The sequence below is a fragment of the Maylandia zebra genome, linkage group LG20, assembly GCF_041146795.1.
Source record: "Maylandia zebra isolate NMK-2024a linkage group LG20, Mzebra_GT3a, whole genome shotgun sequence".
NCBI lineage: Eukaryota > Metazoa > Chordata > Actinopteri > Cichliformes > Cichlidae > Maylandia > Maylandia zebra.
Window position 1 is genome coordinate 20566837 of NC_135186.1, and position 144179 is coordinate 20711015.

The window sequence follows — 144179 nt, forward strand, 5'->3', positions numbered from 1 at the left end:
CAAACAGTTCTTTCTGTGCTTTTCAGTGCTTCCTAGCCAACATCCACATTCTGATGGATCCACGGAGAGCAACATGGGGTTAGTATCTTGCCAAACGATATTTGTCATTCAGACTGGGGAAACCAGGGATCGAACCACTAACCTTCCGATTAGTAGATGAGCTGCATTTGAACTAACATAGTTATCCTGCTGTAACTAGCTTTCTGTAAGGCAGAATAAATCAATATGTTGATCAATTATTACTTGCTATACTAATAATTATTAAGTGCTAACAGGCAATTATAAGAGAGAGGAATGTTAGCCACTTCATCCAAAGTGAGATGGATGCCACATCTTCTAACAAGTCCAGGTTTTCCTCATTTTGACAAAGCCACACACCGAATCAACATTACACAACGTCACATTTCTCCAAACAGAATCACCAACAGCCAGAGTAGGGAAAAGCTATTTGAAACATGAATCATGGGCTTCTGTTTAGGATTATGCCTTCTCCTCACCATTACTAAGCTAGCCTGTTTTCCTGGCTGCTTGGGAAAATCTGCTAACGTAAAGGTAACAGTGCCTTACAGGTCAACTAGGCTGCAGACAGCAATAAAGGATGTCTATTCATTGCTTATAATTACTTTGTCACCTAAGAGTCACTGCATGAGGATTTTCACTGTTAAAAGTACATCCCAAATAGATGAGCTCATGAGCTCTTTATGCTTCTTGTTTCTTATATTACAGAATATAATCTGAAATGGGACACAAACAATGTTACTGTCACGGTCGGACGGTCCTCCCCGGGCAACCTGGGTTTTGTTATTTTGGTTTTCTCCTGTTTCTCCTCTCTCCCAACCGTGGCGTTTGTTTACGGAAGCTCGCGCTTCCGGGGAGGGTGTGGCCCGGACAGAGGCTCCTCCGCGCGGCTGTGGACTCACCTGCACTTGATCGCCCTGCCCGCTGCTTCTAATCAGCCTCCCTCTTAGACCTGTGGCATTTAAGGAAGATGTGTGGCGACAGTTGACATCGGATTATTACTCCAAGCCGGAAATTGGCAAGGAGAAGAGAATCCGGGGTACTCTTTCTCCTGCATCTGTGACAGTTTGTGTGAGTGTGTGCATGTTTGCATAAATGTTGCACAGACTATGGCAAAGAAAAGCAAGAAAATTTAGTGATGAAGTGATGAAGCTGGCTTATATCAGCAATATATTATAAAGTGAAATTAAATCTTCAGCCTTGAAGCAGAGAAAACCTCTTGGCAGACAAAATCTGTGCATTCACTCAGCAGAAAACTTGATGAAGGAAATGTAATTTCCTGTCAGTCATGTCATCTGGGTAAATTTGCTGAAACCAAGGAGTTGGGAGGTGGCACATGTCTTAAGGGACACATCTCTTCTCCAAAGAGCATTTTTCCAGAAATGCTCTTGGTGAAACAACGGTGCTCAGTATGACTAAATGACAGATCTGTCGTGGTCTGGGTGGTTTTCCACAGCATCAGCTCCTCCCCACTGGGTGGAGTCTTTGTTGTTCCTCACCTGATGGCAATCGGACCAGCAGTATTTATGACCGGCGCACTCAACTGGTCTTCGCCAGATTATCTGCCAACTTTAGTCAGTTCTCGGCCTCACGTCCATTCCTTGGTGACTCATCAGATGTATTAACCGTATCTCTGTTTTTCTCGTCAGCCTCGAAAACCCACCTACCAGGCTCTCCTGGATACCAGTTTGCTGCCGCCGGTAATCCCTCTCCGTGTCGGAGCTGCCATTCTTTCCTGCCTGCCTCCCTGCATTGCATGCAGTACCCACCTGGACCTCTCCTGCCTCCCCCCTCCACGCAACCCTCACCTGCAAGTTTGTAAGACAGCTCAGTGTACTATCCTTAGATTCACTCGCAGCTCTCTGTGGGATTCCCCTGACTGCTCTCTCCTCTGTTTCAGTGCCCTGGCCCGCCACAGTTTCCCCTGCCCAGTACCTGCACTCAGTTATCCCTGCCGTCTAGTTATCATCACAGTATCTTCTCTCGCCTCAGACATCTAGTTTATGTTCATTGATTCTAGTCTGCACTTTCTGTTAGCCTTTGAGCATTGTAAAATAAATATCTCTTTTCGTTACACCTCACCCCTGGCCTCCGGTTTTGAATCTGCACTTGAGTCCCTTCCATTTCCACGGGCCACTGCGCCTGACAAGATCCATTTAATGCAGCTGCACCTGCTGATTTTACTTCTCCTGAAAAACACCAGTTCATCGATATGACATCTGATTCCATCCTGCGGCTGAGGTTTGCAGCACAAACACTGAGTAAATTCTGGCTTGGTGTAATTAGGAGAGGATGGACAGCTGTTGGCATTCGACTTCCCTTTGCCACATCTTTCATCTGTTTTCTGCTGTTGCCTCAGTGAAAACAAAGTGCAGATTTTGAATAAATGATTTTGGTTAGGATTAGGCCTTCAACACCTCGAGAAGGTGTGCAGTGAAAAACAGGCTCAGTGCAGCTACCAATGGTGATGTGGACGGCGAATCAGCTTCGGATGTGGAGAGTACTACGGCGTATCAGATGCTGCTGTGCACATTGGCATATTTCCCTGTTGCTTGTCTTGTGTTTCATGGTGTTACAATGTGAAGATACATGTGCTTTTTTGTGCTGAGGAGTTTTTGTTTTCTGTTCTCATACTGATTCCCTATTGGGGACCAGTATGAGCAGAGTTTCTTTTTTTCTCCTCGACTGCCCTTTTGTGTTATACATTTCATTGTTTCTTTAAAATGCCACCTTGTCTGACCTGTCTCCCCAATATGATGTTTGTGTATTTTATGTACAGTCAGAAAGGCTGAAATTTTGATGCAGGCAAATGCAAGTGACAAAAAAAGGCATTCATTCATTCAAGTATCGAACTGTCCCTTGTCAATGACATGTTTTGTCATGGTCCTGGGTCATTTTGACCCAGTGTTCTTAGTTTTCCTGTGGTTTTGTATTTTGTTCCTTATGTTCATTGGATTGTTTGGTTTGGTATTTGGATTCCCCCTGTGTTCATGCTTTTATTGTGGTGTTTGTTCTGGTACCGTGTTCCCGTCCTTTGGGTTCTGTGTTCTCCTCATCCCCTCGTGTATTCATCCTTGTTCTCTGCCTCTCTCTCTGTGCTCTTCTCTGTGTACTGTGTTGTGTTTAAGGTCCACATCTTGGTGTCATTATTTTCAGTTTCGTGTCCTCCCCGCTCGGTCATGAGTAATTGTCCTCAGCTGTGTTCCCCGTGTGTTCCCACTTCCCTCATTTCCTTCTGTGTATTTATGTCAGAGTATCCCTTTGTTCCGTGTTGCGTCGTCCCTCTAGGTTGTGTGCGTTCCCCCGTGTCTTCCCAGCGCCTCAGCTTTATTTTCTCCCAGTATAGTTTTAACCGAACATTACCTGGTTTATAGAGACAGGGGTTGTGGACCTAAGGTATGAGGGTTTTTTAAGTACTTTATACTCTTGCTTATTATTAGGTTTTATGATTGGTTTTAATTCTTCATTCATTGATAATAGACAGAGGGTTTATTTCTGTTCAGATTTCATTCTTTACTTTTTATTTTACCTTGATTTCTTACAGATGTCCTGGTCGGGAGTTTAACCCACAACTCCTGTTATAAAATGGCATGTAGTCTTACCACTACACTATCCAGCTGCTAAATGAAGCCATACTGGCTTGACGTCGCATGGATTAACAAAGCCTGCGCCAGGTGTTGAGTAACCAGGATCCATGATGAGAACTGGGCTACATGAATAGGATGAAGAACCTAAGGAATCTTTGATGCCCAGCAACCAGATTGACAGCAACACAACTAGTAGCTCAGTGTTCCAACTTTTAGAAGAAAGAACTGCTCTCATAGCTAGAGATTGATGAGGTACAACACAAATGCTATGGCAAGGGGGAGCCAGGATGACAGGTCAGGGGGGAGATATCATCACATTGGATACTAAACAGCAGGTGCAATAGAATAAGGATAGTTGAGTGCGAGAGGAGCTGGCCTAAAAGATAGAATCATGGCGAAGCTTCAAACCCGGATCCTCCATAGCCAGTTACCAAGACTACGTGAAATACCCTCAGAAGATCTACTAGATGATGTGAATGCAGCACTATGGACGATACCTACCACCACTATTAAAGAGACTAACCAGCTGATCTACACCATGGCAGCAGTGATCAGTGAAATGCTTAGCTACAAGTTGAACAGCCACAAATGGTAAATGGTAAATGGCCTGTATTTATATAGCGCTTTACTAGTCCCTAAGGACCCCAAAGCGCTTTACATATCCAGTCATCCACCCATTCACACACACATTCACACAAGAAGCAGTACCCTCCATGGAGAAGGAGACTAGAGGCCAAGATCAAGGTAGCACGGAGGAAAGTGAGCCAACTATTGGAGCTGCAGAAAGGTGGAATGAAGAGGATGCCTAAGAAGTACAGCAAGCTGTCCATACCTGAGGCCTTGGAAACTGCCAAGCAAAGACTCACAGCCTTGGCCAGCCGCTTCAAGAGATACACCAGAGAGATAGAAGGCAGGACAATAAACCAGCTATTTCCACAGAACCAGCCAAGATGTACTCTCAGTGGCAGGAGAACAACATGAGAACACCCACCAACAAGGCTGAAGACCAAGCAATACTGAAAGAGCAACACATAACAGCAACACATAACAGCAATGCTCAGTGGCTAGTGGATCTAAGAGCAGACCACAGCAACCTCCTTGAACAGGGTCCAGTAACCATCACAGTGGCAGACCTACAAGAAAGGGTCTCCGGTATGAAGAATTGGACAGCAACAGACTCTAGCAGTCAGCCGAGACTACAAGACCAGACTGACCAACCTGTGCACTGCCTGGATTGAATACAAGAAGGCCTATGACTCAATGCCCCACACCTGGAACCTAGAATGCCTATAACTATACAGGATCAACAGGACACTAAGAGCCTTCATCAGGAACTCAATTGGATTGTGGTGGACAACAACGTAGGTCAACTTCAAGCCCATAAATGGTAAATGATAAATGGACTGTATTTGTATAGTGCTTTACTTAGTCCCTAATGCCCCCAGAGCGCTTTACACTACATTCAGTCATTCACCCGTTCACACACACACACAGCTACAGCTGCCCTGGGGCGCACTGACAGAGGCGAGGCTGCCGGACACTGGCGCCAACGAGCCCTCTGACCACCACCAGTAGGCAATGGGTAAAGTGTCTTGCCCAAGGACACAACGACTGAGACTGTCCGAACCGGGGCTCAAACCTTGCTGTTCTGTACAGGCCTGAACCCCCTCAGTCAGATCATTGACAAGACTGGCTACAGATACCGACTACAGAATGGAGCAGTTGTCAGCCACCTCCTGTACCAAGAGTGAACGAGGCATCGATTCACTGATTCACACCACCAGGGTCTAAAGTAATGATATCGGAATGATGTTCGGTCTGGAGAAGTGTAATTGGATGATAACAAAGAGAGGTAAGGTAGTCAGAATTTAGGGGATTGAACTACCAGAAGGTAACATTGCAGACATAGAGGACAGCTACAAGTACCTGGGAATCCCACAGGCAAATGGAAACCACGAAGAGGCCGCTAGAAAACCTGCAACCACCAAGTACCTGCAGAGGGTCAGGCAAGTCCTGAGGAGTCAGCTAAATGGTAAGGACAAGATCTGGGCTATCAACACGTACGCCCTGTCCGTGATCAGGTACCCTGCTGGGATAATAAGCGGGCCAAAGGAGGAGATAGAAGCCACTGACACCAAGACAAGGAAGCTCCTGACCATGCATGGAGGGTTTCACCCCAAGTCCAGTATCCTGAGTGTCATGATCCTGGGTCTGTTGACCCAGCATTTTGTGTTTAGTTTATGTAGCCTTCAGGTTTCCTAAGTTCATCGTTTTCATGCCTAGGTGTTTCTAGTTATTTTCCCCTCGTGTTTCCACCATGTTTAGTCTCCCCTGCTTTTCATGTATTTTATGTCTGTGGCTTATGTTGTCAAGTTCAGGTTGTCATGTCTATATCTCACTGTTTCCTGTTTTATTGTGAAGAGGTCTGGCGTTTCTGTGTTCATCGTGTTCAGTTTTACTCTCCCACTGTGACGTCATTATGTTCATGTGTGCCAGCTGTTTCCCCAGGTGTTGCCACTTCCCTCATTATCCTCCTGTGTCCATTTAGTCTGTGTGTTCTCATTCATTCTTTGTCAGGTCGTCCGTTGTACTGGTCCGTTGTATTCGTCTGTTGTACTGCTCATCCATGTCTCGGCTCCAGGTATCCCTGTCAGTTCGTTATGTTTAGAGTTTTGTATGTTTCGTTTTAGTTCACCCAGTTTAGGTCATTGTTTAGTTTTCATCGATTCCCTATTATTTTGTACCCTCGTTTCTTGCCTTAATAAACGGCTTGTTTTGTTATTCATACCTCATTTCGGTCTGCGCTTGAGTCCTTCCCTGCAACATACGGTCTGCTCTAGCCAGACCGTGACAGTACGACCTGACCACTATGGACTCAGCAGACCGCGAGCTTTACGAGCGTCGGGAGGCAGCCTTCGCCCAGCTGGAGGAGGAGCTCCGCTGGAAGCCGTGGCGCGCCCCCGACTATGAGCGGATTTTCCACGGGACTCGGCTGGCTCTCGGAGGTCCCAAGAGCTGCCGTAAGTCCCCGCCTGTTTCCAAGCCTCGTCCGCTTCAAGTGGGAGTTTTTCGCGTGGCTACAGGCGCTCGCGCTCCAGCCTCGTTGTCGCCGTGTTGTGCACCGGGGGCTCAGTCGCTTGCTCCACCGGCTTCCTCCGCTCGAAGGAAGCGGCGCGCCCGTCGCCATAAACTGGACAATGCCGAGCTCACGGTGGTGAGTAACGATGACTATTACCCTCACGTCCCGTCTGATGCTAACAACAATCGGCTCACTTCCGATCCATGGGGTATTTCCCTTATGGATGACGATGTGGACTGGGAGGATCCATTTTGTTTTACTCCCTCTACACAGGGAGGGATGAAGGACAATTCCCGCTCGCCTAAGCCTGCACATACGGTTAAGGGAAAGACTGTTAATCACGCTACCAGGACAAACACACTCGGTTCCGCTTCCGTCTGTTCAGGTTCTGTCAGGTCCATTTCAGTTATCCCCGAGTCAACCCGCTTTGCCACCACTAACCCACGGATTTCGAAAGCTGTTAAACCTAGGACTGCAAACGCTAAGACTGCTAAGCATGAAGTGGACGGCGGGTTCATTTTTGATAGATCCGTTTTTGTCGACCCCGTATATATTGACCCTGAGCCTGCCGTTTCTGCGACTGTTTTTTCTGAGCCTACTCCCGTTCCTGCTCGTGTTTCTCCTTCCGGGGCAACTCGGGCCCAGCGTACCTCTGCACCCGTGTCTGTTCCTCGGGTGGGGGAGACTGAGGCCCGGTTGGCTCCCGCTCTGGTTTCCAGGCCGGCTGAGGCTCTGACCCTTTCTGCACCTGTACCTGCTCCTCGGGTGGGAAGGGCAGTTGCCCAGCCGTTGCCGGTACCTGTTCCGGTCCCCAGGGTGAGGGCAGCCAGGATACAGCCCGTCTCCGCACCCGTACCTACTCCTCGGGTGGGAGTGGCTAGTGTCCGGCATGCTCCTGCACCCGTTCCTGTCTCTACTGAGGGCTCAGGAGAATTCGGTCTGCAATCCACACCGCCATCGCTACTGCATGCCTTTCAGTCATTAGCTCAGTCGTTAGCTCTGTTAGCAGCCCGGTCCATAGCTTACATTCCTGTGCTTCCGTTAGCCCAGCCCTTAACCCACTGTGCAGCTCAGTCATTTGCTCCATCACCTGCTCAGCCTTCTGTCCAGCCGGTGGTCTCTACACCTGCTGGTCATGCCTCGACAGCTGGAGGGCCCGAGGAGCCCGTCCAGCCTCATGCCACGTCAGCTGGAGGGCCCGAGGAGCCCGTCCAGCCTCATGTCTCGTCAGCTGGAGGGCCCGAGGAGCCCGTCCAGCCTCATGCCACGTCAGCTGGAGGGCCCGAGGAGCCCGTCCAGCCTCATGCCACGTCAGCTGGAGGGCCCGAGGAGCCCGTCCAGCCTCATGCCACGTCAGCTGGGGGTTCAGGAGAACCACACCAGCCTCCTGTCTCCGCTGGAGGGTCCGAGGGGCCCGTTCAGCCGCCTGTCTCCGCTGGAGGGTCCGAGGGGCCCGTTCAGCCTCCCGTCTCCGCTGGAGGGTCCGAGGGGCCCGTTCAGCCTCCCGTCTCCGCTGGAGGGTCCGAGGGGTCCGTTCAGCCTCCCGTCTCCGCTGGAGGGTCCGAGGGGTCCGTTCAGCCTCCCGCCGCGTCAGCTGGAGGGCCCGAGGAGCCTGTCCAGCCGCCACCTGCGGCCGCCTCGTCCTCGCCTGGTCCAGCTTCAGCCTGTGCTTCGCCTGGTCCGGCTTCATCAGAGTCGTCATCCTCGTCTGGTCCGGCTTCATCAGAGTCTTCATCCTCGTCTGGTCCAGCTTCATCAGAGTCTTCTTTCTCGCCTGGTCCAGCTTCATCAGAGTCTTCGTCCTCGCCTGGTCCAGCTTCAGCCTGTGCTTCGCCTGGTCAAGCTTCATCAGAGTCTTCTTCCTCGCCTGGTCCAGCTTCATCAGAGTCTTCTTCCTCGCCTGGTCCAGCTTCATCAGAGTCTTCATCCTCGCCTGGTCCAGCTTCAGCCTGTGCTTCGCCTGGTTCAGCTTCAGCCTGTGCTTCGCCTGGTCCGGCTTCATCCGAGTCTTCGTCCTCGCCTGGTCCGGCTTCATCCGAGTCTTCGTCCTCGTCTGGTCCGGCCTCTGCTTCTGCTACGCCTGGTCCGGCCTCTGCTTCTGCTACGCCTGGTCCTGCGGCTGTTGTGCCGCCGCCCAAGCCTCGTTCTGCACCTCGATATTGCCGGCCATTTTCGGGGCCACCAGCTGGACGTCATCGCCGTCGGGGTCGGCCCCCTGAACTGCTCCGTGGTCTCCTTCGTCGCCGCCGCTGCCTTCCGCATGGTCGGCCCCCGGATCGCCGTCGCCTGTGTCGCCGCCGTTGCCGCCGTTGCCGCCCGCACGGCCGGTCCCCGGAACTATTTGACTGTGTTCTCCTGTGCCATCTGCCGCCGGGCCGGCCCCCTGCTCGAGTCAACTATGGACTTCTGGACCGTCACCCTCCGGGTCGGCCCCTGAGGAGTTGCGAACTGTTTCCTGTGCTCTTGTTGGACGTTTTGTTTTGTGGCCTTGTTTCTGGCCCCCCGTCCTGGGCCCCCGCCGCCCGCCCTTGGTGGGTTGCCTTGGTTTTTGGGGTTTTGGGCGTCTGGAATCCGCCCTTGAAGGGGGGGCTCTGTCATGATCCTGGGTCTGCTGACCCAGCGTTTTGTGCTTAGTTTATGTAGCCTTCAGGTTTCCTAAGTTCATTGTTTTCATGCCTAGGTGTTTCTAGTTATTTTCCCCTCGTGTTTCCACCATGTTTAGTCTCCCCTGCTTTTCATGTATTTCATGTCTGTGGCTTATGTTGTCAAGTTCAGGTTGTCATGTCTATATCTCACTGTTTCCTGTTTTATTGTGAAGAGGTCTGGCGTTTCTGTGTTCATCGTGTTCAGTTTTACTCTCCCACTGTGACGTCATTATGTTCATGTGTGCCAGCTGTTTCCCCAGGTGTTGCCACTTCCCTCATTATCCTCCTGTGTCCATTTAGTCTGTGTGTTCTCATTCATTCTTTGTCAGGTCGTCCGTTGTACTGGTCCGTTGTATTCGTCTGTTGTACTGCTCATCCATGTCTCGGCTCCAGGTATCCCTGTCAGTTCGTTATGTTTAGAGTTTTGTATGTTTCGTTTTAGTTCACCCAGTTTAGGTCATTGTTTAGTTTTCATCGATTCCCTATTATTTTGTACCCTCGTTTCTTGCCTTAATAAACGGCTTGTTTTGTTATCCATACCTCATTTCGGTCTGCGCTTGAGTCCTTCCCTGCAACATACGGTCTGCCCTAGCCAGACCGTGACACTGAGGCTGTACGCCAAATAGAAGAACTGGAGAGCGTCAGTACCACAGTCCAGGATGAGGCAGCGAACATCCATGAATACATCAGCAAGATGGCCCCAACCGACCGCGTGCTCAGTGAATACCTCAGGCAGCAGAAACCCAAGAAAGAAAGATGGTATACAGAAACATCTGTGCCGAGTATGTCCTGGAAGTCCCAAGGTCAAAATGGGAGATGCCCCCTAGGGTGGTGGAGAATGACTGAGCTAAGATCCTGTGGGACTTCCAGATACAGACAGACAAAATGTTGGTGACTAACCAACCAGACATAGTGGTGGACAAGCAGAAGAACATGGCTGTAGTGATAGATGTAGCGGTTCCCAATGACAGCAACATCAGGAAGAAAGAACTCAAGAAAGTGGAGAAGTACCGAGGGCTCAGAGAAGAATTGGAGATGATGTGGAAGGTGAAGGTAGCCATGGTCCCAGTGGTAATCAGAGCACTAGGTGCAATGACTCCCAAGTTAGGCGAGTGGCTCCAGCAGATCCCAGGAACAACATCAGAGATCTTGACTGTTCGCATTTTTCTGTTCAGGTGTGGCATCAAAGTCACCCTCTACAATTTAAACAACAGAAAATGGTTATTTCTTGAAATTCTTATTCACTGCTTCCAGGGTTTTAATAGTTTTGCAATTTTCATTAGTTTTTATTTTTATTTAGTTTTGACTTCAGATTTTCAATTTTATATCAGTTTTAATTAGTATTTACCAATTGTTTGCTAGTTTAGTTTTTATTTTTTGAAAATCCTTAGTTTCAGTTTAGTTTTGATTAGTTTCAGTTATAGTTTTAGTTGTGTTTGCAATAATTAAGTCTAACAAAATCCCAGTTTCATCATATCAGTCATTCTCTTCTGCTTATCCTTGGGTATGTTGCTATTCCAGCTACCATACCCTGCACCCTGCACAGGTCGCCTGTCTGTCGCAGGGCTAACACGCAGAGGCAGACAACTCACATTCCCACCTATGGGTTCTTTAAATAAATAAATAAATAAAAACTTTGAAGGCAATTGACTCACACAGTTATGTAGATATCCCCGTCCTGTTGTCTCGGGATGCATCACGCTGCCTTGCCTGAGGTTAGCTTCTGTTTTCTGGGGATGAGGGTTGAGTGTGCTCCCTTACCTTCTCAAGGTAACCTTCTTGTGTGAGCTTTTCAAGTGCACTTTAAGGTTTGTGGGATTTTTTCCCCCTTTAGAAATGTCCCTCATAATTTGTCTCTTTCCACTACAAGACACTTGCTTTATCCAAAACACAGACATATTCAAAGTAATCCCAAATTGGACTTTGGCGCTTTCTCCCGACTTTTCCTGACATGATTCTGCGCGTGGACGGAGCAGCAACATAGACGACTCGACTAAAATATTTGCCACCTGCTGGCATAATTAGACAGCAAGAAAAAAATCTGTAAACTAAACTTCATTTTCACCCTTGACTATTGTATGACACACACAAATCAATGAAAACTAAACACATTTTTGCTATAAATTCAGTTAATTTTAGTTAGTTTTGTGAACACTCATTACAGTTTTAGTTAGTTTTCCTTTTTTTGTTTTTATTTTTATTTCCGTTAACGAAAATATTTTTTCACTTCTAGTTTTTGTTATTTCGTTAGTTTTCGTTAATGATAATAACCTTGACTGCTTGAGTCTTACACAGGACTGGTAATCTGGCATACCGAGTATTTGCCCAGTGGGTCGATGGGCCAATATAATTTTTTTTTGTCAGTATAATTATACAGGCTTATGGACTGGCTTGAAGGGCAGCTGCACACCAGGGCAACAAGCACTGACAACAGCCCATTCTTTAATTTGTATAACTAACACTGGACCGCTTAGTCAAATCTCCTTCCCCAATCTTCCCAATGCACCTTGTAAAACAGAGTTTGGAGTAGAAGTGGTTGATAAAGATGTACCAACAAAATGTTGGAGCTGAAAAGCTAAGACACAAAATGAAAAAGAAACTAGAAATGATATAATGTGATTGATGAAATGGATTCATGAACAGAAACTAATTACATATATCACTTCTAAGTTCCTGTGAAATAAAAATAGATCATTGAGAGAGAGAGGTGATTCATGCAGGAAATAATAGCTGTGATTCATCCATTAACTACTGCTGTCTAAATGTACCTGACAGGCAGCATGGAGAAGACGTCACTGCTGATTATAACAAAAGGACGACCATACTGTTGTGTCCAGTTAGATTATGAAGATCATGGAGATCAATTGGTAATACGCCAGTGAATCATTTCACCTGAACCTGAAAAGAATTATTGTTATGCTCAATAGACACATGGTGTCCTCACGATGTTAACCACCACATAGCCCGTCGTTGTGTCCACTTTTTTCTCTGTGCTGGCTTCAGTGTTGCACACGTGATCAAAAGGGGAAAAGGTCTGTGTGTATGTGTTTGTGTGTGTGTGTGCCAGAATATACAAATATGCAAGATTTCAGTTTGCTGGCTCTTTCACCTAAATTCTAGAACATGCACTTCAACAGCAGCAGCAAGTCTGGCAGCTCTGAGTTTTACTCAAACTTTAGTTTTAGCGATGGATACGTCTCTGTGGAGAAGAGTTTGCTCAAGAGCTCTGGGTACTTTTCTCATTGAAACAGAGCAAATCTGGAAGACACCATCCTACTCCAGCTGAGATAAAGAGGTGTTTTCATGGTGGCTGTGCTGCTGCAATGGTGAGGGCTTGGGAGTGGAAATATAAATCCCTCTATGGCAACAGTCATCATGGAAAATGTCTCCAGCCCAACAAAAGCACTGTTGAAACCACTGTTTAAAGAAAGAGAACAAAACCCAGGAGTTGCCAATAAACTAAAGCACCAGTCAAAAAGCACTAAATCACTAAAACACACCAAAAAAGTTAGTAACAACAGAAACATGGGTGCAGGCAGACTGAAAAACTAGTGAGAAAAGCTGACTCTGGAATTGGAGCCAGACTGGACATACTGGGAGAGAAAAAGGAAAAGGGAAAACAATGCAGGAGTAAGTTTCACTACAAAGCAAACTGCATGAATTAGGCCTGTAAAGTCCAAGGTGACGTTATATCATGGCACAGTGTGGCTGTTTAATATATCCCAAAAATGATTCTTTGTACAACAGCAGCCTTGAAAACACTTTATCACAGAGCGCCCTCCTGTGGAACTTTTTGTGTTTTTGTTTTCATTACAACACTTGACTGTAAAAACTGGAAACTCAGACATATGATTCAATACCTTTATGAATTTTATCAAATTTAAAGTTGTTATTGAGTTTTCATATTTCAGATTTACATGGTTAGACAAGCATCCGGAAACCTGAATTTTCTTGTTTACCTAATTACAAAATTCCTGTGAGGTTCATAAAACTCTAGTTTCACTGGCAGTTACTTGTACCCTATGAGGATGGGTTAGAAACAGGCAGTTTTTGTGCGTTAGGCAATTGCTAAGCAATCTGCCATACACAAAACTCTGCCGTAACAAATCAAGGATATTTGCTATTAAGATTCAATGTGGCATGCACAATTTAAATATTAAAGAGGGAAAAACTGAAGGTTAGCTGAAACATCACAGCCCTTTAACATGACTCAAGTACAATATTTTAAAAAATAAATTTATATATATTTTAAATGAATTATCAACTATATTTCAAAAGGAGAGGTCATTATTGAGCATGAGGAGATGAAAAGAATAGACTGGCTGCCAAACACCAGTGTCATAGACAGGTGTCTGATTGCACATCCTCCTTTTTGAACTTACACATAAGCTCCATTTAGACTGAGCTTCAACAGCTTCAGATAAAATAAATTGAATATTTTCATTTTTAGCAATAATTAACCTTGAAGTAAGGATTCAGAACATTTTTGAAGTAACAGTTGCCAGTGTTGGAGCATATCAAGTGGTTCAGCAAAATTCTGAAAGTGAAATATCCTCAGTGCATCACAGTTGGGCAATAATAGCAGGAAGTTTGTTGGACAGACAGGCCTTTATTTGTTCACACTGACAAATCTTAATTATTACTCTGATAATTTTGACATTTTACAGAGATGAACAATTGATCTCCACAAAGCCGTCATTTTTTTATCTGACAGGAGGGCTGACAGGAATACTCCCAATATATGAACATGTGACTTTATCACACACACACACACACACACACACACACACACACACACACACACACACACACACACACACACACACACACACACACACACACACACACACAGAAGCTCAATGTTATCAAGCTGGAATTTGTCTGGATTTAAGAGAAGATGAATAAAAGTGAGGAGTATTTACTACATGCTTTGGGTGACTAAATGGAGGATGGATAGGTGACGTGAAAACACTACTGACCCTTTATACTGAGCCAATAGCTCACACACTTCTATTAAATCTGTTTATAGAGCCAGTAATCACAGAGGATAGATACTGGAAGCAAACTGAAATGTTAGGAGGAACTAAATCACAGATTACAACACCAGTGGCAGCACCCTGCTGTCTCACACATCGGGATCACGGTCCTGTTGAAACGGGCTAATTGCTAAAGCTCACAGTTGCATTCGTCTATACTCAATATGATCGAAAGGAATGTTATTACACTTGAAAACTGCTCTATTCACGTCTTCTTTTGGTGTGAATGATATGTCAGCAAGGTGCAGCACTCATAACCACAGCAGAGCTTTGTTGTACTACGGCCTGCAGCCACAGAGCACTATAAGAGCACAGCACGACTCTAATCACTACAGCACCAGCATCAAATGTCTGGCTCATTAGCTACAACAGAGTCCACTGTACCAACCATGATGCTTGGAGACAGTTAGCACAGGGTCACTGGCCACTGGGAGGAAGGGGAAGTGAGAGAGCTGGTCAGCCTCGTCCTCCAGACTGGCCACAGCAGAGGACGCCATGGAGTTGGCGTGCTCTGCTGTGGCCAGCACTTTGCCGTTCACATAGCCGCTCACAAGGTAGCGGATCAACTCTATCTTACGGGTATAGTCTGGATGTGCGATATTGATGAACGATGAGAGAGATTGAAGGGGAAAAGAAGAGGAAGGAGGACAGAGTTGGGTAAGAGGATTATATAAATTGTGAGGGAATGACTGAATAAGAGACAACAAAAAACAATCCAAAGGAGGCGAGAAATGACAATGGAAAAAAAGTGGAAGGACACATGAGACATGCTTATGTAACAAAAAATCAGCATAAAATTATTGATGGCAAAGAACACATTGAAGTGACATGGAAACACTCGCCTGGTTTGGACAGAGGCATGGGAATAGGATAGTACTTCCTGGATGCTGTTGGAGGACTGTTGACATAATAAAAATACCTTTTATTTATATATGCATATAAAATTAGCCAATGTGATTAGAATACAATTGTTTACACATTTCTAACAAAATCTGCTGCATTAAATATGAATTATCACTGCATGACTGGATCTGCTGTTTCACCCCCACCAACCTGGTCCCGTCCTGATATTCTAACTCTGTAATATGCAACTTCTGTCAGTGTTCTGATACTGGAAACTGAATTTCCTGGAGGAACCACCCGAGGGATTAATAAAGTTCTATCTATGTCTGTGAAGGTTCTCAGTCATCCAGGTCATCGTAGTCAAAGGAGCTTGGAAAGAAAAGCGTCTGGACTTCTTTAAGTTGCTTGAAGACGTTTCACCTCTCATCCGAGAAGCTTCTTCAGTTCTAAGGTCAAATGGTGGAGAGTCCCAGATATAAACCTAGTGGGAGTATCCCCCCAGAGAGGGACAAAAGGACCCCCTGATGATCCTCTAATCGCCTGAGCCAAGGTGTGAAACTGGGTGTGGGTCCCAATCAGCCAGAGTTTCGGGTGTGTTCATTGTGAAACCTGGCCCCACCTTATCATGCGAATTCCTGAGGTCAGATGGCCCAGGATGTGAGTGGGCGTTAAGGCGTCTGGGAAGGGATCTCAAAACTGGATTATAGATGGCAGAGAGTTGGTGTCGTATGTTAGATTTGTATTGTTGATTGTCATTTATGCTTAGAAATATTTACTTATATATGCTTAGAGTTTTGTAATTAGTTGTAGATTGGTAGAGGTTTTGATCCTTGATAGTCTGCAAACTTTGTGTGTATTAGACAGCACTTTGGGAGCATGAGAGGTCATACCGTGTCTTATTATTTTATGGTAGGATTAACGTAGTTGCGTCTGTTCTAGTCTAAGTGCTCTTTGTTTAGATGAACTGCAGGACTTCCTCACCGTGTTATCTAGGATGAACCATCTAGGGTGAGGGGGAGGCTACCCTCTTCCTGACCAAGGATGTTTGACCCTTTGATCAGCAGTCCCCACACACACACACACACACACACACACACACACACACACACACACACACACACACACACACACACACACACACACACACACACAGGCAAGGTACTCTTTGTTTGTATGTAGACGTCGTATGTTAATGAACCTATGCATATTCATGTAACCTCAATAAAAGGACAGTGATACGGGAAAACGGACGAGAGCTACTGGGGTCAAGCGAAGGAACGGCGCTCTGTCTGGTTCTCTCCCGTGCACGAGTACCATGAAGAAGTTTGCCTACTTGTGTCTTGCTTGCAGTGTAATTATATTGTCTTAACGTTCTAGCGGATGGGTTCAAGCTACAAACCTATCATCGTAAACCACCGCCTCTGTTCAAAGATGGTCGCTCACAGTGGACATAAATGGCTTCTTTCACTCCTCTTTCAAACCATCTGTCCTCTCTGTTGAAAATGTGAACACTGGCATCCTCAAAAGAGTGTCCTTTATCCTTAAGATGCAGATGGACTGCTGAGTCTTGTCCTGTGGAGGTGGCTCTTCTGTGTTGTGCCATGCGCTTGTGAAGTAGCTGTTTGGTCTCTCCAATGTAGAGGTCTGCAGCCACTGTTTGTTTGTTTTCTTTTACCTGCCAGCAACAAACAGACCTCCTTGTTGTCATGGCTACCAAGGACCACTCTTCCTGTGCCAACAAGTCATTGCCTGACAAAACATTATTTCCCATGTTTCCCTGTGTTTTTTTTTTAACCTCTTTAGTCTCTAAGTGTGACTGACTTGAAATTGAGATTAAGGACAGTAACCATTTTAGGATCAGTCACTTCTAATGCCTAATCCACCCCAAACAGTAAAAAAAGGGTGGATGTATGTGTTTGTTTGTTGTTTGTTTGTTTTTGCAGTAGCAGGAGGATGACAGAGACCAGAGGAGGGGGAGACTGTAGGTTCACATGAGTGTGTGTGGGCCCTGCAGACTTAACCCTTTAACTGCCACTTTCTGCTGTCTCCTTGTTCAGAGGGCCCATCATTATGCAGAGAAAGGAATCTGTGTCTCTGGACTAAAATGACGGTACGTGTAGTGCTGTAGAAACAATACTGTTTCTATATGTGGAAACCTTCAAGTATGCATATCCTCCTGTAAGGGTAAAGTAATGGGACATTTGCACTTTTTGCATGTAAGCCTGTCGGTCTGAACTGGAAGTTGCACTTGAGCTGTCTTGGCATCTTTCCCTTGTTTGACTCATCAGTTTTGCCCTGAGCTGAACTGCTGCCTCCTTCTCTGTTGTGGTCCTCAGCGGTGGCCAAGATGCTGTAACGTGCATCTGGCTGCAGTGACTCCAGCATCACCTGCTTCTCTCCACCAGGGACCAGCACCTGCAGACAACAAACAACACTATCATCCCAACACAGTCAGAACTCATTTAAAGTTTTGGGACTTATGGAATTTCTGGAATTCTGACACATGACAGCTGGCTGAAGCCCAGAAGAGGTGAAGATGTAATGACTACGACCCACTCACAGTGTGATCCTGGCTATCCGCTCCAGTCAATGCTGTGTAGGACACATGATACTGGGAGACATGGGCATTGGGAGGTACCCAACTGATCACCATGCTGACGGCAGTCTCATCAGAAACCGTGAGGCTGGTCGGGCCTCCACCAGACCCTGCAGCTACCACAGCTAACGACACTTAACCCTCACTTTGTTCCTTTATAGGAGGAAATTATTTTGGCAGCAGAGCAAAGTGTTTTTTTTTAGACAATAAATGTAAAGTATAACAGAGAATTTGATACTTTGATTTGATACTTTAACCTCACTACATTTATTTCATAGCTCAGAGTTCTAGTTATTCAAAGATGAGAATTTAGATGTGAAATTTAACCTTTAAGTGACTAGTACTTTGAGAACTGCCATCAATTACAGAATGAAGTTCATTTACGTACAGGTTATTGTATTAGTAATGCTATATTGTACATAGAGACAAAATATGACATGAAAGGCTGCTGACCACAGAAAAGTAAAAGGTAACTGGGCTTAAAGACTAACGGGAGAGAAACACGCTTTCTGTGATTCTATTTGTGTTTTTGTGGTAATCTTGGATATCTTAGGTTGTCTCATTACTGTCATATATGTCCTATCATTAAAACACTGACTTCTAACAACTAACAGTGTCTCGAAAAAAATTTAATAAATAAACAAATAATATGGATGCATGACTCAAATGCATGACTTTTAACTTGTGTATTTTTTAGGCTGAACACTAGTGCTAATGTGACTTAGGTAAATGGTTTCAGGCTCTCCCCTCCTGAGTTTGAGAAACGTTCAGGATCAGAAAATGTGTGACTCACAGGTGCTGTAGCGTATGGCCACAGCTTCACTCTGAGCTCCATCTCCATAGAGTGCAGACAGTGATATCTGATGCTCCTTAAGACACAGGACAACAGTTTATTGAGATATTATATTTTTTACTTCATAATATGTACTCCAACAATCCAATAGTTCTTCCCCACCTGTCTCAGGTCGCCTCCACTTAGTGAGGTAAGAAACATCATCATCAGCTGCAGCTTCCCAGCGCACTGTGATGTCACTGTCTGAGAAATGTGTTACCCTAAGGTCAGAAGGAGGAGGCACCTTCAATAGAAGAAAAGAATAATATGTATGGGAATTTTTTAAAAATGAGAAAGCTACATTTTGACATCTTTCATTATTAATAACATTTATAGTACTGTGCAAAAGTCGTGAGCCACACACTGAAGTATTTCTTTGGACATTATCTGGTTTTTCCACTCCTTTTTTAGTCCAGTTCTTGTACCTGACCATTTTCTGAGTAATGTTTTTTGTTTGTTTGTTTGTGTAAACACTTTGGCCATTATTGGAGAATTAAAAAGCACCTAAGTCAAGGAATGTGTGTGCACATAACAGAAAACTTGGGAAAGAACCAATTTTAAATCTTTAAGCACTTTGTTACTAGCAGCCTGTCACAAAAACACATTTTGTATAGTGTTTTTTTTTAATCTTGTGAATAAAATGTATACAAATGTGTGTGATTAATCACAATGTGTTAGTGTGTAATCACCCTGAGACATGCATGCCTGTCTGCTAGTGTCAGATCTAAAGCCATTTCTGATTTGGAGATGCAGGCTGCAGATTCTGTCCAGACTAAACATCCAGTCTTCACTTATCAAATGTGTAAAATTCAAGGCTGATCCTTAAAAGCTCCCAACAACGCAAAAACTGCATAGCCACACAAGTCCCAGCGTTTCCCACAGCAGCAGCAGCAGCTGTGAAAAGAAAGTGGAGAAAGGATGAATGAGTGTGTGCTCTCCGCTCTCCCCCAAGCTGGCGTTGTTCTTGGTAGCCATGACAACGGAGATAGTCCCAGCTTTATAAATAAAGGCCCCAACACCCCAAAACAAACGAAAAAAAAACCATCGGGATTCCCTGCGCAGACCAGGAATCCCCCTAGCAGACCGAAGCTACTGAGATGATTTTGATTGAGTGAGACTCGAACCATCGACTATCTGTGCTTCAACCTGCCAGGGGCCGCCACATTTGCCGCCACCACATTTGCCGCCACCTGCCGGCAAATGTGGTGTATTTGACTTCTCTGAATACAAATGATTTTTGAAAAGGAAAAATAATAATTTTAATGTGAGGCAAAACATGTATGGTGCTCGTTAAAGATGACACGCCAACTCTCTTCTTCTTCTTTTTTTTTTTGTTTGAGAAAGTTTGTTTTCATATTAAACCAGTGTCAGTGACGTCATTCTACACCACTACCACAAGTAAGGAAAAACCTGAATCTGTAGATCTTTTTCTTTTATTTTTGTTGTCTAAAACACAAAAATCCCGAAACAGTCAGCTCACAAAGTTGCAGGTTGGTGGGAATTTGGCAGAAGAGCCAATGACTTAAAGCATTTAGGTGCATATATCTTGCCACAAGACATGTGCGCTAAGCTAGCTAAATTAGTTTCTGTTAGCGAATCAAGTTCAAGCTCCTCACATATCATCATCCAGGGTACAGTCATATGCTCATGAGGAGATCCCATGCAGGCAACATTAAGGCAGTGTAACAAGTTAAATATGCACTAATTTTAAGCTATTTCCTAATATCTAACCATTATGATAAATGTTTGCCTGCAACTGACACAGCCAACACAAATGTCATTGACAAAAACAAAACCCTGTGATAACATGTTTTTGTTTTTCTAGAATAGAAGAACCAGATTTTAAAAAGCCAGTAGGAATAAATCTTTTTTGTTACTGCATGATTAGAATGAAGTAACAACAAGTCTGGCTGGAAGAAGAAGTGGTAATCTGTGTACTGTGCTAGTGATCTGCATAATTCACCTTAGATGGTCATCTGTTTGGATGGCTGAAGTCGGCTAACGACACAGCTAATTTCATCAGGCTGCTAATGAAACATCTAAAATGATAGATGGTTAACTACACAAGGGAAGCAACAGCATTACAATCACTTGATTTAATTAAAAAATTTCCCCCAAACTTTTGATCCAAATTAGCAAAGTACTGCAACCATCTGAACCTTCTAGGTGTTAAATGTTACAGTGTTGCACTCTGGCCAGCTTTAAAAATGGAAAACTCTTTGTGTGGTTTACTCGGTTCTGTAAATGAGGCTCCTTTCATTTGTGAGACTGTTGTTCTTCTCTTCCCTTTTGTCCACCCTTACAAGGTGAAGGTGCTGCCCACCCATGATGCCAGCAAGGTGCGTGCAAGTGGATCCGGCCTTAAAACCACTGGAGTGCCCACCTCTCTGCCAGTGAAGTCACTTGAGCCATGACTTGAGTAAGCACTGTCCTGTTGAGTTTGTGGGCTCAGATGACAGTTATTGTAGAAACGATGTGAAATCATGTTTTAGTTTCTTTGTAAATTATAGTCAAACATACAATGAACTGAGGTATTCTCTTTGGTTAACAGAGCAATACGATAATAAAAGTGGACAAAGCACATCGAGTTGCCACAAATATCTTAGTATATCACACAGTTTACATAGTCGAAAAGGAGTATAAAGAAGTTTACACTCACAAATACTTATTTTCCACCATAATTTGCAAATCAATTCTTTAAAACTCAGACAAGTTAGAGGTAAACCTATCATGAAAATTACAGGCCTCTCTCATCTTTTTAAGTGGGAGAACTTGCACAATTGGTGGCTGACTAAATACTTTTTTGCCCCACTGTATTTGATCCTGTCTCTCTCAATACTATTTAATATCTAAATGCTTGATTCATCATATTATAACAAATGTGCTGTTGTAGCTACTCACAGTGAGTTTGATTCCATTTTTTCCATCTACCAAAGAGAAATAATATCTCTTAGTGGCAGGTGGATCACACACTGATTGTAACACTTTGCATATGAGTGCGTAGGATGAGCATTTTATAACAGCATGTGTTGTTTTTGTTTATGTAAGGAAATACATCAGTTTCCCTTGTATTTTAAATTTGAGTGAAGATCCTAAATTGGCCCCACTCTTGACTTTGAGAAAGGCTGATCTGTGCTGTCCCCACATGAGCACAGTCAGATATAATACAGGCTTTCGGGAGCAGGAAGGCTAAAGGCTGTTTAATGTCTGATGTAACTGTGTCAGACATTTGCGTTCTCACGTGCATGGATAATATCTTGAAAACTTCAGAGCTGCAGTGCATGTGTAAAAGTGGCTAAAAAGCAGTGCATTAACATGTGTTTTGTCTCTTTGCGTAGCTGCTCAGTCCATCCAGACTCCTCTCCATATGCAACAGTGATGCCGGCTCTCTCCAAGTGATTCCTTCATCATCAACATCTGCATCCACGATCCACCAGCTCAACAGCAACATCTGTCAGCTGTGCATCCAACTCGAAGCCTTCGCCTGCTGTGCTCAGGCTCCGGGCCGCGATTTCCGTCCCGTGTTGACGACCTCGCTGTATCCTGTGCTGGAGAAAGCTGGTGAGGAGACGCTGCTGGTTAGCCAGGCGGCGCTGAGCTCCATGTGGGACATCAGTAAGGTCTGTGGATACGCTTCCCTCAAGGAACTGATCAATGAGAACTCTGACTACCTGCTTAATGACATATCACTCAACCTTCAGAGACTCAGCCAGCATCCACAGGTAGTTATGACGTGTTTTTGTTTTTAACCCAAAATGGACACAGAAATAACTGTTGGAGGGTTTACCCGATTTCCTCCTTGATCTGCTTAAGCCTGTGCTGCCCTGAGCTTGTACTGTATTTCATCATAATACTGTCTTGTTGGCCAGGCTCCACCTGTGTTGACAGTTCTGTTGACTCACTCTGACTGCAGCCTGCTGGTCGGGGACATCGTTCAGGATCTGGATGTCAGCTACGAGCACACAGCTGCTCTTTTCTGCACGCGCTCATGAAGGCACTGGGTAAGATTTCAACAGTGATGTCAGCTTGAGTCTCACGTATACTGGGAGTCAAAGAGGACAAGGAAGAAAATGTGACTCATTGCATGCTCTGCCACATTTTTTATGTTGCTTAACTTTGTTTTCTGCAGTGCCTTTCAAAGTTTCTATCAGGGAGTACACTTCAGGATGTATAATTTGCTCATTATGAAATTATCAGTATCTTTGGAAACATTTAATACATCGTGATGGTTTAATTGCTGAGTCGTTTTCTGTTGTAGAATTAATATTCATAATAATATTCATACAGAAGTTTTACAAACCCTCACAGTAAAAATGTATGAATTAAATGTTACTGATGGGCTCTTTTCAAAAACATCAGCGTCTGTGTCACACTGATTTTGATCAACTGACTTATTTTATTGTAACCAAACCTATGCTCATATTGTTGTCTTGTTTTTCCTTTAGTGAGGTGGTTTCCTTCCACTTGTAGCAGGACCAGTACATCTGCCAGCTCCAATCAAAGCTCCAGTGACCAGGAAGACCGCAGCATTCGCCAATTCCTGCTGAATTACCGCAAACAGAAAGAACTGGCAGAGGGCATTGGAATAGAGGATGATGACACTGAAGACCGAGGTAATAGGTCTGTCTAAGGGCCAGTGGAATATAAGCTATAGGTTGTAGTGGTGGTTATATTAGATTCAGAGTGTAGAGGAGATGGATCATTGTAATTAAGAGTCATAGAAATCTGAACCTCACTGCTAAACTGGTGGTCTAACTGTACATGTGCTGCCATTGCAGAAGTCCCTCCCACTGAGTGTGAGGATGTGGAAGATATTGGTAGTCCTGATGTGAAAGCAGAGCTTCCCTCCCACCTCAGCATCACTAAGGATGTTAAGGGGCGCTGCATTCATCTGCTGTCTGATCCCAGCCTCAGGCTCTGACTCAAGGTACTGTATCAGTAGTTTTATGTAGAGTCAAATTGTAGGGATGAGTATTGATAAGATTTTCACGATTCCGATTCCATTTTCGATTCTGTTTAACGATTCGATTCTTTATCGATTCTTTTTAAAAAAGGAGAACACTAAGGTCGAATAGCTTTTTTTATATCTTCTCTTTGAACAAGATAGAAATTTAGGAGTAACATGGCCTTACAAACCCAACAGTGAGATCTTAAGAGATCCAGCCTACGGCTCTTCAATGGGTGTCACAGGGTCCCCAGGAAAAAAAATTGTAAATGTAACATAATAAAATAAATATTCTTCTGTAGCAATAACAAAGTGTAACATAAATTATTCTGTAGCAATTACACAAGAATATCCAGTAATGTCCCTGCCTACAATTAAACACATTCACTTACTGAAAATCGGGGCATCTGCTGTGGCAAATGGGTGCAAGCCTTTTACCACAAACTTGGTCACTGCTCGGGGACATTCGTCTATCCTGGCCTGAAAGGAGACGCTACCGGTAGACTGCAGCGACAACTGCCAGCATCTGAGCCAGCCAGACTCTGTCTGTCTCTCTCATCATGGTCACCTAAATGCACAGTAATGGCAGGTTTTGTAATAAGGCAGATCGCGCTAACATAATATGCGCTGTTAGTTGACCTGCCGCATTAATGGGAGAGGACGTGCAAACGTTACCGCTGCTGCTGGGTTGAGATTCACGAGCCCAGAGCGGAATTAAAAACATGACATTCATTTAAGGTTATCGTGTGTTTTTTGAGCAAATGCTTTTGCATATTCGTAGTGTTTCCTCCCTTAAATTAAATATCTACTTTGCAAGTATGTCCAAAACACTAAATCATTGGTTAATGAGAGATATCACAATTTTTGGATGCAATCTATTATCCAAATCAGAGGGTGTCTCAAAGATGGTTTATCGAGTTTACTCATTATACATTACCCCAAAAAGTCTTAAAAAGATTAACTCCATAATCTATCAATTCATTTGGCGCAATAAAACACATTACATTAAAAAAATCACAACTCGTCAAAGATTACCCCAAAGGTGGTATAAAGACAATTGATTTTCAATCAGTGGTTGGAGTATTTAAAATTAACTGGATAAAAGCCTTCCTCTTGAAACGTCTGTGAAGGTTCTCAGTCATCCAGGTCAAGGTGCTTGCAAAGAAAAGCGTCTGCACAAGTAACTTAAAGAAGTCCAGACGCTTTTCTTTGCAAGCTCCTTTGACTTCCTCTTGAAACCTGACTCCATATGGTTCCATATCCCTAAAAATATTTTCAAAAAGGTGGGATGGTTGGATTTTCTCCTGAAATGTGATTTTGATATATTGAAGTTGCCTGTGAAACTGTCAGAATAATAATAATAATAATGGATTGGATTTATATAGCGCTTTTCAAGGCACCCAAAGCGCTTTACAATGCCACTATTCATTCACTCTCGCATTCACACACTGGTGGAGGCAAGCTACGGTTGTAGCCACAGCTGCCCTGGGGCAGACTGACAGAAGCGAGGCTGCCATATCGCGCAATCGGCCCCTCTGGCCAACACCAGTAGGCGGGAGGGTAAAGTGTCTTGCCCAAGGACACAACGACCAGGACAGAGAGCCCGGGGATCGAACCGGCGACCTATCATAAGCAGGTCTTGTCTTATTGGAAGATGGTTTTTGCCCATAACTTCATGCCACATTGCTCCACCTTGTGGAATAACAGGACCATTACAAGTAATAGGAAGTCATTGTTCATTAAAGAGTGGTATGAAAAAAAAATCATCTTTATAACAGATTTACTTGATGAAAAGGGGCAGTTTCTCCCAGTGGGTGTTTTCAATGCAAAGTTTAACATTCAGTGTTCCCTTAGAGAATATAACAAGGTCTGTAAGGCGATCCCCTTACCTCTGTTAAGTTTGATACAAGGCTATTTATATTACTCTAAGGGACAAATTAGTTTATCTTCTTTACAGGTAAATCAGATTCCTTTAACTAATAAAAAGTGTAATAATAAAATCATAAACAATATATTTAAAAATGAATTATTTCACGATTTTAACAGTAACACAAAATTAAAAGGTAGTAAGGTTAAAATAACGAACAAATATACACACTTTTTAAAATGGCCTATCCCCCCCAAAGTCAAAGAAATGCAATTTAAAATAATTAATGAATATTGTCCAGCAGCTGAAATGCTTAAAAAAGGTTTGGGTTTGAGGTGGAGCCATGTGGATTTTGTTTACAAAATGAAGAAAGTATTGATCATTTGTTTTTTTTCCCCCTGCACAGTAACGACTGACTTCTGGCAGGATTTGGTTGACTGGTTGAGTGTAAGAATAGATGGGATGACCCCACTGACTCTAACACAGGTTTTATACAATAATGGCGATCCGTCTAAGGAACTTGCCATGCTCCACAATATGGTAATAATTATGGGCAAATACCACATTCATAAGTGTAAATGGCAAAACAAAAGACCTTTCCTAAGTGCATTGAAGATTGAATTGAAGTCTTTTTTGTCATCTTTAGAATTACTGAAGGATTCATGTAAAGATGCTGCTTTGATATGTGAAAATGGGACCCAGTTTCTATCCTTTTAATGAATATGTTTCGTTTGGTGTACCAAGTAAGCCGCATGTATGTTAAAGTGTTCACGGAAAGGATATTGTTAAATGTCATAAGAATGGCCTTCACACATATTTATATTGTTTTTTGTTTTTCTGTTAGTCTTCTCCTATCTCTTTTGTTTTCTTACTCAACATTTCAAGATGTTGTTGCACCAATGTTGTCTCCCAATGAGAGATTGTAAATGTGTGCAAAATATAACTAAATTAAACAAAACAAAACAAAACCAAATGACGGCTCACGGCGGGGGGGGGGGGGTGGCAAGATGGCGGAATAAGCGGTTGTACAATCTGCAGGTCTGATTAGGAAACGTGATTTTGATGTCCTCAAAAGTACCGACAAACAGTTACTCCAAAAGGAAGTCGAAGGCAAGCGAACCCCCCCTGGAAGTTACTTTGAGAGACCCTAAAAAAAAAAAAATGACGAGTCAAGTGGCCGCGTGACCCGCTGTCCACTTCCTTATCTGATCATGTGATTAACAGAGCTAGCGAACGGAGCAGCTGGACAGACTATTCTTCACTATTTCAGCTTGAAGGTAATGGCAGCTTTATTAGTCCTTTTCTCAATATGAACGCATTGAGACGGCTACCAAAGGCACCGTTTGTCCTTTTTACATGGCTGACAGCACGGAAATGACTTTCTGTTGTTTTTGCAACACAGGGAAAAAGAAATTAGAAATCCTTGGTGAAATTAGTAGTTTTTAAACCAAACAGTATACCTTGCTAGTATAGTTAATATTGCTTTTTTTTGCATGAGCTAGTTTAAATGTAAGATGACAGTGTTATTGTTGGCTATTGTGGCATAAAGTTATCTCTCTAATAGCCTTTGGTCATCTAATAATAAGTAAGTGGTGTTATTATGGGAAAACTAAAGCCCCTATGGAGAGAGGTTAAATTCAAAAACCTCACAAATGTATGTGGTATGGTAATAAGTTATGATTCACATCAGACAAAGGAATTTTAATTTACACAAAAATATACACCGATTTCAACAAAAAAGTCCCTTTTTACACACAATTTTTAATGTGTAACTTTACAAATGTGATCATTTTTACTTTCAAAAAGCTTCCTCTGAGTGTAAATGTCTACAGATATTTGACATGATGATGTCACATGTGTGAGGTTTCGAGACACTTTTTGCCTGTGGACTATGTTCTCTATGCTTATCTTTAGCTAGCTTAACAAATGTACATCATGGTAAAAAAAATTGTCTTAAAAATATTTTTCAGACTCACCGATTCTTCATGGATTTAATGGACGTTGCATTTATTTTTTCGAACCAAGCTCAATTTTTCCGATGTTTTGCATCCAAATAAACAGATTTGACCAATTAGATCGCTGCCTTTGGCAACAAGCACGCTCATAGCTCAAATCGGGCACCCCCAGCTGCCTCCTCTGGTGACTGGGGCAGATGTTGAGACCTGGCTGTCCTCACCCTGGGCGGCAACCCCCTCCTCTCCTGCTCACCCTGGCCTTACTGATAAAACTGTAGTTAGGAGGGGTCGTCTCGATGAGAACAGCTCCACTGTTACTTTGGTCCAACCAAGTTTCAGTTAAAAACATAAAATCAAGGCTGTGCTCAGTGATTAAATCATTAATTAAAAATGTTTTCCCAGCTAAAGATCTAACGTTTAATAAAGCCAACTTAAGTGTTTTAGAGGTATTATTTGCCCCCCTCGTGTTTGGGAGCAGTCTTTGGCACACAAGGTATGTTTAATATATTTAAAGATCTTTTAGGGTGCAGCTCTCTGTGTTTTGACCAGGCCACATGTCTCCTTCTGTCACCTAAAAGTACAGAAATTTTAAAACCTTCTAGTAAACAGGGTCCCAGCTTCTCCTGGGAAAAGTCACCACTGCCATAATCCTCGCAGCCCGGACCCTCCACACATCACACATCAGACTGCGGAGACAGGGCATGAAGGTGGTAAGGAGGAACTAAGGGGGATGAGGCTGGGCAATGTGACTTCGATTGCTCTGTTGAGGGTGGGGCTCGATGGCGAACCTTTGGCTGCTCTGGTGGGGGGTTTATGGGGGACAAAAAGGGATTGGGACGGGGGTAGATCTGAGCCCAGCATTGACCCGCTCCATCATCTCCTCAGTGAATTTCAGGTGTAGGGAGGGGGAGGAGGGTGATGGCGTGTCAGGGGTTTGGGGGACTGGGGAAGGTCGTGGTCCCTGGTCCTGGTTGTTGGTGTTGTTGAGAGAGTTGGAGGCAAATAGGGACCCCTCTTCTTGCCTCTGATCTCTCTCCTTTCTGAAGCTCTTCGGGGGTGGGGGCAGATGAGGCTCCTGTTCAAGGTTTCTGCTGGGCTTTGTCTGTTCTTGGAGTACTGTTTGTTCCTCTATATGACATGACTCCTCCTATAGGCTAATTGCTATCTGCAACAACAATACGTCGTTCAAGTGGAACAGCGAAGCGCAAGTACGAAAGCTAAGGGGGTTGTCACATGATTCGGAAGGCATTGTGGGCTCAGCCAATCAGAGCCAGCGGATTTCGTTACACGGGCATTTTGCCGTAACACGGGCAAAAATATTGCCGTTCAGTGCCTTCGTAACTTGAATTTTTCGTTAAATGGGGTATTCGTAAGTCGCGGTTCCACTGTAATTTCCCACTGCACATCTGCTGATCTCTCACAGCACACCCAGTGGTTTTCAACATCTGATCTAGACAATACACAATAATCAAGTACACCCAAAGCAACTTTGTGTCAGGGGTGATACGCTCAGTATGGACAGTTGGCATTCCTAATGGAGTGGTTGCAAAAGTAATGCAGTTTCTTGTGATTGAGTCATGCAGTAATGAACCTGTAAGTGTTAGTTCTTTTGTCTGGTTAAGTAGCATGATGGTAAGTGGACTGGTTCTTGTATAGCACTTTTCTACTCTGCACACTCAAAACACTTCACACAACTTGTCTCAGTCACACAAGTTCTTTCTGTGCTTACTATCTACCATCCACACACATTCATACTCCAAGGATATTTGATGTGCAGACTGAAGCAGCCAGGCATTAAATCACCAACCCTCTGATTAGTAGATGAGCTGAACTACATCCACCCGTGATGTTATGCTGGTATATTGGTAAGATTATGTTTGGGCATTAGTTTAATAGCAGCGACCAACCTCCAAACGGTTTTCAGTCAGGTTGGTTCAAGCAAAAAGAATTCCATTTGGAGAACAGAGTTACCTGCCAAAGCATGAATCTGGTGCAGTGGTTGCAAAGCAGACAGTTTCACTTACAAAGGATATAACTTTCTTTACACTTTTTATTTAATTATGTGGAAGCTGCAACAATTTCTTTTCTCTCTGAAAAATCACTGAGCAGCAAACCCCATGAGAGAATCATGTTTGTTTTTTATAGATGAATATTCTGTATTTGTTTCCAGCTTTGTCTCTTACATACAGAGATTTATCTGGACTGTGTGTGTGTGTTTCAAAGACACTGACTTCCTCTAATGTTATTTTCAAAAATGTTATTTCAAGTTTCTTGAACGGTTGGTCCATGCAGTCTTTCACAACAGTCATGAGCCCTTCCCCATTTTTGTCCCAAGTCAGCCTCTCAGTGGTACACTTTTTACACCCAGTCATGTACTAAATAATCAGATTTATTTAGGATTTTCCACCTCTTTGTTTTTAAATTGCACCACTTTTACAAGCTTGTGTTGCCCTTGTTTCACTTTTCTGTTATCCCACCTAAAACCTATTCCAACTTCTAAAAAAATGTCAATTACAGTCATATTATTACAGTCACAATATTTTTGCAGATTTAAATACAGACATATTTGCATAATTCTACAGTTTCAGTACCACCTTTACACTTTAAACATATAACTATAAACCAAGAATCCATAAATTTTTTTCACAAACTAATTTTAATGTTCTTTTTGAACAGGAACAATGTCAGTGGTGACGCTTGAAAAGTGTCGAGAGAACATTCGGAAACAGTTGGACAATGTAGTGGACTTCTGGCTCAAATACTCTCTTGACAGAGTACATGGGTACTGCCTTTACACTGGAATATGTTTGTACTGCTATATTGTCCAAATCCTTGTAATGAGTTCTTTTGCTTTCTATTTTAGAGGCTTCTTCACGTGTATTGGAAAGGATGGGAAGATCTATGATGAGCTGAAATATGTCTGGCTGCAGGGTAGACAGGTGAACCTCGACAGTGATTGTAATAATCTGCTGTTACATTAGGTTGTTCAGTGTGAAGATTTTGCTATATATGTGTCTCACAGGTGTGGATGTATTGTCGCTTGTACCGAACCATGGATCGCTTCCACAAGCCTGAAATCCTTGAAGCAGCAACAGTTGGTGAGTGTGAATGTAATGCTTGACTATACAGCTCTGTATCATGAGCATTGTGTTTTTCTCAGAAATGACAGCGTCCAGTCGCTGTTACCGAGAGCAGCACATAATAAAGGTTTCTTGCATCTTTTTTAATATGCATTTACTGTGTATTTATATCACAAACGATAAATGTTAATCATTGACTTGACTGACTTGAAAGGTCTCATATCTTAGCAATCAATTTATTTCTGCTTTTATGAGTTTGTTTTTTTTAACATTCTAGGCCAGCGGTCCCCAACCTTTTTGGCACCACGGACCGGTTTATGCCTGACAATATTTTCACGGACCGGCCTTTAAGGTGTCGCGGATAGATACAACAGAAAAAAAGATTTATTCATAACACACGTGAAAAGACCCAGGAAAACCGAGTTAACGGTAAAAACGATAACAAAATAACGCTGCAGACCGATAAAAACCCTGAAAACTATACATTTCACACCTGAGCCTCTACTCTCGCGGCCCGGTACCAAACGACTCATGGACCGGTACTGGTCCGAGGCCCGGGGGTTGGGGACCGCTGTTATAGGCAACAAGGTATAAAGTATGACCTGTGATTAGTGGATGTTACTTCTAACACTGAAGCACCAAGGCCTCTGTTGAACAAAGGGGGGCGTGTCCAAACGAAGCCCATGTTGAAGCCCAAAGATAAGCAAGACCTCGTTTCTCTGAAATGATGCGACTGCCCTGTTATGTGATTGGAGCTGTTTTGTGAACTGGATCTGAGGATCATCACAAGCTTGCAGGGAGATTGTAAGCACATTAAAAAGGTGAAAAATATCGGCAGTTAGGGAGCATTCTGACATGATAGCTCCCAATAATAACAAATTATTATCTTCTCAAATCAGTTTAGAGAAGCTATCTATATAAAGGGTAGCACGATGGTGTGATGGTTAGTCCTGGTCCTGAGTTCGACTTCACCACCTTGCTGGGCCCTTTCTGTGCAGAGATTGCACACTGGCCACCCACTCACCAGCTCTGTAACTTTTAAGGGAGATAAACTTGGCTTTTGGAGGCAGAAACTCTTTCCCCAGCCCAAAGACTTTTTCCATCTTGAACAAACTTATTTCCCTTTTGTTGGGCTTACCCCCACCAGAGCTGCTTCCAAGCTCGCACTTCATACTACTCCTCTTTAATCCTTTTGTTGGTGGAGTGGTGGCCTGAGGATCAGGACCCTGTAACTGCTGCACTCCCTATTCCTTCATCCGGGAAGAAGTGGGGCTCCTGTTTCGGGCACTCAGCCTGTACCTGCCGACGTTGACACCAGCCAGAGCCTGCAGCTCCATCCGCTTTCCTTGCTACACACATCCTTTAGGTCACTTGCTGGGCCACCCGGGGAGTTTCATCTCTGTAAAATCTTAGGTTGAGGTGACTGCTGCTGAGCCAGCCAACTCTGAAACTGAGTTTTACATCGCTAAAGGGGTGATCGTGGCTCAAGAGTTGGCAGTTCGTCTTGTAATCCGAAGGTTGCCGGTTCGAGCCCTGGCTCGGACAGTCTCGGTCATTGTGTCCTTGGGCAAGACACTTCACCTACCGCCTACTGGTGATGGCCAGAGGGGCCGATGGCGCGATATGGCTGCCTCGCTTCTGTCAGTCTGCCCCAGGGCAGCTGTGGCTACAACTGTAGCTTGCCTCCACCAGTGTGTGAATGTGAGAGTGAATGAATAGTGGAATTGTAAAGTGCTTTGAGGGTCTCGAATAGCGCTATATAAATGCAATCCATTATTATTATTATTATTATTATTATTATTATTATTATTATTATTATTATTATTAAAGCATCTCAATCAGAAATTGAGTTTTAGAGGCTGTTGCACCACCTAGGACCTCACCAAAGATCGTGTGTCTGATAAGGACTGAGCATCTACTCATGGCTGCTAACATCCTTTGTACTTGGACTGGCCAGCTTCATGCCTGCAGTGTGGTCTGAGCTAGGACCTTCTGGAGTCCCAGTTGCCAGGAGAGACTACACAGCCTGCGGTGCCACAGTCTTCAGCCTCAGTTGAGGGCCTTCCACAGACCCAGCATCCAGTGTTGGCTGAGCATCCTGTGTTGCCCTAGGCTCCAGAGTCAGCTATGGGTCCTGCACAGCCTCACCCAGCCTTCAAAGTACTTTGTGAGCCTTGCACAGCCTAAGCTTTATGATATCCTGCATATCCTGAGAATCCTGAGCTTCCTGCATCTTCTTAGAGTCCTGAGATTTTAGTGAACCCCAAGTCTAGGCATTCTACGATTCAACATTCTACGCTGCCACGGATCCCCAACACTTCAAAGTCTTAAGTGCATGAGGGTCTCAGTCTTCACAGGGGGTCACTTGCTGGGCCTCCTGAGGAGATCCATCTCCTCCATCATCACTAGCCCCCAGACAAATAACTAGCGGTATCCTGTCGCCTACGCCTCCCCCAGCCTTTAGAGAGTTTCCTTCATTACTGGCCTCCAGAGGGTTTCCATGGCCTTTGTCACTGGCCTCCAGCAAAGGCACCAGAGGTACTCTGTACTCTCTGTCGCCAACAGCCTCCAAATGGTTTTCTTCACCTCAGGTGCTGCTGACCTCCAGCCAAACCTCCTGAGGTGCTCCTCCATTGTCACTGGCTGCCTCCTTGGGCACCAGAGTGATTTCATCACTGGTCTCTTGGACATTCAATTCAGTTCAGTTCAATTCAATTTTACTTATATAGCGCAAAATCACCGCAACAACAAGATGTTTAATATTGTAAGGTGAGGACCCTACAATAGTACAGAGAAACCCCTTATGAACAAGCAATTAGGCAGAAGTGTGAAAGAAAAACTCCCTTTTAGGAGCAGAACCGGGCTCAGGAAGGGGCAGTCTTCTGCTGTAACCGGTTGGGGGTGAAGGGAGGAAGACAAGACATAAGACATGCTGTGGAAGAGAGCCAAAGATTAATAATAACTCGTAATTAAATGCAGAGGGGGTGTATAAACAAATGGTGAATAAAAAGGAGTGAGAGAAGGAGAAATGCCCAGTACATCATGAGAAGCCCCCTGCAGCCCAAGTCTATTGCAGAATAAGTAAGGGAGGATTCAGGGTCACCTGATCCAGCCCTAACTATAAGCTTTGTCAAAAAGGAATGCTTTAAGCCTAATCTTAAAAGTAGTGAGGGTATCTGTCTCCCAAATCCAAGCTTGGAGCCTCTTCAACAGATGAGGGGCCTGAAAGCTGAAGGCTCTGCCTCCCATTGTACTTTTTAATATCCTGGGAACCACAAGTAGCCTAGCAGTGTGAGAGCGAAGTGCTCTATTTGGGGTGATATGATGCCATGAGGGTGTAAGTCCGTCTGAGTGATTTCCTTTCTTTTATCTTTTGCTGCTTGTTCTGGGATAAAGCTTTCATTTCTTTATACAAGTTAGTGATGTTGCCACAGTAGAGAATTTCAAAGGAAAAAACTGTCTATCCGGTTGTTCAGTGATGACGCGACGAATCCTACTTCCGGGCCTAAAGTAGTCTGCGTTTAATATGGCTTTTGTGTTGTTAACATGTTTAATGTTTTGTATTTTCTTCTATTTGATCTCAAAAAGCTCCTAAAACACTCAGTGATCACTGTTGACCTTCCTCGGCTTTTATTACCGCTAATCATTTATTTAAGCTCAGTTTTTAAAACCTTAGGATGTAACTACAGCCCAGCCCATGCAGCAGTATATGAAGTTTGGTCCTTTTACAGCATCCTGCCATGCGATTACATTTGTTCCTGACGACCGAGAACACTCACGTTAACTTTTATCGAGTGGGAAAAAAAGTTAGCTTGTTTATATTATGCTAACATAGCTGTGTCGCTAGCGGTCACGTAGCACATCATTATATACCAGCTAGCCCAACTTCAGTAACCCTACAAACGTCACTGCTTTTTAGTTTTCTGTCTTCATTTATGCTGGAAGTGATAACAGAGCTGTACGTTTTAATTTGTTTCCAAAACCCCGCAGTCAGGACATGCTATATTGTATTTAGATAGAAGCTAGCGAACTAACTCCCTGCTAACTTCTAACTCCGTTAAATGTCATAAATTCCGTTTTCATGGATGCCTGGATCTTAAACTCAATTGTTTCACCTGGTAGAGCAGAACGCTGATCATTTTATTAAAGATGAAAGACTTTAGACAGTTTTTCAACTCTCAGTAATGCCATAGTGATCGTTTGATATATGGACCTGCAGCGGAGTTTAGGTCCAGACACGGCTAGTGACGTCAGACTGAACAACCGGATAAATTGTGAAATTAGTCCAGAATAATGTTCCTCAACGTAAAATGGCAAAAATATCTCATCATCTATAGTTCCTTATCAACAAAAGAGTCAGCTAATGTTGAGAAATCTCTGTTCCCGAGTTGAATGTCTGTGATATTTGGACCCTCAGGTGGCACTGCAGTAAAACTAGGCATGATTCTGTCACAGGAATCACTGCATAGGATCGGGAACACTTCCTGATTAAAGTTAAAGATTAAAGTTTAAAGCTCTATAACACAAAGAGGAAGCTACCTTCTTCTCTTGGCCAAAGATTATTTGAAATGGACTGAGGAAAAGTGGAAAACTGTTCATTTCAGATCAGTTGAAATTCTTTTTGGAAAACACATCCTCTGACCTGATGAAGTGAGAGACCATCTGGCTTGTTATTGTCACTATTTGCAGGCTAAGGACTCGAATGCTGACTCAGGAGACAAGCTGTTTAATGAGTTGTAAAAATCCATAAACGTAAATACAAAGTCTAAAGCACAAAGCAACACAAAATACAAAGGGACACAGAGAGAATCACAAAGGGCTAGAAAACTGAGTAAACAGAGCTACAACCCAGATCTAATTCACTAAAATACAGAACCCAAGAAGAGTCAAAATAGAAACTAGAATTAAAGAATATAAAACAAGCTAAACACACTTTATGAAATTCTACAAGAAAATCCACAGATCCCGGGATCATGACAGTGTAGTGTAGCAGATGTATGATGATGCCACTGTTTAGGACTTTGTGAAAGGACAAAATTAAACCGATTCAGCACACTAGCATGAGCATAAATGCACTACAGGTATGTTGGTAAATAAAGGTATGTTGCACATACAGGCAGAAATTTCTCTGTGACTCTACTGATCGTGTGCTTAGAGCTTGTTCCTGTGATGTCATGATTGTCAAACCATTGGTAGTATATTGATATCAGCCAATTCTTCTGCCAGTGGTACATGCCTTACAGGGGCTGTCTTTACATGATGGTTTCTCTTTTTGCTCCTCTTCTTTCTTGGATTTCAGCTGTCTGAGATATTCACTAAGCACATGGTCAGTTGGGGGTCTTTGTGATATACTCTTGGATCTTTGTTGTTACAGTCTGAATAGCAGGCTCAGGGTGCTGGACTTAAAAACCTTCCATGCATGGAAAGGAGTTTTCTTGTCTTGATGTCAGTGTCTTCTGTCTCCTCCGTTGGCCAGCTGATGATCCCAACAGGGTATCTGATGACCGTTACTGCGTAGTTGTTGATAGCCCGGATCTTGTTCTTCCTGTTCAGCTGACTCCTCAGAACACCTTACTCTCTGGATGTATTTGGTGGTTGTGGCTTTCCTAGCGGCTTCTTCATGGGTCCCATTTGCCTGTGGGATTCCAAGGTAGCTATCTTCGATGTCTGCAGTGTTGCCTTCTGGTAGTACAATCCCCCCAGTTCTTTGTTACCATCCAACTACGCATTTCCAATCCTAATAACATTATGATGTCATTGCTGTAGATCACATGTGTCAAAGTCAAGGCCTGCGGGCCACATCCGGCCCAGCGTACATTTATATCCGGCCCGCGAGATAATTTTATATAGATTTATTATTATTGTTATGCATGGCCCGGCGATATGAGGCGCTAATAATATACAAACAACAGATCCCATAATGCAGCGCTGCAGCCTCCTTGCTGAACGCTAGGCTAACTGGGAACATTCCCGCGTCAATCAAGTCAAACTTCTGTTATTGCGCAGCTAGCCGCTCACAATGGTGGAGAGAAAAGTTGATTCTGAAAGCAGAGCCTTTCAGTGCCAGTGGGTGACTGAATATAGGTTAAACAGACATTGCTGGTAAACCCGTGTGTCTTATTAGTGGAGCTAATGTGGCTGTAATTAAGGAATTTAATTTAAGACGGCACTACGAGACAAAACATCAGGATTAGCTGAAAAACCTAAATGCATAAACTACAGAAGGTAGAAGAGCTAAAGAAGAATCTGACATTTCAGCAGACGTTTTTCACCAGAGCAAAATCACAAAGTGAAGCTGTTGTGAAAGCAAGTTTTATTGTAGCAGAGGAGAAAGCCAAATCAGCCCGGTGTCGTGCCAAAGTAGGTATCCCCGACAGAATTTGTTTCCCCTGCGTTGGGAGCAAACGTCGGGCTCTTCAAATCACGAACAAACAGTATCCCACATTCTTGATTTTTAGTTCACAAACACTTCTTGTAATGACTAACTACTCCTGACATTTTGGAGATGTTAGCTCTTTATACAGTAAAGTTACAGTGGGATACAAATAATATCAGGCTAACCCTGCCGTAATTTGTTCCCCCTGTCTATCACGGACAAACGGTATCCAACAGTTGTTTGTTTTTAAACCCATTTTGCACAGAGAGGCATTTTTAAAAAAAAAAAAAGTATTAATAGAAATGTTGAATATTATTACACAGGAAAAAAACAACTACATGTAAAATAGCATCTTTCTTGTAAAACAAAGGGGGGGCCCAGCAAAAAAAGTTTGGGAACCACTGGTCTAACCGATGGTGATTTGCTGCCACCTGCTGCCAGCTTCAGGTGGCACATAGCCCCATTGATGGCTGATCTGGTCCGTGACTCATATCGCTGATTTTCTGCACAATTTCACTCTTGTTGTTTTTGAAGTCTGAGAATAGATGTTCTGAAATCTTAATGAATGATTCTTTTATATTTTCTCTATCAGTGAACAGCTTCCTGTGGGTTCATACCAATGTTCTGTTGTTCTGTCTGAATCATAGGAGGAGCATTCCTGAGAAAGTTTGCTCGTGTGTCCAGTAGCAGCGGTCAGTGGAAATGTGCCTTCTGCCTGACGAGAGATGGTAAAGCGCTCAAAGTTCAGAGAACCATATTCAGTGAGTGTTTCTACATCATGGCTATGGATGAACTGAGCAGGCTAACTGGTGACAAGGATATGCAGGTATATGTAACTGTTAGTGTAATCTTCTTTAGTTATACCATATGTTTGCCACCTCTCTTAGTTGTCTTATCTTAAGCCTATTGACATTTCTGTTCCTAGTTATTATTGATCAGTGCAGTGGAAAGAAGTCTTCCAAAAATTCTATGCGAAAAAAACCCCTTTTATTTAATTACACTAGTATTTGGCATTTTTTTCATGGGTGCCTTTTCTTGTGTTAAAGAAATGCAGTAAAGGATCAAGTAAAAAGTCAAAAAGATCAGGCTCTGAAACATAAAAACCTAAAAAGTAGCTCTTTGAAGGACAATTCTGCTACAAGCTACTATGCAAAGTGAACTCAACCCATGTTGTTGTGATAATAAAACACTATTAGTACATGACAATACAAATGTTATTCAAATCTAAATACAACTTCTAATAAATGTATTTAGTTTTAATCAGTGGAAGAGAATTTTCCAAAACAACTGTTCTGTTGCCTACATTATAGAGGGTGGCATTAACTCCACACACCGATTACCCAAATTTCCTTCTGGGTCAACCTTTGAGATCAATAAAGTTTTATTGAATTGAACTGAATTGAATCTAAACAGGAAAACCAGTGCAGTCAGGGCTTAAAGTGGGATTCAGAGGAATCTCAAAATCAATTGTAGTAGCTCAGTGTAGGAAAAAGAATCACAACTCACCTTGAGGCGACTTATGTTGTGATTTGGCGCTATATAAATAAAATTGAATTGAGTTGAATTTTGTTTTTGAGCTGCAGTAGTTTCTTTGTGTGATCAGCTGACCTGATGCTCTTTGTCAGAATCTTACAGAATTGAATTCAGCAGACTGTAAGCAGACGTTTCACTAGCTATCTTTGATCTTTATACCAGACCATATACAGCTGCTGTAAAGGTGGAATTTATTGAATTAATTAAGGGGAAATAAACAGACTTTCCGGCAGTAGAAGATTTAATGCCAATAAACATTGTTACAACAAAGAAATAATCTGCCAAACACTAATTTTTTTTTGTGATTGTTAAGTTTAGTTTTCTTCTGACATTCATTCTGATCATACAATTGGCATAAAAAACATGCCCACCTCAGAAGCAGAGTGTTTGAGTTTGAGTTATAGCTATGTTACCATTTCTACAACATTATCTCTCACCCCTCTTATGTGTTTCAGCTGGAAGCTGAGCAGATGATGGAACAGCTAATTTACTGGGTTCAGGTAGACCCTTCAGGCCTGGGCCGGCCCCAACTTCCCGGGGAGGTTCCCATCAACAGTTTGTCAGTTCCCATGATGCTCATGTGCCTGGTGCAACAGTTAACCGAAGGCCGTGGACAGGAAGTTGCTCAGAAGTACAAAGAACTGGGAAACTGGTGTGTAGAGCAGATCCTACAGCACATCCAGGTTTGGACACAGACAACACTCTGCTGCTTTTTCTGTCACAGTTGTATATTTTATCAAGTACCTTCTATTCATAAATACAGTTATTTTTCCTTCTCATCTTCTGCATCTTTTAATGCAGAGAGCTGGCACAGCTATCTTAGAGAACGTGTCAGTGGATGGATCTGAACTGCCGGGTTGCCAGGGCCGACTGCAGAATCCAGGTAAATGCTCCACAGCCTGCTGACCCAGATGGCTATGAGCAAAGTCCGTCCCTGTGGAAACAGATATTACACTCTTGTCCTCTCCTTAGTTGCTCACTTCATCATTTTCCATGTTTTTTTGTCCTTCCCACTAATAACTGGTGCTGACTCAGGCCATGCCTTGGAAGCAGGCTGGTTCTTGATGCTGTACGGTGCACAGTCCGGGGACAAGGAAATACACAGAACTGCCATCAGAAACTTTGTGGAGCTCCCTTATCAGTATGGCTGGGACAAAGAACACGGTGGCCTCTTCTACTTCCTGGATGTGGATGGTCACTGCCCCACACAGGTTAACCTGTCATCTCTACACATGATTATGTTTTTATTAGACACAAAATTCTGTTTCAATTTGCATTCAATAGTAGTTTGCATTCATCACTTTATGATCAGCCATGTTGCTTTTGTGTCTGAGCAGCTAGAGTGGAGCATGAAGCTGTGGTGGCCACACTGTGAGGCTCTCATCGCGTTCCTCATGGCCTACAGTCACACCAGGAAGCCTGAGCTGCTGGAGATATTCTCAGAAGTTTACCAGTACACTTTTAGCCATGTGAGTTGATACGGCACTGGCCACACGGCATAGCAAGAGTACTCTGTGCTTTTGTCATTAAATATTTTGAGTATTTAAAATTTTTGAGAAATAAGTAATTTCCTATTGATATGAAATATCAACGACTACCTGATGTTACAGAGATTAGTTTAAAGACTGGAAGCAGGCAGGAAACAGCAACTTCCTCTTTTTACCTTTAAGGCTCTACGATTTTTTTGTTGAGTAAAGTTTTGGAACAAAACCTAAAAACACACAAAAAGCCATATAGTCCAAACGAAACAGTAAACAGTCTGGGTGGTTGGGGCTGACCTAAATGGTGGAGTTGTAGCAGTTCAGGCCATGGAACAAGGCAGTTAAGAGGTTTTTTTTTTCTGGCTCAGGGTGAGCATGAAGAAAATTCTTTTTTACTCACCCTTGAGGTGGTTGCAAAGACCTGGGTTTTGGTTGATCTCAGCAGGGCTGCAGGCTTAGATGAAGATCAGGGTCAGGCGGAGGCCCTACACAGGCTTGAAAGCAGCCTCTGGTAGTAGCGAGGAGTGCCGCCAATTGGAGACCCGCTTCCTTCTCACAAAGGGGCAGAAGTGGTACAAGTGTTGGCAGGCTCCTCTTCTGCTTCAGCTCACAATTCTGACACCATGGAGGTAAGTGAGATGCAGACTGGCTGTGGTGGTAAAGAGGAGATTTGCTGCTGCATTTAAGTAGCAGCTGGGCCGGATAGGAGTAGCTGCAAGAAGTAACAATCGCTGAACCAATGTGAGCAAATAAACCTGAAAGTGAGATTCCTGAGCCGTGTCGGGTCCTTTAGTGTTACAGTCAGCAAATGGATATGTCTTTATAGTCTTTGACAGGAAGAAGTCTTCTGCTTAGATCAAGGCCATATCTCAGAGGAGTCCAGTAAGGTCAAATAGTTTGAAGGATCATCCAAAAAAGAGCGAGGTACGTATGTGAAGACCAGGGAGCACTGGAGCAGAACTCTACAGCACTGACCCAACTCTCCCACGAACAGTTTCAGAGACAGGAGGTGCCATTATGGAACACCACTGTAGTGGAAGTAATGAAATGAATTCAGGGAATAAGCAAAGGATTCTAAATCATTACCAATCGAGGTACTATGACAATCAGCAGTGTTGGGAAGGTTACTTTTAAAATGTATTCCACTACAGATTACAGAATACATGCCCCAAAATGTATTTTGTAATGTATTCCGTTACGTTACTCAATGAGAGTAACGTATTCTGAATACTTTGGATTACTTAATATATTATCAATTTTTTTTACAACTACATGAATGTCCTATTGCTGTGTGATTTATGGTAAATGGCCTGTATTTATATAGCGCTTTACTAGTCCCTAAGGACCCCAAAGCGCTTTACATATCCAGTCATCCACCCATTCACGCACACATTCACACACTGGTGATGGCAGCTACATTGTAGCCACAGCCACCCTGGGGCGCACTGACATTGCTGTGTGATTTATTACTTTTACTGAAGGTTACTCTCCACACCAATACCAACTAGATTTTTAAATCTTAATATAAAATGAGTAACAGTAGGGTGGACATTAGGTAAGGCTGCACTTTTTGCAGCGATCTCGTATAGAAAACTATTCCACATGTATATAAAACAGGTCCGCGGCTCCGAACCGTAAAGGCGTAAAACCATAAAGGGACCTCTGTCTAATACGTTAGGTTCTCTGTCAGGCTCGTAGCCGAAATCTAGCTTTACTTTACTTTGTTGTCTGGGTCAACTTTGCTAGCAAGAGACAGAGGCGTTGAAAGGCTGCTCCAACTGAACTTATTGTTTCGGAGAAAAACACGAACACATTGTACAGTCGAGTCTTAATAGCTTACTTACAACTGGGCTCGTCAGGCACTCTTTTTGACTGAAGTGGTTATTATTATATTTACATGCTTCCATCTCCTGTTTCTGCTCTGTGACAACTCGTACTTTTCCACTCTCTTTTTTTCTCCCTCCCTCGCTCTCAGGAACATAACGGGTATGGCAGTCCATTCTCCCTGCAGCACGGACTACACTGCCCATGAGGCTACGTTCTTTAGGTCTATGTCTGTAACACTCTGCCTATTGCCCTCTTATTAAATAATTTTTGAGAATTTTTTTTCAAAAGTATTTCTTCACGTCATTTTGCGGGCCGCAAGTAGAGGTGTCATGGGCCGCAAGATTGAGACACACGCATTAGAGCCTCTTAATGCGTGTTTTGTTTGGGTTTCCACCGGCATGGAATTACCCCCCAAAAATAGAGAGAGCATAGTCTAATATATGAAACAGAAAAAGAGCCGTGTAATCCATTTATTTCAACAAAGTAACTGTATTCTGAATACCACCCTTATAAACGGTAACTGTAACGGAATACAATTACTCATATTTTGTATTTTAAATACGTAACGGCAGTACATGTATTCCGTTACTCCCCGACACTGACAATCGGGCAGCAGCTGAACGCTGGATTCTGTCCGTAAGTAAGGCAGGTGATGAAATGAGGAAGAGTAGGCATGAAGAATGGAGAAACTGGAGCCCAACCCCCCCAACCACAGCCTAGCTGGGCGGAGCTTAACTTACTTGAAACAGAGAGTGTTAGAAAATGCAGAAAACAAGATTGACTGGCTATGACGAGGTTATGTTGATGTTGTAGATGGAGAGATATGTATAAATACTGCATAAATGAAGATTACGAGTTATATTAAAAAGAATTTACATTTATAATAATTCAGTTTGCATTTTTTTGTTTATTTCTAAATTGCAGGCTTTAGGATTATTGTGTTTTTTCATTTGACTCCAGTTACTGAAATCCTCACAAATGCCAGGAGTTACACAGGGTCAGATTTACCAGCAGGAAAAGAAAATGTGATTGGACATGAGCAGAAACTCGTCTCACTGTGATAACCATTTCATTTTACTTTAAAGGCTATATGTGTACTCCTGTTTATTTAAAATGACTATCCTGTTTTTCACAAAGTATCAAATTAGCTCATCTTTCGACACTAGTTTCACCACAGCAGACACAAGTCACATTATTATGGAGTCTAGTATGAGTTCACACTGAACTTCTCTTTTCCTTTGTCCTTAAAAAACTGTCCCTCACATCTTTCTCTGACTTTGATGGAAAATTTCATGAAGGAAATATGAAGGGGAATTTATAAAGGACAGTCATGTTTGGAGTTTCATTATTAGATTAGACCAGATTACAATTAATAATTGACCTCGGATCGCCTTGTTATGGAAGGTTTATTAGGAAATATTTGTTTGCATTCAGCATATTCTGATCCAACAAATATTATTCCAAAGTTTTATTTTTAAAATCCATTTTAATTTGACTCCAAGATATTGTTTTCCCTGCTTTCAGTCTTTATGCAATACTAAACTAACCATATCCCAGCTTAAATAGTGCTGAACTATGACTTTAAGTGTAAAAGGCTAATTTAAGGCTCTTTGACCGTTGTTGATTATGTCAAAGAGAGAACTTTAAAGAATGTAACGCTGGGTGATCGTGCGTGTTTCTGTTTCCAGTTTCCTGATGCTGAGAATGGTGAGTGGTTTGGCTATTTGACACAAGAAGGGAAAGTAGCACTGGATTTTAAAGGCGGTCCCTTTAAAGGTAAGAGCATAGTTAAGATGTAGCAACAGCAGGAAGTTCTGAAATGAGGGAAATAAATGACAGGAGAATGTAGAGTAACTTGTAAAATGGGCTTTGTATGTTTTAGTTACCTGCACAACACTCCTTGATCTGCACTCAAATTTCAGTGAAGATGTTGAGTGCTGCATATTTTAGGCCCCAGGTTGTAAAAAAAATGAGGGAGAATGTATAAAGTGGAACACATATTTCTGTAATGTTTAATAATTTGACACGGATGTAATGATGGTGCTGGGCATGTCTATTAATTCTGACTGTCTCTGGGTAAGCTGTGAGATAATAACAGTTATGTGATGGAAGCCAAATTAATTTTTATCAGCATCTGCTTGCAGCCATTACCACATGGCATGACAAACACGAGGAAAAAAAACAAACTGAATTTTGTCCCTAGTAGTTATGGGATCCATCGTTTCTGCTGTGAAATGAGTGGCATTTCTACAGGGTGGGCCATTTATATGGATACACCGTAAAAACATGGGAATGGTTGGTGATATTAAAGTCCTGTTTGTGGCACATTAGTATATGTGAGGGAGCAAACTCAAGATGGGTGGTGACCATGGTGGCCATTTAGAAGTCGGCCATCTTGGATACAACCTTTGTTTTTTTCCAATAGGAAGAGGGCCATGTGACACATCAAACTTATTGGTAATGTCACAAGAAAAACAATAGTGTGCTTGGTTTCAATGTAACTTTATTCTTTCATGAGTTATTTACAAGTTTCTGACCACTTATAAAATGTGTTCAATGTGCTGCCCATTGTGTTGGATTGTCAATGCAACCCTCTTCTCCCACTCTTCACACACTGATAGCAACACCGCAGGAGAAATGCCAGCACAGGCATCCAGTATCTGTAGTTTCAGGTGCTGCACATCTCGTATCTTCACACCATAGACAATTGCCTTCAGATGACCCCAAAGATAAAAGTCTAAGGGGGTCAGATCGAGAGACCTTGGGGGCCATTCAACTGGCCCACGACGACCAATCCACTTTCCAGGAAACTGTTTATCTAGGAATGCTCGGACCTGGCACCCATAATGTGGTGGTGCACCATCTTGCTGGAAAAACTCAGGGAACGTGTCAGCTTCAGTGCATAAAGAGGGAAACACATCATCATGTAGCAATTTCAAATATCCAGTGGCCTTGAGGTTTCCATTGATGAAGAATGGACCCACTATTGTTGTACCCCATATACCACACCAAACCATCACTTTTGTTGTTCCAACAGTCTTGGAGGGATCCATCCAATGTGGGTTAGTGTCAGACCAATAGCGTTGGTTTTGTTTGTTAACTTCACCATTCACATAAAAGTTTGCCTCATCACTGAACAAAATCTTCTGCGTGAACTGAGGGTCCTGTTCCAATTTTTGTTTTGCCCATTCTGCAAATTCTGTGCACCGATCTGGGTCATCCTCGTTGAGATGCTGCAGTAGCTGGAGTTTGTAAGGGTGCCATTTGTGAGTAGCTAATATCCGCCGAAGGGATGTTCGACTAATGCCACTCTCCAGTGACATGTGGCGAGTGCTACGCTGTGGGCTCTTGCTGAATGAAGCTAGGACAGCCACTGATGTTTCTTCATTAGTGACAGTTTTCTTACATCTACATTTTGGCAAATCCAACACTGAACCAGTTTCACGAAACTTAGCAAGCAGTTTGCTAACTGTAGCATGGGAGATGGGTGGTCTCGTACGGTGTCTTGCATTGAAATCTGCTGCAATGACCCGGCTACTGCGTTCACCAGATATCAACACAATTTCGAGCCGCTCCTCACGTGTTAACCTCTTCGACATGTCAATGGCTGTGAACAAAGAGAAACTTGTAAATAACTCATGAAAGAATAAAGTTACGTTGAAACCAAGCACACCATTGTTTTGTGTCACATGGCCCTCTTCTTATTGAAAAAACAAAAGTTGTATCCAAGATGGCCGACTTCTAAATGGCCACCATGGTCACCACACATCTTGAGGAGTTTGCCCCCTCATATACTAATGTGCCACAAACAGGACTTCAATATCACCAACCATTCCCATTTTATTACGATGTATCCATATAAATGGCCCACCCTGTACAATGATTTGATTCCAAAGGCAGCACAGTGGAATAGTGGTTCACACTGTGTCCTCACAGCAACAAGGTCCTGAGTTTAATTCCACCATCAGGCCGGGATCTTTCTGTGTGGGCTTTGCATGTTCTCCCCATGTTTGCGTGGGTTCTCTCCAGGTACTCTGACCTCCTCCCACGGTCCAAAAACATGCAGTTAGTGCGACAGACTAGCAACCTGTCCAGGGTGTAACCCGCCTCTCGCACTGCAAACCTGAATTGGATAAGCAGAAGAGAATGGATGGTTTGGTTCCAATGATCTCTTTAGAGGAAAGGATCACTATAAATGAACACAAGGTTGTTCTGAATCATCACCTTGATGCTGCGCTTCTCCATTGCTCCCTGTGAAAGCCATTGCATACAAATTGCATTATTTTCATACTTATCAAACCATTCAGACCTCACCCCAGCTGAATGCTTCGAGAGATACTGGACTAAGATGTTTGGTCTCCACAAATCATCAGATGAAATACCTTGAAAGATTAGTACTAATTCCTCCAACAGAGTTCTAGAAACTTGGAAAATTAATGCCAAGCAGCACTGAAGCTGGCCTAGTAGCACATGGAAACCAAACCAAACAAGTTTTTTTCATTTGTCATCTATCAGCATGAAAGGGTCTTTCTTCTGTGTTTTAGCTGCATCAATTGTTTTAAAATCCCAACAATCATTTTATTGTGAAAAACTTTTCTGTTTTAACATAATGGTAAAGTAGCTGTTTCGTCTGTTCCTCAGGGTTCTTCCACGTGCCTCGTTGCCTGTACATGTGTGAGCGCATTCTGGATGACTTGCTGGAAAACAAGGACTGAAGATTCTGACATGAATGATAAAGGGATTCATGTCAGGGATTGAACTTGTGCATTACTTAGAATCACGAATAATCAAATTATAAAGCAAAATTGTCTGATTCTTTGTGCATTCATCCAGGTTTCAGTTAAAACCTTACCTTTGTAGGGGTTTCTAAAATACCCAATGCTAAGGGTGGGAATAAAAAAAGAACACATTAACCTTGAGATATACATTTCCAATCATTCATTCATTTTTCATTGAAGACCTTCAGCTTTAATTCAATGTTTGAAAGTAAATAAATGGTTCGTTTGACTGAATCTGGGTAGAGTAGTGACCCAGTTCCAATGGCAGCTCGCGCAGGTGATCTGTAATGCTTCAGATCATAAGCGGTTCCTTCCCATCATTCTGGTACAAGTTAATTTTGCTTTCTTCGGTCCAACAATGTTTTTTTCAGTAGCTGTACAGCAGCTATCACCAGTGATGTCACAGTCACAGCAACAATACATCACAGGCTCAAGGGGCGTCAGTAAGTTTGCCCTTATTTGCATCAGGAACATTTCAGCTGAATAATTTTGATGAAGATAATTTTTCACCACAGTTGAAGTTTTGCAAAAATGTGGATGAGATTTGTATTTAACTCCCCTGTGCAAAACCTGTGCTTCACACTTGGTATTTACACCTCATAATTTACTGAATTTCCCACAAAGCACTCCACAGATGTACAACAGCTGGTAGTACATCCATCCATCCAATTTTCTTCCTCTCATCCAATCCCAGCGGTCACAGGAGAGGGAGGGTAAGCCTAGGACAGGTCACTAATCTTTCACAGGGCTAAGACATATAGACATATGTTTTTATGCTCATATTTTTACAGAAAATATGGATTTTTAAACTGGAACCTTCAGGCCTTTTAAAATGTTATTTTACTACTGTTCTATGTGATCTATACACTTCCATGTCAGGAAATAAATTGTATACTAAAATAATAAAGCTGCTGATGCAGATGCTTTCATTCAGCTGAGTTATCATTATTATTACTAGTTGAAATGCAATGGAAACAAATGACAGATGATGAGCCAATGTTCCTAGAAAGCAGATATGTTTCTAATTAACAAATAATTATTAGAATCTAACCTTTGTCTGTCTGTTAGCAGTCTAGCATCCACTGTTCATTTTTCGATTTTGTGTGAAGGTAGATACCAGTAACAGGTGGGGCTGGTTTGACTCAGGTCAAGGTCAAACAAATGTGAAAATCTGTAAAAATGTTCTTCATAATTTTTATGGATTGTTTTCCAACAACAACAATATACTAGGCTTTGGGGCACATGAGTACCTAGGTTGGCATTTGACCTTGATCTTCATCATTAGTTCCCAAGGTCAAAGTTGATCTTAAAAAACAAAATGTAAAGAAACAGGTCAATTAGGATAAGCGTTAGTTTCCATTAGATCATCTCCAAACTTTAAAGCAAAATGTTAGTCACTGGGGGTCACAAGCTTTTTACTTTGAGCTCTTTAGAACAGCATTTTTAAAAATTGTTATATAACTTCACGATGACACAAAAACATGAATATAGTTCACTAGATTTCCATATTAACAATGCTGACTGACATCAGCAAAAACAGCTGAATATTTTACTCATAAAGATCCGACATTGATTTAGGAGTTTCTTTCCTTTTCTTTTTTCTTTTTTTTTTTTTAAGCAGTGAAGTTCAAGCTTGATCTGGTTGTCCTGCATCATAACTTTGATTTTCTACTCTGTTGCTGGAGCACCCTGTGTTCCTCCCTTTTTAGATTTCCTTGTCTATTTTTCCCACTACTTGTGTCAGTGTATTTATAAATTTGTCATGGGGTGATATGGTTTACCAAAATGAACACTGCAATTAACATCAATCCCAAAACCCACTGACAACATTGGGTGTCATGTTTAAAGGAGACAGAGCCCATCTCCACCATGTGTCATGTTCAGAAATGTGCATCTTCATGACAGGTTATCTAAATATCAGACACACTTAATATATAAGAAAATATATAAATAAATATGCGTATCACAAAACGGAACCGGAAGTGGCCAAGCGGAAGTTGGTAAAAAGGGAGAGTTCAAAAGCCACAAAGGCTAACAATATTTAACTCGTCTTGTGTTGCGTGAAAAATAAATAATAGTAAATAATAAGAATAATGAACCCTGCTAAAACACGACAGAACACCACTATATTCAACCTAAAGTCAGAGTCTGCGATTAAAACAAACAAACACAATCAACACAAACTTAAAAATGGCTTGCTACGTTGAACACAACCTCGTAACAAACCGGAAATAATGTGACAGAAGGGCTGAAATGATGGAAACGAGATTCCAACTTATTACATCCATTGATGAAAGGCACCAGGGAGAAAAATGTGCAGTCAAAACATTTTTTAATGGCAATTAAACGAGAGTATTCGGAGGTTAATAGCGGCGATTACACATTTGGACCAAGGCTAGCTTTCAAGCGCTGAGGCTACGATGGTGTTTGGACGTTACCAGTAACTTATAGCTATCGTGTAAACGGAGCTCACACCAATAATTATGTATTTAGTCATTTTTCGTTACGGCAGCTAAAAATTACATTCCAGCGTTCGTCTTTTCACCAGAGGACAGATGGATACGATTTACAGGTACTGCGGTTTGATGGCTCAATGCCTCCCAGTCCCTTATTGATGATTTGTGCTTTTAAACATAACGGGAGTCATGACAACACTAATGATGGGTCCGAATAAGAAATCATAGGCTGGCTCAGTTTGCTGTTATATTTAGTATCTAATCCCATCTATTAATACTAAGTATAAATATTCTAATCATTATTATTAATTGCAATGAGCTAATCTTACAAAATATGAGATCGATCTGTCATTCATATAGTCCCACATTAAAGTTTTAAAGTTCTTATTAACTTGTTTGAAACAGTATTTAAATATTTGTACCTTTGTGTACTGCACACCTTGTCAGTTGTAATGTACCCTTGATGGTAACCGCGAATAAGGCACAAGTACCCTGTACTTACATGCAGTTTCGTGTACCGAGTCAGGTTTTTGCAGGAAACTATAAAATAATTACATTGTTAGACCGCAAGTATCCTGTATTTCCGTGTAACACGTTTTGTACAGGAAACAATAATAAAATGACATACAATAACTTGTTACCTGCAAATGACACCTAAGTACTGGGTACTTGCGCCTTATTCGCGGGTCATGTTATAAAGTGTTACCCCTTGATTATTAAAAGAAATATAATTGATCTCCCATTGCAGTAAAACAGCTCTTCCCAGTTATTAGGAGTAAAGCAAAAATTAAGAATTTTGGGAAAACAGTAAAAATAGTACAATAATGACGTACCTCATTTTATTTTTCCAATAGAAAAAAAAAAAAATACAGCATCAGATACTCCGTTGCCTCTAATTATGCTGGTGGAATAACTTCTTTGTAAAAGAGTGGAGATGAATTTCTTCTTAAATGCATGTGACACCTACGTATGCTCCCGAGTGCCTGCTTAAAGCCTTCCATCCACTCTGAGCAACAAGAGCGAGTAATAAAACTAATATTGGCTTAGAAATGCAGGCAACTATCACAAATTCAACAAAGGAAATCAGATAAGTGGACTCTCTGCCACTCTGGTAAAGGTTTAGATCTGTACTGTTTGGAGGTGTTAGAGTTCAACATAATAAAGTCATAACTGTATAAAATTTATATATTTATATTTGTGTTAATTCCGTTCTTCCTTCTGTTCTCTCAGTGGCCGAGGTGTCTTCTACCAGGCAATGCCTGCAATTGGAGCTGATGGAAAGAACATCATGAAACTGATTCCTGTCCAAATGGTGAACAGACAGTTTTTCCAACCACAGACAAGTAACACTAAAAGGGACCCAATTTCCCAGGAAGCTGTTACCATAAATATCAACTCAGCACCTGTGAACATGGTCACAGATACAGCTTTGAGTTCTTCTGTCTCTCAGCAAATAATCAGGAAGCAGGTTTCAGTTATGAATGTCTTGTCCAACCATGTACATTCAGTCAACAACCAGTCGCTGCAGCAGCAGACTGGTAATTTAATGGCTGAAGTTCCGTCAGTGGCAACTTTTAAAGAAAAATCTGGAATGCCAGTAAAACTTCTTAATCCGCTCCCAGTTACTGTGAAATCTCCTGCACTCCCGAGAGGACAGTATCTTCAGATTCCCCCCAATGCACAAGTCCAGACCGTTCCAGCATGCAGACTCCCTGCAGCTATCCAGAAACAGATTTTTACTTCTTCTGCCAGCTCCTCCTCGGGGTCAGCATTACCCAGTGTAGTGTATGTTACTCCTGTCACCACTATAAATCAAGGCGGGACTCTGCCAACGGACACCGCTCCACACTCAGTCCGAATGTTTTCCAATGCATCAACACTGACTTCTTATGGATTTCACCCAAAGCAAAGAACACAACAGTTAAAACTGATTCCAAAGGTTTCACAAAGGCCCGACAGCCCCACACGCTGGGTGATAGAAGAAGTGGATTGTTCATCAGGTCCAAATATAAAACCTCTTAACTGTCCGTCTGTAACTTCAGAGATTCTTCAAGCAATCGCACAGAGAGAAAATTCTTCCACACAGCTCAGCACCTTCAGAAAAACAGCCTCTCAGCTGAGTCAGGACAATGGTGCACAAGGGCAAGAAAATGCTTTGGTCATGTGCAATGGCAAGGTGTTCTTTGTAGCTAAACGGTGCACCCCGCTATCTAAGACCACAACAACAACTAAAGCGTCTGAACTCAGCAAAAGCATTCTTCCACCATCTTCTTCTTTACAACAGTTTCTTCAGTCAGCTGTAACAAGTCGAGATGTTAGAACGCAAAGGGAGTCAGATGAGGTGATTGATCTATGTGACGATGATGAGTCACCTCAACAAGCAGTTAACGTGCCTGCGGTCTCTCATCTGGATGAAGACAATGTCATATTTGTATCATATAGTCCACCCAAGTCAGAGTCCTGCTCACCACGCTGCACAACTTCAAACATGGCTTTGAGAGGAGCAAAAGCCGGCCAGGACACGTCAGATAGAAATGAAACGTGTGTTTGTGGCTCAGACGTGCTTCACAGCACCTCTGCCCAGCAGTTGCAAGACGTAGAGCTTGATGCAAAAACAGAAAGTCCAACAGAGGCCAGCAGCAGCTGTGAAACAGAGAGCGACAGTCAGATAACTGAGGTAAGGCTAGTTCTGATGCTTCTGGGACTTGTTAGTGTTTTAATAAAAATGCTTTTAAGGTGTGATTGTAGACTAGATAATATAACATTTCACGTAGGTCTGCAGCTAATCATTACAGATCTGTGGTTTGGTCTATGTTTTTTGAAGGATAATTCAAGTTTGTTTGTAATTGTTTTCTGTCTGGTGAGTATTTCTGATCACACCAGTGTTCGTTTGGAAGTTCAACCTCTTAACCTTGTCGGTTTTCTTGTGTGATGTACAAAATGAGTATTTATTTTCTGAAGCGTGGATGATAGAAAAACGTGGATTTATTTTCCTTTTTTTATTTTGTCTCTGTACAGCACCGTAGTCAGTTTTCATTAACATGTGATTAAAGTGCAGACTTTCAGCTTTCAGTATTACATTAACTTGTTTACACTGGAACGTGCTACCTATTAAGCTTCACAGCATTTGGCTGAATCTGAGCAGAGTGTACAGCCCTGTGCAGCTCAGATTCATCCCATTATGTCTCTGAGCAGGCACATGATCAGCAAATACTATGACCTGGTAGCACTGGCAACCATACTTTAGCTTTAGCATTGCCTCCACCATGTTTGACAGGTGGCATCTTCCTAAGCAGGTTCTTTTCAGATGTTTTCTAAATATACTCTGGACTTTCTCTTCTTAAAAGTAACCAGTGGCACCTTGTTGTAAACCCTCTGAAGACCTTGTAGACCTTGACAATGACATCCCAACCTCTTTAAGAGCAATTTTGACTTTAGAGTACAAGCCACATTTTTAACCATGCATTAAATGCATTGCTTTATTTTATTTTATTTTTTTTTACACTCCAAGCACTCTACCTCACATTCATGGGTAGTTTAGAATCAACAACTAAAACGAACAATTAACCTGACATGCATGTCTGTGGATGGTGGGAGGAAGGAACATGCACACAGCACACAAAGGCCGCAGCATAAACCAGGAACCTCAGGTCATCTCTTCCTGTGAGGTGACATTGCTAGCCAACAGTGTTGCATGTTGTGAGTGGGTTTTTTCTCAGTCATGGAAAGAATTTGTTTTAGTTGTCTTTCAGACCTTTGGTGTTGCTAGTACATTGCTTCTTTTAAGAATGTATCAGATTGTTGATTCGACCACTAGAGTTTTAGCCATCTCTTTAATAATGATGGCCTCCTTCACTTGCAGGGACCTCTCTTTGGACCGCTTAGTAAAAGTTCCCATAAACAGCTACTAAATGTACTTGGATCATTTGCTTAATGTGTGATAATGGTATTTTTATTTTACATTTCCCTATTTGCAGGGCTCTACAAATCCTGAGTCAGTGGCACCAAAGCCTCGCAAATTGTCTGACCACCTGCTGAGGCAGATATTCGGGATAACAGCTGAACTTAAACTTTGCCTTCAGAGGGTTGATGAACCATCAGTTGAGTCTGTCCCTGTAAATTCGCTGCACATAGACTCCATTAAGTCAGTGGAGGATAATGAGGAACCAGTGGTAGATGTTTTTCGATATGAAGGTGGCAGTTCACAAGAAACCAATATGAACAGTGGTCATACTGATATCCCGAGAGTAAAAGTACAAACTGGAAAGGAATTACCACAATCACCTGACACAGGTGTTGGAGCTCTCAAATGTTCTCATGTCAAACTGGACCAGAAACCTCCTCCTTTTCCTTGGAAACAGAAGTTCTTTTCAGGTCAAAGTTCACACAACAGGGCATCATGTGACTGTAAAAGTAAGCAAGAGACAGATTGTTTGGAACCAGGTGGTGAGGATGTCCCTACCACAAATGAAGGCAGTATCTCACAATCACAGTATGCAGATGCTCATCTTCAGACTCAGACTTGGTTGGATCTCAGCAGAAACACAAGGAGAATAGGACGGACCAGGAAACGCACTGTGTGTCCATGTTGCATGCCCACTACTCTGGATCCTGCAGTCAAGTCCAGGGCAAGGCTAGAGGAGCTAGACAAGTGGGACTTTACAGCAGAGCAGGTGAGTAAAAAAGGGGGAAGAGCAAAGGTTCCTCGAAAAGATGGAATGATGAGCTGTGGAAAAGTCACAAACAAGCAGAACTATGTCGCCCATGTGGGCTATAGTAACATTTTGTCAACAACGTCCACGGACTGTGATGAACTAAAAAGACAGGAACGGATCAAAAGACTCAAAGATTACCTGACAGAGAAAGAGGCAGCGTTGCAACTAATGAAGAGAAAAGTGAGCTGATTGAAAATGTCCAGTATTTCTAGCACACACGTGTCCTTATAAAGTTCATTGATTAATGGACTCAAAAATGGCACCTCCTCGTGCACATTCACTTTCTGAGACTCAAAGTGAGTTTATGTTCCATGGAGCCCACCACACATATACATCAATGCTGGGTTTTTACTTGTCCAATAGGCTATAATGTGATATCATTACACACAGAGTATTTACAAACATGAAACTTTACCCTTTAAATCCTGAACCATGAAATACCTTCAGGAAAAATATTAATTTGCTTTTAGCAGTTTTCATTTGTATCATATTTGCTACATTTTGCATTTTGTTTGCTTTTTTGAGAGGCAGAGGATCACATTTATGTGGAAATTTCAAAAACTCACAAAAATGTATGTATATCCTCCTGAGAACCAGCCTATTCATTTATGCCCTCATTAATGGACATTTGTTTTTGCTCTATATCTTTTGACTTATTTGGGCTACCATAATAAGTCACACCAACCTTTCCATTGATATCACACCGGTTTGGGTGATACTTTTAGCTCCAGAAATGCAGGACATTACAAAAAAAGATATTTGGTTCCTCGGTTCTCAGGAGGTGTTGCAGGGTTAATGGAATTAAGTCTTAATTGAAAATTGCTTTTTTGTTTGTTTGTTCGCTTTGTTTGTTTTGATTGTCTGTTTTCCAATTTAAAAATGAAAATAAAGCTTATAAATAAAAGAAATTAAAAAAAAAAGAAAGTTGCTTAACTGGCAGGTGCTAGGGCCACTAAGGTGGACGTCTTCCATCTTGGTGGCCTAAGGATCTCCTCTTTGCTTTCTGTTGACTCCATCAGGCAGTTTCTTCCAGCTCCCACTGGAGCGATTCACAGACAAAATTCAAGCCGTATTAAGAAGAACTAGAATTTCCAAATCTGAAGATATGGTGTTCTGCTGGATGAATTGTTACTCTAAGTCACAGGTGTCGAACTCCAGGCCTCAAGGGCCAGCGTCCTGCAGGTTTTAGATGTGTCCTTGATCCAACACAGCTGATTTAAATTGCTTAATGACCTCCTCAACATGTCTTGGAAGTTTTCCAGAAGCCTGGTAATGAACTTATCATTTGATTCAGGTGTGTTGACCCAGGGTGCTATCTAAAACCTGCAGGACACTGGTGCTGGAGGCCTGGAGTTCTACACCCCTGCCCTAAGTGGTATCAAGTATCTCAGGGAAATTTTTCCCTGAGAGAGGGGAGCAGGAGACTGATAGACAAACTAGGACAGGATCTGCAGTGATGTGTACTAGTGATGGGCAGATGAAGCCTCATGAAGCACTGAAGCTTTTCATCCAATTGGTTCACCCCAACGCGAAGCTTCTTGAAGCTTCATTTGCTCTAGCAGGACACCTACTGGACGTAAAAATATTAGTTGGCATGAATTTGAAGAGTGTGGCATTTTGCACACAGCCTGTAAATGTCAACAACAAAAGGAGTGTGTAAAACATGTATATTGTAGTGATGGCAGTATACTGTGTATATTTATGCTGGCAGTATGGAAAATGATTATTTGCGGCAAAGTTCGAACCGCTTCCTGAACCAGTCACGTGGTACAGCCGGGCAGCGAGGCTTCGGACGTCATCATTTTCAGCTCCTCCCATAAATGAAGCAAGCCTCGATACGCGCTTCGCGGAAACGCCCCCTCCATTACTCGACACACGCTTCGAAGCCTCGATACAGAACGTCACATCACTAATGTGTACTAGTTTGTTTATCAGTTGATCCGTGTCTGTACCCTCACCCATGGTCACAAGCTATGGATAGAGAACAAAAGAAACAGACACCAGAATAAGAGAGAGACACCAGATGTCAGAGTCAAAGCCAGCTGCTTCACTCTTGTCATGTGGTCACCTGCACGGTGAATGGTAAATGGACTGGTTCTTATATAGCATACTCAAACAACTTGTCTTTTTCACCCATTCATTCCTCTGCTTACCCACTGAGCTAAAGTGGCACCCAGTTTATGTCTTTTCCAACACACTTACAGCTTACATGTTTCTTACTGGTCAGGTTTCTTGTTTTTTTCTGACAACCATTAAACTGAAAACAAACTCTGTTTCCAAAAACTGTTATGGAAGTTCAAAAACAGGTCATAAACTATAACTTTTTATTGATAAGATTATTTTAAAGTTTACGTCAAATGCTAAAACTGAGAAATTATGTGTTTTTTAAAAAGGTAACCAAAGAGATAACTGATCTAGTTCTTATAATTCTTTTTCTTCTTTGTTTTTAATGGCTGCTCTATTCTTTATTTACAGAGCTCCATGACGATTGTTAGTACGCACAGATAAAAAGCTAGCAACCTATAATGGTGTAGTAATTTACATATCTCATTAATGCATTAATGAGTCTATGTTATTCATTATTGATGAATGATGTGCAGAAAGGTTTCATGTAATGGTTTCCAGACTTATCGCAGATTGAATCAGCAGTTTTACTAAATTCCTGGTTTTTCCATCAGTTCCTGCCAGTAAGTGTCTCTTTACATACAAGGAGATAACTGGACTCTATTAGGTTTGTGAAGATGTTTCACCTCTGAGGCTTCTTCAGGTCATGTGATGGGGGCAGTATTTCCAACCTAAAATGAAGGTGAAATAAAGGGGTTGTTTAAAAAAGTGGTTATGCAACACAATGGGAAACTGTTGCTGTCATTAATTAAACATTTTAAATGAATATTTATTTTCTTACAAAACTGTTTCAATATTTGAATCGTTGTCTTTCTGCTATTTATAGTTACACAAAGGTTTTAATTGAATACTGTATTATTTAATTTACATTTTTAAACTGAATCACAATATTTTTGTAAACAGGGTTATATGTTTTATAGTTAAGTTTGCTATGGTTTACCTTGTGCTGTGTAGAACAATACAATAGCATGTATCTGCTCAGTGATGCACTTTTTCGTTTGTAAACCTTAATTCTTCACTTTTGAATAATAGATTAAATCACTCTGTTCCACTTCAGCTTGTAAGCTGCATCCTAAACATTACTTATAATGTTTTCATTTGTTTTCCAAACACAGCCTAACATGTACTGAATCATGACAGACAGTGTAAGCTTTGTCTTTACAAAGTGGATATTTACAAATGGTATGAAACATAGTTGTTCTGAATTGGACGCAGTGAAGCAGACATCTCTGACTTCTGTTGGAAACATGTGACCATCAGTTTTAGGTTTCTTCATGTTTTTGATTAAAATATGTATTCATGATTTATTTAATTCCATTTCCACTAAATGAACATTTATTTAAAACTTGCCTTCTTGCTGTTTTCTTGTCTGTTATCTGTAACATACATTAATTACAGTTCAATTGTGTGTGGATCACAGTGTGTACAGTGATTTCTTTTTGCAAATGAACACAGTGTCATAATTCATTATCTGCTTTTTATTACCATTAAATGCACTGTAATTGAAGGAAGGATGTACATGCATTTAAACAGAGACAGAAAAACACCTCCCTGCCTTGATAATTAATTCTGATTCTATTTATTATTTAATTTCTGGACATTTTGTTCAGAGTTCCTTGGTCCACAAAATAGCCTGACTTTTATGTGGTGTGATGTGTATACATGCTACAAAAAGACCCTCTGCGCTCTACATCAGTCTCAATATTTCAATTCAGTCATAGCACTGAATGAAGTTTCTGACCTTCAAAAACATGCAGCACCAGCCCATAATGAGCACATGTGATGTGTATGTGAAAATCATAAAAAAAAATCTTCTTTATTTAATCATTTTAATCCTAACAGGTTCAAGGTACAAGGTTCTTTATTTGTCACATGCATAGTTATACAAGTATAACACACGCGAAATGTAGCCTGACACGCTCCTCGACATGTGCAAAAAAATTGGGGGGGCGTGTAGAGGAAGAACATTTTATATATATATATATATATATATATATATATATATATATATATATATATATATATATATATATACACACATTGGGTGAATGTGCAGTAGTAGCAGCAAGCAGGTGAATTATGTACATTAATATGAATAGACATCTGACTATTTTACAGGATAGACAATATAAACATATTTAAAATTAAAGGAATTGAAATGTACATTGTGCCTTGGTTTAGTGTCTGGAAGAGTCCTGACAGGGTCTGCTTTAAAGATGTCCCTTGGTTGATACTTGACCAACTGGGACTCACACTGGAGGACCACTGCACAAGGTAGCTGGTGGGGTCATAGAATCGGCCCTTCACCTACGCAAGGCAGGTGCATGACCCAGCGGCCGAGCAACGCCAGGCACTCACATAAAGGAGAGGTTTGGCTGGTGGACCTAATTGGCCTTGAGCAATTCATGGATGGGCTCCCAGTAGACACAGCAGAGTGGGTCTGCTGCCACCGACCAGCCGATCCGCATGCCGTGGTGAAGCGGTCGGAGAACCACCTGTCAGTGCAGCTAAGAGAATCAATGAGTCGGTCAAAACCAGCAGTGGCAAGTCAGCCAGTCCCAACTCTAGGGAGGCAGCTCTGGGTCTGAGTCATTGCACAGTGGCTATGGACAATGCACTCCACTCACTGCGAGCCACACAAGCATTGGGGCTGGAGTGCTGGAGATGTGAACAACTAGGACACGTCAGTCGAGAGTCCCGTGTATGGAGGCGGGACAGATAATGTGGACTCAGGCTGCACGCTGACTCTGGTCCACCATTCCCTTCGTTCAACCCAGGATATTGTTGGAGGCAGAGTAGGTGACGCTTAGGTGTATGCCCAGGGACATACACAGGCTCTGCCTGCTCCAGTAATTCACTCCATCTGAGATTTCCCACTAGAGCAGTCTTGTGATGACGCTCTACGCGCAGCCTTTGACCGAGGGATGGAAACTGATGATCAAATGGTGTGCTCAGACGTAGCGCTGACCGACCCTCTTTCTGTGATGGTTAGAGACAGATTGTATTGAATGAGTCATGACACACCCAGTTGGTGGTGCCAAAAAGCAGCTGGAAAATAATTTTCCAGGCAGCTCATTGTAACCCTATGGCAGGGCGTATGGGATATACCAAAACTCTGAGAAGAATAATGGTCTGGTTATTGACTGGACATTCAAGGGGATGTATGCCGATGATGTGCATTGTTGGGTCTGTGTTTCCACATGCCCCGCTAGTTTAGAGACTTATTCCTCATGAAGAACAGAAAACAAGACAGAACATCTTCAACCGGTCTTTTCACTCCTTAACGAGGGAAGTTTGGGTCAGAACCAGCTCTTGGAGCTCACGCTCCTCACCTGTCTGTAGCCCAAATCCTTCAAAGAGCAGCTTCCCTCGTCGGCTTTTTATTGACATACTGTTACAATACACATCACAGCAAAAGCACCTCCCTCCGTAAATTGAATTGTACTTGTTATTAATCTCTGTCTCTCTTCCACAGCATGTCTTTATCCTGTTTTCCTTCTCTCACCCCAACCGGTTGCAGCAGATGGCCCCGCCCCTCCCTGAGCCCGGTTCTGCTGGAGGTTTCTTCCTGTTAAAAGGGAGTTTTTCCTTCCCACTGTCACCAAAGTGCTTGCTCATAGGGGGTCATATGATTGTTGGTTTTTTCTCTGTATCTATTATTGTACGATCTACTATACAATATAAAGCGCCTTGAGGCGACTGTAGTTGTGATTTGGCGCTATATAAATAAAATTGAATTGAATTGAATGTGTGAGTGTGAGATCATTTCACATTTGCCATTTCTTTCTTTATTTTTCTTTTCTTTTTATGTGTGTGCAAACATTTCTGGGTTTTTTTATTTCTTGGGATTCGGTATCTTTGGAAGAGTTTATCTCTGTATGTGTGCAAATGTATGTGGATTCATTTAATCCTGCAATCCTGAGATTTAAGGTTGGATCAAGCTCAATGCAGGCACACCGAATGGGCCACGCATGATCAGGAAACATGTGGAAACATTTCCGTGTTTGGATTGCTTGGAATTTTGTTCCGGTGGTTTCTTTAGCCGTTTCTATCTCTGTATGTGTGGAAATCTTTGTGCATTCCCGTGTTCCTGCTTTGAGATCTAAGGTTGGCTGAATTGGTTGCTCTCTGTGGACAATCACATTTGTGCACAAACATTTCTGTGCTTGGATTTTTAGGAATTTTGGATTGGTAATCAGTTTACCAATCCAGATGTGTACAGAAGTATGTGCATTCATGTGTACATGTGTGGAGATCTGAGGCTGGTTTCTAGGGTGGACCTCTGCACATAATCATATGTGTGTGCAAACATTTCTGTGTTTGGATTGATTGAAAATTGGGTCTGTTGGTTTCTTTGTTAGCAGTTATCTCTGGTTGTGTGCAAATGTGTGCATGCGTTATTTCATTATTTAATTAATTAATTAAATTCATTTTGCACTCGTGGCTCTCCTTAGCCTGGTTTCCCCTTTTGGCAATAACCTCTTTGGCTTTGGAGAAAACCCTTTCACGTGGTACTGAAGAGGCAGAAGTGCACAAGTACCCCACAGTAGGCTTATGTTAGGCTAAAATATATGCACCTCCACCCACGGATCCGTTCCACTTTATGTATGTCCAGAAATCACACCAACACTCACTTTCTGAACTAGCGAGGCTTCAGACGTCATCACCGACGTCACTCACCCATAAAGGTGCAAGCAACACACGATTCCTGAAATACTTCCTGGACTTCTCAACACACCCTCCGAAACCTTCCCTTTTTTTCCCAGCACATATCATTTTTATGTCAAGTACGCATTTTTAACGCAGCATTTTTTTTATTATTATTAATATTATTATTATCATTATTGTTTTTTTTTTTTACAGTTTCACTTAAAATCGCTGTTAGGCTAAATGAATGTTTTATTCTGAAATTCGGCCCGGAAGTCCGTTCGCCTGTGGCAAAGTGAAACAAGAGCATATCGGGGTCTTGGGAAAAAGGGCTGCTTTGCTAAGGTATGTGTTACTGCGTTTGACTTGCGTGTTACTAGTATGTTATGTGTGTGTTTAACGTGAACGGCGATCTTCGGCACTGTGAAAATCCGCCTCCGCGTTTTGAGGTTTGAGTTGGTTTCTTGTCCCTCTCGAACGTGAGCTGAGGTACGACACCCAGGTGTTGACGAGCTTTTTGGAAACAAATGTGCTAATTAGCGGTCTAAGACTTGTCCTTGGTTACAAAGCCTTTCTTGCTGTTCTCTAACAAAATGGTGTCTGTGTAACAGGAACACCGGGCTCGGTCTCTTTCACGGGCGAGTTTTATCTCGGTGTGCGTTTCAGCGAACGTCATGTTAGATTTTTCACACCGGGACCTTTTTTTTTTTATAAACATGGCTGTTCAAGTCCTTTGCCAGGAAGTATACATCTGGTATCATCAGCATGGGCCAGAGAGAAACTGTGGGTACGCTGGGAAAGGAAGTCCAATTAACGCTTAGATGTCGGTAAGACGTTGGGCAAGCAACTATTCGCATCATTTATATGTGTAAGCAGTTTCACATAAGTAGTAATGCCAAAGTTTCACTTTTAAGCTTTGAAAGTTCAAAAGTAGTTTTGTAACATTTTAGTTTAAGAAAAAGTGTTAAAGTACTCAATGCAGAAGAATTTCCCATGTTAACGTTACAGTGGGGGAATAATTATTTGCTCTTCTGCTGAATTTGTTTGTTCACTTACCAAAAAAAGAACAGTCTCAAATTTTTATGGTAGTTTCATTGATATTCTCTCTCTCTCTATTAAAATGAAACACACGCACATTACATAAAAGTTGGAATTTATTTGCAGGTCATTAAGTCAGATGAGTATTTGAGCCCCTGTAACAAAGCCAGAATACAACCAAATGAATTAGATCCTTCTGTTCTCAACTTGTTTTGTGCATTAAGCACACATAACAAGATTCCACAGAATCAGTGTCTTTCATTCCTACATCTCCACCACCGTGGGAAACACCAAAGGACCTCGTGGATAAGATTGTAGACTGGTACAAGGCTGGACTGGGCTACGAGACCATGAGCAAGAAGCTTGTCAATCACCTGAAGGAAGCTGGAGCCACAGTTAACAAAAACATACCTGGTAATCCACTATGCAATAACGGATTGAAACACCCACAAGGTCCCCGTAATCAAGAACATGTATAGGCCTGTCTGAACTTTGACAGTGAACATCTTAATGATTCACAGGAGGCCTGAGGAAAACTGCTGAAGTTGCATGAAACCAAAATCAAGCTCTTTGGGGAACACCATCCCCATACTCGAGCACAGAGATGGACACACTGTACTTCTACTGTACTGCACACATTGTGATTGGTACATGGTGAAAATTATATAGGGTAATTTACTGGTTCACTCTGGGCTGTTTTATTGGGACTGACAAAGAGCCACAGATGAGCAGCTGGCATATTCTTATTCTTATTCTTATTCTTTGACCTAAGCATTCGTGTTGCATCTCAATTACATCAAGGGGACGCTGGGACGCGTTGCTATGATAATGACCATCCACATCAGATGGTACTAGATTTTAATGGACAAGCAGTCAATCCAAGTAGGTACTAATGGAAAAGGGCTTTGGTTGAGGTTTGTGCTCTTGGAGTGCTTGTTTATCGCATGTGGTTGCCTAGACACTGTGGATGATTCTTCTGATATGACCCAAAACATGCTGCCAAGGCAACAAAGGAGTGGCTAAAGAAGCATATTAAGGTCCCCGGCTGTCCTACCCAGACTCCAGACCTCAATTCTATAAAAATCTGTGAGACGAGTTGAAGCCTGAGAAAGAAACCTTTAGAGTTTCTATAAAGAAGAGTTGTCCAGAATCCCCCCTGTGATGTGTGCAACCTTGATGGCCAACTATAGGAAACATCTGTCAGCTGTGCTTACAACAAGGGTTTCTCCACCAACAACAAAGTCATGTTTTGTCAATTCCCCGATTGTGTACTGCTGGAAGCTGAGGTGGAGCATTTTCTTCAGTCTGTGACTGTTTTCATCATCTGATTCTTCTATTTTTTTATGTGTCACTTTATTAAACGATTGCTTATTGATTAAATGATTTGTGTACACAGATCATGGATCTCCTCAGCAGTTTGGAAATCTACATCCCTGCGGAGGCTGAGGTGAAAAACATCCCTTTGTTGACCTTGCCAAAGTCTGTACTCAGAAGAATGGGCCTCCCTCTACTGAATGCCTCCAGGAATCTTGCAGACTCTCCAGAAGGCATATGGATTTCTCCAGCAGTTATACGGAAGAAAGGCCAGAGACACACAGGAAGTGCAATAGATAACATGACCTCCGTGCTGGGGAAAGAGTTGCGCGCTTCAAGGGGTCCTTTTCGAATGTCTTTTGTTTCCTCGAACCGTGCAGCTCACGAGGTGCTGAAGGGCACCGTTCCCAAGGCACCTCTATGTCAAACCTCTCAATTCCCTTCGGACTCTGCCCCGCGAACCGGTCGAGATGCTGTCGTCATCTACCGTGGGCAAGTTTACTTGTCCATCAGAATGCCTAGTCGTAGCCATAGTCAGCGTGGGAAACAGATGACTTCTCAGCCTGTCACTCCTTCAACGTCCCACTTGTCTTCAAAGAAAAGGAAAAAGGTAACACAACTTTCTTTCTGCTAAAACGACCAGTTTACAAAAAGTCTAGCAGAGGTCGTATTTACACAGAGCAGTCTGTTGCTGTTCCAGAAGGAAGAATGATTCAATACAACACAGTTATATATCATTGAAAAGAATCATAATGAATATATTTATGTTACTATTAACCTAAAACACACAAATGCTCTCCATTCTTTTCTCTTTTCACATGGTTTAGCCTGATCACTCGGTGTAAACTCTTGATTATTGGTCTCAGCCTTTATCTGAAACCAACCTGACATCAGGTAACAGAAACACCAGTCCAGCGCATGCAGAAATTATATTGCTGCACGCCGCAGGAATATAACAGCAGAGGGACATGATATATTTAAATCCACAAACTCTGTATTAAACAGAAAATGTAAGAAGTAGAAATGATTAAGTTAGCTTTGGAGAGACAAAGTGTGACATGGACACAGTGGACTGGTATCTCTGTTACGTGCCTTGCTGTGATATCGAGTTGCTGAAAGCGGTTGATTTCAGCCAGGAACCGACATCTGGTGAGAATTTTATGTTCAATACACAGAGACAGACAACAGTTCACACCTGTGGGAATTTACATTTAACCTGACCCCACTAACATGTCTTTGGCTGTGGGAGGAAGCCGGGGTACCCGGGGAGAACATGCAAACTCCACACAGGAAAGACCCGGCCAGGGGGTGAAATCCAACTAGGCACCATCTTGCTGTGAGGCAGCAATGCTAATCTTACTTAGCACTTAGTTCCTCCTACACCAAGTGTCACATCGGGCAGCTAATGATCTCTATCGACGTTGGTCTGCAGCAACTGCTACATCTTCGTCTCAGGCGATGTCGACGGTTTTCAGATCATCCATAAACGTTCGACACCATGTGATTAGCACTGCTTTGACAGTGCTAATCACCACCAATAATAATTGTTATTATTATTAATTTACAGAATATAAAGTTCAAGCTTATCTCTAGTATCAAGATGCAAATAAACATGCATGTATTAGGAGGCCCCTACAAATGTAAAGCTACATGCTGCTGCCTGTAATCAACCTATTTGACAAACAATTGAGCCTTAGGGTTCACCAAAAGTATATTTCATAATATGCTTTTGGTGGGTTTTTTGGAATTCATGAGATTCCACAAAAAACTGAACTAAATGACAGAATAGCATCTCCCAGAAGCCTCTGGATTACCGTAAATGTCGGGCTATAAGCCGCTACTTTTTGCACAAGCTTTGAACCCTGCGGCTTTTAGTCAGGTGCGGCTTTTCTATGGATTGTCCGTGATTTTTGTCATATCGTAAGACGATTTGTTTTGTGTGTTCCGCTGTTGTACGGCACTACGTTGCCTGGCGGAAGGATCGGGGTTCAAGAGTGGTATGTTAGTCACATGTCCGTCCGCCAGGCAACGTAGTGCCGTACGAAGTAGCGCGAAAAACAAACTTCAAAGTAGCGCTACGCGTTCAGCGGGAGTCGTGGATGATGAGCGGCGATAAACTTGCAAGTTATGCCCAAAAAGCAAGTTATGCCCAACTCCACCGGTGGATTCTGACAGCGTGGAAAAGTGTGAAAACATCCACGATCACCAACGGATTTTGAAGGGCTGGACTGCTGCATGATGGAGAGGAGGACACCGCCACGGCCCTTCTGAGGGTGTTCGACTCTGACACTGACAATGAGGATTTCTTTGGTTTTGAAAGTGACAACGAAGGAGAGAAGAAGAGTGGATGACGAAGCCATCATGAGCCTGTTTGTATCCGACACTGGAGGAGAGGACTTTGGTGGTTTTAGTGCGTAGGAAGAAGAGAAAGATGGTGGTGAATGACTGACTTTTCTTCTTGTTAAAGCTGTGTCACTGCACCTGAGCCTAAAAGGTAGGCCGAATCTATTGTTCTGGTGTGCTGTAGGTTATTGTTATGTACTACATGTGCAAATATGTACCCATAACTTGTTTTTCAAAATATTAATAAAAGTGATGTCTCCAAACAGCCATCTCTTTCCTGACAATTCCCTTTGTGCATATTCTCTTACATATGATAAGTCAACATTGAAACACCTGCGGCTTTTGGTCAGGTGCGGCTAATGTATGTACAAAACAGGATTTTCCCCTGATTTTAGCTTGTGCGGCTAATATTTAGGTGCGCTTTGTAGTCCGGGAAATACGGTATGTTTATGTTCATTTGTATTTTAGTCCTAGAATGCTACTTTAAACGCTAATTCTGTGACTTTTTTTGTACATCCTTTAGACGATGCCAAGCGACAACAAGCCCAAGAAAAAGCACAACATATGTAAAGTAATGCATACAGAAAACAAGAAGGATGACGCACACAGGACAAGAGATGTTCACTTTCTGCCAAAACCCACTGAGAGTGAGTGTGAAGTGGGCAGCCAGTGTCCTGCAGATTCTAGAGGAGAGCCGCTCTCAGAGGCCCCCCTGAAGGCAGCTTGCTTTCAGCCTCACAGGGAGCCAGAGGAGGATCTGGCTGCCGAGGAAGCAGACGGCCCCGGTGAGAACAATGACAGAGGTGGTAGTCTACAGATGGACATCAGGGAAGTTGACCAAAGTAGCAGGGGCAGGGTGGAGCCCCTGGGTGCAGCTGCCGCCTCCACATCACTGCAGATGGACTGTGACTTTAACGAGTTGGCACAGGAGGAGAAGATCGCTCAAATGAGAGCCAAACTTAGACAGAGCGAAGCTGCTCTAAACCTGCTTTCTTAAAGTGACCTCACATTTGTTAGCCTTTTTGTACTGAATGTTTAGACTTTTATACATTTGTCTTCTGTGAACACATGCACATTAATAAAAGTGGTGTCGATGAGCTTATGTGTTTGGTGATCCTTTTTGTTTTATTTAGGCGTCCAAAAACAGATGTTGTACTAGTGTGGTGTTCTCTTCTCATTAGGTGCAGTTTATAGCAAGGTCTTCAATGTTTGGATGTTTTTGATGTGTTAGTTCATTTCCTTTTGATAAAACCTCAAACCATAGCAGCGTATGGTTTGATTATTTCAAGCTGTAGTTTGGTCCCATTTACAAAGTGAACCAAATAGTTCTTTGTTAAAATACTTCTTTTTTCCAGAATATATAATGTGTTTTTCCTGGTTCAGTAACTAAGACTGTTTTTGTCTTTCTTTCTTATTTTTTTTTTTTTTTTTTTTTTAATCAAGCATACCAAATCACACTTTTGTTTTTGTTTAGTATGATAGTTTCCCTGATCACCTTGAAACACCTCCACAGGTCATGAGTTGGTCTTATGTTTGTTGAAAGTGCTCCAAACCATAAACAATAAATATGACTAATCTTTGTGCATATGTTTCATAATGAGACTTTTAATACTAAGACCTGTAAAAAATCATTATTATTGCTGTTAATATTATTATTATTATTATTGTTGTTATTATTTGGTGACCTAGTGCTGAAATGGTTGTGGTGTGACTGTTGTCCTTTCTACTCTGCTTTCTCACTCCTTAAATTATTTTTCATATGCAGGTCTTACACTCTGAGCCTGACATTTCTTCTGTCAGTGTGGAACAAGAAAGTCAGGACTTTGAATTGTGACATAGTGACTGTGCTCACACTCACCTCTCTGCTTTGGTCCCTGAATGATTCAAAATGTTTAGCATGGACTCATCTAGTGTTTAAGGTTTTCATTTCTGTGTTTGAAATTCATTTCTATAGATGTATATCTGATTGGAAAATATGTTTGCATTAAAAGCATTCTGTATGGGGCTTTGACTTTTTGTTTTAAAGAAGCATCTCACCACACCAAAGGGTCACAGTTTATGCTGTAACCAGGGTTGGAATCATAAGAGTTCAGTATATTGAAACTGAAGGAAAGTTTAAAAAAAAAAAGTGAGGTTTGTTGTATTAGTGTGAGTTATTGGATTATCCCAGAAAGTTGATTCTGTTCATCTGGACGTTCTCATTAGGAGAAATGTTTCCTCATCATCAGCTGACTGCAGGTTTCCAACCATATAAACAGGACATCTGCACACTGACTGAAACTAACAACACTGATTAACAGTGGACTGTGAGGTCAGTTTCATGATCATTAATATGGAAATTGATCAAAGCCAACTGAACAATGTCCATGAGTACCATTCACAGAGAGTTGTGGAATGGCTGCAATCACAGCATTGTAAGATGGTGACAGATGTACCCTTAGACCCCCTCCTCCATTCAGAGATTGTTTTTCCGTTTCGCGCTCAAACCAGCGTTCCTCCCTGTCCAGGATGTGTACATCCTCATTATTGAAAGAGTGTCCACTGGCCTGTAGGTGTAAATAGACTGCAGAGCCCTGGCCTGACGAGGTACAGTCAGGTCCATAAATATTGGGACATCGACACAATTCTAACATTTTTGGCTCTATACACCACCACAATGGATTGCAAATGAAACAAACAAGACGTGCTTTAACTGCAGACTGTCAACTTTTATTTGAGGGTATTTACATCCAAATCAGGTGAACGGTGTAGGAATTACAACAGATTGCAAATGTGCCTCCCACTTTTTAAGTGTATGTAAATACTCTGACTAAAAACTGACGGTTCTATATCACTAATGTCACCAATTTTGCTGGCATGAAGCCAAATGGTTTAATGTTCTTAGTGATGGCTCAGAAATCAACCACAAACAGGGACGCGCGTCGCTATAAGACAAATTATGTGACCCATACAGCTGCCGTGTCATACACACTGACGTGGATGCAGTCGTTGTTTGTACAGCGATCAGGGCTCAAATTGTGTTTGTCGGGAACTCCTTTGCATCGGAGCTGTTTGTGAGGTTATCACCCAGCACACAATGATCTCCACCCTTCACACACACCAGCACTCCCACTGTCACGAGCGCTTATATTTCCCAAACACTTTCACTTTGATTTCACGTGTTTCATTTATACGTCTTTGCAAAACCTATTTTTGAAGTCTGCATTTGACACACTGTATTAATCAGTCATATGAATTTGTTATAATCAAATTAATATACACCTCTCGTTCATTCAGTTAGCACTTATATAAACAGGACCGCTCATCAGTCAGGATAAATGAGCGATGTTCAGGATGCTTGCAATAATTTTACATCCAGCAGATGTCGCTATTAAGCAGCACATCCACACAGTCGACAGAAGGGAAACGTTGGGAAACATCACTATTAGAACCTAAACATTTACTCCTCGCTCCATGATGGGTAATTCATTTTTTTGAAAAAAAATAAAAATCTCCACCACCACGGCTGCGCTATGAATCCTGGGATAGGGTGGACCACGAAGGATTCATCCAACCTGTCCTTCACACCTGGGAAAAGGAGGCCACATTTGGAGGAACCTTCAAACTGGGACAGCCTTCGTTGCCTCGCTGTGATGTAATCGGCCTTCAAGGATGCGGCCCCTGATCTGGGACACTGTATATGCCAAGAACCGGCACTGGTACAGAGGCTAGGGGGCCTAAACGAGAAAACCAACAGGAATAGGTTATATTTTTATTTATAATATAAATGGAATGCAGTATAATATCACTGCCGAATGAATTCTTTGATCTCAATAAGGGGAATCAAACTTAGAAAATACAAAATATGTATGCACATATTTTACTGTACAAAAATGGCATGAACAGAAAGAGAGTTATGTTTACAGCTCAGTTTCCACTCCTTGGTGTGTTGCAGTTGATTTCACCCTGAGCATGTTTCATCATGTTTGTCATTCTAACAGACGTCCTCTCAGGACAACAGAACCAAGTCATCTGCTACATTTTCAAGCAGAAATGGTTCTGTGAGGATAGGAGGGAGGCAACCGCCCTGACGCAGTCCTCCCCTCCTGCTGCCTTTTATAAGACCGCAGGTCTCCCAAAGCCAGTCTACACAGAAAGGATGTGCTCCTTGTGCTGTCTCCGTGCCAGACCACAGACACTCCAGGTAGGGCTTCGCCTCACTTCTTTTAGGTGGGACAGAAAAGAAACATACTGTATGTAGGTGGTGTTTTAAACATTGTTGCTTGTCATTATTTTCTTTTGTTTTTATTTATTTTTTTATTTTTACAAAGAAAAAAAGTTGATCTTTCTAAACTAAATGTTGAAGTCTGCAGAAGCACTACATTCCAGGCATCCGTTATTAGCTAGTTATTAATTTCCTGAGTCTTAGTTAAAAAAAACTGTGTGCATTACATAATTTAAGTAGTAAAATAAGTGAGAAGTAAAAGTAAATGGGGAGCTATCTTTCCAAGGCCACTGGTCATATTTCCTAACGCTCCCTTAACAATAGAGACAATAGTATAACCTGTCATTTAATTCTGCAGTCTACTCTCAACAATATCAGAAGCTATGTGTTGGTTACTGAAGGTTATCTATCTGTACTGTACAGAATGTCTACGCTGACATTGTGATTATATCAGATATCATAGTGTTCCCACTTATTTGTTTTGTTGTCTTTGTTTAGTTAAATTAATCCAGTGGCCAGATTCAAACTGACAGTTTGGGTAGTGTGATTGGAAGGATGTTTGTTGTTTCAGTTCAACTATGGCCTAAAACAGCCCAAATGTTTCACTATTAATAAAATATTTAAGGATATCACTTTATTGTACCACAAAAATACCATTAATACATCATTCTGTTGTAAAAGATCATAAATAAATGTACAGCTGTAAGTATTTGGACAATTGTACATTTTTTGTAGTTTTGCCTGTGTACACTGCCACAGTGGATTTAAAATGAAATAATCAAGATGTGGCTGAAGTACTGCTGCTTTAATTCAACAGGTTTAACCCATTAATGCATTTTCATACATACTGCCCATTTCCAGAGAGTCAAAAGTAACAGGGCAAACTAACATCATTTAGACTATAATGATAGTTCTTAATACTTGAATTAAAATCATTTGCAGTCAATGACTGCTTCAGCAGAGGCATTTTTCCTTTGAGACGAACTGCTGGACCTTTACTGCAGCTGCCATCAGTTGCTGCTTGTGTGTGGGTCTGTTTGCCTCTTCATTAACTGAAAAGCCAGCAGCCATCCATGCCAGTGGCACAAAGATGCCTCCACTACGATTGTGTGCTGTCCCTCTTTGTTGCCAATATTTAATTTAGAAAGATGTTTGTGCTATGCAGGCTGTATTTAAATTCATGAAACCATGTCTTGTTTACAGACTTGGGTGATGGTTTGTCTTGAGTTTGAGTTCTTGCCTTGACCAGTGTGAAGTCGTTCTGCAGTCACCTGCTTATGATGTCTTCTGTGGTTTTTTGGGGCATTTTGGTGTTACTAAGCTGCACAGTGCGTTTTTGCTTGATGAGGTTCAAAAGTCACTCATGCAATGTCAACAGATTGTTGAATATCCATCATTATACTTTCAGTCTAACGATGTCTTCCTTTATTTGCATTGAGATTTCTTTGGACCTAATATTGAAACTTGTGCTGGATGGTTATTCAAAGGCAACATTCAGAATCAATTCCAGATCTTTTATCTGCTTAATTTGTCAGAAACTATTGATGGAACAGGCCTCGCCTTCATGTCAGTCAGTTTCATTTACTTTTTTAACATTTGGAGTGTCAAAAACAGAGGAATATGTATAAAAATGGCAGCATTTCCTTAACACCTTTCTCGTATTGTGGTTTTCTTCTTGTCTTCAGGTGCTGTGTGTGCAGATCTGCATGTTTTACTCCAGCATTTGTCTGGTAAGCTGGCCACTGTGCGCAGAGACAGCTAAAGTCCGATGTGGCTCTGACCTGCTCAGTGACCTCATGTTTGTCTGTGGGGACCGTGGAATCTATTTACGTGAGTCTGCCTCAAGTACAAGCTGTGGCTTTATGTACTGTGAGTTTGATGCATCAAGCAGCAGGATGGGCCCACATTATTCAACTTACTTTAGTCATTAGTCAAGCTGAGGAGTAGCAGCTTAACTTATTTTTTTTAACTAAAAGCTCCAGGTGTAAATCTGTAACGATGCACGGACACAAGTGCGCCAATGTGCTTAGTTTCCTTTTTTGAAGTTTTTTCACCTGTTTGTTCATTCATGTTTTGAAAGCTGCTAAGATGAGATACTAAATTAAACAACAAATTACCAATATTTTGAATGGTGCCACTATAACTACAGATTTATTATATGTATTAAAGGTTTGATAATAGCTAAACACACTGTTATTCTCCCTATAATCAGGATTTAAAACTAAATGCGATTAAACTTTAATTACTTCCACTGCACAGTACTCGTACCAATGCAGTTACCCACTGGACTTTTCACCTGGTTACCTTTGCTCTCTTCTAACCAAGGCAACCCTCTGCATCTGCTATCAGGCTGGTGGCAGTGCATCAAAATAGCAGCATACTCACCAGGACACTGTGCTTCTGTGTGATAGTCTTATTGTTAAAACAGTGTTATCTGAGAGCAATAAAAAGGTACAGAGAGGGAGCAGAAGCAGCTGCAGATATGCTCTTTCAGAAGCACTGTGTTCTTTGGCCTATATCGTGATTGTGCTAAATACTTTTGCATGTTTCATGTTTTGTTTATGCCAAAAACAGCGCGATAAATGTTCACAATGCCAGTACTAAACATGACTACATCTTGAAAGTAATGTTTACCATATTCACCAAGCTAGAGACAGTCAAAGGGCTCTTGAAGAAAAGAAACATTAGAAGTAAACACTGAAAGAGGTTTTAAATCAGCCGTGTGAAGATAAATAGTATCAATTATTATTTTGTCTTTTCAGGATAATGTGCTGCTTATCATTAATCCATTCACATACACGCTAATGCTGACGAACGCTGCAGTGCTCAGGCATGTTATGATTGAACTGTTCCTAATTGTACACTGATAATGTACAAAGGACAAAATATTCTACTTCTACATTTCATATCTATCTATCTATCTATCTATCTATCTATCTATCTATCTATCTATCTATCTATCTATCTATCTATCTATCTATCTATCTATCTATCTATGTATATATATGTATATATATATATATATATATATATATATACTAAATTTGTGGAAAAAGTATGATTATTATTGTTTATGAAACAACAGTTTTATCTTTATTTTGTGAATATGTTTTGTTGTAAAACTATCATTTTTATGTACTTATTTTTTGTTTTTGTTTTTAGTGACATAACATTATGAACCATTTAAACAGAGTCAGTGTAATAGGTCGAGTCATTTGGGTCAGTTCTTCGCTTATATTTATTGATTTTGATTTAGAGCTTAAAAAAATGAAAAGCTGTAAATAATAATGGTTTAAAAATATTATCATTCACATTAAACAGTGTCACTGCTACTAAACAGACTGACATGAAATCATCTGTAGATTTCATGTCTGTGCTCCAGAGGATGAATCCTGATGATTTTAAATGCACTTCTTAAATGGCATCTGTAAAACACCAGGAAGGAATTAATCAGAGCATAAGTCATTTAAACTTCTAGGATGTTGATGTGGTCAGTCAGGTAGCAGAGGGTTTTTTATTGGTTTCAGCTGCTTTGGTGTTAATGAAATTAACAAAAGGTGCTCAAAGGTGCAGCAATAAGACAAGTCCCCAAACACAAATGGTTTCCGGTCACTGACATTTTTCCTCCTCATCTATTCTGACTGTTCAAATTCAAATTCAAATTCAAATTCAAATTCAAATTTTATTTGTCACACACACACAACCATACACAGTATGACATGGGGGTGAAATGCTTGTAGCTGTACAATGCCCGACCATTGAATGACAGAAGAAAAGTTTTACAATATTTACAATTTACTACAAAAATTTACAAATTAACTTAGGAATTTACAGTAAAGAATGTGCAAATAGCAGAAGAGATTATAAAGATAAGGATTATAAATTATAGGAATTATAGGATTATAGGAAATGTGTGGTGGTGCGTGTGGTGACGTGTGTGAGAGTCCAGTCTTATAGTGACGTGTTTGGGAGAGTCCAGTCCTACACCTGGTTCAGGGCCCGAATAGCCTGGGGGAAGAAGCTCCTCTTCATTCTCTCTGTTTTGGCCTTAAGGGAGCGGAAGCGCTTCCCAGACCTCAACAGTGAGAAGAGTCCATTGTTGGGATGGGAGAGGTCCATCATAATCTTCCTAGCTTTGGACTTGCACCGCTTGGTGTAGATGGACAGCAGGTCAGGGAGCTCTGATTGAATGATGCGTTCTGCCGAGCGCACCACCCTTTGCAGATCTCGTCTGTCCTGCTTGGTGCTGTTCCCAAACCAGGTGCAGATGTTTGACGTCAGGATGCTCTCGATGGTGCAGGAGTAGAAGTTCTTGAGCACCTTCAGTGGCAGATGGAAGTCTCTAAGTCTTCTGAGGAAGAAGAGACGCTGACGGGCTTTCTTAACCAGGGTGTTGATGTGACAGGACCATGACAGGTCCTGAGTGATGTGGACACCCAGGTATCGGAAACTGTCCACTCTCTCCACTGGCGTGCCACTGATGATGAGGGGTTTGTAATTCCTCGCCTGCTTTGTAGTGAAGTCCACGATCAGCTCCTTAGTCTTGCTGATGTTTAGGAGGAGGTTATTCTCCTGGCACCAGGTCTCCAGGTTCCTAATCTCCTCCAGGTAGGCCGTCTCGATGTTGTCGGAGATCAGGCCCACAACAGCAGTGTCGTCAGCAAACTTGACAATGGAGGTGGTGTCGGATGTGGCTACACAGTCATAAGTGTACAGTGAGTACAGCAGGGGGCTTAAAACACAGCCCTGAGGCACTCCAGTGCTGAGTGAGATGGAGGGGGAGACTTGTTTTCCTACCCTCACTGATTGGGGTCTGTCTGTGAGGAAGTTGAGGATCCACTGACACAGTGATGAGCTGAGTCCTAGATCCGTCAACTTGGTGAAAAGCTTAGAGGGAATGGTATTGTTATACCTTTGGCTAGGTCAATGTCACCACTGGTAGCGTGAGGTAATACCTGGCACCAACAGATTTAACAATTTACTCTAGCAGAGCTGGACAGGGGTACAGAATGGTCTTTAAACCATTTGCAGGACTGGTATCAGCTCCTTCGTGCAAGCAGGAATAGAAAGAGCACTGTCAGAGCTCTACAAAGAGCAGGCCAACAGGCCACTGGTAAGTGACAAAACGGATTTAATGGGCCTGAGAGCCACCATCCTCTAGTGGGCCCTGTGCTCACAGCTGGGTACCCCTGGGGTTGGCCATAGAATACCAGAATTGTATTTTTCACAGATGAGAGCAGGTTCACCCTGTGCACATGTGACAGATGTGAAAGGGTCTGGAGAAGCTGTGGAGAATGCTGCCTGCATCATCGTTCCACATGACTGGTTTAGTAGTGGGTCAGTGATGGTCTGGGAAAGCATGGGAGGGCCACACAGACCTCTACAGCTTAGGCAACAACACTCTTGACTGTCAGCTCTTATGCTGGTGCAGTGGGACCTAGCTTCCCCGTGTGGTGAGAGTATACATATAGTTGCTAGAGGATGAAGCACCTGACCTAAATCCGATAGTACCAATTTGAGTTGCTACAATGAAATTTCGGCTAAATGAACTAGCCCGCCATATATTTTTCACTTTGGTTTTTGGGATGTCTTTGAATTCAGTGCATCTTTTTGTTCCCAACACATCATGGCCTGTATCTGTATAGCACTTGGCTTAGTCCCCAAGGACCCCAAAGCGCTTTACGCCCCTACGATCGCCCATTAATATCAGTATAGATGATTAACATGACTTTTGTCCTGTTGAGAATGTGTCCTGAGGTGTTTTCAGAGTTGGGTAGTGCATTATGTTAAAATAAAAATAATAAATGGACTCGTTCTTATGTAGAAAAGTGTTTATCCATTTAACACACACACAGACATTTAAACCCAAATGAACACATCAGGAACAAGTCGGGGTTCAGCATCTTGCCCAGGGATACTTTGGCACACAGACTGCAGCAGCCAGGGATCAAACCACCAACCTAACGATTAGCAGATACGCTCTACCTCCTGCGCCGCAGCCACGACAGTTCAACAATGACTAAACTGTCCGAGCACATTTATTTTCTGCAGAGGAGGAAGTTGTTATGGCCACATAAGGGGACACAGTAAATCTTAAGCACCACTGTACTCTGTAAAGGAGATTTTGTTTGACTGTAAAGCTATTGATAGTTAAAGGAAAGAGAAGAACGTAGTGTGTGACACGTCTCTCTTCTGCAGGTAAAGGCTTGTGGTCTGGTTATGGCACTCGGTCCAGAGGGAAGGGGATAGTGGATCTGTGTTGCCTGTCATCAGGTTGTGAACTTCATCACCTTGAGATGTACTGTGCTAAACCAAGGAGCCAACAGACCACATATTCTCCATCCACAACAGTACATGCCACTACACAGCCAAATTTGGTAAGATCTCTGTTGTTTAAATAAGTTTATATACCTTGTATCCATCCATTGTCTTCACCTTATCCACTTCAGAAGAACAGGGAGAAGGTGGGAGCTTATCTCATGGCTAAACATGAGGATACAACCCAAAGGCCAGATACAGAGAGGGAACCTATCATGTGTCCTTCACACGTACAGTCGGTTTAGAACGACCACTTAGCCTAACCGCCATGTGTGTTCAGACTGTGGGAGGAAGCCAGAACATCTGCAGTGCATTTGATCCAGGACCTTCTTGCTGTGAAGTGATAGTGCTGACTCTGCACCACTGTGCTGTTTAAGTTCACACTTGGCCTTGACATTATCAGAGGATTGATTATACTGGATCAAAGAGAAAAAAGCTGGGCCTTACCCTTAACTGTCTCATTGTATAAAATACAGTGAAGCGTGTGTCCTCAGTCATTCCTGACCTTTACCAAATTAGGTCACATTAGATCCCAAAGAACATTTGTAAACCAACTGTGGAGTCTTCTCTCAGTGATCTATGGTAGTACTGCAAGCATGTGATCCACAACTATTTCCATTTTTGATTAAATATCTAAAGATGGTGAAAAAAATATGTTTATTTCAGAGCTGTGAAAAACACTTCCCTTCTTTTTCATATAAGTGTGTTTTGTATAAGAATGCAGGAATATGTCCATATACCTACTGAATGTTGGACAGACTCAATATTACCATTTAATAAATATATCAACACTAAGCCAGAAAATCAGGATTGGGAGTTGTATTTGTTTTATTGTGTTGTTTTCCTCTAACACACCTGTCACTGTTAAAGACATGCCTAACAAGTAAATCCAGACATGGTTTCAACTGGCCACAGACAAAAAAGTTTCATTTTATTGAATCCAAAACCACAAAAGCCACAAAGAAAAAGTCAGCATACACTTTAGCAGAAAGTTTCACTGTCATGAAAGAGGAAAACAACCAGTTGGCACTACAGCCACTAAAGACTTATAAATGGTAAATGGCCTGTATTTGTATAGCGCTTTATGAGCTTTGGCCTTATGAGATGAATATTTATATTCCTGGATTTGTAATTCTGCAATAGTATTGCCAAGCCGGGGAAATTCTCTGGTACTGTGGTGATCCAGCACAATTTGTGTGAAGCAACAGAATATCAGCAACAGTGACCACATAACACAAACTAACAGCTGTATTGGAGGCCTTAAGTTCCTCATTGTTTAATGAACTCTTTATTCTTATCTGTGTCTTGCAGTTCCAAGAAGTATTTCAGAAAAAACTTTTACAGTACCTGGGACCTCCGAGCAGTCCGAAGAGGGAAGCATACAGAAGGAATTGGCGGCATTCGCTTCGGCACAAAGTCAAAGTTTCACGGTCACTCAGGAGGATGACTAACAAGTCAGCCGACTAACAAGTCAGCCGACACGAAACAACAAGTCAGCCGACTGCAGCCAATAAGAGCGCACTTTAAAGAATTATGGGTTTACAGTCCGGAGTTTGAAGTTAATATTTATACTCACAGAAGTCCTGTGGTATAAAAACAATCAAACAGTGTATGTGTTTGAGTATGTGCAGCGACCCAGACCTCTTATATGTTCATAGATAAAAGGTCACCTCAGAAACTTTAGAAATGTAATCAGACAGCAAACTTCCAGTAACACAGCAATCCATGTATGGTTAAGGACAGTGTTTGGTGAACCCCTAGCCCCTTCATGGAGAATATTTGGTTGTTTGTTACACCGATTTAAAAAAAAGAAAAAAGTTGATTTAGATTAAAACAAAAGTTAGCTCTAACCTCAGACAGGCCACCAGTAATTTGATGAATAAGTAATGTTCAGGAAGAAGTTACTCCTTTATGTACTTATCATTATAGGCCTTCATATATCTTCACGTTAATGTGATCTGTGCAGCTAATGGAAATAACATTTGTGGGGAGAGAAACACAAATTTACAAGAAACAAATAACAGAAACAGAAGTGATCTACTCATAAATGCACAAAAATCTTAGATTTTTTTATATCTATTTTGAGATGTTACCTCATCCTAGAGCACCATAAATGCTTTTTCTTCTTTACATACAGTAGACCTAATTCTCCCACATCTGCTCTAACCCATGAAAACATCTTCAGCTGCCCGATTCTTCACTATTCTTCTGTCTGTGCTCGTCTCTTGGTGTGGTGTCTGTTAAGAAACATGTCAGCCACTATACCGTAGTTAATAGTTCTTCTAAGATTTTTTATGCACTCATCATCAGAATCCGAACACTTTGTTATATACGCCACCTTCTGTGGAGTCATTTGTAGTTCACACTTATTTCGATGGCACTTGACACTCTTGACTAGCTTTAATATTTGTTTGGGTAAAAGACAAATTTTATCCACTGTGTGTGTTTATTGTTTATGAACATATGTTGTGTAAATGTCTTTAAATGCATTCATTATTTATTTCACAATGAGCACGTAACTATAATAAATATTAAGCCTTATTCATCTTTGGTGCTCTGTTATGTTTTACATTGTTTGGCTGTAAAAGTGATTTCAGGTGTGACAACAGAGTATTTTCAAATCTCACGACATTTTACGTTCATATAATTCTAATCAGAACTTGACACAACCTCCAGTTTCAGAGTGATCTTAAGCTGCTGGCTCATTTTACTTTGACATAGCTACAGTTATCACCAAAAGCCTTGAAGGTCATCTCAGGCCTCGGTGGATAAATAAAGAGCTGCAAGTCTTACTGATAGATTTGTGATTAAACAAAGTGTGCTTTCTTTGAGGCCAAGCTGAAGTTATAACCAGGTGTTCTATCTGCACAGGAGTGTCAGGAGCTAGAACTCTTAAGAGCGCCTCCTGCTGTATCCGGAAGAGTGCAGAACCCTCAACTACACATGCCGTAATACTCCCACCACCATTTATGATAGTTGATGTTTGTCCTTCAGATTAGGAGCCATTTCCTTTCCTTGACAATACTCATCTCCCCAGTATTTTGGTATGAGTTATCCTTGGTTTCATCTCTCTCCAGAGGCTCTTTTAGATGTTTTCTTCTACTCTGGCTTTCCTCAAACTGAGTATAATCAGCGGTTTGCACCTTGTTGTCAGCATTCATTAAACCTCTCTTCATTGTAGACAATGATATGCCTGCTACCATCAGAGTGTTGACAGGTTATTTTTTCTCAACCAAGGAACGATTTTTGTAATAGTGCACATTTCAGGGCTTCACTTTTATTCAGTATGATTCCATTCAAATTCTTAATATCTCTAATCCCCACCAACATGGAACTTTAGAGTAAAGACACCACGATACTGGGAGAACCAGGGAGAACCAGGCTTTGAAAAGCCACAAGTGAAAAAAAAAACCCAGTCCCCATCAGCCTAAACCTGTTGTAGCTTGGCCAATAGTAGTGTAGTCAAAGTCACTTGATCCAGCCCCTACTATGAGGTTTGAGTGTTGTCACATTGCCATTCAGTTTGTGGGTTACAAACAGAAAATGATACATGTATTCTTCTCATGCGTTATTGGACTGGATTATTTCAACAAACTGATGACATTTGCCCATTAATTATTTGTATCCTCCTGTAACTTTACTGTATAAAGGGCTAAGACATCCAAAGTTTCAGGAGTCATTATAAGTCATTATAAGAAGTGTCGTGATTTGGAGAGCCCAGTGCGTGCTCCTGACACAGGGGAACCACATGCTGTCGAGGATACCTACCTTGGCACGACACGGGAAACAAGTCAAACAAACGTCACAATAAAAGCATGCTATAAAACTGTAAGAATAAAACACTTAACATTATTTAAAGATATTTTATCATCACATGTGTGTAATATGCTTAAATTTAAATACTCCCCATTTACATGATACAAACTTTAATTATGGAGTTCCACAGGGTTCAGTGCTAGGACCAATTCTGTTTACATTATACATGCTTCCCTTGGGCAGCATCATTAGAAGAAATAGCATACATTTTTACTGCTGTGCAGATGACACCCAGCTCTATCCATGAAGCCAGATAACACACACCAATTAGTTAAACTGCAGGAATGTCTTAAAGACATAAAGACCTGGATGGCCGCTAACTTTCTGCTTGTAAATTCAGTTCAAACTGAGGCTATTGTAGTTAGCCGTACAAACTTTAGAAACATGGTGTCTAAACAGATTCTTACTCTGATGGCATTACCCTGGCCTCCAGTAACGCTGGGAATGCAGAAACCAAATCGAGGAAGTCTGTCCATCCCTCTTTATACACTTACACCCTCTTATTGTGTCCCCCTTATAAGACACAACAAAAGAAATCCCTCCCCCATATAAGGAGTTGTTTAAACAGATGAACTAGTGGTGGTGAACGTGCATATGGTAAATGGACTGGTTCTTATATAGCGCTTTTCTACTCTCAAAGCACTTTACAGAACTTGTGCATTCACCCATTCGCACAAGCACATTTTCTTAGTGCTTTCTAACTAACATTCAAACTCCGCATCGCAGCGCAATTTGGGGTTTTTGGCATGCAGACTAGGGGAAGCCAGCCACCCCAATATGCATATGACAGGTGTGTGTGTGCTGTGTTTAGCTGGTTAATCATATGTGGTATGGCACAACGGACTTACAGAATTCAACTACTGCATAACTGTTCTAGCACGTTTTCATCAATCTCTAAAATTAGAAACATCTAGTCTGTGATGTGAGTGATGTTAAAAAACTAGTTCATGCATTTATTGCTTCTAGGCTGGACTACTGTAATTTATTATTATTAGAATGTCCTAAAAACTCACTGCAAAGCATTCAGTTAATCCAAAATGCTGCAGCAAGAGTACTGACAGGGACTAGAAAGAGATATTTCTCTGATATTGGCTTCTGTTCATTGGCTTCCTGTTAAATTTAAAATCCTTTCTTCCATTGTAAAGTCTTGAATAATCAGGCTCCATCTTATCTTAAAGACCTTATAGCAGCAACTGCAGGCTTACTTGTTGTTCATATGAAATTTAAATAGATTGGTTGGGAGAGCCTTTGGCTTTCAGGTCCCTCCTCTATGGAACCAGCTCCCAGTTTAAGAGACAGACATCCTCTCTACTTTCAAAATTAGGCTTCAAACTTTCCTTTTTCATAAAGTGTATAGTTAGGGCTGGATCAGGTGACCTGAATTAATTATTATTAATCTCTGGGTCTCTTCTACAGTTTGTCTTTTATTCCATCTTCCTCCCATCATCCCCAACAAGTCCCGACAGAAGGCTGCACTTCTAGAACCTCCCTTCTGGATTCCCGCCCTTTGTTAATACTACCCGAGCGTTGAATTAACCATGTTAGTGAAACCAGCTTGTCACGTAGAAATTCTGATCCTGTTAGTGTTGGCCAAATGAAACTTTCTTTAGCACTGAAAGGTTTATTACTTGAAGTTTCTTAACGCAGTCCTCTTTGGTGCCATCTGGTTACCAAAAATATGAAGTGCAGAGTTTGACTCTGCAACTTGAAACGAACTGCTTGGTTATGATTATTCACTCTGCAGAGCTGAACTGACAGCTTCTGTTTAATGTCATGTGGCAGTTTTGTGTGATATCGGGCTACAGTTGTGGTGCTTTGAACATGGGTTTTTTTTGTGTAAAATGTTATATCTATTTGCTTGATACGTCATTTACGTGAATAAACTTTCCTTGTTTAAACATGGTGTGGTCTCTCTTTATTTGTGATAGTCATAGATTAAAAACAAACATTGTAAATAATAATGTACAACACACTCTTATCCTATAATCTGGGACTCTCCACCATTAACTCTGAAGACGCTTCTCAGATGAAACGTCTTCAAGAAACTTAAACAGGTCAGCCCTGAGAACCTACACGGACAACAAACTCTTACAATAGGTCGGGCGTATGCTTGCTTTTGTAATTAACCAGTGGACATACACCAATATATAATATATTATTTAGTGTATTTCTTGTGTATGTTTTTGACCTGGGGCTGGAGCTGTTGGTTCACTGCTGGCTCCATGTCTTTTTATGTCACACACTGGTTCACTCTCTCTCACACATAAAAAATAAACTACAAATCCTGCAAACACTTCAGTCCCTTAGAAACCATTGAATCAGGTATTGAAACAGTGACGAACCGAATGAAGCTTCAGACGTCACTGATCACTTGACTCTAGCCAGACAAACAAAGCCTCAACACAGTGCCTCCAAAGCACCACGCTAAAGCTTCAGCTTCAAACGGCCCATCATCCTGTTTTTCTCAGTCCCTGCAACCTACTTGTTTTCTCCTCTGCCTAGAAGTCCTGGTGTTTTTCCTAAAAGAGCATTATCCCAGAGAGAATCTGTGGAGGAAATATCTGGTCCTGCACCAACTGGACCATCACTAAGCTGCCTTAGTTTATGATGAATAAACCCATGTTTGAGTCAGCCTGCACATTGTTGCCAGGGGTTGTTTGATTGTTGGGGCTTTCTCTCTGTTATTGTAGGGTCTTTACAATATAAAGGGCCTTGAGGCCACCGCTGTTGTGATTTGGCACTATGTGAATAAAACTGACTTCAGTATTTATTTCATTTATGTATTATAACACATTTGGGTTAAGCACACAGCTATTCCTTTATGTTGGTAAATGGACTGGTTCATTTTCCTGCTCTATCCGAGCACTCAAAGTGCTTTAAATGACTCGTATAATTCACTCCAACACTTACTTCTTCACAAATGCTACCAATTACACATGATGAGAGAGCAACTCCAGTGTTAGTATCCTACCCAAAGATATTTGGCAAGCCTGGAGCAGCCAGGAATCGAACCACCAACCTTCTGCCCTACTCCTGAGCTACAGCCACTCCATGTTGGACAGCTTTTGTCTTGGACTAAGCTCACCATAGACAAGTTTAATCTTGGAGGAAATTTGCTGATTGGACTATTTATTCAGCAAATTCGGCATAAATGTAGCTGTTGAATCGCTCATGCATTTATTTGCTGATGTGTGCTCTCAGCTGTAACCCTGTATTTGATACAACTGATTCAGTTTGGCACTGCCTTCTTAGAAACATGTGCGTGTGTGAGAAAAGGCTACAGTAGCAAATATTTTGCTGGAAACTTAAATAGATAATTAAACCAATTTTTTGTGGTCTTCTATTATAGAATAAATAAATAGTTAAAATTTGATTTGAATAGGTGGGTTTAAACCTCTGAGTGGATTCACTGTAGTAGAAGTAACACTCAAGACGATGTTAAAGTTTGTTCAAATGAGTCACAATGGAGCTGGGACAGGCTCCAGCCCCCCGTGTCTCCCCAGAAGGGTAAGTGGAAGAGAGTGGATGGATTTAGTTACCATGGTCAGTGCTTCAGTGAACTTGCTGACCTGCAGATGGTGCAGAACAAACATCTTCAAACATTTTGATCATTTACAGGTTTGACAGTTTTTTGTGTGCTTGGCTCATGGAAACTGTTCCAAACACAGTCTGATACAAACAGTAGTAGAAGTAAAGTAAAATAGTATTATTTATTAAACAATTCAACAACTATATCAATATTTGTAGTATCTAATAATAAATAAACCTCGGTTATGCAACATTTAGCTTGAAAATGTATCATGGTATGTGCTGGAGTGGCTATAGTTTCTAATTCTGTCAGTGCTCACAATCTATTAAATATTGTTAAATTCAGAGAACTGTATTGTTACTACAGCAGGTGCTAGCAAGTACGCTTCTTTTTTCAGATAGGAGTGTGTTTGTGACCTTTTGACATCATAACACAGTAACAGTTGTTCACAGTCGGCCTGATAAGACATGGAGGGAGCGCATTCTCCTTGTAACCTGCGTCACTGACAGATAACGATATTCGGTCCCATCTCTTCCCAGGCCGCCTGTTTGATTTGATTCTCATGGTCATGAGGGAGCTGTTTTTGTGAGTGGAAGACGATTTATTTGTGACATTTTACACAGTGGACATGTGTGTGACCAACAGACATCTCACACATCTGCAGCAGTAAGAAGTGGTCACAGAAACATTGCTATACTTCAGTGGTTCTTAACCTTGTTGGAGGTACCGAACCCCACCAGTTTCATATGCGCAGTCACTGAACCCCTCTTTAGTGAAAAATAAAATATGTTTTTCAAATTCAAGACATAGATATGTTTTTTACTGGTGCACAAAATGAGCCGTGCATGTCACGGCAGAGGCTCTGCCAAGATCGACTCACCAAACCCCTAGGGTTCAATCGAACCCAGGTTAAGAACCACTGCTATACTTGAAGAGCACAATAAAAGTTTTTTTCAGTGTTTCACTGAGCAAAATATTTTTAAAGGGTTTCAGATTTCTCTCTCTCTCTCTCTCTCTCTGGCAACATTTATTTATTCAAAATATTTATTGTTGTATTATGTTTTTGTCTAAACTTCTTAAAATCATACCATAATAACGAATCACTGAACTGAACTCAAATTAAATCTTTATAAACAGATATGGGCGTTAGTTTAGCTCGCTGCGATGAGCCATGTGGCTGAGAGCGACTGACCCGCGGCCTTCCTGTCTCTCCCTCTGCTCTCCTGTCAGCTCTTTGTTATCAATAAAGGCCAAAAAAACTGAAATGAGAAAAATGAACGTGGAAATTTCAAACCCAAGTCTGCTGTGTGAAATGTAGATAAACACAACTATTTTACAGCATCATACACATTTTTGTAAATATCTTATCATATCCGTTCATGTGACATCACTGAAGCTATGACACTGATATAATGTAAAGTAATCAGTGTTCAGCTTGTATAACAATGGCCTCCTCCATAACACACTGGACAAAAGCAGTTTCAGCAACAGGTTCCTTCAACCTGGCTGTCTGAGGGAACCTTACAAGAGTTTGATTCTGATAACAGTGTAAATTTGATGTCCCCTCTAAATAACTCAACACACAGACATTAATGTCTAAACCCCTGGCAAAAAAGTGAGTACACTCCTAAGTGAAAAGGTCCAAATTGTGCCCAGTTTGCCATTTTTCCTCTCCAGTGTCATGTGACTCGTTATATTATATTTCCTTTTTTATCAGAAAGAGGGACAATACCTATTAATGAACATTTTAACAAATGTAAATATGCCAGATTATAGCCTTAGGCTAATTTCCATATGTAGACCCTCTGGCAGGTTGATGTTACACACAAGTTAATAGCAACATACTGAGACACTATTTATAGACCTTGTATATAGAGACAAGGACAAAAACAGTGATCACATCATATTAGAGCAAACAATGACAACAAGAATGGACAACAGAGGACAATATAGAAAACAATAACGCGTTAGCATAACAAAACCTCAGGTGTGAATGGAGAGGAGGTGTGTTAAATTTGGTGTTATTGTTCACACTGTCTCATACTGGTCACTGGAAGTTTAACCTGGCACATCATGGTAAAGATACATCTGTTACATAAAGATGGCCTAGGCTATAAGAAGATTCCCAACAGCCTGAAACAGGATCCACTCAGGACAGGCCTCGCCATGGTCGAGCAGAGAAGCTGAGTGCACGTGCTCAGCGTCATATCCAGAGGTTGTCTTTTGAAAATAGATAGTGCTGCCAGTATTAAATGGTAAATGGACTGATTCTTATATAGCGCTTTTCTACTCTCATGGAGTACTCAAAGCGCTGTATACAACATGCCTCATTTACCCACTCATACAAGCAGTTCCTTCTATATTTAATGGCAATCTAACCAGCATTCACACACATTCACACTCCGATGGACGCATCAGAGAGCAACTTGGGGTTAGTATCTTGCCCAAGGATACTTGGCATGCAGACTGGGGAAGCCAAGGATCAAACCACCAACCTTCCAGGTAGTAGCTCTACCAATTGAGCCACAGCCACCTCACTGCAGAGGTTGAAGAGTAGGGTGTCAGTCTGTCAGTGCACAGACCATACACCACACACTGCATCGCATGGCTGTCGTCCCAGAAAGAAGCCTCTTCTAAATATGATGAACAAGAAAGTCTGCAAACACTTTGCTGCAGACAAGCAGACCAATGACATGGATCACTGGAACTTACTTGGTTCAAAATTTCCATGATTTCCATATATTACGTTAAATTTAAATCAGATTTGTTACATCTGTTTTTGGTTTTTTAGTTTTTTATAATTGCTAAAAAAAAAAAAAAGGTATTGTGCAATTTTATTTACTTTTTTTCTGGGGTGTTACAGCCCTGGTCACATTTTAAATGAGTGTGTGAGTATGTCTCTACTGTGTTCTGTGCCTTTAAGAGTCTCTACAGGTCCTCCTTCTGATTGGGGAGCTGTTTTGGGCTGTTTTTGATGGTAAGTAGTCTTGTCCACCCCTTCTGAAGAAGAAGGTATTTATTTTTTGTATGTTTTGTCTTGTTAATTAAATTAGGGAGGTGTAGTTAGTGATGGTGTGATGAAGCCCCATGAATGTGTCTTAATTACTTCATTAAAAGGCAGATCACACAAAGCTCAGTTAAACAGCTCGTTTGGAAGTACTGACATCTGCTGGTCATTCGATGTACAGCAGCCAAATGTGGGCTAAATACCAGTGGATATGTAACCATGTTGTCAGTAGCAGATTACCTACATGAGGTCCTGGATATATATAAATATACATACACACCCCTAACTACCAGACTGAATTAAGATTTGTGATAGTGTTTCAAAATGCTCCTTAACTCCTGATACTATTTGGTGGCTCCATAATGTGTTTACAATCTGGTCGTTACAATCCTCAGAATCACCTCAGATCCAGTTCACATTAACCATTAACTTGTTGATCTTTGGTCACGTGATATTCTGAAGGCTGATGCGGGCCTGGACACGAGCTTCATTTGCACTCGACACAGGCCTCGGGTCTTCAGTGTCAGACGTAACATCACAAGGTGTAGTGCTTGTCTTTTGGTTTTTGTTTCACGCAGGGCTTAGGTAGCATTTCTTTGGAATACCTTCTTTTGTTTTGTTTTTTTTGTTTGTTTGTTTGTTTTTTCTTTACCTTTGCTCACCCTTGATTTTATGCTTTCAGTTTTGGTGGGGACACCCTTGCTTACCATTGTGTTGCCCTCCTTTGCCCCTAGACAAGGACATGTCATGGGGGAAAGAAATCATACTGATGACATCAAAGTCTCACAAACTCTCAAAAAACTGTATGTATCAAATATGATACACTCAGTGTTAAGGAGTTAAGCATTTTACATTGAGTCAAGCTAGTGATTTCTCATAGATGGTAATCTGAAAGCGCTGTCTGAGCCTGCACCTGGGTCTGGTCCTGTTTTCTTGAACCAGACATGGTCCGAGCCTCTCTGTCAGAGTTTGTATTACTAGAACCCTTTTCCAGACGAGTGAAAAAAAACAACAACACTTTTGTCCTACAGGATTAATAATAATGTTTAGTAATGTTTTTCCTACCAGGGTAGTGAGTTAGTCATGACTGCAGCCACGAGATGGCAGTAATGTAAAGAATGGAAACAGTCGAGGAGCTTTATGACAGCACTGACTGAGAAGAAAGGAGAGAGAACACTTTACTTTAAATGTTTGAATTTATCTCTATTATTAGATTTGATGAGACAAGCACTGCTTTCACTGTTCATCCTAACAGAATGCCACTGGATAAAGGTATGTTTCTATTAGTTTTCATACAGTCACGGACATTGACATTAAGCATTACCCTTCATTTCAGACAGTGGATGTTGTATATAAACCACAGGAATCTTTATGATGGGTAATCTGGTTAATATCCATGAGAACATACCCGGTCTTCCTGTTTGAATTACATTCCTAAATACTCGTGTTACATTACATTTCTCCGACTCCTTTTTCCTGTAATGAAACCAGATGCATCAGGTTCAGTTCAGTTTTAACTACGGGAAGATGCTGGTCACACACTGATGGGATACATTTAGCTTTGCCAGGTCTCATTTGTTTATGATTACCATTGTCTTATTATGAAACTGAATGTGTGTTTCCTACACTTGGCTTGGATAACAGCCTCACATTTTGCACACTATCATTTTTTTCTGCTCAACACAGTACAGCAGGAGGATTTTCAACAAAGGATCATTTCCCTACAAACCAGTGTGATATGGACACTGTGAGATATGTTGACATGTACATGCACCGCGAGGGAAAAAGGTGCACGAAAGTGGCAGGCAGATGAAGACAAAACGCGGCATAATAATACTTTTACGTTTTGCAATCTACAAAGGTTTGCACTTTGAGAATCAACTTGTGAGAACTGTGACCAATGTTCATGTTTGTGGGGAAAAAAGTGTATAAAGTCCGTGGCGAGGGGCTAGTTATTCTGAGAACCCCTGCTGCAATAAATGAGGGACCACTGTCTACTCTATGATTATTATATTCAACCTGTTAACATTTAGTTTTTTTCAGTCGCTAACAAGCGTTTGTCCAAACAGTTGTCACATTTGCAAAACTGTAAACACAATTAGCACAGCATCGGTCTGTTGTGGCCATACCATTCACACATTTCATGTCGTGTTCACCCAATATGCAGTCAGTGAACACATTTCCACAATGCTTACATTTTCTTAACAGACAAGCTATACCTCCCAACAAAATTATGGACTGTTTTTGTAGTATCTACGAATGTTAACACACAACATCCCACAATAGCAAAAACAATATTCCAAACCTTAGATACAGTATAAAAACCTCTGCTTCTGCAATGATATCAGTACAAAAACAATATCAATATCAAAAATATATCTCAGCTGATAATAAACAAACAATTGAATAATTGACACACAGCTGATTTATGTTGGGTAAATTGGGCCAACCACAGCTTCTTCCATTCTGGCTTAGACTCAGTGGGGTTTATAAGGCAAGACCTTGAGGAGTGATGTTTTTGGAAACAAAAAAAAGACAAACACTATAATGTCTGGTCGAGGAAGAGTAAGAGCAAGGGGCCCAGGGAGAAGAGAAGGCCCAAGGAGAGGGCACGGTAGAGGTGTAAGAATGCGTGGTGGTGGCATTCCAAGGGCTGCAAGAACAGTAGTCAGTGATGAAATTCGTGCCACTATCATTGACCATGTAATCAACCATGGTCTTTCACTAAGAGAGGCTGGTGAAAGAGTGCAGCCCAATTTGAGGCGGTCAACGGTTGCCTCCATTATACGCATCTTTCAACAAACCAACAGGTAAGTATTGCATTTTACATGGATTGTTTCTATTCTCACTTGACATGTCAATATGGTCATACAGTAATGCATATGTTGAATTTTTTGTCTTTCTAAAGAATGCAACGTCTTCCACCCTCTGGGGGAAGAGGAAAGCTCCTCAGTAATGATCAGGAGCTTGCCATTGTAGAAATGGTTACTGCAAATAATGCAATAAAACTGCGTGAAATTCAAACTAGAATTGTGGCGGACCATGAGATATTCGACAATATCGATAGAATCAGCCTCACAACCATTACGCGGACATTGTCCAAACACAGAGTGCGGATGAAGCAGCTCTACACTGTTCCCTTTGAGAGGAACAGTGAGAGGGTCAAGGAGCTACGACGACAATATGTCCAGGTATAGTGTATATTCAATCCAATGTCCAGTTCTATAAGCTTTGCACTTTGCAAGTAGGTAACCTACACAATACTAGGTTACAGTACAGTATGGTATACAGTAATAACATGACTTACATAAACTTTGTTTCAGAGAGTTATGGAATTGGAGGCCAACCAGGCCCCTCATAAATTCATATACATCGATGAGGCAGGATTCAATCTGGCCAAAAGGCGTCGACGTGGACGAAATGTAATTGGAAAAAGGGCCACAGTTGATGTGCCAGGACAGAGAGGGGCAAACATTACCATGTGTGCAGCAATTGCAAATGCAGGATTACTCCTTCACAGATGTCAGGTTGGACCCTATAATACAGAGCGCTTGCTTGCCTTTCTCAATGATCTCCACCAGCGCCTGGTTCCAGAGCAGGGTCCGGAGGGTGAAAACATGAGGACCTTTGTAATTACCTGGGACAATGTGGCTTTCCATCACTCGCAAGCAATAACAACATGGCTTGAAGTCCACCCAAGACTGGTAAATCTCTTCCTTCCACCCTATTCACCTTTCCTCAACCCCATAGAGGAGTTCTTTTCTGCATGGAGGTGGAAGGTTTATGACCATCAGCCACATAACCAGATGTCCCTCCTTGAAGCCATGGATGCTGGCTCCAGGGACATCACAGTTGACGATTGCCAAGGGTGGATCCGACATACCAGGCGGTTTTATCCCAGGTGCATCGACTTGGATAACATCAGATGTGATGTTGATGAAAACATGTGGCCTAACCCTGAAGATCGCAGAGATTAGATGCAAATTTTTTGCCTTTTTTTAGCCCCCCTCCCCCTCCCCCCTTTTTATCTTGGCTTTTTGCTGTTGTTTTTTTGTTCAGAATGCTCTTGTGTGTTTCATGGATATTTTGTTCACTGTAAGCAATACTGTAAAACTTTCTCTGTCCTATCATACCGTGTTTCTACTGTACCTCCTGTAGTAAACAGTAAAGAAACAAACTTGTTTGCTTTTTACTGGAATGCTTTTGAATGTGAACATTACTGTACATGTGGACATACAGTTACCAACCAAGACATTTCTGGTGTCAAAATGGTGGATTGCATGTTTCGCATGCAAATACCTGTAAAACTGAAACATAAAAGTCTATGCAGTTTTTGTAATGTCAATAATAGCCAGTATTTTGAAACCTGGTGTACTTTGATTGACTGCATGTACCTTGTGAAGTGAAAACAAGTGTTATTCTTTGACAGACTAATTTCATTTTGAGTCAGATTTATAGTGTTTTTGTACAGGTAGTGTGTGCAGAGAAAGATGTGTTCTATTTTGAAATGAAGAGTTAGTATATATTTAACAAAATGTATTTTTGAGAAGAAAATTATCAATTTGGCCAATTGTGTTTTGTAGGTGTGAGTCTGTGTTAAGAGTTTAGAAAAAGTATCTGAAGTATGGGTAGGCGCTTGTTAGCGATTGAAAAAAACTGTAATACAGTCTTGATAGAACCAACTGATTCTGCAGCAGAGCATCCCCTGTTGCTTCTCCTGGCTCCCCAGTCCCTGAGCTCCTGCTGCGCACCCACAGGTATGTACAGCAAGCACTGATAGCTTTTTACTCGGTGATCACCATTACTAAATATCTACAACCAATCTGATTATATCCTGTTTTTTGTTTTTTTTTCGATGTTGAAATTAAAATCTAGTAGCAGCCTTCTCATTTCTTTGTGTTTTGTGCTGTTTTACAGGCCCACAGAGGAGGACAGCTCCGACACAGATGAGGGACGGGTCCCAGGACGGTCCATCGGTGGTGGAGCTGGCCATCCTGGTGTCCCTGAAGAGGCCACATCAGTCTCCAATGGAGCATTTCCTCCTCAGCCTTGTTCCTGCTCTGGAGAGCAGCTGGTCCTTTTTATTCCTGTCTCTCTGTAAATACTTATATTTTATATATTTATGTTTAATGTTTGTCTGTGTGAGAATTTTAATATTTTTTCAAATAAATTTTTATAATGACTAATGTCTCAGTTCTACTACACAGCAAATGTTGGCACATGACTTGACACATGTAGAATTTATTTCATATTATACTAATGACAAAACATACTAATACAGTGGGATGCAAAAGTTTGGGCAACATTGTTAATAGACATTATTTTCCTGTATAAATTGTTGTTACAATAAAAAATGTCAGTTAAATATCATACAGGAGACACACACAGTGATATTTGAGAAGTGAAAAGAAGTTTACTGGATTTACAAAAAGTGTGCAATAATTGTTTAAACAAAATGAAGCAGGTGCATACATTTGGGCACCACAAAAAAGAAATGGAATAAATATTTAGTGTATATCAATGTGTGTGTCTCCTATATGATACATGGGGTGCCTTTGTCTGGACGTGCTTCCCATCCAGAGCTGCACAGCACAGAGGGAAGTTCCAGCGCTCCTGAAATCCCTCTGCGATGGACCGCCAGTCTCCAGGTGAAGGCACAGCCATGAAGTTGTCCACTAGACAGTCCCAGATGGCCGTCGCTACCTGGGGGGTGATCTGGCACACCGTGGACACACCGACTCTGTAACTGAACGCGATGGTCCTGCCAGCTTCGGTTAAAAGGCGGGGCCCACCAGTAACTGGTGGGTGGCACCTTTTCTTGGTCTCAGGTTCCCCGCATGCAGCTCTCCACTGTCTTGTCTAATAACACCAAGACCTACTCTATTCAAGCTCTTTTAGACTCCGAGGCTGAACAAAATTTGATTGGCAGCGGTCTGGTACGTCTCCTTGGTATTAAAACACGGCTTCTAAAGGTCCCTGTTTCAGTTGTTGCCCTCAATGGTCAGCCCTTGCCCTCGGTCACCCATGAAATGGAACCGGTCTCATTAATTCTCTCGGGCAATCATCGCGAATTTCTCCGGTTTCTTGTTTTCGCATCCCCTGATTTCTCAAAGTCTTGGGTTATCCTTGGTTCAAGCGCCACAATCCCCATATCAACTGGGCCACCCGTCGTATAGAGAGTTGGAGTAGCCGCTGTTTGTCACACTGTCACACTGTCTGCAGTCTGCTTTACCTCCTTCTCACACTCTTTCACAGTGAAGCTTCTGTATGCCAGCATTATTTTGGTAAAAAACCATCTTTAAAGGTGAGGAGTACTGGGGTAGACCCTCTACCATTCGCTCTCTTACCCATACAAACTTCAAAGGATTGGCAGAAGAGAACCTGCCACCTTCTTTTACATTAACAAACACTTTAAATCCCTCCTCCTTGTTTTGAGGTAGATTCTCACTATCTGGAGAAGCATCTCCACACTCTTTCCTTTTGCCTCTGCTCCACCCTCCCAAATTCCACTCACCAGCTGCAGGCATGAGGCTGGCTCTGATAGTACACAATGATGGCAGTGGTGGCTTCTTGTTTGCAGTTTCTTAATACTTCCTGAACGATAACCGAGGCCAAGAGGTAGGCCATGAGTTTGTGGTTTACCAGGCCTGTACAGGCCTTTGGCTGAAACCTGCCCGCCTCCTCTTGTCCTCCTGTACAGTTTATCAAATCTAATAACCATTATCCAAATCAAGTCCAATTTTTTATAGTTAATCAAACTGAAGAAACTTCACGCCACACACTCCCAACACCGTCAGCATCTCTCCTCCCACCAGTTTCAATCAACAAAGTTTAAGGTAAACTGTGGGCGTAAATACAGTTGGAATTCAGGGAGATGGGAAACACCAAGGTAACAAGACAGATCTGAAAGAGATCAAAGATGATGAGACAGAGGAAGCTAAATGTCATGTACACATGACACATGACAATATCCAACAGAGACAGTCTTAACCATGGAAACAGAGGGGAGAAAAGAAAACTTAAATTAAAGGAATACTATTGATAAAAATAATAAAACTACTGAAAACTGAGAAGACCAGAGAAGGATATCATCAAAAGAGACAAAAACTAAAACTGATGAGAGCAAAGATGTTCGATGTTCTATTACAGAAAGGATCAAAAGGCCTGTGATGATCTAAAATGGGAGTGCTGGGCTGCACTGTACAGAACGCTACCTACATAAACAAGAAGATCATTGTTTAGCGTATCCAGGAGAGTGTTACATTACAAACATTCGGAACCATTTTGTCTCCGACTTCTGTTTAATCTGTTGTTTAATCATCTCTGACACAATGTGTTTTTACATGTCACACAGCAAACAAAACAGATACTGGTTACAGCACCACCTTTGTGTTTTGCTGGACTGAAACCAGAAGACGGAGAGTAAATCGAAACCAGTTAATTTTACTGCTTTTCTGTGGCTGATTTTATTTTCTTCTCTTGTCAGTAGTGTATGCAGGCAGCAGCTTCAGTAGCTGAAAAATATAGCCCTGAGCAAAGTGCCAAAAACTGCACTTCAAACAGAGTCAGTGATTTCAGGTACATAAAAGGAAGACAAAGTGTGTGAAAGCAACAGCAGGTCAACATGAACTGTGGGATTTGTTTCAATGCAGTTTAAAAGACAGCAGGAAAAACAACAGGTCCTGTGAGAAGCTATATTGTTAATCTGATATCGTGAGGTATACAGATAGATTAATTAAACATAACAATCAAATTACACAGATCTGTGTGATCAAACAGTCAGGGTGAAGTATGTGCACTGAGTCCAACTCCAGCGAACAAAAGCCTTCTGGATCCATCTTGGAATGATTAGCAAATAGTACGTCTCAGAATCATCAGATCTGAAATAGAATAGAACAGGATGAGCTAATACGTATTGGTCACACATCAATTAGGGAGAAACAGAAGGACAAACGGAACAACATCGTCATTCCTTATCTCAGGTTTATCAGAGAATCTCAGGAAACTCTTCTCCAAGCACGACATCTCAGTGTACTTCAGACACATGCTGGTTCATCCTAAACACAAAGTAAACAACACAGCGTAGCTGTGCAGTGTAGTGAAGAGTGCAAGACTCGGCTGTCAAGCTGCATTTAAAGGTCAAAGGTCACTCTTTGAGGACGCCAATGTTCACATGTTGGACAGAAAAGACAGAATGTTTGAAAAAGAAGTGAAAGAAGCCATCTTAACCCAAAACCTTGGCTGATAGTCAGTGTGTGATAGGTGAGTGCAATTAAGGGCAAACTCCAAAGCCAATCAAAGGTGAGAAAAGGAAACAAGGTGAATCTGGTGAGGTGAGGGAGTGTGAGGAAGAAAGGGTACGAAAAAACAAGAATCTTTGCAACAGCTGTTGCACCTGTTTACACCTATGCTCATGTGATTAGGCACATGATCAATACTGGGTCGACAACCCTCTGGAGGAACACTCCCAATAGGACATAAAATCAGGGACTCTTCACCAGTTGTTGTTAGAACTGAAGAAGCTTCTTGGACGAAAAGTTTTCAAGACATTTAAAGAAGTCCAGACACTTTTCTTTTCAAGCTCCTTAGACATGTATACAGATGATTGAAGGAATAAATCCAGCAGATTGTGAGGAAAAAGATTGTTGCATAGTCAGGGGAAAGTGCCAGATTGAGCCACCAGGGGTCTCCATCTTATATTCACCTTCTGAAATTGGCTTAGCTCTCTAAGGTTATCAAAACTTTAACACTTTGCTTGGAGGATCAGTTGAATTTTTGAAATTAAAGGCTCTTCATAGAGCATCATAGCTTACAGCTTCATGTTGTTAAGTTATTAAGTGTCAAACAAAGTGAACAAATACCTAGCTTCTTTACATTCAACACTTCCTGCTATAAAGAAGCATGAAAAGACAAGCTGACAAAATGTGCAGCAGCAAGCTCTGATCAACATCTGAATCAGAATCTAATGATAGTTTGTGAGTTGCTGGTACACTTTTATGTCATTTTCTTTGTAAAAAGCATAGACTTTAAGTGTGTGTGTGTTTTGTCTTATATGTTTCATAGGGTTATGATTGGTGTTTTTCCCAATCATTGTGTATTGTGCGTGGGGCAAAATCCTTTATTCAGGCTACTAAATCATAGTTTCCTTCAGCGTGAAAAACTTTCTTTCACAGTGACCATCTTTATAGCTTCTCTGGTACCCCAAACCCATAATGGATAGGGCAGCCTGAGACAAAGTCAAAGAAATGTACTGAGCTGTAGTTTCCCCCTACTACTGTAAAAGAAACATGTTTGAGATTTGAGGCTAATATTTAGGGGCTTTTTTTAAAGGTACTTATCCCATGACTCTGCGGTGGTGCAGGGGTTAGCACTACTGTCTCACGCCAAGAAGTTCCTGAGTCTGACTCAACCATGTGGCGGGGGCCTTTCTGTGAGGAGGTTCTCACCATGTTTGAGGAGACGCTAATCTGGGATAAACAGCCAGCTAGGGTCAACAGGCACAGCCTATTCAGCTGGGGAGTCTTAAAAGATGTGGACATTTGAGTGTGATGGGCTGTGAACCTATGGTGAACAAAACAACTTGAAAGAGATTATTATTTTTCTAATCAGATGATTTTTTTTAAAATTAAACACTAACATGAGTATTTTCATCATGTGTCATTGAACCTCATAAGGCCTGAACTCTTTCATGGCATGCATATTTAATTTCTCTTTGCTATTTGGGCTGATTGGGACCTGATGAATATAAAAACAAAGAATTATCTTTTTACCTAATGTAGTTTCTGAAAAGTGGATATTAGGCCCTTGTAGAGCAAAATTTAGTATTGTGGTCTAGACCAGCGGTCCCCAACCCCCGGGCCTCGGACCGGTCCATGAGTCATTTGGTACTGGGCCGCGAGAGTTGAGACTCGGGTGTGAAATGCATGGTTTTCAGGGTTTTTAGCGTTTTTTTCGTTAACTCAGTTTTCCTGGGTCTTTTCACGTGTGTTATGAATAAATCTTCTTTTTTTCGGTACCGGTACTAGTTTTATTTTGTTGTATTTATCCGCGACACCGAAAAAAAAGAAGATTTATTCATAACACACGTGAAAAGACCCAGGAAAACTGAGTTAACAATAAAAACGATACAGAAACGATCGTTACATTTCACACCTGAGCCTCAACTCTCGCGGCCCGGTACCAAATGACACCGGTCTGAGGCCCGGGGGTTGGGGACCGCTGTGCTATGTGATCGCTAGCTCTAGCATAACATAAACATAGTGAAGCTGGAGGATGAACGCTAACTTTTTTCTACTCGATAAAAGTTAACGTGAGGGTTCCCGATGGTTAGGGACAAATGCAATCGCATGGCAGGATGCTGTAAATGGACCAAACTTCAGTCAGCAGAACAACTGAGATAATCCATCCACAATATGAGGTTAGTCATTAATATACTACAACAACATGGGAATAGAGCAGTTGCCAGAGAATTCAACATTATTGAATCAATGAGGAATGAGTTGAGTAAAGTTTTACTTATCTGACTGTTTTGTTTTGCTTAATGTGCTTCATAATCTGGAGGGCCTTATGGTCCAAAAAATACGGTAATACAGGATTAATCACCAAATATTAAAAATCTGCTTTGTTATCACTGGCAATCAATATATTATGTAGGCTAAGCAGGGGGATGTTTTGTGAAGTTTGTGAAGTTAATATTCTTACTAGACTGTGTACAACTAATAGAAACAAAAATTATAAGCTAACACAAATAATAAAGGTTTAGCTTATTAAACTTTTGAGGGGGTTTTCTGTTAATTAATAACTTACTTAAAAGCCTAATAACTGTTTTGTATCTGCTCTAGAATATTTGGATGGTAGGGTCAGAATTTTGTCGTAAAAAAAACATGAAGGCATTGACCCACCCTGGCTTGTGTCAAAGGGTTTAGTTTGTATAATATGTGCATTGAAGGACATATCCTGGTCAAAAATGACTCCAAGGTTCATCACAGTGTTACTGGAGGCCAAGATAATGCCATCCAGAGTAAGAATCTGGTTAGATTCCATATCTGTAAGATATTTAGGGCCGAGTACAATAACCTCTGTTTGAGCTGAATCAAGAAGCAGAAAGTTAGCGGCCATCCAGGTCTTTATGTCTTTAAGACATTCCTGCAGTGTAACTAATTGATGTGTGTTATCTAGCTTCATGGTTGTATATACTATGGGAAGCATGTGTAATGTGAACAGAATTGGTCCTAGCACTGAAGCCTGTGGAACTCCATAATTAACCTCAGCATGTGAAGAGGACTCTCCATTTACATGTACATCATGTCACAAAACTCATAACATTTCAAGCTGGTCTCTAGAACATAACAGTGAGCTCACTGTACTCAGATCTCCATCTCAATCATGGACTAGTAAATATCACACAGACGTCACATAAAGTGGGACCTTATATTCCTTACCACTGAGAAAAAGCTTACTAAACTCTAGATCATTAGAGGATAAAACACTTTAGACTGAAACCAGTTGTTTTAAAAATCTTTCTACAAACAATGTGCTTGATATATTATCCACCATGTAAAACTTTAGAACAGCTCTACTCTCTGGCAGCATTCATCATGTTTGGTACAGGCTGAGCAATGACATTGTTTGCTGTAAAGTGTAGCAGCACAAAGTCTTTAAACCATCAGAGATGTGTAACATATAAACGCACACAGCACATACCCAGGCACACCCACCCATCTCATAGTTGCAACAACTCGTCATTTACATAACTTCCTGTATCATACCAACAGATCTGCTCCAAAGAAAATGCAAATTATGCATCATAATACATTTGCTACCCATCACCTTATTGGCACGCTATCATCTATTGTGGTTAGTTTAAAAGACAAAACGTCCAGTGTCAAAGTCAGAATGAAGAGAGAAACAGTTCCATCTTTCACAGGGTGAAGAGCTTTTATAAAGCCACAGTGCCAATAATGCAACACAGAACACAAGACTTTAAAATGCCTGATGAACAGGATGTGGTGGCAGATGTGATAAGTGTGTGACAAATTTAGAGAGGAAAGGGTAAGCTTTGCATTATTTAATAGTATTAAATATTGCATCAGACACACACTGTTTGGAGAAAGTAGCACATTTAAAATAAGCTACATGTAGTTTTTAACTCCATAAACAGATGTGTGTTTGCTGAGTGACAGAAAAGAACATGCTCTATCATTAGTCAACAGAAACACTTGGCCAAAGAAACAAGAGAATGTAGGGTTTAAGACACTATTATGTATTTACTCTGTATACAGTGGCTTGCAAAAGTATTCGGCCCCGTTGAACTTTTCCACATTTTGTCACATTACAGCCACAAACATGAATCAATTTTATTGGAATTCCACGTGAAAGACCAACACAAAGTGGTGTACACGTGAGAAGTGGAACAAAAATCATACATGATTCCAAACATTTTTTACAAATAAATAATTGCAAAGTGGGGTGTGCGTAATTATTCAGCCCCCTGAGTCAATACTTTGTAGAACCACCTTTTGCTGCAATTCCAGCTGCCAGTCTTTTAGGATATGTCTCTAGATTCCAAGAGGTTTTCTTCCAAGATTGCCCTGTATTTGGCTCCATCCATCTTCCCATCCACTCTGACCAGCTTCCCTGTCCCTGCTGAAGAGAAGCATGATGCTGCCACCACCATATTTGACAGTGGGGATGGTGTGTTCAGAGTGATGTGCAGTGTTAGTTTTCTGCCACACATAGCGTTTTGCATTTTGGCCAAAAAGTTCCATTTTGGTCTCATCTGACCAGAGCACCTTCTTCCACATGTTTGCTGTGTCCCCCACATGATTTGTGGCAAACTGCAAACTCTTCCACTCTTCCATAAAGGCCAACTTTGTGCAGTGCACGACTAATAGTTGTCCTATGGACAGATTCCCCCACCTGAGCTATAGATCTCTGCAGCTCGTCCAGAGTCACCATGGGCCTCTTGGCTGCATTTCTGATCAGCGCTCTCCTTGTTCGGCCTGTGAGTTTAGGTGGACAGCCTTGTCTTGGTAAGTTTACAGTTGTGCCATACTCCTTCCATTTCTGAATGATAGCTTGAACAGTGCTCCGTGGGATGTTCAAGGCTTGGGAAATCTTTTTGTAGCCTAAGCCTGCTTTAAATTTCTCAATAACTTTATCCCTGACCTGTCTGGTGTGTTCTTTGGACTTTATGGTGTTGTTGCTCCCAATATTCTCTTAGACAACCTCTGAGGCCGTCACAGAGCAGCTGTATTTGTACTGACATTAGATTACACACAGGTGCACTCTATTTAGTCATTAGCACTCATCAGGCAATGTCTATGGGCAACTGACTGCACTCAGACCAAGGGGGCTGAATAATTACGCACACCCCACTTTGCAGTTATTTATTTGCAAAAAATGTTTGGAATCATGTATGATTTTCGTTCCACTTCTCACGTGTACACCACTTTGTGTTGGTCTTTCACGTGGAATTCTGTTTCAAGGCTGTTCAAGGGGGCTGAATACTTTTGCAAGCCACTGTATATTTTATGGTCTGGACAATACTGATTGGTCAGTTCATGAACTTATTGGATGTTGCTACTCCCTAAAGTAACGTCCCAAATAATGAGATAGTGATAAAATGATAATACTAAAAACTAAATCTGCTGATTCACTGTTTTGTGCGGGATATATATCACCAGTATTTACAGTATTAGTGAAGAAATCCTGATGTAATGGAGATGTTCTGAGTAACTTAACTATGTGCTTGACTAAGTGTCTACATCCAGAATCCATACAGAATGAAGGTGACATGCAAAAACCATCTGTCATCCAGCTGCCATTCAGGCTGGTTCCAAAGCAACTCAGCTTTAAAAAAAAAAAAAAAAAAAAATATATATATATAAAAAAAACACCCAGCACGCCCCTGCGGGCGGTTTATCCTTCAAGCTCGGGTCCTCTACCAGAGGCCTGGGAGCTTGAGGGTCCTGCGCAGTATCTTAGCTGTTCCCAGGACTGCGCTCTTCTGGACAGAGATCTCCGATGTTTTTCCCGGGATCTGCTGGAGCCACTCGCCTAGCTTGGGAGTCACCGCACCTAGTGCTCCGATTACCACGGGGACCACCGTTACCTTCACCCTCCACATCCTCTCGAGCTCTTCTCTGAGCCCTTGGTATTTCTCCAGCTTCTCGTGTTCCTTCTTCCTGATATTGCTGTCATTCGGAACTGCTACATCGATCACTACGGCCGTCTTCTTCTGTTTGTCTACCACCACTATGTCCGGTTGGTTAGCCACCACCATTTTGTCCGTCTGTATCTGGAAGTCCCACAGGATCTTAGCTCGGTCATTCTCTTCGCAAGTTCGATTCCTGCCTGGGGCGTCTGTATCCAGTAAGGGTCCTAAGGCTAAGACCCCCTATGCTAAGCAAGCCTACCGCAGACATGAGCGAGACAGATAAATATGAAGGCATGCCGGCTCGGACGTCGCCCGGATCAACAAGGTCCGCGTCAGGTGTTGAGGAACCAGGGCACCCTGACGAAAAGTGGGCTACTGGAACAAGAAGGCATCGGTGGGCAAGGGACGAAAACAGGGCGTTGTTGGAATGCTACTACGCAAGTAACCCCGGCGGAAGGGGCTACATGAATAGGATGAGGGACCTATGGATATATATATATATATATATATATATATATATATATATATATATATATACACACACACACACATATAACTCATTGCTCTGGATACTGGGGTTGATAAAAAATGCCTTGCTGTGATAGGTTCATGCTTCAGTTGCAGTGAATCAAATTCTGTGGTAGCTATGTGTGTATGGAGGAACCAGCTATCCTTCATCTGTGTTTAATTTTCACCAGTTTTAAGGTATTTTTGCAAGACATGTTTGTGTTTGGAACATACCAAAAATATGAATCTAGCTAAAATAATTATATTAAAAACAAAATGAAATAAATGCTTAATTTGCACCCTTCTCTTTCATAGTGACATCTCAGCTGCCACAGAGTGAGAGGCAGACACAGACAATCATTTAAGCTCACATTAACGTTAGAACCATCACTTACCCTGCCATATTTTTGGACTCTGGGACTAAACTGGAGAGCACCACAAGGAGGCCATGAGAACATGTACCGCCTGGCCAGGATGTGCTAACCACGAATACCATATGAAGCACACCACAATAATCATTAATACTTGAAAGCATCACATCATCAGTAAAAAGTCCCTCTCTGTTAATCGTCTTAATGATCTGACTGAAGTGTGTTTGCAACTTCCACATTTTTCAGACTGCAACACAATCCAATAAATGATTAGAAGGAAATATAAGCTGACCCTATTCTTTTTTTATTTATCATGAATGTAAGAGAGAATTTCATGTATATTAGAAATGTATATATAGAAATTACATTCTTTTAGTTATAGTGTCACGCTAACCCCAGCGTGTGCAAACTAGTTTTTTGGGTTTTTTAAAAAAAAATATATCATAATATATGTGTTACGGATTTGTACGAGGTCTCACTCAGTAGATAAAATACATTTTTGCCAAAGTTTTTTCAATTATTAATGGCTTAACAGCAGCACAAGTCACTTTATGGAGAACTTGTAATTTTGTATTCATGCACCAAAAAAGCCCTCAGCAAACATGTTTACCTGATAGAAGTCACTTTCAGCTGCAGCCATTGCATCCTGTGCTTATGTCACCGCCATTGGATTCTCGAGCCATGGTTCTCTGGACTGACGAATCCAGTGTGGGTTTGGTGGCTGCCAGGAGAACAGAACGTGTCTGACTGCACTGTGCCAACTGTCAAGTTTGGTAGAGGGGGACTTATGGTGTGGCGATGTTTTTCAGTATTGGCAGTGAATTTGGAGTGAAAGGAAATCCCGCCACAACGGTTGCTCGCCACCACAACCTCGTTTCACAGTCACTTGTACTTACACCTGCCGTTAAGGAAGGAAGCCTCTGTTGTCACCATTTAGATGCCACATAAGCAATGATATGGGAGGAGAGGAAGTTAAAACACAAACCAAGACTTTGTTACATTTTTTTTTTACAAACTCAAGTTTTCAAACTGTTCCAACGTCTCCCTCTGTATATCTGTATGTATCTACATTTCTGTACTGGAACATCATAAAATGCTGGGAAAAACTGACACGATCATACGCCCGTGTCTTCAACCCGGCCGCGGTGCAATGTGCCAGGTTACAAAAATCTAGAACTGCATGACCAACCACAAAGACACATGATCCATCCATCAATTTTCTTCTGCTTAGCCGGGGCGGGGTCGTGGGGACAGCAGCCCAAGCAGAGAAGCCCAGACCTCTCTCTCCCCTGCCACCTCCTCCAGCTTGTCTGGAGAAACACCAAGGCATTCCCAGCCGAGAGATATAATCTCTCCAGCGTGTCCTGGGTCTGCCCCGGGGCCTCCTCCCGGTGGGACATGCCCGAAACACCTCACCCAGGAGGCATCCTTGTCAGATGCCCGAACCATCTCAACTGGCTCCGTTCGATGTGAAGGAGAACGGCTCTACTCTGAGCCCCTCCCGGATGGCCGAACTCCTCACCCTATCTCTAAGGGAGAGGCCAGCCAACCTTCAGAGGAAACCCATTTCTGCTGCTCGTATCCCCGATCTTGTTCTTTCGGTCACTACCCACAACTTGTGACCATAGGTGAGGGTCATGATCAGCGTCTGACACAGCGAGCAAAATGGTCGGTGCTTACCAGCATACCAAGATCAATGGTAAATGGACCTTATATAGCTCTTCTCTACTGTACCTGAGCAAGCAAGGCACCTTTCACTACTAGCCATTCATACCATGCCATATTTATACTCCAATGGATGCATCAGAGAGCAACCTGAGGTTAGTATCATGCCCTAAGATATTTGGCATACAAACTGAAGAGGCCAGGGATCGAACCACCATGCACAGTTTAGTGGGAATAATTTGGGGTTGGCCCCTTCCTGCACCAGCATAACTACGCACCAGTCCACAAAGCTGTCCAAAACAACATGAATGAGTGAGATTAGTGTGGAAGAACTGACGGAGCTGCGCAGCCTCAATCCCGTAGAACACGATGGGGACGAGCCTGCGAGCCAGGCCCTCTCATCCAACATCAGTGTCTGATGACACAAATGCGCTTCTGGCATAATGGCCAGAAATTCTCCTGAACATTGTGGAAAGCCTTTCCAGAACAGTTGGAGTTGTTATATCTGCAAAGCTTGGAACAAAATCTTATTAAACCCTGCAGATTAAGAACAGGATATCGTTCAAATTCATACGCATGTGAAGGCAGATGAGCAAATGCTTTTGTCACCATAGTGCATTTTGAGAAATTCATTTTAGAATATTTTGCTAATATCAAAAAATCTCAAATTGCAGTTGATCTTTACATCAACAGAAAAAGAGGGACAGAAAATGCACTTTTTGCAGGACTCATCATCAGCACCAGCCAGAGTGCTTACAGGTTCACAGAAATGTGACCATGTTACCTCAGCACTGAGTTCTGTTCTTTTGCCTCCAATGCCTTAAGAAATGCCTTTCAAATCTTTGTATAAATTCACAAAGCTCTGTGGTTTGAACCCTGTACATTTTGTCCCACCTAGTCCTAGAACTAGATCCAAGTTTGTTTGAAGCTGCCTTAAGTTACCTCGATTTGAACATAATGACATGTGCTGTACAAGTAAAATTCCTGTTGCACTTTTTGGCTCATTCAGAGAAGTCAAAGCACTTTTTACAACAAACAACATTCACCAGGCCCGTAAAGCTCGCCGACAGATTGTGCAGTATTAGATTACAACCCTGGCAGGTCTATACACGCTCTTAAAATAAATGTTCCAAGAAATACAACGCTTAACCAGTTATACAGTTAAAGAACAGGTTTGACTGCACGGCACACAACAGCATTGTGCTGCTTGCGTCACTGTACCGTGGTTTAACACTGAAAGAGGAAATCCCAGTCTGAGAGTGAAGTCCGTCAACCACACGTTTCAACAGCTGCACTTCCTCATGCATGTGCACTTGCTGTTTCATTACTGTTTGACACATATGCTGTCAAGAGGAGCATTTTCTTGTTTACCGGGGAAGAAATAAAATCAACCGTATGTCAGAGACCTAATATTAGCAGTGGATAAATCAGGAAAAATGGACGAGATATCCCAGCAAACGCAGGTGGTGAGTTTGTTACTTCCATTACGTCTTTGTGTCTAAAGTTCAAGGACTGCAACACTTGTGTGGCTGTTTTTGATTAACCTGACATTTTCAGGCTAATTTTGCACAAGATTAAATGTAGTCTGTTTCCGGCTGGGGGAAAAGACGGGTGATATATAAGGTTTAAATAAATAAATCAAATCTTGACCTTGACAATCATGAATTACATCACAATAACACACCAGTCGCCTGCAAGGTTTTTGACTGAGTGTCTGCGACTTTTGAAGCCACAAAATATTTATATTTAACTTCAGCTATCAGCTTTTACACTACAACTTTTTACTTGCTTTTTACTATAAAGCTGCTTGGTACAGCAATAATGTTATAGGTTTGACTTTTACCCTGCTTACGCTGTCCTTTCACTGACTAAAAACCACCTTTGATGACTTTGTATTGTAACAACCTGCAGTATCACGACAGGTGCAGCCTGGAGAACTTATTAACCCTTATTTCTGCCACTTCCTGTATAATGTTTATGTATTAAATGGTGGTTAGTGTCTGAAAAAACGGAGCTGTTATACATTAAAGTACATGTACGCAGTGCATATATTTTACTACCTTGTTGTGGTAGAGATTTTCAACAGCCATACTTTATTAAAAAGGTTCAGGTCCAAGGGAAGAGGCAGGGCACACCTTGGACAGGTCACCAACCTGTTGCAGGGCCAACACAGACTGACAATCATTCACACCTATTTAATATCACTAGTTAACCTACTATTAACAAACTAAGTGCATGTCTTTGGACTGTGAGAGGAAGCCATTATACCCAGAGAGAACCCACACAGGCATATAGTGGATTTGTGCCCAGGACCTTCCTGCTGTGAGGCAAACAGGGCCACCATGCTGCACCAAGTTACACAGTTATAATTCAAAGTTTACCACCCGGGCGTGTTCTAATCTCTTATGAAATATTTCTATAAAATACTGTGGACATAAGCAGATCTTCACTAATGATTGACTAATACTTATCAGCCTGGCTACGGTGGCTGTATAAAATCTGTGAAAAAATTTTGTTACTTTTGCATTTATTTATTTATTTATTAACTAATCTTAGTTTTATCAGATTCTGCTGATGCAAATGAACAGATCTGACCAATTAAATCACAGCTTTTGGCAACAAGTGTGCTCTTAACTCCAGATATTAAGCATTAATACCCCAGACAGCCAGATCAGCTGGAGCTCAAACTGCCACACCGACATCCTGAAATATGTACAACAGTCGTCATACAGCTTCAGTTCCTGAGTCAAACCCTGAGATTCTCCCTGCTGCCGCCTTCTCGTGGGGACTGAATGGAGTCTTACATGTTTACAACCAACTCATTACGCCTTGATGTCAACTTCATTCTTTTTCAGTTTGTTTCTTGAGGATAAATTTAACCCCCTTCAGTGTACGTATTTTGTAGCAGAGATGAAAGTCATTTGTGATTATTACATATAATTTATGGTCGGATTTCTTTGCATATACTATATAAAATTAGTGACGTGCTCATTACTTGTTATTAAGAAATGATCAGACAAAAACAGAGTTTTTCAGGAATACTGTTCAGTTTCTGTCAGAATCCTGCTCCTCACATACACGGTCTTCACTAATCAGACCCATGTTATCGTAATAATCTTATAGCACCGCATCATCCCTGAGAACCCGTGGCTCTCAGACGGCGAGCTTGTTGTGGCTCCTAGTGTACGTAACAGGAGAAAGGGAGGCAGAGCCTTCGGTCCCTTATTCTATGGGGCCAGCTTCCGGTTTGGACTGGGGAGACAGACACCCTCTCTCCCTTTACGACTAGACTTACAACTGTCCTTTTTGAAAAAGTATATAGTTAGGGCTGGATCAGGTGTGTTTATTCAAAGCTTCTATGTGTTCTTTAAAGACATATGTTTAGTGGCATAATAAGGGTGTTAGCAGAGTTTGTTGTTACGGTGTTTTGTATACATACACTGGGAGGCCAAACAGTCTCAAAAGTTTCTGTATTTACAAAATAAAATGTACTTAGATGTGTTAAAACAATGAAATGATCCAATAATGTGGTCGAACACTGTCCTGGTATAATTACTCAGGCCTAAAATCACTGAAAGGTCCTCTTTAGTGGGGCTTATTATGTCATTCATGTTGTTTATTTCATAGTGATTGTAATAATATGATACAGCGCCTATGAAACTAAAATAAAAAAAATAGTAAAAATACTTTTATTAAACTAGTATCTACTGTTCATTACCGTTTATTGTATCAACTGTATAATGGTTTTTATGTATAGTCTGACATAAACATAATGGAATTATCATTTTTTAAATATCCATAAAATGTAATAGTAAACAATATACTGTTAATTATAGATGCACATACTGATGGATTTGAGTATTGAGCTTAAGAGCTTAAGATAGAGCTGTAATAGAGCTTAATAAAACACTAGCTACACTTATAGTACCATAGTACTGCTGTAATACAACAACAACACAGTTCACTTTGCTATATTTCTCCTTAAAAACATCCATCCATCCATCCATTCGCTTCCGCTTATCCTTTTCAGGGTCGCGGGGGGCGCTGGAGCCTATCCCAGCTGTCATAGGGCGAAAGGCGGGGTACACCCTGGACAGGTCACCAGTCTGTCGCAGGGCTACCCTTGTCCTTAAAAACATCTAAAAGAAAAAAAAATCGAACACAATTAGGACACTTCCTGTGCTGCTACTTTTAATTCCGTTAGCCTAATTATTACCACTGGTGCTGTACAGGTGGCTGGAAAAACAACGAGCCCACTCTGATCTTAATTTCATGAGAGGGATGAGTTGGTTCAACAGTTTAATAAACGTTAGTTGACACCTTTGTTAAATTTGTGTAATATGACGGGTCACAACGATTTGGTGCCAAGCTGGCGTAAAGACACTGTGTTATGTTAGCATGCTATTGCTATTTAGCTTGAGTGTGTTACAGTTGGTTACAGATGCAACATGTACCGTGGTACCTGCTGCACACTGTGAGTGGTCTTCGTCCTCCCTCAAAATAATTGTTGGTGTTTTTGCAAGAACTTTATAGTGTTCGAGTGTCCGTGGTGCTTATATCACTGCTTAGTCTGGTCCCTTTCTCATTCTTCACCTGGTACAAACTATAAAGTTTTCCTCCTCTGAATTTTCTCTTGTTGCTGTTATTGAACAAAAGTCTTCAGCTTCTCTTTCAAAAGGTTGGAAATTCCACAGTGTATCCTTGTAGAATAACGTGCAATGTGTGTCTGTGCTGATTTGAAAGATAACTGCTGATAAAAACAGTGTTGAGTGCCCGCCCTGCACAAATGTAAAATTGGTTGCAGGAAGCTTTGTAATTTAACCCTTTGCCTTCTTACTAACATTTTTTATAGTACAAAAACTAAGTAATTAAAGTAAATAAAGTAATATAAACTAATACTGATTATATTTTGAATGAAGTAAGCCTGTAATTTCACAGGCATTTCTTTTTCACAGTCATCAAGTTTGTGGATATCTTAAGAATAATATAAATTATACATTTCTATTTTTTTCTGTCATTTTTTTTTAGCAATTTTGGTCAAATAAAATACACTATCTGTGAAATTACCGCACAATACCTTGCAGATGTTATATATTCATAAAAAAACATTTAATCATTTTTAAAGCAGAGATTGTGTCTGTTTCCCAAATGCAAACTAGGAACCGATTCCCCAGAAGAGCTAAACGCTGAAGGCTCTGCCTCTGAGAGCCACAAGCTCTCACAGGGTGATACAGTACGGTGAGGTCATTAAGATAAGATGGGGCCTGATTATTTAAGACCTTGTATGTGAGGAGCATGATTTTGAATTCTGGATTTAACAGGAAGCCAATGAAGGGAAGCCAATACAGGAGAAATATGCTCTCTTTCTAGTCCCTGTCAGCACTCTGGCTGCAGCATTTTGGATTAACTGAAGGCTTTTCAGGGAGATTTTAGGACTTCCTGATAATAATGAATTACAGTAGTCCAGCCTGGACGTAATGAATGCATGAACTAGTTTTTCAGCGTCACTCTGAGACAGGATGTTTCTAATTTTAGAGATATTTGCTTGATGTGTGCATTGACACGTTGGGCTGATAGTTGAAAGCCTGCCATATTGGACACTCATGAACCCACATGTGCACCTTCACTCTCACAGTAAAGTGTTCTGTCAGGATAATATGGTACCATGAGAACTAGATATGAAAGGACTCGATCATTCGAGACTGTAAGGCTTTTAAATTGAACTTTAAACATAAAAAGCCAAAGAGAAACAGATGTGAAACTAACACTGGAGAAAGAGAGATATAGACATTTATGCTGGAGCTTGTGTACATATCAAACAAAATAGATTGTAAAGATAAAGGTAATTGTTAGCTTTACAGATGTTAGCAGGACTTGTTCTAGACTTTGAACAGACCTTTACTGCCTCCTACATAAAGTAATAAAATAAAGAGGAGACCATGTTTGCATTAATTGCACATATTTATACTGAAGAGGATCAGTGAGTCAGCTAAATGTGACAATTTGATTCAGAAGCTGTTTTTAAAAAGCAAAATTCCAACTTGTATTTCCACCTTTATGCATTAGCTCTAATTATTCATAATAAATAAGCACTGATTGCCTTTGTGTATCATCCCCAGTCTGAACAGCCTTCCTGGACATTCTGCTGCAGAGCTTAATAAGGGATCATTTCGACTACTGGCAAAAGAAGAAAAACACCTGTGTTTTACTGCTGCAACCTAATTTTTCAAATATTTTCCACCATGCTCCACTGATCCTACTGCGATGCATTCCTTTCTACACATGTGGTTTATATTGCTGGGGAGTTTTCCCATAGGGCCTAATCATGTCCTGTCATTTTGCTCTGTTATAAATAGTGGCTGTCTTTCCATGCAGGACCAATAATGTTCATGCAGTATGTGCAGCTCAGCTGAGTATGTTCAGTCGACAGTCAGAAAAACTCATCAACAACTGGGATTCAGTAGTGACAGTTTACTATTCACACGCGCACGCGCGCGCACACACGCACACACACACACGCACACACACACACACGCACGCACACACACACGCACGCACGCGCACACACACGCACGCGCACACACGCACAAGTGTTAAACATAAATACCACTTAAGGTGCTATTTTTGGAAACGTGCTACATAGAAGGACAAAACATGGCGGTCAGTCTACATCGAATACTGTACAAAGTTTATATTTTCACCTTAGTACCTGAAGAATTCCAAGTAATGTTCCAAATGGCAGCCAAAAATGGACAATCCATTCATCATCTTCTTCTTCAATAATTTTTTAAAACCTGGGGTGGGTTACTGTGTACTGCAGCCAGATGGCTATAATTCAGTCCAATTCGTTTTATTTATATAGCGCCAAATCACAACAACAGTTGCCTCAAGGCTCTTTATATTGTAAGGTAGACCCTACAATAATACATATGCAGAAAAACACAACAATAATATGACCCCCTATGAGCAAGCACTTTAGCGACAGTGGGAAGGAAAAACTCCCTTTTAACAGGAAGAAACCTCCAGCAGAACCAGGCTCAGGGAGGGGCGGGGCCATGTACTGCGACCAGTTGGGGTGAGAGAAGGAATACAGGATAAAAGACATGCTGTGGAAGAGAGACAGAGGTTAATAACAGATATGATTCAGTGCAGAGAGGTCTGTTAATACATAGTGAGTGAGAAAGGTGACTGGAAAGGAAAAACTCAATGCATCATGGGAATCCCCCGGCAGCCTACGTTTATTGCAGCATAACTAAGGGAGGATTCAGGGTCACCTCGTCCAGCCCTAACTATATGCTTTAGCAAAAAGGAAAGTTTTAAGCCTAATCTTAAAAGTAGAGATAGTGTCTGTCTCCCGAATCCAAACTGGAAGCTGGTTCCACAGAAGAGGGGCCTGAAAACTGAAGGCTCTCCCTCCCATTCTACTTTTAAATACTCTAGGAACAACAAGTAGGCCTGCAGTGCAAGAGCGAAGTGCTCTAATAGGGTGATATGGTACTACAAGGTCATTAAGATAAGATGGGGCCTGATTATTTAAGACCTTGTATGTGAGGAGCAGGATTTTGAATTCTGGATTTAACAGGAAGCCAATGAAGGGAAGCCAAAACAGGAGAAATCTGCTCTCTCTTTCTAGTCCCTGTCAGGACTCTTGCTGCAGCATTTTGGATTAACTGAAGGATGAATCTTAATATCCTATAAGCAAGCTTGTCTCTCAAAATGTATATCCCAATGAAGATACCCAGGATCTGTAGTAGGACTGGGCATCGTCACTGATTTCTAGAATCGATTCAAATCGAATCGATCGATTAGATTCGAGTGACGATCACAAGGTCCTGAATCGATTCGATCCACAATTCAATTCGGAGAAATTTTGCCTCAGACAGTCAGAAATATTATAATTCTGATCACGTATCAGTACATTTCCATATTATTATTATATCTATAAAAAGAAAGCTGACACTTGCGAGACTTTATCAAAAGTGAGCATCACAGCAGATGCCTTTGTGTCAAAGTAACTGAGGATAACAGACAGAAAAACATGAAGGAGATTTTCCTGGCCCGGTTTTTTATAGCAGGTAACCTTAAACATATTCTGCAATTTTACATAATTTTAAAAAGTTTACATTTCTTCAGTACTGAACAGCAGAAATTAGTCTCTCTTGTCCAAGGTCATTTAAGTTATAAAAAAAAAGTACAGAGAGAGAGAGCTGTGCAGGAAGTGTGATTTTATCGTGGTGGAAGCAAAACAGCAAAAGTTAGAGGAAATTCATGACGATGTTTATGTGAAGCGAATTGTGATCCATAGTTTGGATCTTCTTTTGCTGCTGGTTCAGTCAATATTGTTTGGAGAGAGATAAAAACCTGCAGTTTCAGAAAGGGCGCAAACACAAAGCATGGAACCGCCGAAACATCAGAATCAGTGAGCTGTCGGCTTTCAGCCCCGACCGTGCCCGTGCTGTCGGGTGAGAAAGGTGACATCTCACTGATTCTGATGTTTCGTGGGGTCCGTGCTTTTACATCTTTGTGCAGAATCCGTGTAACTGCTCTCATTTACTGTTTTAGCTGTTTGGTGGTTGTTGAAATTTCGTGAGGTTTAACCTGAGATTCTGGCGTTTCGGGCAAAATAAATTTATATTTAAAAATCAATTCAGGATTTTAATGAATCGATATCACGTTATCCAAGCTAGAATCGATTTTAATAGATAAATCGATAACCAAAACCCACCCCTAATCTGTAGTTTAAAACAGTTATCTACACACAGAAACAAACCAAACACATACACCCAGAGTTTCAGTGCTTGCAAAATAAAAAGTAAAAAGCAATGCAGAATGGCTGATTGCAGGTTGCAGCTTTCTCTAGAGCAAACCTGGGTTCGATCAAACCCTAGGGGTTTGGTGAGTTGGTCTCAGGGGTTCGGCAGAGCCTCTGCCATGACATGCACGGCTTATTTTGCGCACCAGTAAAAAAACATATCTGAATTTGAAAAAAAATCATATTTTATTTTTCACTAAAGAGGGGTTCAGTGACTGCGCATATGAAACTGGTGGGGTTCGGTACCTCTAACAAGGTTAAGAACCACTGCTCTAGAGTGAGGCAATTTATTTATAAATATATCTAAATATCTTTGTTTTCAATAATAATAGTGTTTGAAATATAAGAGTTGGAAGTTTTTAAATTTTTTACGCCCCTTAAAAGTCTTGTTTGAGTGTCGAGATTTGCTTCAGGTTAAATAAAGTCTTGGTAAGGAATGAGTTTGGCACTGAGCTGTTAGACTTATACTTAACAATGGCAGCAAATATCTCACAAAGATTGCCAAACACAGATAGCTGTGTGCATGTGTGTCATCCTCTCCCTCTACAGTAGTCATTGTAACTAAAACATGAGAAATACATTCATTAGTTAGATGACCCCAAAGTGACATGTTGTGCACTTACGTATACACAGATGTCTGCAGAGGACTTGCAGGAAGACAAAAGTGCCACAAACCTCATTCCTCAAGAGCGTACTGAAGATGTTTCAGCAACACACCACAAACTTATTACATGTTGACTTCTGTTACTGCACTATTACAGGTCATCACTGACAGCTCCTGCATTAATGTGAATGTACTGAACATTTACAAAGATGTCGTTTCTTCTTAGTTGTCATTTGATTTTTTTTTTATAGAAGTTGGAGCAGCAACTGTCTACAAACACAAGGAGGAGCTTTGGTTTCTCGTCTCTCCGAGTCAAAAGTAGGACAGTGATGATACAAATTCATAGATGTGTTCATGTAATCAAGAATGTTCTGTTCAGCTTAGTAATAACTTTTTCATTGAGTCGGTTTGTATTGTGCCTCCAGAAAGGATCAACAGTGAAGACGGTGGATTTACACGGCGAAGGGGCCTCAGGTCTTTTTCATCGACGCGAGAGTCATCAAGAAAAGGTCAGAAACCTGTTGTGCTAGTCTGACTACCATCATGCAGCATTATGCAAACACAGGCACAGATATTCTCATAAATAAGGCCTTATATTTACAGTGTCACAGCACTAAAAGAAAACAGTGTTTTCTGAGCCCTTTCAAGTTGACAATTAAATCAATCCATGTTTGATAATGTACCAATTAACTGTAATAAATCAGTAATATCACTAATCTGTTGCCATCTGTTGTTGTGTACATCGGAGTTAGTGTTACTGATAGGCCCCAGCCTGAGGGGCCCACAGTGAACAAACAGTGTCTCTCAGCCAACATACTTACATCACTAAACTGGTCAAAGTGTACAATTTAGAAGTGTATAAACAAACAAAGATGAAGATTGTTCATTTAAACAATCACCAGCATTCTAGCAAGAGCAGTGTAACTCACAAATAAAGGTTTACACAGGTTTACCTTCTGGCAGTGGCAGTTCAGTCACACGAGGGGAGGCTAAGGAAGAATCTATCACACCTGCCCATCATACCTGTGTTAGTAAATCAGAGTTAAATAAACCAAGTGGCATACCACCTGCATATAAGAACAGTCACATTTCTCTAAATAAGGAAACACCTTTGCCTGGAGGTGAAGCAGTGACAATGCTGTAAAAGAGAAGCATGCGCCCTTAAGGCAAAAACAAACAAAGAAAGGTGACTGTAAAAACTTCAATAAGAGTGTTTTAGGTCCAACTACATAAAAGTGACATTTCCCCTCAGACATTCACTCATGAAGGGAAAACCAGAATCAATGCTGATGTTAAAAAAGATTAGATGAAAAAGAAAAAACAGTCAGCCCGAGACGAGAAACCAAGTCCAAATCAAACTGCAGCATCCATAGGATAGTGCCAAGACATTACATTGTAAAGAATGAAACTGAGTCAGGGTTGATTGATTGATTTTATGTTTTATAATAAATAATAATCTCCAAACTCATTTCCAATCCCAGAATCTGTTCCAGATGACGATGGGGACTCACAGCTCTCAGGTGGTGAGAAACACATGATGAAGACAGGTATGTGTTTAACATGAATGCTAATGTGGACTGGTACTAATATAACACCTTTCTACTCAAACATGCAAAGCTCCTTCTACTACAAGTTCTAGCTAATGTTCACACTGTGATGGACTCACTGGGGCAGCTCTGTGTTCAGTATTGTTCCCATGGATATTTCAACACCTGTGCATCTTCATGTGCCCAGAACTGGCTAATCACCATCAGCGGTTTATCACACTCCACAATAACCTCCTTCACTTACTACCAGAGATGGGTTACTGTAATCCAATTACTTTTTCAAGTAACAAGTAAAGTAATGGATTACTATTGCAAAATGGTAATTAGATTACCGTTACTTTCCCGTAGGAACGCTGCGTTACTAAAATCGTGATTTTTTTTGCGAGAATGTCTCACGACAGTGACGTAAGCAAGTGCGACGTTCGTGACAACAGCTGTGTGCAGATCAACAATGGATCATGTATTTAGTGCGGGAGAGAGTATGAGCGTGCAGCGTTTAAAGCGTGGAAGTACTGACCTTACTTTGAGTTTGATTCCATAAAAAGTGACAAAACATTAGTGTCCGTTGTGCGTGGGAAGAAAACTTCTTTTACAGCGAAAAAAACCCCTGAACTTCCGAGCAAGCACCGAGTAGCTATGACGTAATGGGGAAACTCAGAGAAACTCGTGGATTCTTCCACTGACCACTGCGGCACACCTGCACCAGGGTAAACCTCCGCCTACCCTACTCCTGCTTTGCAGGTGCAAATAGAGCAAAAGGACCACTGAGTCTTTGACTTTATTTATTTTCTGCTGTGTTTTACTTGCATCTATTTGAAAGAGTGAGTGTAAACACACAAAAAAAGATATGTTTTATATGCTGGAATGTGCAGAAAATCGGTTTAAATATTAAACAAATTTCTTCCAGTCAGAGAATGTTGCATATAATTAAATTTTTGCTTGATGCATAAAGTTAAAAGATTAAAACTAATAAAACAAGTTTTAAAAAGGGACTTTTCCATTTGATTACATTTTGTATGATGGATTATGTAGAAAAAGTAGAATTGGGCTGAAAGATCTATCACTTTATCACCTATTCAGGTTGTAAATCGTGTTTTTAAAAAGTAACTAAGTAATTAATTACTTTTGAAAATAAGTAATCAGTAAAGTAACGGGATTACTTTAAGGAAGTAATCAGTAATTAGTTAATGATTACTTTTTTCAAGTAACTTGACCAACACTGCTTACTACCAGCTGACTTAAAGAGTCGTCTGCAGATGCAGTGTGTGACAATTTTTTTTATTTACACTTTAAACTACTTCTACAATACAAAATTTTATTCACACACAGTAAATAGGGAATTTTAGATGAAATGTCATTGCTCACACTGAAGCAAGGTAAACATGCAGGTGTGAAGAAACACCAAAATCTTTACCAAGAAAGCCAAAGGTGGGGAAAGAAGGGACATAGCAACAACCCAAATACTTCCAGTTCATGTGTGAAATATGGAGGAGTCAAGTAGTCATGTGACTAGATGAGATCATGTAGTCACATGATTCCCCCATGCTTAGTTGACTGAGCATGCATGACTGCTTCTGGTACTCGTCATTCTTGTTGATGAAATTTAGCTAGGTATGACTGAGCTCAAACATACTGCTCACCGACAAAGGTGAGCAGTATTCCTAAATAGCCAATTTATTTGGGAATTTTGATCTAAGAGGTTCCCCATTAATATGCAGAGTCAGTAATGTAAACTCATGGCACTCAAACACTGTCTTTAAACAGCCTGGACTATATAAAGTATATAAAAATGGCCTTGCTTGTTACTTTTGGTTGTAATTCTTGTGGATAAAGACAATCCTCAAAAGTACTGCAGCTGTGTTGTCAGCATTTCTCTCCAGATGTGTTCAGACACAGTTAGACAAATAACACAAATACTGGTGGTTTGAATCTAAGAAAAAGCTTTCGGATACAGAATGAAAATGAAAGTCATTTTTAAAAAGAAGTGAAAACAATGTGAAAGGTCTTGTTTCATGAATCATCATAAAACAAGGTTGACCTATTTTCAACAAATCCACTCCCTCTAAGGAGGACGCTGTCAGGAAATGGCTGTGTGGTGAGCATACATGCAGAACTCAGGAAACCAGGTGTAAATGATAGAAATGTAGTTTTAATGCTGATTATTCACAAAGTTACAAAAAGTCCAAGACAAATGCAGGTCAACACCAGGGAACCGCAGGGTGGGAAAACAAACAACCTCGAGGACGGACATCACAAAGAAGAGGAGACAACACGGGGGGGAGGGGAAACCTGGCAGCACTGCTGAAACTAATGGAGAAAGTCAAATGACCAAAACTGAAACCAAAACACAAAATGAAAAACAGGTAACAGACGTATACAAAACCAAGGCAGAAAAAGAGTTCAGGTGATGGCTAGATAATCCATGACAAGAGTTGAGCAGCTCGACGGGTCGGCCAGGAGCCCAACGGAGGAGGTGTTCTGGGAGCCGCACAGGTGGCCAACTGGTGTAGATGAAAAAGACCTCCAGTGGTTTGGTTGGAGGCTGGCATCGGCAAAGGGGATAGGACCCCTTAGAAAACCATAAATGGAAGAAAGGCCAAGGAGGGCTACTTTTGTGGAAGTGACAGGACTCCTTAGGTGCCCGGGCTGGTGATGACAGAATAAAAGACAAACCCTCTGGCTAACAGGCTGGTGGTGACTGAGAAGACAGAGGTCTTCAGGAGGCCATACAGATGGAGTCCCTAAGGAGGGAGGCGGCTGGCAATTGCTGACTGGCAGACGAATGTTAAGCTTTTGGAAATCCTTCCATAGCTGTGACTTTAACACTAGTGAAAATTTGTGGACAATGCTTAAAAGCTAATTGGAACCAGACAGAGTGTCAGATTAGATTAAAATAAATACAAAGCTCGTGTTGCGACACTGTAAAATGTAGATCTAAACCAAATAAAGAATAGAATAATCCTTTAATTGTTCCACAAGGGGAAATTTGGTTGTATCAGCAGCAAACCCCCCCCCCCCCAAAAAAAAAAACCCCACACACATATACAAACAGAACAGGACACAGAACAGAAACACAATTTTTACATATTTACATCGTGGACAATAGTTACCAAAGCAGAGTACTGTACAGTTATTAAAATTAGAGTGCAGATAAGTGGCAAACCCAGGTTGTAGTGTGCAAACAGAGCAGAGCAGGTTACTGAAAGCTGTTTAAATAGCAAAGAATATTTAGAATAATTAGAAAAGTGAAGATTGTGTATTGTACCTGTGCATTAAAAATTATGAAGCCGTGCTGCTGTGAGAGATACAGTGTGCAGTTTAGCATTATCTTGCTGAAATCTGCCAGCCCTTCCTTCAAACAGACAAACTGAATGGGAGGATACGTTGCTCTGAAACATGTATATATCTTTCAGTGGACAATTCTACAGTCACTGATGCACTGATGCATACCCACACCAGAGATGCAGGTTTTTTAAGTGAGCGCTGAGAACGAGCCGGGTGGTCTCTCTCCTCTTTAATACAAACAGCAAAATTTCGCCTGTAGTCAGAAGAGTTTTCTACTTCAGCCCAGAGGAGACGCCGCATTCACACCGGGCTTCTTCTTTGCATGACAGGGCATTTGTAGATAAGTAAACCATCGTAAACCAGATCAAACTAATACGTGAAAGTTTACTGAATATCAATTTATTTTAACTTTTAAAATCACGTATTTTTGAATATGACAGGTAATCAGTGTTGGAAAGGTTACTTTTAAAATGTATTCCATTACTTTTAAACATATAACACTGTCAAAAGTGTTAATTTAACACTCAACAGTGTTGTATTTAACACTCAGAGGTGTGGACCCATATAGACACTCTCTAGTGTTAATTTAACACTGGAGATTTTGCTGTGAAACGGGACAGACATGACTGGGGGATAGGACAGGGAGAAAGAAAACCAAAGGGGAGAAGAGACGGTGAGAAAGGGGGGGAAGAGAGAGAAGAAAAAACAAACAAAAAAAAAAACAAACAAACAAAACACCTGGATCACCTGTATGGAGAAAAAAAACAGAAGAGAAAGCAAACAACAAAGAGCAACATAATAAAAAAAACAGCACCATCACAATAAACTAGCTAGCAGTAGATAACAGTAGATACTAAATAATAAACAATATTGTGCAGCACGCAAGATAGACAGCGCACGATGTGCTTTGAGGCAGCAGCCAAGAAAGCTGTAGTCCGCGTCTGTGAACACCCGTGTGTACACCTGTGTGGATCAGCATGCTTGTATTCCAAAGGTTTCTCCATGTAACGATCTGCTAGGGAGTGTGGGGAGCCATAGCCCTGTCCACCAGGGTATGAAGCAGGTATGGAGGAGATCCAGGCCCCAGATATCCAGAGGCCCCAGAGTACAAGGACCCGAGGAGGACCACCAAAGGGGGGGGAACCATGCCACCCTCCTGGGAATAGCTGAATAGAGCCCCAAAGGAGAGGTCACCCCGCAGCTACAGAGGCCAGAGGGGGTTGCAGTGGCGTGCCCGCGGGCTCTGCCGGCAGCCAGCTGTGCCAGAGAGGACCGAGCTTCAGGCCCAGAGGCCAGAGGCCTGACGGCATCCCACCCCCCGGAAGGAGCCCAGCTGGGCCACAGGCGCCCGGCCCCACCAATCGGCCACCAGGAGTGAGCCGATACATACATGAGCGCCCAGCCCCAGACGACAAGGACCACCAACACACCAACGTCTGAGGGCATCAGCCACCGGCAGGGAGTGTGGTGAGGGGAGATAGGCCTCCGTACTTTAGAGGGCCTGAGATGTACCCAGAGAGGTTGAGTCTAAGACCCAACCTGACATATAGACACAGACGAACAGGCACACGCGGACACAGACGTGCATTCTCACCCCATATGCACAACCAAATACTCGGCACTCACCCAACGTGTAGACAGACACAAATAGACACTGCACAGACAGTCGCACTCCCCAAACATACTCTATATCCCAGGTCCAGGTACCCCCGCCCTCAGAGGGGCAAGCCGCACCTAGACCCAGGAGATGTAACCCTTCTCTCTGGGGTGGAGGCAAGCGAACCACCTCCTTATCTGCAGTAGCAGGGAGGCCCCGCATCCCAGACCCCAGTCTGACGGCCAGCACCTCCTCCCAGCCCCCCAGCCCTGACGGTTAACAGAACCGGGGTGAGTGAAGACCTCAAACCTCCCTACGCCCGCTCATATGTAGTGTTGATGTGTGCTGTTCTAAAGTGCATTTAAAACTCAGGAGAGCATGGTTCCTGCTTCCTCTCAGAGAGCAGCACAGCTCTTCCCGAAAACCCTTAGTGTCTAAATGCATTTAAAATTGAGGGTAGGGCACCAGCGCCAGAGGTGGGTTGGAGTACACCGACCATCCTCTGGATGCTGTAAAACGTGTCCACCCCCAAGGCCCTATATGTACAGTATGTGTTACGTGAGAGTGAGTAATGTGGATGTCTAGGTTGCAGAATAAAATTAAAATACAGTTACTCATATTTTGTATTTTAAATACGTAACGGCGGTACATGTATTCCGTTACTCCCCAACACTGCAGGTAATTGAGTAAAACATGTCCTAAAGTTTCTCATTTGTTGATGTACATTATATCCAGCTTTAACTCGTCCCAGGAGCCTGTAACATAATTTATCCTTATGCCTACAGTAATATTAAATATAACGAAGCGTACTAATGTTTATATTTTACGGTTGCATCGTTATTACACGGACTATACACAATCCTTCAGACAAATACGATAGTTCATACACGACATATTGGCATGAAGCTCAATGATTACAGTCAGAAGATAACATTCCCTGTGATTAAAACATTTATATTTTGTGTTTCACAACATCCCAGTTTTCCCACTTGTGTCAAGCCAGCCTTGACTTTGAAAAGGCTTTTATTTTGGAAAGCAAAATCAGAATGACTTGAAATTGACATGGTAACATCGTGAGGTTGTATCCTGTTGATTTAAAGTGAAATTATTCTGTGGAAACAGAAAATTTCCTTTTTAGAGCATTCTGAAATCACTGAAAGTTAGGTAAGTTATGGGCATTTTCAACAGGCCATTATTTTGGAAGGCAAAATCAGAATGACTTGAAATTGACATAGTACCATGGTGTGGTTGTACACTTTTGATCTAAAATGGATTCATCCTGTGGAAAGAGCAATTTTCAGTTTTAGAGCGTTCTGAATTCTTTAAAAGAGTAGGTCGTATTTAATTGTACCTGACCTGATCACTAATTCCCGTAGGCGCCCTCACTAACAAACAGTATTTCTCAGAGGTGTCATCCAGTCTCATCATGTCTCTGACAGAAAACCAATTAAGGAGGCCTGACTGTGCTTTGTGAGTTTGAGTTGGAGTTGAGTTGGCACGCTGCTGTTTCAAGTCACCGCCTGCTTGCTGCATACAGCTGGAAGAGCTAACCGCTTCCGTCGAAAAATAACTAAATGAAGCAATGTTTGAGGGCTCTAGTGCTGCGTTCAAGAATATCGGGTTTGTTGCGACAACATGACTCCAACATCCGCTCATTAACTTTCTTCTACTTATTTTATGGTATTTTTGTTGGCTTTTTATTCTTGGCTCGGTAGTTTCTAGAAGCAAATCAGGTCCTCAAGAGTGGGACGATAAAACCGCGAAGAACCGAACGAAACACGCAACACTTCGTTTGTCCCACATAACGCGAACGCAGCACCTACAGCGGTAACCTACTTCAGCGTACACAGTAGTTGAGCGCGAGGTTAAAATGCTATGTGTGTAGCATGCAGCGGGATGACGATGGTAAAATACTGCCGTGCTGTTACTGAGTGTGCTGATAGGAACCCCCGACAGTAGAGCGGCAGCAATGAGTGAGACTGTGAAGAAGAGACGGAAAGGAGTCCGACTGACGAACCCCAAAAACAGATGGAGTGAGTACTGGATATTAGAGAAGTCTTACCGCTGGATAACCCGAGTCCACCTAAGTTATTATCATGATGTTACTGAGCGGTGTAGTTTCTCGACAAACACGGTACCTGCCGAAACTTGCTGAAGTAACTTATCTCGAACAGGTTGCGCCCATGTGTGTATCGGTGTTTTTCCACTTCATTGTAGGGAAACCTCTGCTGTTCATTTACAGCTGACATAAAGTGCAGCGTGGAGGTTACGACCTAAATACTTGACCTCTGTGATGTGTTTACAGTCCGTGACATGAAACTTGTTGAGCTTGTCGTGATGCTGTGTTCATGGTATGAGCCTAAAATGTTGTTTGGGGCTGTGTCAGGTGCACATATGATCATTTAGCTTGTGGTCAGCTTGAACTGTGATGGTCTGTAAGCTTGCCCTCACATCTGTTTTAGTTCATCTACTGTGCGCATGTTGTGGATGTTGCTGTAGATTGCCTTGTAGCCTCAGGAGGTGAAATGACAGCCAGTTTGAAAGGCTGCTTTTAGCTGCATTAGCTGCTGGAAGAACACCTTTTCAGCGCAGGCTTAGGTGGAAAACACATGGTGCTTATGAAGGGAAACAGTCTATATCATGGATAAAACTTTCCATTGGGTAAACAGATAAATTGGCAGATTTGTGATATAAAGGCTGCAGGAATGAACAAGAACATGGAAACAGGATATCAGGCCGCTTTAGTTAGTCTTGCTTTAATCACCTCCTTTGACTTGACAGCATCTTGTTATAACATGTTTAAGACCCTGTGGGCCCGAGGGAGGGCTGTTTTTTTTTTTTTTTTTTTTTTTTTTTTTTTTTTTTTTACACCCACATCACATCAGAGCTGAAAAGAAGTAGCTCAAAAACGCAGCAGTGTGTAGGGTCAAGAAAGAGTCAAACTGACACTAAAACACAACCTGAGACGTGTTTTTGTCCCGCGGGCTCATTCAGCACAGTTCTGCAAGTTACTGAGTAGGAAGGCACTGCCACTGGTGTTTACACAGGACAACAGATTGTAAATGCCAAAGTTGTGTACTGCAGACTCAGTAAACATTGTCAGGGACTTGGCCAGACTGAAGTGAAACCTGGACTGTGTCCTGCAGCTGCTTATTTAATCTGCTCTGGCTGCAATTTGTCTGTGTGTGGAGTGTGGTCGCTCAACATGTACATGCAGCAAAGAGTGGAGTGACAACCACAAACGAGTTAGCTCAAAATGATTTAGAAGAGCTGTGGTGTTCAAAGTGAACTTTGGTTTAACAGAGTTCAGCTCAGACGGATCGATTGAATCTAACCTAGAAACTGTCTTTGGTTTGTTTTTGTTTGTTTCTGTTTTTCCACCAACCACACAGTCAGCGTATACTTTAGCCTCCTGATATGATGTGATATGTTTTCAAAATGATTATTTAATTGCATTATGTGTATATCTATCGATCTATCGCTTCCACAGTTCATGGTGACTTGTGCAATTGGCTTAAAGTTGGCATGTAATAATAATAATAATAATAATAATAATAATAATAATAATAATAATAAGCGTGTGTGAGAGACTGGGAATTATAATGGATGTATTCATTTTAACTTTACTTTTACTTTTTTGCTTAAGATAGAAACTAGTTACTTCCTGAAGTCTTGAGTTCAGCTGGCAACTTGACTCTTGAAGCACCTGCTCCCTGCTGAGAGCCCCCCCTCTTTATGTGACTTAGTGTTTTTGACTGACAGAAATGGTTCAGGGCTTGAACACTCTGATTGGCTGGGGGTTTCAGTTGGTAGTTTACACGATCGCCTTGTGCATGTGAGTTTTTTCCAGATACTATTCTAATTGTTGGCTGTGGATGTGAGGTAGATAAACTTGGATAACTTTAAGTTTCCGGGACAAAACTCAGTTTCATTGTATGGTCAAACAGTGGTTTGAAGTACTGTGAGTGGTTAGTGTGATTAGAAAAGAGCCAAATTCACTCTGTTTATCTGAGCTCAGGGACCCTTCAGTGAACACCATCTATTTAGAGGAAGTGATACTTTCATGGTTTCATAGGTGAGCCAGTAGACAGTCTGTCTACTTTTCTATTTTTTGACCAGCTGGCAGGTTCACATCTCGATCACTCGTCGTCGTATGGCTGCTGTGCTGGTCTCCCAAGGCAAGTGACCCTGCTGCAGCCAGGGCTTCTCTTTTTGGCCTTTGTCTTTAGTCTGCCAGTTGTGCATGGAAACAGGGTTGTATCTAGCCTGCTATGTTTGGGTTAGCAGCTTAAAAACACTAGATGGGAGCTTAGGAGCGACAAAGACTGGTGTTTAGAGCCGCTGACTACAAACCCACTGGGAACTAATTTAAGTCTTTGTTCGGATGCTGATGTCTCTGACTTACTTTAACTGTCTTCCATGCAATGATTATTTGTGTTTTAGACACAAAGATTTACTTATTTTATGGTAACTGCTTACTTGGTGATGGATCTATTTAATATAGAAAGAAAACCCCACAGAAATAACACTGGTATAGTTGACTTTCACTTTTATTTGGCTGTGGATGTGAGATAGATAAGCTTCCAAAGTTTGTAGGACAAAATGTTGTTTAACTATATATTTAAATGTATTTTGTTGTCCGAAGCACTTCTTTCCCTGCCTTTGATTGCCTCTTTAATACTTTTTGATTTTGAAACAAACTGATAAACTTGAGCTTTGTCTTTGTTTGTCTTGGTGATAGAAACCAGCCTATCACCAAGTTCTTAAGTGATGTACAGTTTAAATGGTATTTAACACATTGTTGTTGATGCTGTCTATTTACCAAAAAGGCTTGCTCTCCAGTGTTTTTGATTCTGAGATGATGTGAAGCACAAGTTGGGGGAAATTCCTTCCTCAGAGTGTAAAACAAACAGATGATTCAGCAGACTGTCAGCGCTGCAGTATAAACACGGGATTAATAAAGAGGACCTATGTAGCAAAAGCTTTGTTGCTAGGTAACAGAAACATGTTAGGGGCTGTTGTCTCAGTACATCGTAGCTGCTAATCATAAAGCTACGCTTGTTATTTACACAGGGCGACTTAAGGCGTGGGGTCTAAAGGGCTCAATTCCAGCTCATTGGTTTCTAACGTCTCACTGTTGTAGTGCACTGCATTCTTATACTTTAATTAATACAATCCAAATACCTGTAGCTGTCATTTTTTTGTGTACGTGCACAGAACATAGACAGAAGCTGACTCGGACATCTTCATTCACGTATTCTGTTGTGTTGTTTAGGTGAACAACCCATGGGTAACATCATCACGGATGTTTCTGAGAAGCATGGTAAGTGCAGATCATCTTTCCTTTGGGTACTCAAGTAATGGTTTCATAACTGAAAGTCAGTCTTAAAGAATGCTCAACTAAAACAACTGCCTTGTGAGTTTTATAGTCTACTCATAGGACATGTTAGTCACAGTTTCACATTTATTTCAGGCATAATGGTGTTAATGGACTTAACCTGAACAGAAATCTGATAAGCTAGAGTGCTGGAAAAGAGGACAGAGATTTATGAGGCTTTAAACGAGCAGAGGAGGTATGGGGAAGTGAGCACCGACGTATGTTTTCAGTACTGAGCAGCTGCTGGTTTCTCCAGGTGCCATTCCATCAGGCGAAGATGACGGACGACAAGGGCCCTTCAAGAGGTTTAGTGCCATCTGGTCCTCCTTCCGCAAAGGCAAAAGGGACAGTGAGTATTATCCTGTTGAAAACTGATTTTTGAAGGTGCCGCTGGACATTTGGACACGTCGTGATTAGATGTCAACACAGTTTCCAAATGTGTGACTGTAGTCGTGGTTGACCTCACGTGCACCGCTGAGCTGATGTGAGCAGTGTTCTGTTGCAGATGCTAGGTCTTTTTTGGCCAGCGTTAAATCTCGTTTCCTCTCGCGCATTTGTTGTGACAACACAGGAAGTACTGGTTAAATAACCCAGTGCATCAAGGGCAGAGATTTTAATATTGTGCAGTACAGTCTCCACCAGACATCAGGGCAGTGAAATGTTTCTATATTTATTATAATATTTAAGTATAATTGAATAATTAATAATAGAATGATTATAATTTTAAAGCCATTATTAATTGTACATACAAGGCTATTGTTTAAAAATGAGACATTTAAAGGTTTTCAGCATCAGAGCAGCTGTTTTATGTTTGAGCCTGAACACTGTCATTACAGCCAGGTGGTTCAACCTCTGGCTCCCTCAGTCTGCAGCCAGAGACTGAATCCAGTTTTGAAGGTTGTTTCCTGATGTGTTCAGTATGTGTAAATCTTAGATAGAAAGCACTTAAGTGTTGTATGAATGGGTGAATGTAGCGTGTTGTTTAAAGTGCTTGGAGTGCTGAAGCAGAGTAGAAAAGCACTACATAAGAACCAAAGAACCAGTCCATTTAGCATTTCCCTTTTTTGAACAGCAGTGGAGACACTACTCACAAATGCATGCAGAGGTGCCCTGCTGGCGCCATTCCCGCTGTCGGCACTGGGCCGCCACATTATGCTGACAGATCGGTCTCCAAATGAGTCGTCACACCCCCACGATCAGGCAGCAGGTCCCTCTTTTCCACGCTGGCCTTCTGGGGCCTCTCTCCCCCCAGTGCTCACCTAGCTTCCTTTTAATAGGTCTTTTAAACAGCTGATAGGCCACATCTGGACACACCCATGCCTCAGCAGGTGATCACTATCAGCTAATTGTCCCATACCCAGCAGGTCCACAGTGGAACATCATAAAATCATGCAAATAAAAACTACACTCAGAAGTAAACACTAAAATCAGGTCCAATATAAAAGATAGATACAAATTTCCACTGTGTGACATACCCCAGCTGGGATAAGCTCCGGTGCCCCCTGTGAACCTGAAAAGGATAAGCTGAAGCGAATGGATGGATGGACTAAAAGTAGTTGCAAAGTGAGGATGTGAATAAAATGTTATAGAAAGGAGCTTCTATTTTTTCCAATGTAAGTTTGAGAAGATGGAAACAGTGACAATGATTAAAAATGAATTAAATTAAATTTGATTTATATGGCGCCAGATCACAACAACAGACGCCTCGAAGTGCTTAAGTCCAGTTCAGCTACCAGCCAGTAGAATACAATACATTTATTGTCATTGCATGTGTTGCATACAACAGAATCACAATGTCTAAAAAATCTATACTGATGGAGAGAGTTGTTTTTGGTGTCACAGGGTGATGGGCAGAGTTCAGTTTAGTGATGGCTGTTGGATAAAAACTGTTCCTCATGAACCTGGCAGTTCGTGGATTTGCTAAGCTATACTGTTTGTCAGAGGGGAGCTGGGTGAAAAGATTGTGACAGTGTGATATCCTTCACAATGCTCAATCTCTGCTACTTCAAAGCAATGATGATTTAGGGAGAAGTTGTTATGGGAGCACCCCTCAGACTGTGCACCTCACCTTATTCCTATTTGAGATGAGTACCACCAGTGGGGTGTGGGGCACAAGTCTTGCCATCTGTGGACTGTCACTGAGAAAATCCAGTATCCACTGATATAACTGACTGCTGAAGACAAGGTCAAGCATTTTACTTATCAACTACTTCTGGTAGATAGAAAAGTCACTTTAGACTTTTAGACCAGACTGACCAACTGTGCACAACCTAGATTAACTACAAGAAAGCTTATGACTCTGTGTCACAAACATAAAGCCTGGAATGACTAGAACTATACATGATCTAAGAGCTTTCATCAGACTGGGATGGGGCGAACAACACTACAGGCCAACTTCAATAGCACAACTCTGCATGAAGTGCAGGATTTAGTAAGGAGGAGCTGCTCTGTCCCCACTGCTTTTCTGTACAGGCCTGAACCCCTCAGTCAGGTCAGTCCAGACACTTTTTTTTCCAAGCTCTTTAGACTGTAGTTCTAGACATTCCAGGTACCATGTGTGAGGCATCAAGTCATAGGTTGAATAGGGTCGTCAGTCTACTCTTATAGTCTCAAGGAACTGCTCTGTCTAACAGTAGCTGGTGTTTCGCATTTCTCTCTCTTATATCTCTCATTAGTGTGTTTGTGTGTATCATATATGGTCTTTAATGTTGTAACTTCTCCAATTTCTAACTGGTGTGTTGTATTCATACAAATAAGAACTATTGGGAAATGCATGATCAAGCACACTAAATGTGTTTGTGTTTTCTTTTTTATCTTCACATAGGAGTCAAAGAGCCTGAGCTTACAGAGCCACCTGGTCTGGAGGCAGCAGAGAACACAACCAGGCAGCACCGCTATGCCAGTGGTCAGTACTTCTTTGAGTATCTGGTGGTGGTCAGCCTCAAGAAGGCCAAGGACAGCAATACCTACGAACCTCAGATTACCTACCAGTTTCCCAAGGTCAGTATGATCGTGAAGGCCAAATATGCTTGTCCACCACTATGTCTGGTTGGTTAGCCACCACCATTTTGTCCGTCTGTATCTGGAAGTCCCACAGGATCTTAGCTCAGTCATTCTCCACCACCCTTGGGGGCGTCTCCCATTTTGACATCGGGACTTCCAGGTTATACTCGACACAGATGTTCCTGTACACTATGCCGGCCACTTGGTTATGGCGTTCCATGTATGCCCTGCCTGCTAGCATCTTGCAACCTGCTGTTATGTGCTGGATTGTCTCAGGGGCATCTTTACACAGCCTGCACCTGGGGTCTTGCCTGGTGTGATAGACCCCAGCCTCTATGGATCTTGTACTCAGAGCCTGTTCCTGTGCTGCCATGATTAGTGCCTCTGTGCTGTCTTTCAGTCCAGCTTTGTCCAGCCACTGGTAGGATTTCTGAATATCAGCCACTTCCTCTATCTGCCGCTGGTGCATACCGTGCAGGGGCCTGTCCTTCCACGATGGTTCCTCCTCTTCCTCCTCTTTCTTGGGTTTCTGCTGCCTGAGGTATTCACTGAGCATGCGGTCAGTTGGGGCCATCTTACTGATGTACTTGTGGATGTTTGTTGTCTCATCCTGGACTGTGGTGCTGACACTCACAGTCCCCGGCCTCCGAATGACATTCTAATGTCATTGCTGTGTATATTTTGAAGATACTCAGAAAGGATTTGAGAGAAGGGACAGCACTGCCTCTAACATCATGCGGCAAAACTAACTGCACTCCATGAACATCTGACAGCCCAAATGAGCATGAACCCACTGTCTAACTGAAAGCCCGGACAGTCCTGATCCCCACAGAGGGGTCCCGTCTTTTCCAACTACCGGCTAAAATCTGTCTCAGCACAACATGGAAGCTAACATCAGCCATTATAGCAGATAAGATGAACAGGTATATGGAATGGCAATACATGAGAAGGACCCAGAAAAGAATTGGCACCAACACCAGAGGGGCAAAACTATCCACTGGTAGATAGAGCAGTCATTCAAAATATATTTGTCTCTCACTGGAGTTATTTTGGATTTGGTTAAGGAGAGCACCAAAGCAGGGTTCTGACAGTGGATCCATGGATTTCATTCTGATACCTAATAGTAGTCAGGGGTGGCGCTGCCTAGCCTCTGGCGGTCTGTGTGTCCCTCCATGAATATGCGTGCCAGACCATCACTTGGTCATTTTACTGGCAGCATAATATTCTCTCTGACATGTTAACAGTGCTGACACTGACCCTGGCTAAATGCAAAACTAGTGAAAAAAAACTATGTCTGTTCTGGGAATTGTTGCATTAATTTAATGAACACCAAAGCAGCTGAAACGACCTGCTCTGCTACTTAACTGTCCAAATCTATATCAGAGAGGTTCAGTTAACGTAATGATATACTCTGATTAAAAAGTATTCCTTTAATTTTGTTTTGTACAATTGTACAGTTATAATCAGTTGTACATATGATGTATGTATCTATTTGGAAACAGTGATTTAAACTTTTATATTTACTTGCAGAGAGATGGAATGGCGAGATCTCAGAAGGAGGAGGAGGAGAAGACTTTAAAGGCAATCACACTTTTTTGTTTCCCAGAAGGCATCAACTGGGCTCCTTTGACAGAGTACCACAGGTAATGCATGTCAATCAGGTGGTCTTTAACCTTTGAGCAGTATTCAGGGTTCTGTTCTGTGTAAACCAGCCTACAGCCCCTGTTTTCAGTTGTTGTTGTCCATTTTCAGTGAGACCTTCTCCTTTGTTCTGACTGAGATCGATGGCAGCAGAAGAAATGGATACTGCAGGAGATTATTGGTCAGTGTTCAGAAGCTGTCCTTTGCAGAGTGTCCTCATTTGGAAACTGCTGTTTGATATTTGTTTCACTCTCTGATCCACAGCCAGGAGGGAGAGGAGCGCGACCACCTGAGGCTTACTGCATCATTAGTACACTGGCTTGTTTTGGGCTCTTCTCCAAGGTGAGTTCAGCACAACAGCTCTGGAAGAAAAATTGGCTGAATTTTAGGAAACTTGTTGCAGAGGTTGTGCGTAGTCAGATTACTTTGGTAGCAGTTAATAGTACTTGGTTTAGTTGGCACCAAGCCCTGTAAGCAGGTTAAACACACCCAGGGCATCATCCTAACATCCGCAGTCAGAATACACGGTCACACAATGCTGGTTATCATTATGGATTTCCCTGTGTATTCACATGAAAGGGGTAGTGTTGGGGTTGGGGTTTAGGGCCTTGAGGTGGCTGTTGTTGTGATTTGGTGCGATTATAAATTAAATTGGTCAAATTCAGTTCAATTCAATCACAGTTATGTGTACTTATGTGGCTACAACTGTAGCTGCCTCCACCAGTGTGTGAATGTGAGAGTGAATGAATAGTGGAATTGTAAAGCACTTTGAGTGCCTTGAAAAGTGCTATATAAATCCAATCCATTATTATTATTATTATTATTATTATTATTATTATTACTTTCAGTAAAGCAACTGCTTATATGAAGCAAGATAAAACTATACTGTTGGAAATACATGAGGAAGTTAAACCCATAGTCTGAAAGCAACATGCTTTGGTTAAAAAGGCCGGTGCTGTTTTAATAAATGTTAGCTATTTGAAGCCAAGAAAGAAAGCTGACTAATCAATATCACAACTCTGTATTTATACATATGTGTGAATCTGAAATTTTTCATTGAAACTGATTTTAAACAGTCGTTTTAGTTTGTATTCTTTGAGCTGCAGCTGCAGTAGAAATAAAAATCTAAAAGCAGCTTATTCAACATGCAAATGTGATATTAGGTCATCCACAAACAGATGTTTTATAATCACAGAACATCAGATGAGCTGATGTTCTGTGTTTTATTGCTTTATTGTCCTTTTATTATAGAACAATAGTTTGTAGCCAGCTGGAAAAAAATCAATAAAGTTGTGCTTAAGAATTTATATTTTTTTACAGATCACCTGGGAAACAACAAAATATTAAGAGACTATAAAGACTTTAGCCCCTCTTACTATCCTACTATATACTATATATTATACTACAGTACTGTCTTATAGGATTGCTGATACTAGTTTCCAGAGAAATTACTGGTCAGTAGTCAGTGATTTCATACCTGTTGACCTCTAATCTGGAACATAATCTGCTCCGCAATAGGTTATGGTTGCAGCATGAGTTACCATGGCGATATACCCGGTAGTGAGGAAGAAGAGAAACATGTTCGGTACAGAAAAACCCAGAATGAACCCTGAATTTGAAGATGAAATCCTGCTTCGTAATTATGGCATTCCTATAAAAGACAAAGGTTGGGATGAGATGGGATTTCATGTGTACCAGTATCAACACAGCGAGGATACAAGGTAGCAAGTTACAGTATCTTGGGAAGGTGTTGCTGATAAATCATCTAAACTGGAAAGTTAGCTTTGTTTTTACATTTCATTCTCCATCAACGACAGAAGATGCCAACAGTGTTAATGGGAAGTAGATGACAGACCTCGCCGACCGTACATACAATACACAAACTTCACATTGGGGAGACAGGTCAGGATAGGGCGCAAAAGGAAAAAACAACAAAATATGTAACACAAAAGGGCAGATCAGGAGAGAAAAAGAATGTCTGCTCATACTGATCCCCAAAGGAGTCGGCATGAGGAGAAGACAAAAACTCTAGCACATGAAAAACAGAAATATCACCGCACCATAAAAACACAAGACAAGCAACATGGGGGAGTATGCCAGTGTGCACAGCTGCATCTGGGACGCTGCAATCTCGCGATCGTGCCTCCGGCTGAGCCACTGTCCACATCGGATGGGGGGAGGGTAGCTGCATGAAAGATGATGGATATGTTGTTTTAGAACGAACAGACAGTTGTTCTTAGTGTCCATCACTGGTCTCCAGGTGTATCTCCCGTTTAAGAGCTGTGAGCTCCTCCCAGATCTTTTCCATCGTGTATCCTGCAGGGAATGTCCCTCCAGGACACTCAGGCTCTCCCGAACCCAGGCTTCTCGTCGAGAATAGAGTGTCAATTGCATTCAGGGACCAGTTGATCAAATCCATAGTTCTTCTTCTTTAGTTTTTAGAGAACAAGAGCGAGAATGAGAGGCTCTCTCGGGGTTAGAGTCAGACGAGACCAGACAAGGACATAGAGGCAGCAGCAGGGAAAATAAGGGAAGGAGGGGGTGAAAGACGCGTCCACCTCCTCCGAGAGCCAAAGCAGAAGTATGTCATATGTTCAAGTGTGAAGGTAGAAACTAAATGATTAACTAATTGTGTTACTGACTGTGAGGATTTGAGACAGCTTGTCCATAAAACGGAACAAATTGAAATTAGATATTTAAGTCAATAACAACACAAGTAAAATAAAATAATCTTGCTTTAGCATATGTCGTACTTTGAGTTTGTGACTATTCTCTCCCATGTGTGCAGATATTCGACGAGGTGGAGAAGCGCCGGCAGATCTCCATGGCCATGATCTATCCATTCATGCAGAAACTTAGAGAAGCTCAATTCCCAGCACCAGGGAACACAGTGGAGATTAAGAGCTTCATTCCTGAGTCGGGCACTGAGGTCAGAGTGAGCGCCTCTTTGATGTCTATAAAGAAAAGACTCTCATTTATCTCATCTTCTAACTCCATTAGTAAATTTAGACTCAGAATATCTCTTTTTGTTCAAAACACAGTACAACGATCCTTTAAAATGTGTGTAGCTCAGGTTGTCATGTCTGTGAGTTTGTTATCTGTGTTTTCTGGTTCATTTCAGTTCTTCATCTGTTTAAATCAGGGCTGAGGAACCTTTTTCATGTGAAGGGCCATTTAAATTTTTATATTGTTCTCCGAGGGCCATACTGTTACGGACACATAACTAGGGATGCAAAAAGGAAAAACCAAAAAAAGTCTGAGGTTTCAGCTTCTTGGCTATTAACTCACCAGAAAACTCGCGTGTAATATTCTCCTGGTCACTCTGTGGTCGTGTCACATAATGACGTACATCACGTGCTGTTTGACTCGTTTCCCACACCTGATGTAAACGGTTTTGATAATCTGGAAAGAAAGAAGTAAGCCTATGTGTTGACATTGGACTGTTTGTTTTCATGCCCTGTTAGAGCTTCTCTCTCAGCTTTGAGGTATATTCAGTGCAATGCTGTTGGAACAGCCTAAAGACATGTAAACTGTTCAGGACTGAATTCCGTAACTTCAACAGGTGTTACTTGTTAAACTTGGGACAAAGACAACAAATGTGACTAACGTAGCATTCGTTGTTATTAAAATTGGCAAAAGTTCAGACCTCACAAACATTTTAGTGATTTCATATAATGTCAGCGTCTTCAAATAATTTAACCACATACCTAGCATTCGTAGCATTATTAGTGCTGAGAAAAAAAACCTTCCTTTTTTCTTTTTGTAGCCAAAATGTGAATGTTGAGGTCAAGAAATGACAAGAGTTCACAGCTAAATTGATTGTAATGAGTGATCTGAAGTGCTTTTAATATAGCCACGTCATGTAAGCCCCCTGTGCACTGAAAATAAGTGTCAGTGTGGCAGTAAGCATTTAGAGACAAAGCAGCAGTAAACGATGTCTGGAAGCAAACTGCAGACAGCCTAAAATGATGCATGCTGGTAGGAACGCCCTCTGCAGTGATCAAGGAGATTTTTACAGTCGTCGAGTAGATGTCTCAATATCAACAACGAAACGGCACACATCAAAGAGCCGAAAAACCCACTAACCACACACTTCTATCTGTAAAATAATATATATGTTGAGCAGTTAAAGGTATTAAAACTACATTAGGCAGGTCACACAGAGCAGTAACCCAGGGACTATAAGAGATCCCTCAGGCTGGCATGTTTCTGAGGACTTGTCTGAACATGTTTTGCATTACCCAGCCTCTGTCTCAGAGCAGAAACCTGACACCCGTCATAGACCATGTTTCAACAGCTCACAGTCATCTCAGGTATTCACTGATGGTGGTCATTTTTTGTGACCAGACCTCAGGGTGGGGGACAACATGGTTCTCTGGCTTTGTAAAGACATTTTTATGGGCAGTTTTTTAAAGTGGAAGAAGAATAAATATAAAGAAACGGTGATATAGAAAGAGCTGAAAAGCAGAGCCCTGTCAGTTGAGTGATGACATGCTGGCACCACTGTTGACATATTTGTGACAGTGGTGACTTTCCACCAGATCATCAGTCTGACCCGGCCGCTGGATTCCTGGCTGGAACACGTCAACTTTGCCACGCTCTTTAGCTGCCTGACGGACCAGCAAGTGCTGCTGGTGTTTGCAGCGGCTGTCTTGGAGAGACGGATCATTTTCATCGCAGATGAACTTGGGTAGATCACATCGTCTATACACTCAGACACATACTTTAATCATACCAAGGTATACTTTTATGTCATTTACTGCACAGCGTAGCCCCGGTCGTACCACTCTATAAACAGGGGAAGTCAGTGTAAGGCCTGCAGCTGCAAAAACGACTGGATTAGAAAGATTTGTGGGTAATTTACCAACAGTGTAATAGTAGTAACAGTTCAGGATGTGCAGAAGAAGATCCTGGGCCATGTTATGTGAGACTAAAGTCAAAGGAATGAATTTTATAGTTTCTCCAAAATCTGAAACGACCGTAGTCCGAACATTTAGATATTAACCACAGACACAAAGATCTCTCTGGGTAATAGATTCTTGTTGACAAATGTTATGTTTGTGTTCACTACCGAATGCTCTTTGTAGATTTTATAATTAACTGATCTGTGCTCAGTTTGATTACACAACACGAAACACTGCCAACTGCTCAGTTTAGTGTCTCTGGTATCTATGCACCTCTGATGCACCACTTTACATCCCACTCTTACATTAGATTCTAGCATTGCTGTGTGAAAACACTGGGACTGGACAGAGCCAATCACAGCTTTAACCCATCCCTGACATCTTAGTTCTTGTTGCATCGGATACAAAATTTCAAATAATAATACATGTTTATTGTTTGAAAAGAAAACTCGTATAAATACATGAAGCAGTGTGTTTTTGTATCTACACCTTTCAGTCAGTATTACTGCTTAACATATTAAAACATTGAGTGAGGCGCAGCTACGTGTACTTAAGCTATAAAAGAAGAAGAGAAAAATTGTTTTTTAATCACAAACATGTGTTACCATCGCGATACCACCTCTGATGTCGACTCTGTCTGTCTGCAGCACATTGTCTCAGGTCATTCATGCAGTAGCAGCCCTGCTCTACCCTTTCACCTGGCAGCATACCTTCATCTCCATTGTTCCAGAAATCCTCATCGATGTAGTGATGGCACCTACCCCCTATCTACTGGGAGTCCAGAAGCGCCTGCTGGACCAAGTCACTGACCAGACTGATGTGAGTTAACATGGAGACCATAAAAACAACCAAAAAGATGGTGTTAATATTACGGTGTTAATATTGGCACTCTGTCCTTACTCTGGTCCTTTTTTGTGTATAACACAGCTGCTGGTGGTTGATTTGTCTGAGGATAAAAAGGACCCATTCATTGTTTCAGTAAGAGTTGTCAAATGATGAAAAACCTAAAATGTTAAAGTCCTTAGGTCAGGATTTGTAGCTAACAAAAGGGCTTCTGTCACAATTGCAGATTGGTGATGAAGGCACTATCCTGCCTCCAAAGCTCCAGGCTGAAATATTAGTGGCTCTAAGTACAAGACAAAATGCATCAGGTGGGTGAACAGCAGCACATGAACACATGTAGCACAGTGTTTCTTCAATCATTCTTAAATGCTTTCTGTCCTCTCCTTCAGTGGGGGAGGAGCTAAACCGAGTGGTTTCTGAAGCCTTCCTGCAATTCTTCGTGAAAACAGTTGGCCATTATGCCTCATATGTAAAATACGCACGAGCTGGAGAAGGTGGGGTGTTTGATAAGAGAAGCTTCTACAAGGCAATCGAGCCCAAGGTCACTCGACACTTTGTCAAGAAGTTCATTCAGACGCAGATGTTTGACTTGTTTATCCAGGAGGTGGAGCAGCAGCAGCCTGGACCACAGCAAGGTTAGTACTCAACTACAGCTCGTAAATAAAGGAAGTAATCCCAATCCCAGGGACTCACACTCTACACTTTTCACTGTGCATGTTTTGTTAAATATATGAGCTGTGATTGTATAATTTCAGTCTACAGTCTTTAATGCCCACTTATTCGTGCAGTTCTTTCAGTGTGTGAGACATGAACGACGTGCTCTCAGTATTTCTTTCGGGATACCCGGGAGACGACCTAAAACAGTGCCTGCATGACTTCAGGGTGCACCAGGGTGCACTCAGCCTTTGACCAAGTGACAATATCTGTCACTTGGTCAAAGGCTGAGCGTAGCAGCACAAGACTTCTCTAGTGGAACATTTAATCCCTTAGGCTTACTTCTTTTTTTCCAGATTATCACATTTGTGGTGCCCTTGTGGCTTCCTCCACTGCACACTGCTCTCTCACCAGTGTGTGAATGTGTGCGTGAATGGGTGGATGACTGGATATGTAAAGCGCTTTGGGGTCCTTAGGGACTAGTAAAGCGCTATATAAATACAGGCCATTTACCAGGCCATTTACTATAAAAGGGTAGAGAGTCATTAGTCCCATCGTAATCACCTGTCCCTCTGTCATCCCGGCACCGCCCGATGAGCTCACTGCAGCGGGTCAGAGACCACACCCCTGCCACAGCTACCTTTGACCCCACTGACTACATGGGCCTGGCTACCACAGGATATTCCAGGGTGCTAAGCCGGGTCAAGTCACTAATCCTGGCCTCCAGAGCTGCAAATAGGCTTCAACTTTTTGTTATTAGTAAATGAGGCCGAGGAGTAGCTAAACATCTGACACAATGAGCATAAAAGTGAGGGAGGGACACGTCTGCAAACACACAGTGTGTGTTTGCTGATGTTTGTTGAGCTTTTTGTGAAACTTTGCTTTGAAATTTAAAAAACCCCTGACTCTTTTCATGCTTGTTTCTCTTCAGTAGCACTAGCTTGATGCTGAACTACCACAAATGTAACATGGACACCTGAACTGTTCTGCCCAGTTTAACCCTGGAGTATAAATGATACAGTGATAACAAGGAAGTGATACAATACCCAAGTGAGAGCACCGCCACCAGAATCCAGTCAACAATTCAAGAACAAATGACAGGAGGAGAGGGAAAGGCCTGTGTGCTTCACTGAACCAGTCATTTGATTGGAATAGAGTAAGAGCCACATGAGGTTGGGTGCAACACCCACAACCATGTACACCAGTGTGTTAAAAGTCTGAGCAAAATAAAGGACGAAATGATGACATGATAGAGCGTCTCATTGTTAGATCCCACACTTGATGGTGACTTGCGCTATGGGCTTGAAGTTGGCCTCTAGTGTTGTACGCCACATCCCCACTGAGTTCCTGACATGTAGATATATAATCTGTGTGTGTGTGTACAGGATTGCTCTCTGATCATTAGGCTCCGTCACTCTCCTTCTGGTTAAGCATATAATTCATTTAAAGTTTGTAGCTCTTTATTTGAAATGGTGGAAAGTTAAAGTCTGTCTGATGCCCAAATATTCCAATCCAATCCAACTTTATTTATATAGCACTTTTAAAAACAACAAAGTTGACCAAAGTGCTTTCCAATAATAAAACAGAGAAATATTGTGCTATGAATACAAAGTCAAGTCTTTATTTAAGATTAGTCAAGCAAGTCCTCACATTTGTGACTTATGTTAAGTCATGCACTTGACTTCTTTGGTAATTGTGCTGCAGTAAAAGTCCAACCTGATTTGCATTTCCTTTGTCCTGCAGGAATATTTCACAAAAAGATCCTTGAATATCAAGAGAAGAAGAAAAAGGAGAAGACAAAGAAACACTAGCTGTCTGCATAGAAATATGGCTGTATAAAGGGGTATATAGATGTGAATATTGCACTGTGTTTTCTGTGTTGTGTAGTTTGGAGTATATTAATTATGTTCTCATGTGTGAATTACTGTATGTCTGTGTGACTGCTCCTCACAATGTGAAACACTGGCAGAATGCAGGACTTAAATTCTCTGTGGTGGTTTTTAGCCTTTCTGATAATCAGGAACTCATTTCAAATAAAGACGAGCTTTTTAAGTTCATGAACCTGCAGTTTGTTTTTAAGGCTACTGATAGAAGATGTATATTTGGGTGGAGCAGCAGTTTGTATCCAACACTGTGGCTGTCTCTGCATAATGTTCAAAGTAGACATGTACTCCCAACGCATGCACAGGAAAAAGAGTACATATGTCTTTATGCATAGTGTATATATGTCTGTTTTTAGGGATGTGCTGTTGGCGGGGACTGCTCTACCTGTTTGTAGTCAGATCCATTTGACCCAACCTTTATTTTATTTTTACAGAGACAGTCAGAAACCATCAGCCAGTGTTGTACAGAATAAATTATCAAATGATTAATAATTAGCTGCTTTGTGATTTTACATCTGTTTAGTAATGGCCTCTTCACAAAACACACAATGTCATTGTGAAGTGGATCTTTGATTTTTGTCAGTTTGGAGAAATTGCTTCCATTCCTTGTTAAGATATTACATTCATTACATTTATTAAATTAAAGTTTTCAGATTCACACAGACTCTCACTTTATTGTGCAGACTAACGCGGGCCAGTGGGTACACCGTATCCAAAAGTGGGGAAATCGATTTCCCCACTTTTCCATTGTATTCCAGCTGTGTTTGGAGTGCAGTGAATCCTGTTAATGGCTACTGATCATATCCATGGATGCTTCTATGTAGATTGTTCACTGTGCAGTGAAGCATCCATGAATGTTCAAATTATTTTGTGATTTTTTTTTTTTTTTTTTTTACATTTTTTGTTCAACATTTATTTTTCCACCTCAGTGTGTCTCCTGTCTCTCCTTCGTCCTTGTTTCATCTTTGCACTGCCACAAACGCACAAACACTGCAGTTATAATGCTAAACCTAGCTTAGCATTATAACTGCAGTGTTCACTTTGACTATGTGCCAACTCTCACCTCTTACCGCTCTCCTCCCTGCTCGCTCTCTGTCTTTGTAAAAGGTGAAACATCATTGACAGTAAAGTTTAGAACAGATTATAACTGAATATGGGCTCCTTGGCTAGTGCTGGAACTCGGGCTGTACCACACTAGCAGTTCTGAAAGCTAAAATTAGCTAATGATAGCTAGTGATCCAGCCGGTGTTAGGAATCATTTTAACTCTATTTAGTGTAGTGATGGGCTTTCCGGCTCTTTTTAGAGAACCGGCTCTTTCGGCTCGGCTCACTAAAAAGACAACTCTTTCGGCTCCGAACCAGCTCCAAAAACTCCAAAAAGCATGTACAAACTCCAAAACACATTTCTAGCGTTAACTGAACTTCCAAAACAGAGCTACCTAGATCACTTAAATTACACAATTGAAAGCATATGTGTATTGTTTGTGTATTTATACACAAGCACTCATATATATTCAAATAATTAAAAAAAAAAGTTCATTTACCTGTTACTACCACACTAGGTAACAAAAGCTCAACACTGCCCCTAGCATCTTTGAGCACTTCTGTTGTCCTTTGTACGTGTTTTGGTGTTTTTACGTGCTTTGTCTCTAGGGGCCACCGTAAATATACTTTTATTTATTCACTCCACATAAAATGTAATAAATAAATCATATAATACAAAAACAAAATATTCACATTTTAACTTTTAACTATTTAAATTTTCAGCTTTTTCCTTTTAAACAAATTTAAAATGAAACAACACAAAACACAGCAAACCACAACACAATTAAGTAAATTAAAATATAAAACAAAAAGAAGATGCACATTCTCTGTCATATGGGCCTGCATGAATAAACTTTCTAAATCCTTTATCAGCTGCAACTGAAAATAGTTGTGGATGATTACTATACCTGTCTCTCCCTCCTGCTCTGTATGTTCCTGTGCTACTGAGAGTGTAACTCCCGCCCCTCCCCCCTCTTCCCAGCGCAAAGCACAAGGCTGGTATGAGGAGTAAAGCAGAAAAAAGTGTGAGAGAGCGGGTGAGAGAAAGAAAAAAACAAAAACCCTCGGCTTGCGATAAGGAGCTGGCTCGCGTCGTTCACATCAAAGACCCGGCTCTAAGCCGTTTCGTTCGCGACCGACACATCACTAATTTAGTGGGCAAACGTACACGAGCAGGCAGTTTGTAAGTCACGTTAACTGTAGTATCAGTATTGTGGTTGCTAACGTTTTAGGTAACGTGTTTTGAATCAGCTCCACTGATTTGCCTCATGCTTCCCAGAAACGTAAATAAAAAAATTAAGACTAAATCAAGACTCCTGTGCAATATCACAATTAGAATAAGATATAAAATGATTCCGATTTTTAGTGAATAACTGAAATTTAACATAAAAAATCCATGTATGTACATATATGAACGTTTATATATTTTTATATACACTCCCACAGTGCTCTCAGCAGCTCAGTCAGTTCCAGCGTGGTACCATGATAGGATGCCACCTGTGCAACAAGTCCAGTTATCATTGCTGCTAAATATTCCAAAGGCAGCTGTTCGTAGTATTTTAACAAAGTGGAAGTGACTGAGAATGACAGCAGGGTCAGCGGATGCTGAGGGATATGCAGAGGTCACAAACTGTCTGCAGTCGATCCCTACAGGCCTCCAAACTTCATGTAACCTCCAGATTGGCTCAAGAACAATGTTTAGAAAGTTTCATGGAATGGGTTTCCATGGACGAGCAGCTGCATACAAGCCTAACATCATCAAATGCAAAGTGTCGGATGCAGCACACCAAGACATTTGGGACAATTTCATGCTCCCAACTTTATGGTTTAGGGATGGCCCCATCCTGTTTACACATGATTGTGCACTAATGCAAAAAAGCAAGGTCAATGAAGACGGGTGGGTTTGGTGTGCGGCCTGAGTCCTGGCCTCAACCTGCCAGGACACCTTTGGGATGAATTAGAGCTTAAACTGCAAACGAGGCATTCTCATCCAAAATTAGTGTCTGACCTCACAAATACGCTTCTGGCAGATGCTCAAAGATTATCTAAACACTCTCCAACCTTGTGGAAAGCCTTCCCAAAAGACTTGAAGCTGTTATACATGAAAAAGGGTGAGCCAGCATCTTATTAAACCCTATAGAGCAGGGGTAGGCAACTCCAGGCCTCGAGGGCCAGTGTCCTGCAGGTTTTAGATGAGTCCTTGATCCAACACAGCTGATTTAAATGGCTAAATGACCTCCTCAACGGCTGTGTCATAATTAAGAGACTGCACGCTTGAAGTACGCGCACTACGCGTACTACGTACGGTGTGTACTATAAGTACGAGAAGTGCGGAAGTGAGAGGCTTGTGAAATGGGACGGTATACGCATCGTCGCGCTGTTCAGGTTGCCTAGCAACCATGATACTAACCGCGAGACACGTTACATACAGCATTGTTTGACAGAAATGAAGGAGAAAAATGTTTTGTTGGTCATTCAGTTTTGTCATGACATCACTTTGATTAGTTGAGTATCTGAGGCTGAGACCACAGGACTGTAAAACATGATTGTTGGGCTTCATTTCTGTGCTGAACAGTCATTTAAGATTAGTTAGTAAATAACAATTAGTTAATGTTGTTCATGAGACTAAAGTCATCTCACTGTGGCAATGTAAATATAATATGGCCAATATTATAGTATTGTCAGATTATTATGATTGAGATATATATATATATATATATATATATATATATATATATATATATATATATATATATATATATATATACATATATATATATATATATACACTGAACAAAAATATAAACGCAACACTTTTGTTTTTGCTCCCATTCCCCATGGGATGGACGTAGAGACCTAAAATTCATTCCAGATACACAATATAACCATCCCTCCCAAACAGTGGTCACAAATCAGTCCAAATGTGTGGTAGTGGGCACATCTGCTATATTGAGATAATCCATCCCACCTCACAGGTGTGCCACATCAGGATGCTGATCTGACACCATGAGTAGTCCACAGGTGTACCTCAGACTGCCCACAACAAAAGGCCACCCTGGAAGTTTACAGTTTTTTGTTCTATTGGGGGTCTGGGGACCCAGAACCGGTCAGTATCTGGTGTGACCACCATTTGCCTCATGCAGTGCAACACATCGTCGCATGGAGTCTATCAGATTGTCAATTGTGGCCTGTGGAATGTTGGTCCACTCCACTTCAATGGCTGTGCGAGGTTGTTGGATATTCGTGGGAACTGGTACACGCTGTCGTATACGCCGGTCAAGCACATCCCGAACATGCTCAATGGGTGACATGTCCGGTGAGTATGCTGGCCATGCAAGAACTGGGACATTCTCAGCTGCCATCTGCCCTGAACAATGTGAACCATGATTCATCCGTGAAGCGCACACCTCTCCAACATGCCAGACGCCATCGAATGTGAGCATTTGCCCACACAAGTCTGTTACGGCGACGAGCTGGAGTCAGGTCAAGACCCCGATGAGGACGACGGGCATGCAGTTGAGCGTCCCTGAGATGGTTTCTGACAGTTTGTGCAGAAATTGTTTGGTTGTGCAAACCAATTGTTCCAGCAGCTGTCTGGGTGGCTGGTCTCAGACGATGTTGGAGGTGAACCTGCTGGATGTGGAGGTCCTGGGCTGGTGTGGTTACACAAGGTCTGCGGTTGTGAGGCCGGTTGGATGTGCTGCCATATTCTCTGAAACGCCTGTGGAGACGGCTTATGGTTGAGAAATGAACATTCAATGCACGGGCGACAGATCTGGTTGACATTCCTGCTGTATATATATATATATATATATATATATATATATATATCACTGACTTTCAGCTTGTTGTGTTTGTGGATATATGACTGACTTTAATTATTACACATTCGCACATAAATAAGTGACGTCATATTCAGTACTTTTGACAGTTCACTCTTCGGCCGCTCCATCTTATTAGGGAAATTCCATATACATAAATGTAAATTTCAAAACTCAACCCCATCATTTAATTTGTTTTTGATTGAAATTGAATATTACTTTAACTCTCTTAAATTAACTTCCAATAAAAAAGGTTTGTCATTGATTGAAATTCATTCAGAAATGTTTAACGAATGAGCTGTCACAACTTTCAAATACAAAGTTGTTATGAAGTCTGTCACATTCCCCCCTTTCTTCTTTTTTTATCCTTTATTTATTTATCCTTCTTATTTCATTGTACTGTATATTGTTACTCTTATTTGCCGTGTATGTCTACTGTACAAACTGAACTGGAATGACTGACTGTTCGCTTTATGGTTTCAATAAAGTTTGGGGAAAAAAAACAACCTCTTCAGCCGCTCCCGTCTGCCGTATTTTGCGGCAAAATTATCCACACCCACCGCCGCGTTATGAATTGTGGGATATATGGGACCACGAAGCGTGCACCGGACCATGCTTGATATTTGGGGAAATCGACGGCGCATTTGGAGCATGCATTTGAAGCACTTAAAATGCGTACTTCAAGCGTGCAGTCTCTTAATTGGGACACAGCCAACATGTCCTGAAGTTCTCCAGAGGCCTGGTAATGAACTAATCCTTTGATTCAGGTGTGTTGACACAGGGTGAGATCTAAAACCTGCAGGACACTGGCCCTCGAGGCCTAGAGTTGCCCACCCCTGCTATAGATTAAGAATGAAATGTCTTTCAAGCTCATTTGTCCCTAAGCAGGTCCAGGATTTGCGGGTCTGTACAGGAAAAGCAGTTCTAGTATATTTTTGAAACCAAGACATGAAGAACTTGAAAGGTTCATGACATGAAAGGTTCTAAAATGTTAAAATCAATTCCTCAAAGTTTTTTTTGTTTGCTGAAAAAGAAGAAAAAAACATTTGGAACAGATTTACAGCAAATATCATGACATCACAATAAACAATTAAAAATCAAATATGGATTATTTACATTTCAATCAATGCAGCACACAGTACATGAGGAGGGTGTACAGCGACCTCTGCTGGTATAATAAATGTATGCTGCAGAGCAATGTGAAGAAACATTATAAGAATATACTTGTGTGTATTGTGATGCATGTCCCTGTCAGAGGTTTTCACTGGTAAGAGACAAAGATAAAAAAGAAGACAAGCACCAGTCCCAGGTTTGAGCAGTTCTGTATTAGAGGAGAGGAAATAAGCAGACACTAGAGCTTGGAGGATGATTGACCTGGGTCAGTCGTCACATTGCTTGTTACTGCCACATTAGAGAGTACTGTGTAATTCTGTGATATCACATATTTGCCCTAACAGTCTGTCTGGTAGAAACAAGAGTAGGGGAAGAAAAATGAATCTTAAACTCAAGAGATAACAAATGCAACCAAAACACCTCTGTGTGAGCGCACTGTAACACTATGACACCAACAACACGGGATCGTTAAACCTGTTTTCTTTCTATCCTGTAGGTGAACACAAAGCCAGAAATTAATACTATACATTACTGTTACTACTGATAGTTATTTTTAGGTGTGCTGTGATACAATTTGGGGGCACTTCAGCACCCAAAGAAGGGTCTAAACTAGGGGTGGGTTTTTAAAATCGATTCATCGATTAAAATCGATTCTGGCTTGGATAACGTAAAATCGATTCATTAAAATCCTGAATCGATTTTTTTAATATAAATTTATTTTACCCGAAATGCCAGAATCTCTGGTGAAACCTCACAAAATTTCAAGAACCACCAAACAGTTAAGACAGTAAATGAGAGCAGGTACACGGATTCTGCACATAGACTTAAACACAGCGCGACCCGAATTCGATCAGAATCAGTTAGATGTTGCCTTTCTCACGGTCGGGGCTGAAAGCCGACAGCTCGCTGATTCTGATCTGTCGGCGGGTCCGCGCTTTGTGTTCACGCCCTTTATGCGCTGATTCTAAAGCTGTTAGTTTGATCTCTCTCCAAACAATATTGAATAAACATCGTCATGAATTCACTCTGACTTTTACTGTTTTGCTTCCACCACGATGCACAGCTCTCTCTCTCTCTCCCTCCCCCTCTCTCTCTTTCTCTCTCTCTCTCCCTCTCTCTCTCTCTCTGTACTTCAAGAACAGTTTCCCTTTCTTCATTATTTGCTTACTTGTTATGCACAAGTCTACTGTTGTTTACAGCGCTGTCAGCCGCTGTTTTTTTCCCTTTTACATTCTTCCGAAAAGAAAACCTCATTTCTGCTGTTCAATACTGAACAAATTTAAACTTTTTAAAATTATTCAAAATGCAAAACGCTTAGCCGTGTCTCTAATAAAACCGCTGTAACTTCAGAGGTAATGTTC

General features: G+C 41.6%; 5 protein-coding genes across 8 annotated transcripts; all 5 read left to right on the forward strand.

Annotated features, from left to right (window-relative positions):
• Positions 1 to 26453: 26453 nt before the first annotated feature.
• On the forward strand, positions 26454 to 47411 carry renbp (renin binding protein). The gene is made up of 11 exons (XM_004545924.3): positions 26454 to 26725; positions 30080 to 30185; positions 30267 to 30342; positions 30426 to 30501; positions 37507 to 37685; positions 38848 to 39075; positions 39194 to 39275; positions 39428 to 39603; positions 39730 to 39861; positions 43389 to 43476; positions 46342 to 47411. Exons 2-11 carry the CDS (start codon positions 30085 to 30087, stop codon positions 46413 to 46415), a joined length of 1212 nt encoding a protein of 403 aa, XP_004545981.1. The 5' UTR covers positions 26454 to 26725; positions 30080 to 30084; the 3' UTR covers positions 46416 to 47411.
• Positions 47412 to 48693: 1282 nt separating this feature from the next.
• On the forward strand, positions 48694 to 54210 carry lrif1 (ligand dependent nuclear receptor interacting factor 1). The gene is made up of 3 exons (XM_004545925.2): positions 48694 to 49050; positions 50165 to 51611; positions 52912 to 54210. The coding sequence occupies exons 1-3, from the start codon at positions 49034 to 49036 to the stop codon at positions 53836 to 53838; spliced, it is 2391 nt and encodes a 796-aa protein (XP_004545982.2). The 5' UTR covers positions 48694 to 49033; the 3' UTR covers positions 53839 to 54210.
• Positions 54211 to 60500: 6290 nt separating this feature from the next.
• Positions 60501 to 67120, forward strand: LOC101483637 (uncharacterized). Of its 2 annotated transcripts, none has more exons than XM_004545927.6 (3): positions 60501 to 60765; positions 62855 to 63382; positions 65639 to 67120. In XM_004545927.6, exons 2-3 carry the CDS (start codon positions 62858 to 62860, stop codon positions 66110 to 66112), a joined length of 999 nt encoding a protein of 332 aa, XP_004545984.3. In that variant the 5' UTR covers positions 60501 to 60765; positions 62855 to 62857; the 3' UTR covers positions 66113 to 67120. The 2 variants fall into 2 exon arrangements, with proteins under 2 accessions (XP_004545984.3, XP_004545983.1); XM_004545926.4 differs by lacking the exon at positions 60501 to 60765 and adding an exon at positions 60803 to 61247.
• Positions 67121 to 69059: 1939 nt separating this feature from the next.
• LOC101464291 (uncharacterized) lies at positions 69060 to 79322 on the forward strand. Its single transcript, XM_004546438.5, has 4 exons — positions 69060 to 69298; positions 71005 to 71149; positions 75518 to 75696; positions 76949 to 79322. Exons 1-4 carry the CDS (start codon positions 69077 to 69079, stop codon positions 77102 to 77104), a joined length of 702 nt encoding a protein of 233 aa, XP_004546495.3. The 5' UTR covers positions 69060 to 69076; the 3' UTR covers positions 77105 to 79322.
• A 24633-nt stretch (positions 79323 to 103955) lies between these two features.
• On the forward strand, positions 103956 to 137498 carry dennd2da (DENN/MADD domain containing 2Da). Of its 3 annotated transcripts, none has more exons than XM_004545929.5 (17): positions 103956 to 104156; positions 112358 to 112424; positions 112532 to 112615; positions 113588 to 113653; positions 123811 to 123858; positions 124169 to 124261; positions 126737 to 126912; positions 128446 to 128558; positions 128668 to 128737; positions 128821 to 128898; positions 131345 to 131485; positions 133098 to 133246; positions 134108 to 134279; positions 134388 to 134438; positions 134530 to 134611; positions 134693 to 134938; positions 136701 to 137498. In XM_004545929.5, the coding sequence occupies exons 1-17, from the start codon at positions 104127 to 104129 to the stop codon at positions 136766 to 136768; spliced, it is 1734 nt and encodes a 577-aa protein (XP_004545986.1). In that variant the 5' UTR covers positions 103956 to 104126; the 3' UTR covers positions 136769 to 137498. The 3 variants fall into 3 exon arrangements, with proteins under 3 accessions (XP_004545986.1, XP_004545987.1, XP_004545988.1); XM_004545930.5 differs by having other exon boundaries at positions 103956 to 104153; XM_004545931.6 differs by lacking the exons at positions 103956 to 104156; positions 112358 to 112424; positions 112532 to 112615; positions 113588 to 113653 and adding an exon at positions 120176 to 120568.
• Positions 137499 to 144179: the final 6681 nt, after the last annotated feature.

What these genes read in the sequence shown, in the direction of transcription:
- renbp (XM_004545924.3), top strand. Translation starts at nt 30,085, where the DNA reads ATGTCAGTGGTGACGCTTGAAAAGTGTCGAGAGAACATTCGGAAACAG. An exon ending in TCTCTTGACAGAGTACATGG is followed by an intron (nt 30,186 to 30,266) that starts GTACTGCCTTTA and finishes TTTCTATTTTAG; the next exon opens with AGGCTTCTTCACGTGTATTG. An exon ending in AGATCCTACAGCACATCCAG is followed by an intron (nt 39,076 to 39,193) that starts GTTTGGACACAG and finishes CTTTTAATGCAG; the next exon opens with AGAGCTGGCACAGCTATCTT.
- lrif1 (XM_004545925.2), top strand. An exon ending in GCGACAGTCAGATAACTGAG is followed by an intron (nt 51,612 to 52,911) that starts GTAAGGCTAGTT and finishes CCCTATTTGCAG; the next exon opens with GGCTCTACAAATCCTGAGTC.
- LOC101483637 (XM_004545926.4), top strand. An exon ending in CTTCAAAGAAAAGGAAAAAG is followed by an intron (nt 63,383 to 65,638) that starts GTAACACAACTT and finishes TACATCCTTTAG; the next exon opens with ACGATGCCAAGCGACAACAA.
- LOC101464291 (XM_004546438.5), top strand. Translation starts at nt 69,077, where the DNA reads ATGTTTGTCATTCTAACAGACGTCCTCTCAGGACAACAGAACCAAGTC. An exon ending in GGACCGTGGAATCTATTTAC is followed by an intron (nt 71,150 to 75,517) that starts GTGAGTCTGCCT and finishes TCTCTTCTGCAG; the next exon opens with GTAAAGGCTTGTGGTCTGGT. An exon ending in CCACTACACAGCCAAATTTG is followed by an intron (nt 75,697 to 76,948) that starts GTAAGATCTCTG and finishes TGTGTCTTGCAG; the next exon opens with TTCCAAGAAGTATTTCAGAA.
- dennd2da (XM_004545929.5), top strand. Translation starts at nt 104,127, where the DNA reads ATGGACGAGATATCCCAGCAAACGCAGGTG. An exon ending in CCTTTGACAGAGTACCACAG is followed by an intron (nt 128,559 to 128,667) that starts GTAATGCATGTC and finishes GTCCATTTTCAG; the next exon opens with TGAGACCTTCTCCTTTGTTC. An exon ending in TTCATCGCAGATGAACTTGG is followed by an intron (nt 133,247 to 134,107) that starts GTAGATCACATC and finishes GTCTGTCTGCAG; the next exon opens with CACATTGTCTCAGGTCATTC.